The following is a 123,293-nucleotide window of genomic DNA, read 5'->3' as shown; positions in this document are numbered from 1 at the left end:
AGAGAGAGTGTGTGTGTGTGTGTGAGTGTGCGTGTGCATGTGTGTGCTTGTTTGCATGTGAGTGTGTGAGTGCGTGTGCTTCTTTGCGTGTGTGTGAGTGTGCATGTGTGTGCTTGTTTGAATATGTGTGTGTGTGTTCATGTGTGTGTGTGTGTGTGTGTGTGTGTGTGTGTGTGTGTGTGTGGTGTTAGGGTGTGAATTAGCTTAAAATAATGCCAGGTAAAAAAGGGAACAGATCTACTCTCCCACTTTTATGAGAGAACTGATATCGTCTTCTCTGTTTGGGGTTGTTAACAGGAATGACCCTAACCTGACCCCTGACCAAAACAAAGCTTTTAGAATCAGAATCAGAATCAGAATAGGTTCATTGCCATTGTCAGTGAACAAACAATTCACAAACTAGGAACTTGCTTCGGTACTAATGTGCTACATTTAACATGAATAATAAGATAAAAAATAGAATAAAATATAATAAAAAAACTAGAATAAAACTTTCAGCTATAAAAAATGGCAGGTAATGGTAACATGGCCGATAACGTGACATTGTGTCGAGTACAGAAGACGAGCATGGTTGTGTGTTTATAAGCTATTCACAAGTCTAATGACAGATGGAAAGAAGCTGTTCTTATGGCGGGAGGTTCTGGTCCGGATGGACCGTAACCTGCCTGAGGGAAGCGGCTCAAAAAGTCTGTGTCCCGGGTGAGAAGGGTCAGCTGCTATCCGACCTGCACGCCCCCGAGTTCTGGAGACATACAGGTCCTGGAGAGATGGAAGGCTGCAGCCAATCACCTTCTCAGCAGAGCGCACAATGCACTGCAGTCTGTGTTTGTCCCTCACTGTGGCTCCAGCGTACCACACAGCGATGGAGGAGGTGAGGATGGACTCAATGATGGCCGTGTAGAACTGCACCATCATCTGGGCCGGCAGCTTGACCTTTTTCAACTGCCGCAGAAAGTACATCCTCTGCTGGGCCTTTTTGAGCAGGGAGCTGATGGATGGCTCCCACCTAAGGTCATGTGTGATGGTGGTTCCGAGGAAGCGGAAGGAGCCCACAGTGGTGACGGGGGTGTCCGTCAGGACGAGGGAAGTACTTTTTAAGTATACCTTTTGATCATAAACACATTAATCTATAAAACAATTTTTGCACTTCTCTGAACACACATAGCATATTCTCATTGATGAGATCATTTAGTTTATATATACGTAAAGACAGATTATATAATTATTCTGTTTCCACACCTTTTCATTTGGATAATCTTTTTAGGATATGAGGAGTCTTGAGTGTAAAAAAGTTATCACTAACACCTGTCCTCACTAGGAAGGCTACTGGCTTAGAAAATATCCAGAGTGGTTTCGTCTTATTTAGGCCCTGTCCACACGTAGCCAGGGATCTGCCAAAACGTAGACATTTTTCTACGTTTTGGCCTGTCATCCACACGAAAACGGAGTTTTTTCACACGAAAACGGATCTTCTTAAAGACTCCGGCCAAAGTGAAGATCTGCGTTTTCTCCGTTTTGGGTGTCTGCGTGTGGACGGACATAACCGGAGTTTTAAGGTCCGCAACGTCACTTTCCACGACAAAAAATGCTGACATCACGTGTGCGACCTGTGTTTACACTAGCCGAGAGCATGGATGCCCTCAGAGCTGCGCTCGCTTTATCAGTTTTCCAAGCGCTTTTTGCTTGTTTGTGTTTACAAGCGGAATTACTGCTCCTTGCGGAAGACCACAGACGAAGGACATGGTTAAGAACGGGGGAAGTACTGCCGCCTACAGGCCTGGCATGTCCTTAACAACGTATTTATCCGGGTACGTGTGGACAGAGTTTTCTTTTAAAACGCGGTGGTGTGGATGCAAGTTTTTGGAGGGGCGGATATTCGTTTTTAAAAACCCCCGGCTACGTGTGGACTAGGCCTTAGTGTGTCCTGCTGGAAAAAGACGTCGTGCAGCCTGGCTCAGAGAAATCTTGCGCCGTAGTGTGCCACCTTTCTGGAGTCCTCACAGTTTGACATGAACAATCCTGTGTGTGATCTGGGCTTAAGAAAGAGTGGCCAAATGCTGCTCAGGCTAGATGTGCAAGTTGATAGAATGAATAAATACTGATGTGGGGTGGGTGTGTTATTATTGTCAGTGTTTCACATTTTTTGTTTATGAACAACATTGAAAACACAATTCTAAATTAATCAGAATTCTTGTCAGTGTTTTAGTGGCTGGGTTGTGTGCAAAAAAGGAACAACAGGTGGAATTTACTAAGAAAAACCCCATAAAATAAGGATTTTTTCTCAGAAAAAGAGAACAGTTTTCCTTCATGCTGATGGGGTTGTTGGGAACAGCCCCATCCTCCTGGCTGGATCACCTATTGTTGAAGAGCTTTGTAACCTTAAGACTAAACAAGGATCTAAAACATTTTATCAGGGAGATTTCAGTAGAACAATCATGATTTTACTCTGACCGATCTGGTTTTCTCTCTGCGGGTGAGAAGCACCGATCAGCGCCTAAACCCACTCCACTGCCATGTTGAGTGTTGTTGAATAAAGGTGGTGATGCCATGGAAGCTTTGATGAGTCTGAAGCGATTTTAAGTGTCTCAAAGCAACACCCGTATAAGTCACAGCGGGCTGGTTTCCACTGCAGAACTATTAGAGATGACCAGTTTTACCTACTTTCAATGCAAGCGGTCATTATTTTATTTCTGATTCACTCAGAATTATTCAAATAATTAATTTCCTTTAGAATATGCAGCTTTGGGATCAACAGTGTACATACTGGTATGTTTGTTACAGAATTAACCTGTCAGGTTTCTAATCACTCACCAGTTACAGTTTTATTATCACATCCCTTTTTCATTGGCCATACAAGATACAAGCCAAATATTCTAAATCCCCAAACACACATCATTTGACATATAGTCTACAAAGTTTTATAAAAAACCAACATAAAAACATGGATGAAAATTTCAGGTCTAACAGGTTTAACGTTTTCTGTTCAGAAGATGTTCTAAGAACCATAAGGAAACAATTCAGAATGAAGATCCAGAGAGGGAGCGGACGTCCCTTCGCATTCAGCAGCCCAGTCAGTGTCGTGTCCGTGGACCATCATGGTACTGGCGTTCCTTTCAGTACAGAACAAACACCTGTCTGGGGTGATTAGACAGACTGGAAGCTCCAAGTCACCCTTTTCTCCTTCAGACGGAGGCTGACGTAGCTTGAGTTAGCTCAGCGGGCGCTCTGGTGAAGGCTGTGATCCTGCAGCAGCAGCAGCAGCAGGGACAAATGTCTTACAGCAGATATTTAAAAGACACTCATATTGGTAGCAATGTTTTATAGCTGTAATTACAAAACACTTTAGAAAATATTGCTTTCTAATAAAGCAAAAAAACAAAACAAAAACAAAAAACAAAACAAATTAAAGCTGCAAGCAGCGTCGTTCGGCCCTCGCAGCGAAGCTGCTCGCCCTCCTTCCGCACCCCCTACCCTCCATCCCCGACCCTCTCCAAACCCAGCTCCGCGCTTCTCCATCCTGTCCGGCAGCCGGGGGCACCAGGGCACGTCTGGCAGAACAGAAAGTCAACCAACCCGACACCAGAAACCGTGAACGGCCTCCTCGTCCACACCTCACCCTGACTCAGCATCCCCTCTGAGCCCACCATTACACGTCTCACCACTAGGAGATACTCTATCTTTACCACACTGGTGATGTGATGTTCAGTCTCGGGCAAATCGGAGGCTGTTTGTGGAAGTTACAGTCAAACGTAAGGTCACAGCGTCACGCCAGAATTCGCCATGGCATCAAATCCCCTCCCTTTCTGAAAAGCTAGCAGATCTGAATGGTCATTACAACATCATGAAGACAGTGCATGACCTTAGTGTCATGTTCACTAAATTAGAGGGACAAATATGGGCATTTCACCATGAAAAAATCAACTTCCTGTAGTCAGGGGGCGGGGCTTAGGTGATGTCAGCTGTCCACATTGTCATTGTCTTGAGTTGTGGTCAATGATCACACAGACACAGTTTGATATAGATCTGATCATGCACATGGGAGTTGTTAAGTCAAGGAATGTAATGGCGAAAGGTCAAAGTTTGAGGCTTAGCCACGCCCACACCTTTATACTTATTTGAAATCCGATGGTTGAATTTTTCCCCCTTTGTCTTAAGAGTATGTAGCAGAAGTTTGAAGGCGATTGGTGAAAAGGGCGATTGTGCAACACTCTCCAAACAATGTGTGCGAAAACCACTAAATCGAGTACTTGGACCAAAATGGCCGACTTCCTGTGCGACTTTGCACTTAGCTCCAAGAGACTTTTTTGTAGGTCCTGAGACACCACATTAGTGTGCCAAATTTCGTGTTCCTCAGTCAAAGCATGGCTTGGGGCTGACAGTTTTAATGGTCATAGGGGGCGCTATTTCAGAAAATAGGCCACGCCCACAAACTTCAGCTGTCCTTTTCTATTAGGGGTCAGAGTAGGATCACTCATCAGAAATTGTGTGGCGATGTCACAATGATTGAAGAAATGAGAGACAAACGTATTTCCATGGCGTGATGGCGAATTTCGCCATGCTCCCAAAGCCCCGCCTTTATTCGAAACCTGCCAGTACTATACACCAAGTGACCTCAACTTGTCTGCTGCTATGTGCCAGTGATTGCTGGTGATTGAGTAAAAGGAGTCCAATAGGGAGCTGTGAAAAAAAGAGTGGCGTGGCGACAAGTCAAAGTTTGAGGCTTAGCCACGCCCACACCTTTATACTTATTTAAAATCCGACGGTTGAATTTTTTCTTCTATGTCTTAAGAGTGTATAGCAGATGTTTGAAGGTGATTGGTGAAAAGGGTGATGGAGCATCACTCTCCAAACAACGTGTGCAAAAACCACTAAATCGAGTACTTGGACCAAAATGGCCGACTTCCTGTGCGACTTTGCACTTGGCTCCAAGAGACATTTTTGTAGGTCCTGAGACACCACATTAGTGTACCAAATCTCATACTCCTCAGTCAAAGCATGGCTTGGGGCTGACAGTTTTAATGGTCCTAGGGGGCGCTATTTCAGAAAATAGGCCACGCCCACCAGATGTTCACATCAGATTCTTTTGGGGGCCGGACTAGGATGTCTCCCAAGAAGTGTCGTGGCGATATCTCTAGAAATGACGAAATGGGAGGCAAACGTAAGGCCTAAGCGGTACTCCTGACTTCGCCGCGCCGCCATTGCCCCACCTTCTGCAAAAAACACCCATAAAGTGACGCCAAGCAACGGCACCTTCTCTTCAGTTAACTGCTACAAATTTGGGCTGATTATTCGAAAGGGCGAATTTTGGAAAATTTCCCAGTAAAACTTGACCTTTTAAGTCCTGAGGGGGCGGGGCTTTTGTGACATCATCAATCGACCATTCATTTGTCTTCGGGGGGCGATGACAATTATCCATAGAAAGTTACTTTAACTCTAATTCTTTCATTTATGAAATTATAGCAATTTGAATTTTTTTGGCGAGTGCTCGAACTTTGAGGTCTGGCCCCGCCCCTTCAGTATTTACGAAAAGTCAATTTTATTTTCTCATTTGAACCGTCCATCGCTTCTGTTCGATAGTACACTATTTTTGAGACAATCGTGCGAAAAATGACCAAACTGTTCAACCAAATGTAGACCCTAGAAATGGCCAAAACGGCTAAAAATCTCCATTTCAACCCAAAATGGCCGACTTCCTGTTTGATATTGACCATGGTTGCAAGAGACTTTTCTGTGCGGACTGTTGAGTACTACAAGTAAACCAAATTTCATAACTGTACGATAAACTAAGCTTTATGGAGAGGGGTATTTTTCACTTTCTAGAGGGCGCTGTTCAGCCACTTTTTTATGAACTTTCATATCGCCAGTGAAATACGTAAATTTCACGCACTTTCTATATTGGGCCAGAATTTGGTGAGTTTTTGGATATGCTAAGACCCCCTAAAGGCCACCCAAAGACGCGGAAGAAAAAAAATAATAATAATAATAATAAATAATAATAATAAACGGAGCAGATACAATAGGCCTTCGCAGCTTCACTGCTCGGGCCTAAAAAACACAAAACAACAACAATCAACTGTTTGCAGCCCTGAGTGACTGGTCCTTTGTAAACAGGTGTATGATAATGTGGAGCTTCTCCTTGTGAGGGTGAATCCTGGTGGCTCGTGGTGAAGACGTGATGAGTCGGGTTGGGATGGGGATGTTGGTCAGAGTTATTTATTAATGATTCTAGTCAGACTGCAGGTTTGAGATGAGCATGTGATCTGGAGCTGGTGACTTAATCCCTCGTGGCTTAGTGATCCTGGATCGGGGTCAGCCTGGAGCTCTTCAGAGTCGGATCTACAACAACAATAAAAACAGGATTTAGGGACAGGAACAGGGAACAACACCCAACCCAGTCTGTACCCACTCTGTTTAACGGTGTTGGATGTTAAGAGCTCTGGTTTAATATATTAGTCTCTGCCTTTGGTCCTCTCATTTCAGACTCCTGGGGAAAAGAGAGACAAGATAGCGCCAGTGTGTTCAGTTAGCCGTCTTCCACTGGAATTTCTGCTTGTGGTTTAAATGTTTTCTTGTTTCATGAGCCACATAGCTGACTCTCTGCGGGTGATTGATTGCAATACGCTTCTAGACCTTTGTTTTTCAGATGGGATTCCTTCTGATAAAAGTTGTACAGGATACTTTGCCACCTCATTTGGCTGGAATTCCAGCATTTAAGTGCCGTGATCCTGTGCCTCTGCCCTAGAGGAGACGTTCTCAGTGCCAGGGGAAGAGCTGAGGGAAGCGAAGAAAAGCTAATGAGGTTAAAGTTCAAGCAGTTGCCTCTTCTCGTCGCGGCTAATGGCATACTCCTATTGTAACGTACCAAGTGGTCAAATTTTCACAGACAAATTGACCAGAAAGTAGCCTTTCATTTGCAGACATAAACCCACCATCTGTTTGGCCCCAAATCCAAAACAAGACTGCCCCAGTTCTTGCTACTGCAACAAAGCCAAAACATCTTTGGTCAAGGCCTCATGGCGACTGCTGAATCCTCACTCTAAAGAAAAGTCAAACTCCTTGAAGTTCCTACATGACTTTAAAACTTATAAGTTGGAATGATCATATGTGTTGAATGAACATGATGTTTAAATGAAATGTTTGAATAAGCTGTGCTTTAATCAATGTCAATATCATAGGCGTCAGTTTAACCGGGGACGCCGGGGATATGTCCCCGGCAAAATTTGTGATTGGCAGCTGTGTCCCCCCCACTTTCAAAAAAGCCTGCTGATGAGGATTTTTGTTTTACCAGCTCAGATCTTATACCAGGGATCGGCAACCTGTTCCCATCAAAGAGCCATTATTACCCGTTTCCCACAGTAAAGACAACACCGCAGTAGCCGCAGCGTTGTGGGCGGGGCCTACCCTCAGACAGCAGAGGGCTGCTCACAACCAGGTGACAGCAGCAGGTACAGGTCGCTCGCATGGACATCGCACCCGTGGGGGATTCAACGCCCACACTTTTCCAGCTGTTTTGCTCACCTCCACACTAGTCTGGTTTCTTTATGTCGCACTCACTCTGTTTGCCTCATCTCCTTCTTCACCTCCGCTTCTGACAGCCGATGTCGGGTTTCCAGGAGAGCAGGAGAGGGAGGGACGGAAGAGCTCGACTGAATTCATAATTTTACATCTTGAATTTAGCTGTACAAAGTCTGAGTTTGATAAAGTGAAGAACAACAATTTGCAGAGGTTTATAACTGGCGCGGCGCCAGGTTTTCATTTTTGGGTGGGCCACGGTAATTTTGGACGGACCTTAATAAGCAGTGACTTAAGTGAAGCAGGCAGGTCGCGCTAGAAAATTTAGTTTAAAAAGACGTCATAAACGTGTTCCCCCGTCATTTTAATTTCTAAAATATGAAGTAAAAACTCACAATTTAATTTTCATTCATTTGTCATTAATATGTAGTCTACACCCGTGCGTTAAGTGGACCATCTTCCAGTAAACGCAAAGCATCCAGCCCACCTCTCCAAATGCGTAAAATGTGCATCACAGCCACTAGGCGCCCCGCGCGCACCGTCAGCTACATCAGTCCAGACAAGAGCAGAGCAAATAGAATAGAGGATTATTCCGTCTGGATGTGGATTGAGATTAGATTTTACAGCAGCCTGATCATCATTTAAATATAACCATCACCTGTCTTCTAGTCCATGCTATCAGCATTATTTTAATTGGTGTGTGTGTGTGTGTGTGTGTGTGTGTGTGTGTGTGTGTGTGTTTTCCACTTCCAATGGTCTAACCAACCAGACCAGCGTGTCCAGTAACATATTAATGTTACAATTAAACAGTTTCACTTCATGTAGGCTAGGAACATTTCACCTGCCGTGGCCCGACCGCTTCTGCTCCACATGAACTTTGTGCGTGATCAAATGTCTCTACAGGTGCTTTCTGAGCTGAAGAGCTATTCTGCCTCAGACTGGATGCGTCATGCGTCTCCATATTAGAGACGGGAAAAAAGCGCTGTTCAGCCAAAGTTTCATAATTTCATAAAAAGAACATTTTTCCAAGCTCATCCATGCGCATCAGTGTGCGTCGGGGTAATTCTTTCAAAACAGCCAGCATCCTTGAGTTTATCCGTCAAAATAAAAGTCTAATATAAATATCTGTAACCTGCCATTTAACTGTTTTGCCTTCTTGTGAAGATTGTTGCAAAGAGAAACAACTAAACTTGATTAACCCCAGAGCCACGCGCACTGCGCTGTACGTCGTGACTGTAAATGAGGGGAAATGATTTAATCGGATCCTTTTCTCTTCAACATGGTTTAATGTAAAGTTTCATTCAGTACAAACTTTAGTTACACCAATCTAATGAGACGGATCCTGGATTTGTATTCTGAACAGTTTAAACATGTGAAAAACGGAGACGTGCGTGAAGCGTCTAAAATTCGCACCTGCTCCGCTATTATGGAAATTAAACTAACAAGGTGAATAACATCAAATTATTTTAGGCACAGACAACATCTCCCACACTTTTGAAAATCTTGCAACGCGCCTGGTCGCTCGTGTACGTCAAAGTTATCTTTCATAAAAAGATAATCAATAAAACGATTAAATAAAGTGGATCCAGAAGTTGTAGCCCGTCTCTGCCTACAATATTTTGATATTTTTCACCCTGTTGGTGGTTTTACTGAGCAGGTACCACTTTTGTCTTACGTTTCTTTTAAAAACATGTTTAGACTGTTCAGAATACAAATCCAGGCTCTCAGAACCAGAGCGCATGTGAGAAGATTCCTCCCACTGAAGCGAGTGTTTTCCAAACCCTGTCTCTCAGAGAGACTTGTCACTTAGAAAATGTTCCCTGATTATGAAACTTTGGCTGAATAGTGCTTGTTCCTGTCTCCAATGTGGCGACACATCCAGGAGCTGAGGAGAAGCCCAGAATCTGACATCCTCCAGCTCAGGAAGCGCATATGATTACGCACAAGCGTGACGCGTCAACCCGGTCTCACAGTAAGACCGGGTCGGAACTGTTCAGGTTTACGCAGACAATCTTTAAATTTAGAATTAGCATACAGATGTAAAATGAATGCAGTAAAATATAAAGCTTTTTATTTAAATATCCATTCATTATTTTACAAGCACAGAGCATCAGATGGATGGAAGAGCCGCATGCGGCTACAGAGCCGCCGACCCCTGTGCTAGCCTATATTGTCCCCAGCAATTTTTAAACCCCACTCAAGTGTATGGTTAGTGTCCCCAGCAATTCTGAAAACAAACTGACGCCCTTGTGTTTATGTTTATGTATTTAGCAGATGCTTTTGTCCAAAGCGACTTACAAGTGATAATCAGCATGTTGCCCTTGAGGCTAACAACAACAATAACAACAACAACTTGACATCAGTCATGGAGAGTAGGGAACAAGGAGTGGACAGTAGAGAGGGGGGACAGGTGCAGGGAGGGTGCTAGTTTAGAAGATGCTCTCTGAAGAGCAGGGTCTTCAGGAGTTTCTTGAAAATAGAAAAGGAAGCTCCTGTTCTGGTAGCGCTTGGAAGGTCATTCCACATTTGTGGAACGATGCATGAGAAGAGTCTGGATTGTCCTGAGCGTGGTGTAGGCACTGCTAGCCGACGATCCTGTGATGACCGGAGCGGCCGGGCCGAGACGTAAGCTTTGCAAGAGGATTCAGGTAGATGGGAGCCGTACCATCTCGGACTTTGTATGCTAGTGTTAGCAATTTGAATTTGATGCGTGCTGCTAGCGGTAGCCAGTAGAGCTCAATGAACAGAGGGGTGACGTGTGCTCTTTTTGGCTGATTGAAGACCAGACGCGCCGCTGCGTTCTGGACCATTTGAAGAGGTCTCACAGTACAGGCTGGAAGACCAGTTAGAAGGGCATTGCAGTAATCGAGGCGGGAGATGACAGTAGATTGCACCAGGAGCTGGGTGGCATGTTGTGTTAGGTATGGTCTGGTCTTTCGTATGTTAAACTGCGCAAAGCGGCAGGAACGAGCAACAGAGGCAACATGATCTTTAAAGCTCAGGTGTTCATCAATCACAACACCCAGATTTTGAACTGCCTTTGAAGGAGCCAGAGATAGGAAGTCATTTTGGATTGAGATACTGTGCTGTATGGATGGTTTTGCTGGGATGACAAGTAGTTCAGTTTTAGAGAGGTTGAGTTGCAGATGCTGGGATTTCACCCATTTTGATATGCCAGAGATACAGTTTGATATTCGTGCAGATATATACTCGTACACATTATAATATGTAACATTCACTTCACATAAGTGTTTAAAAACATTCTCATTCCCACAAAGAGTTAACCTCTCTGAGTAGCTGAAGGAAGGTGTGACGTTTGATAAAACCCACAAACGTGTCAAATTCTGATTTGACAAATCTGCCAAGTTTATCAACAGTGTGGTTTTAATAAAACAGAAATTACTTCCCGATCAATTCAGTTTCCAGCTGACTCCCAATTTGGCCAAATCAGGGAAGAAGCAGTTTTGAAACCATCTCTTCTGACACCCAGTCAAAAGCCTCTCTGCAACGCTGCGAGTGATACAGACACAAAACAGCTCTTCTAAGAGCCAACAACAACAGCCTTAGACGCAAACAAGCATTCCAGCTTCCTGTCGTGACCTGGAGAGATCTCAGACTAAACGGGTCCTATCGGAGCTAATCTAAGGGTTCCTGATATCGAGAGGTTCACTCCACCAGCAGTGTCCACCACGACCCCCTGGATCGCACAAAAATCTCCAAAAAAGGGTATCATAGACTCAACAGACTGCGTCAGATGATTTTCATGAATAGATCTCTAGCTAGAAAGCTGAGTCAGAAGGCAAAGCTCTCGATTTACCGGTCGATCTACGTTCCTACCCTCACCTATGGTCATGAGCTTTGGGTGGTGACCGAGAGAACGAGATCGCGGATACAAGCGGCTGACATGAGTTTTCTCCGAAGAGTGGCTGGGCTCTCCCTTAGAGATAGGGTGAGAAGCTTGATCATTCGGGAGGGGCTCGGAGTAGACCCGCTGCTCCTCCACATCGAGAGGAGCCAGTTGAGGTGGCTCGGGCATCTGGTCAGGATGCTTCCTGGATGCCTCCCTGGTGAGGTTTTACAGGCACGTCCAACTGGGAGGAGACCTAAAGGTAGATCCAGGACACGGTGGAGGGACTATGGCTCTCACCTGGCCAGGGAATGCCTTGGGATTCCCCCGGAGGAGCTGGCCCAAGTGGCTAGGGAGAGGGAAGTCTGGGCCTCTCGCCTTAGGCTACTGCCCCCGTGGCCCGACTCCGGATAAGCGGATAGAAATGGATGGATGGATGGATCGCTAGCTTACCAAATAAACAGCCAAATTTACTTTACAACCCAGATTCCATAAATTCTCTCAGATACTAAAGAAAGGTTTTTGCTAAAACATCTAGCTTCCATTGCAGCATTCCACACATCAAATTAAATCACTTCATATCCATTATATTACACATCATTATTCATACCTTGTCATAAATAATTATTAGTTTAGGGAAAAATAAATAAATTCATTTTTATAAACTATATACTTGACTCTGTCTGAATTAATACAAAGTGTGTTTATGGTCCCTGAATAAGTAAAGTATCTAGAATCTTCTGATTAAACATTCAAAGACCACTCAGATTGATATTTCATACTTATATGGAATTATCACATCTTATTGATCATTTTAATAAATATGATAAATGATAAATGACCCGCACTTGTATAGTCCCTCTCAGAGTAAGGACTCCAAAGCGCTTTACACTACAGTGTATCATTCATCCATTCACACACACATTCACACACTGGTGGGGATGAGCTACGATGTAGCCACAGCTGCCCTGGGGCGCGCTGACAGAGGCGAGGCTGCCGAGCACAGGCGCCACCGGTCCCTCCGACCACCACCAGCAGGCAAGGTGGGTTAAGTGTCTTGCCCAAGGACACAACAGCAGAATTCTCTGTCCGGAGCCGGGATCGAACCTGCAACCTTCCGATTACGGGACAACCCACTCAACCTGTTGAGCTACTGCTGCAAATCATCAACACTACACTATCCAGGGATCCGAGGCGTCTGGTGAATCCCCTAGGCTCCTGGCTGGTTCCTGTTGCTGGCTTTGATTGTTTGGATAGGCCACTCCAGACTTATTCCCCCATCCTTGGCAGCATGAGAGTAATGCTGCCAATTTGTGGCCCCGTGGCCGAACTTAGGGATGGCTCCCCGCAGCTCCGAGACTGGCCATTAAGTTTGGACTGGCTAATGCAAGGTCTAAATCAAACAAGACTTTTATCATCAGGGACTTCTTAGCAGACAATGATTTGGATGTTCTCTGTGTCTCTGAGACTTGGACGTCTCCTGAAAGTCAGTCTAGCAATTTTTCAGAATGATTGCCTCTGGGTTATTTTAATTAGTTTCGAATGTCAGGGTGTGGTGGTGGAACTGCAACGGCATTTATGGACTCTTTTAAAAGTAAGCGATTTTGCCCTTCTTTTTCTCTCAGCAGTTTTGAATTTCATCATTTTGAACATGATCGTAATGGCCCCGTAGTGTGTGTGGTGCTGTATCGTCCACTCGGGTATAACAAGGACTTTCTGGCAGAGTTTGCTGGGCTTTTAGCTTAAGTGCTGCCAGAGTATAATAGGTTGCTTATGTAAGGTTATTATATTTGTTGCCCTGACAAACCAATGATGAATGTATTCTTGAGAATTGTGGACTCTTTATTTGGTGCAGCATGTTTGTGCCCCAACGCAGGAGTTTAGGTCCTCCACCACCTCCCTTACCCATGGTGTCCCACAAGGTTCTGTGCTGGGGCCTCTGCTCTTCCTCCTCTATCTGCTTCCTCTTCAGCACATCCTGAGCTCCTTCAAAGGAATCTTCTACCATCTTTATGCAGATGACATCCAACTGTACATCTCCTTTAAGCCCCATGAGATGTCTAAGCTGCAGCTGTTACACACCTGCTTAGACTCTATTAAAACCTGGATGGTGGGAGCTTTCTTCAGCTGAATGAAGATAAGACTGAGATCCTCATCTGTGCCCCAGACAAGCTGGTTCCCAAAGTCAGAGATTCTCTTGGTCAGCTTGCTTCTCACACCAAACCTTCCGTCAGGAATCTTGGCGTGACCTTTGACCCAGCTCTCACCCTGGATTCTCATGTCAGTTCTCTTGTTGGCTCTTCCTTCTTCCATCTCAGGAACATTGCTAAGCTGAGTCCCATTCTGTCCCGCTCTGAACTCGAGACAGTTATCCACACATTCATCTCCTCACGCTTAGACTACTGTAACTCTCTTTTCACGTGTCTGAGCAGAACCTCCCTGAACTGTCTACAGGTGGTTCAGAATGCCTGTGCTCAGCTTCTGACCAAGTCCTCCAAACACACCCACATCACCCCGCTTCTCCTCCAGCTTCACTGGCTGCCAGTCAATTTCAGGGTTCATTTCAAGATCCTGGTTCTGGTCTATAGGGCCTTACGTGGACAAGCACCATCTTACATTGGTGATCTTCTTAGTCCCTACACCCCCAGCAGGTCCCTGAGGTCCAGTGATCAAAGCCTACTGGTTGTGCAGCACCAGGCTAAAGGTCAAAGGTGACAGATCATCTGCTGCTGTGGCCCCCAGACTCTGGAACTCTCTCCCCCTGAGCCTGAGATCAATGGACTCAGTGGTCTCCTTTAAAAAGCAGCTGAAGACTCACCTGTTCATGCTGGCTTTTGGATGACCTTCTTCACCTCTCTCTCTTTATTCTGCTCTCCCCACCTATTCCACCTTCCTCAGGATCCACTGATTTCCCTCTTGCCTGTTCACTCTCTCTCTTTCTTAACATATTTTTAATCACAATTGTCTATTTTTTGCTAATTTTAAATATATTTTAACGATTTTCTAAATTCTTTGTATTTTTTACATTTTTTATTTTTGTGAAGGGCCTCGTGATTTTTTTTCTTGAGAGGCGCTACAGAAATGATACTTACCTTCTTCTTCTTCTTCTTCTTCTTCTTCTTCTTCTTCTTCTTCTTCTTCTTCTTCTTCTTCTTCTTCTTCTTCAGGAGCACGGTCATATTCTTGACCTGCTTTAAACATGTGGTGTGTTGATCTGTGATGTTATTTTCTCAGACCACATGCTTGTGTTGTTTACTTTCTGTCTCATATGACTGATGTGTCTGTGGGATCTTCTGCATGGTGGCACAATTGTTAGCACTGTTGCCTCGTAGCACGATGGTTGCAGGTTCGAAACTCGGCTGTGGCCTTTCTGCGTGGAGTTGCGTGTTCTCCCCATACATGCGTGGGTTTCCTCCGGGTACTCCGGTTTCCCCCACAGATCACAACATGCCCTACAGGTTATAAATTGTAAGTCGCTTTGGATAACAGTGTCTGCCGAAATAAATAAACATAAACATCTTCTGTATACCCACGGCTAGTTAGAGTTATTAACCCTTTAACTGCTACTTGTTTCTCTTCTGCCTTTGATGAAATTCCTGCACCTCCTAATGCTGCCTATTGGATGTGAATGCACGAAACTCCTGGCTCCATGTTACCTGCATCTATATGATGGATTCTGTGGCTCCACTGAAGCCTAGGGTGTCCAAGGCTAGATTGGAGCCACGGCTGAATGGGTCTACATGCTTATCAAAGTGGAGGTGTTGACTCGCAGAAAGGAAGTGGAAGAATGATAGGTCATTGAGCTCTTTTCAGGTGCTAAGGGACTGTATTTGTTGCTATCAGGAGACAGTGAGAGATGCTAGGAGGGTGCATTTCTCAAATGTGATACCATCTGCACGTCACAGGCCATGAATGCTTATTAATGTTATTGATAGTATCCTCAATATTCACCAAACAGTGGGGTTTGAGCCCTCTGTGATGTCTTGCAAAGTGTTTTTGAGATTCTTTGTGGATAAAATAGACAATATCAAATCTCTGATTCTGTCAGCCCAAAGGCTTTTAAAAGAAGTGTTTTCATCAGTTGGTCCTTGGGTTCTTGCTGTTGTTAATCAGAGCATTGTCTCTGGGATAGTAGCAGGGAACTGGAAGCATGCGGAAGTCTCTTTTGACCTCAAGGTCACAGTCGTTCTGCAAGGCTTGCGAGTGATTTCAGACACACAACTAAGAAGGATCACCAAGGTAAGAAACTTGCTGTCAAAATGGTAATTTATTACTTCATAATGTACCATATTTTCCGGACTATAAGCCACTACTTTTTCCCACGCTTTGAACCACGTTTTCCCAGCTTCACCCGGGGATGATGACAGCAACACGGAGAGCGACACTGACATCGCCACAGAAAAAGTATGTGACGAAGCTCTTCTGAGGCTGTTCAACTCCGACACTGAAGAAGATGACTTCAGTGGTTTCAGAGCGCAGGAGGACGATGAATAAACTAATCAATAACTTTTCTGTTTTGTTTGATACTGATCAGTTCAGTTACGTTCAGTTAAACCAAGTTTTCAGTTCAGTAGATATCTGCGGCTTTTAGCCCGGTGCGGCTTATATTGAGGTGTGCTGTATAGTCCAGAAATTATGGTAATTCCTTGTACTTTGGTGTTTCACAGTCCCACCTCTCCCAGCTTCAGTTGGTGCAGAATGCAGCTGCACATCTGATCACTGGGATTACAAAGATGGAACACGCTACTCCTGTCTTGGCCTCACTGGCTGCCTGTTCGTTATAGAATTCACTACAAGGTACTTTTATGGGCTTTTAAATCTCTGCATTGCCTTGCTCCAAGTTACCTCTCAGAGCTACTTGTCTTTTACTCCCCTGCACAGTCTCTGAGGTCGGCTCATAGGCTACTCCTGAAAGTCCCTAGAATGAGACGTAAGCTCAGAGGTGACAGGGATTTTTCAGTAGCAGACCACCCTCTCCTTTAGAATGCCCTGCCTTTGATCATTAGGTTGTCATCTTCCCTGTCTTGTTTTAAATCTTGTTTTGTTGTTGTTTGTTGTTGACAATTGTTTTAAAGCACTGTGCTGAAAGTGAAAGTACAATTTGTTTCACTTCAACAAGTAGACACTTTTTGATGAAGGACCACTAAGGCATCTAAACTCCACTGTTTAAGAAGTGTAAATGCAGTATTGTTAGATTTTTTATATGTCTGACAGTTTCACTGGATTTGCAGACTGGGGTGGTGGTCCCCCTATTAAAAAGGGGGGACCTCAGAGTGTGTGCCAACTACAGAGGGATCACACTTCTGAGCCTCCCTGATAAAGTCTATTCAGGGGTTCTGGAGAGGAGGGTCCATCGGATTGTTGAACCTCGGATTCAGGAGGAGCAATGTGGTTTTTGTCCTGGCTGTGCAACACTGGACCAGCCCTATACCCTCAGGGGGATCCTGGAGGGTGCGTGAGAGTTTGCTCAACCAATCTACAATTGTTTTGTGGATTTGGAGAAGGTGCTCGACCACGTCCCTCGGAGGGCCTTGTGTGGGGTACTTTGGGAGTATTGGGTACCAGGCCCTCTGATACGGGCTTTTAGGTCCCTGTATGACTGGTGCTAGTGCTTGGTCTGCATTGCCAACAGAAAGTCAAGCTTTATTCCAATGAGAGTTGGGCTCCATTAAGGCTGCTCATTGTCACCGATTCTGTTCATAACTTTTATGGACAGGATTTCTAGGTGCAACCAAGGTGCTGAGGGGATCTGTTTTGGTGGCCTACTGATCAGGTGTCTGCTTTTTGCTGTTGGCTTCATCAGAGTGTAATCTCCAGCTTTCGCTGAAGCGGTTCTCAGCCAAGTGTGAATTTAGAGTTTAGGTATCTCGGTGTCTTGTTCACGAGTGAGGAAAAAATGGAGCATGAGATTGACAGGCGGATTGGTGCTGCATCTGCAGTGATGTGGGCGTTGTACCGGTCTGTCGTGGTGAAGAGCTGAGCCAGAAGGCAAAGCTCTTGATTTACCGGTCAATCTAAGTTCCGACCCTCACCTTTGGTAACGAGCTTTGGGTGGTGATCCTCCATGTCGAAAGGAGCCAGTTGAAGCGGCTCGGGCATCTGGTCAGGATGCCTTTCTGGTGAGGCTTTCCAGGTAAGTCCTACAGGGAGGAGACTCAAGGAAAGACCCAGGACACTTTGGAGGGACTATGTCCCTTGGCTAGCCATGGAGTGCCTTAGGGTTTCCCCGGAGGAGCTGGCCCAAGTGGCTGGGGAGAGGGAAGTCTGGGCCTCTCGCCTTAGGCTACTGCTCCCGTGATCCGACTCTGGATAAGTGGATGGAAATGGGTGGATTCACGGGTGATTATGAAACTGAAACATCATGTCTGAAACCAACCAAATCCAAAAAAAGTTCCTGTATTTGTATATCTGTAAAGCTTTGAGTGTTTTAGTTGTGAGATCATGCTCTCCCTGTTCTAAGATCACACAGATTCCAGACTCTTATTCCTACAGTCTGGCACAAACGTCTCTGATGGGAGGGCCTTTTTCCAGGGTTTCCTTGTCATTGCTTCAACAGTTTTTGAAAGACATCTCATTTTACATGATATTAATAATCAAACCAGTGTTAATTTCATGAAATAGCTGCAGGCCTGAGGACCAGGGGTTGTACCGTGTAACAGTGGAGCAGGCTTTCTGACTTTAACCACGTCACTTTGGGACATAGCCTCAGCCATCCAGGACAGGATGTTGCAGCAGTACTCCAGCTGGGGAACAAACAGACAGAGACAGATGAGTGCTGAACAGACAGACCTGACAGCTGCACAGAAACCAGACACATCACATGCCAACACGTACATCCTCATGTAGGGTTTAGGTCAATTTAACTAACTCAAATTCTTGTTAGTTCCGTTATTAAATGGAAAACATGACAGACTCAAAACATATCTACAAAATTCCATCTGAGCCCAACACTGCCACAAACCCTCTTAAAGCTTGTTTTCCTCTCTCTCCGTGTTTAACTTTGAAAGGGATGTATCATGCTTCATTTTCTCAAGTTATAATACTTCTGTAGTCGATGCAAAACATGTTTATCAAGTTCTTTGAACTGAATCCCTCCCACATGAAGTGAACTCAGACATTTTCAGTTCCTTCCAAAATGAATCGTTTCAGGGCTCTGTCATTCAAAGGAAACAAACTGGAGCTATCCCCCCACATCTGCTCTGGCTACTATAAGCTGAGAAGCTCAGATATTTGGGAGGAGCTCGGAGTAGAATTACTGAGGTCAGGGGAACTCAGTGGTAATCTTCCAATTTGTGACATCACAAACTGGGACTTTTTGAATTAACTTGTTTTAGGTACATAATTCCTAAAATCAAATACTGACGGTGCCTTGGTCTGCCTGGGTGTTCGTGGCTCCCGGGTCAGGGGGTTTAAGATTTTTGGCATCTGCCTGATCAATCCCGGTGGCTGTCTGGTGGAGTATGGGTCACTGGGCTCTGCTGGGTCCCCGGCGGGGGTGGTCGCCCCTGGGTCCCGGGTCACTGGGTCCCGGGCTCGGCCGGCTAGGGGGTGGGAGACTGCGGGCAGGCCTGTGGGCTTGCCGCTGACATCTCCCAGGACTCTGCCGGCTGCTGGTTGTGGCCCCCCGGGGCGATCCTCTGTGCCTCTCGAGGGGGGCGGGGGCCTTTCTGGCTGCAGTCTCCTTGGGGTTCCTGTGTTCTGGGGCAGCGTCTGGGACTTGGAGCTCCCTCCGTCTCCTACACATCTTTGGGGGGCAGATCTGTGGCCCCCCACACTCTCTATTGGATGCTTTTATAGAGAAACCTTACATAAAAAAGCGCATGTACACACACAAAGGTGCTCACATGGTGCTCTCAAAAGTTTGGGCTTGGGCACGTTCAACACATGTCTTAAGGCTGTCGTTGCCACCAAATGCACTATGATTTGTTATCATGTGATTGTTCAGTTAAACAATGCTGATTGTATATTTCGTCAAGTTGACACAACAATAGCTTGCTCCTGTTGTATTGTTGTGTGTCCCTTTTTTTTCTACTCTTTCTCTTTCTGCAGGTCTAGAAGCAGACTCTTGTTTATTATTGTTTATTTTTGCGGAACAACTCCCCCCCTCCCCACCCCCCCACCCCCCCCCGCTGGCGCGTCTTTGGAGAAGGGAATCCCAGGTGCGAGGCAGCTGATAGCCCCCCCTCGTTCAACTGTTCCTATTTCATTATTTCTAAGGAATTTCAAAGACAAGCCAGCGGGGGGTGTGCGTGACAGACCCAGCAGATCTGACAGAAACGGGTTGGTCAAGCCCACCAGAAGAACAGCTGATAAAGAAGCGTCACACAAACATCTGTGACACTTCTGAAGACCGCAGTCACTGGTCGAAGCATGTCAAGGTAAACTCATAACATAACCATACATGTCCGAATCAAAAAATTATGTCCTTAAGTATTTAAGAACATGACATAATGAACATTGTAAAGGAATAGTTCCTCATATAAACATTTACATTTTTTTAGGATTTAAAGCACAGAGGACTGGAATATCTCAGCAATCCCTGAGCACAATAATGCAGACAAGCACTAGATCATAGGCATCAGAACCATTTTGTCAGAAGGGGAGTTGTCTCCCCACTTTTAAAAATGACCCATTTGGTCCCCCCCACATTTAGTCCACGCTCATTTGAGCATTCTCAAAGAAATCCATTCCACTTGATTAAGTAGAAATTACTCAGTCTGCTGAAATCCATTCCATGTTTTCCTGATCGATTCGCTCTAGTGCGCACATGGAGAGAAGAGTATCGCTGCAGACCCGGAGACTGCATATTCAGGCCGATGCAGCCATACATTATTGGAGAAGGGTCCAGACACTATTGGAGAATGGTCCATACACTAATGGAGAAGGGTCCATACACTATTGGCGAAGTGTTCATACACTACTGGAGAAGGTTTCAGACACTACTGGAGAAGGGTCCATACACTATTGGAGAATGGTCCATACACTATTGGAGAAGGGTCCATGCACTATTGGAGAAGGTTCCAGACACTATTGGAGAAGAGTCCAGACACTATTGGAGAAGGGTCCATACACTATTGGAGAAGGGTGCATACACTATTTGTAGAGGGGTCCATACACTTTGGAGAAGGGTCCATACGCAATTGGAGAAGGGTCCAGACATGATTGGAGAAGGGTCCATACACTATTGGAGAAGGGTCCATACACTATTGGAGAAGGGTACAGACACTATTGGAGAAGGGTCCAGACAATATTGGAGAAGGGTCCATACACTATTGGAGAAGGGTCAATACACTATTGGAGAATGGTCCATACACTATTGGAGAAGGGTCCATACGCTATTGGAGAAGGGTCAATACACTATTGGAGAATGGTCCATACACTATTGGAGAAGGGTCCAGACATGATTGGAGAAGGGTCCATACGCTATTGGAGAAGGGTCCAGACATGATTGGAGAAGGGTCCAGATACTATTGGGGAAGGGTCCAGACAGTATTGGAGAAGGGCCCAGACACTGCTGGAGAATGGTCCATACACTATTGGAGACTGTTCAGGACACTATTGGAGAAGGGCCCAGACATGACTGGAGACAGTTCCAGACACTATTGGAGAATGGACAATACACTATTGGAGACAGTTCCAGACACTATTGGAGATGGGTCCATAAACTGTTGGAGAAGAGTCCAGACACTATTGGAGAAGGGTCCAGAGACTATTGGAGAAAGGTACAGACACTATTGGATATTGGTCCATATACTATTGGAGAAGGGTCCATACACTATTGGAGAAGGATCTAGACACTATTGGAGAACGGTACAGACACTATTGGAGAAGGTTACAGACACTATTGGATAAGGGTCCAGACACTACGTGTCCACACACTATTGGAGAAGGTTCCAGACACAACTAGAGATGATTCCAGACACTATTGGAGACAGTTTCAGACACTATTGGAGAAGGGCCCAGACAGTATTGGAGAAGGGCCCAGACATGATTGGAGAATGGTCCATACACTATTGGAGCCAGTTCCAGACACTATTGGAGAAGGGTCAATACACTATTGGAGATAGTTCCAGACACTATTGGAGAAAGGTCGAGACATTATTGGAGAAGTGTCCATACACTAATGGAGAAGGTTCCATACACTATTGGAGACAGTTCCAGACACTACTCGAGATGGGTCCATACACTGTTGGAGAAGGGTCCAGACACTATTGGAGAAGGATCCAAACACTATTGGAGAAGGGTCCAGACACTATTGGAGAAGGGTCCATACACTATTGGAGAAGGGTCCGTACACTATTGGAGAAGGGTCCAGACACTATTGGAGAAGTGTCCGTACACTATAGGAGACGGTTCCAGACACTGTTGGAGAAGGGTCCAGACATTATTGGAGAATGGTCCATACATTAATGGAGAAGGTTCCAGACACTGCTGGAGATGGTTCCAGACACTATTGGAGAATGGTCCATACACTATTAGAGACAGTTCCAGACACTATTGGAGATGGGTCCATAAACTGTTGGAGAAGAGTCCAGACACTATTGGAGAAGGGTCCAGAGACTATTGGAGAAAGGTACAGACACTATTGGATATTGGTCCATATACTATTGGAGAAGGGTCCATACACTATTGGAGAAGGATCTAGACACTATTGGAGAACTGTACAGACACTATTGGAGAAGGGTACAGACACTATTGGAGAAGTGTCCGTACACTATAGGAGACGGTTCCAGACACTGTTGGAGAAGGGTCCAGACATTATTGGAGAAGGGCCCAAACACGATTGGAGAATGGTCCATACACTATTGGAGCCAATCCCGGACACTGTTGGAGAAGGGTCCAGACACTATTGGAGAAGGGTCCAGACAATATTGGAGACGGTTCCAGACATTATTGGAGAATGGTCCATACACTATTGGAGGCAGTTCCAGACACTATTGGATAAGGGTCCAGACACTACGTGTCCACACACTATTGGAGAAGGTTCCAGACACAACTAGAGATGATTCCAGACACTATTGGAGAATGGTCCATACATTAATGGAGAAGGTTCCAGACACTGCTGGAGATGGTTCCAGACACTATTGGAGAATGGTCCATACACTATTAGAGACAGTTCCAGACACTATTGAAGAATGGTCCATACACTATTGGAGACAGTTCCAGACACTATTGGAGAAGGGTCCAGACATTATTGGAGAAGTGTCCATACACTATTGGAGAAGGCTCCATACACTATTGGAGACAGTTCCAGACACTATTGGAGAAGGGCCCAGACATTATTGGAGACAGTTCCAGACACTATTGGAGAATGGTCCACACACTACTGGAGACAGTTCCAGACACTATTGGAGATGGGTCCATGCACTGTTGGAGAAGGGTCCAGACACTATTGGAGAAGGGTCCAGAGACTATTGGAGAAGGGTCCATACACTATTGGAGAAGTGTCCATACACTATTGGAGAAGGTTCCAGACACTATTGGAGAAGGGTTCAGACACTATTGGAGAAGTGTACGTACACTATTGGAGAAGGTTCCAGACACTATTGGAGAATGTGTCATGGTTCTGCCTTCTCTCTGCTGCTGCTGCTATTTTCCCTTCATTGTTTGCAGGTGAGCATGTTGGGGAGCAGCAGCTGCAGCTAATTACCATCAGCCTGGCCAGAGGATTTAAGGAGTGGTGCTGCCACACCTCATTGCCGGTTGATTACTGTTGGGTACATCTAGCCACATCCTTATCTGTGCCTTGACTCCAAGACTCGTTTTACCTGTACTAATCCAGCTCTGCATTCTTGTCTGTACCAGCCCTGTATTCCCTCCACCCGCCTGAGGTGTGCTTTATCACAGCGTCGTTCAGCTTTCCTGGCCTCCTGCTCTCCACCGCTCACCTGCCTTCCTGGATCCAGCATCTCCTCCAGCGACCATCTCCTCCCTGCATCAACCTGACTTGCCTCTCCCTCCTGCCCCTCGTCCTGCTCAACTCAGTAAGCCCGTTCCTCTCATTTTTATACATTTCCTGGTTCTCAGTTTCTAATCACTCTCACTGTTGTTCTTCTTAGAGTCGGAGTTGCCTCGTTTCCTGTCCCGTTTGGATCAGCGCCCTTAGTTTTCCCTTTGTTGTTTTTTTTCTAAAATAAAGATATTGTATTATCACCTCTTACCTTATCCCTGAGTGATTGTTCATGTGAGTTAAGAAATTACCACCCATCATGACAGAATGTTCCAGACACTATTGGAGAATGTTCCAGACACTATTGGAGAAGGGTCCAGAAACTATTGCACATGGAGGGAGGTCAAGTAAAAAAACAAAAACAAGACAATATAGAACCGAAGTGAAACTTCAGTGCAGGCTTGTGAAGCTGGGGAAGGAGAATTCACTCCAACAATAGGTTTTTTCCATGTCTGATCCCTCCACAGACATGGATATCAGGAGATTTCTCATGAATATACGGAACCTGTCTGCTGACATTGAGAGAAAAAAAAACTCGTGGCCACTAGATACTTAACACGTTCCCACGAGTTATTAACACGAGGCCACGAGATCCTTCATGCATGGGAACGAGTTATTAACTCATTGTTTACAGCCTGATTCCAAAACATGTTTTAGGTTTAATAGATCTAGCTCCGGAGAAAGGCCTCAGTCTGAGCCTTGGCCTCGCCTGAAAACTAATCTGCCATTTTCAGTCTCTCAACTTAGACCATTAGTTGTAGCATTTGTGCATTCTTTTTGGATATTATTTGTGCAATTGTTGGACAAAATGACTTGCTGTGGTATTAATTGCACTAATAGAGCATCCAAGGAGTCTCCACTTCATTTTTTTCAGTAAGTAAAATTATATTTATGTATTTTAGGTCACTGACGCTCTTGCACTAGCTGAGCTTAGATTTTAACATGTACTGTTTAACCATGAAATTTAAATGTAATAGGGTAAAACCCAGTGCATTTAACATAATGCTGCACTTTAGAAAATGGGTTGAAATATGTTGGTGGAGCTGGGTTCCGACTATCGGCATGGTCCCCTCAGCGGCAGCTCGGTGCATCTCTGATCGCAGCGGCACCTGTCTGCTGCTGCTAGTGGAGCTCTCGGGAGACCTCTGTGTTCCACTCGGTTTTACCCAGCGGTCAGCGCGGCGCATCTCTGACTCAGAAGCTCCGGTGTTGTGCACAGTTAACTCCGGTTGTAGCTACGTAGCTACTTCTGTTAGCTTAACTCCCACCTCCGCATTAGCTTTGGGTTAGCTTGTAGCTACATTGCTTCAGTTCGATTGGTGTCGTCATTTGATCCCAGCCTTACAGCCCCACCCTCAGCTCCACCTCTTTTCTCTTTTTTGGAATTGTCTGAGTTTGACGGTGACACGGTCAAAATGGCGGTGGTGGCCACCTCCTATTTTGGCACAAAAACTTATAATTGGAGCCTATGGAAACATATTGTCCAGTATATATGTCGATGGACATGCCATCGATAAGCTGATTTCTTTCAGCACCATGGGCAGCAGCGTTATGCTTCATGTCTTGTGTCAAGGCCACCTGCAAAACCGCACGCCGGAAAACAATGGTAAATGTTGCGGAGTTCATCTTTCTTCCTCAGTGTCACCAGATGGGCATCGTACAAAGAATCATAAAGTAAGTTAAGAAGTCCCACAGGACAGGTCTTACTGGAGTTAGCTGGCTAGTGTCACACTCTGTCCTGTCTCCCCATTCTTTTCAGTCCTTTGTCCATGTTAATTGCTCCCACCTGCCTCCCATCTCCCAATCACCCAAGGTCCCAGCTCCTCCTGTATTTAAACCCTTTCAATCCTTTTTGTCTTGTTGGTTCATTGTTTCGTTGTCCTGCATGTTTTATTAAAAACCCTTTGAATGTTCCCGGTCTGTTTGCCTGCCTGCTTCCTCTGCATTTGGATCCTCACCTCCGATCTCCTCACCTGCACGTCATGACAGCTAGTCAGTGTTATTCATCAGCTAGGCTCTCTGGCTGTTTAAACATTTATTAGGCAGACTGGTTCTGTGGTTCTGATCCAATCTACTGTTCTTAGTTAAAGTTAATGAAATCTGACCAGGAGAAACTCTCACCTGTAATTCAACTGTTACTAGTAAAATGTCTAATTTAAAACAGATGCAATGAAACAACGTCCAGCTATCAGTGATTTTATTTTAATATCTGAACTTACATTTAAAATAGAACTACTTTCATTTCAGCTGGGAGGAACCTCAGTCTTGTACTGCAAACACATGAATGGCAAATGTGACATCATTTGTCCTAAGACTAATTATATTTGAGAAATCTCAAGTGTTCATTATGGATAATAAGAATGTTATCATATATATCCGGAATATATATCCAATCTGCCTGATAAATGTTGCTTAGGTTTTTTTTAAGGATTTGGGTTTGTCTCAGATCAGTGCAGTTGTTGGATATCCTTACATAAAATTTCTACTACTAACAAAATACCTGCTGATATCTGTATTTTCAATTTGGCTAGTAATAATAATATTAAGACTGGGATAAATTAAATTGTTGCTTTGTACACTGAACAAAAATATAAATGCAAACTTTTGTTTTTGCTCCCATTTTTCATGAGCTGAAATCAAACATCTGAAACTTTGTCTACATGCACAAAAAACCCATGACTCTCAAATATGGTTCTGAAATCTGTCTGCATGTGTGTTAGTGAGCACTTTTCTTTTACCAAGAAACTCCATCCCACCTCACAAGTGTGGCATATCAAGGGGCTGATTAGACAGCATGAATAATGTACAGGTGTGCCTTATACTGCCCACAATAAAAGGACACCCTGAAATGTGCAGTTTGATCAAACAGCACAATGCCACAGATGTCGCAACCTTTGAGGGAGTGTCCAATTGGCATGCTGACTGCAGGAATGTCTACAAGAGCTGTTGCCCAGGAAAAGAATGTTACTTTCCCTACCATAAGCCGTCTCCAAATGCGTTTCACAGAATTTGGCAAAATCCAACCGGCCTCACAACTGCAGACCACATGTGACCACACCAGCCCAGGACCTTCACATCCAGCATGTTCACCTCCAGGATGATCATAGAAAAGTCACCTGGACAGCTGCAACAACAATCGGTTTGCACAACCAGAGAATTTTTGCACAAACTGTCAGAAACTGTCTCAGGGAAGCTCATCTGCATGCTCATCGTCCTCACCTCGACGTCGTCTGGACCTGACAGCAGGACCTACTTGAGTGGGCAAACACTCATATTCAGTGGCGTTTGGCATGTTGGAGAGGTGGTATGTTCACAGATGGGTCCTGGTTCTCACTGTTTTGGGCAAATGGTAGACTGAGTGTGTGGTGTTGTGTAGGTGAGCAGTTTGCTGATGTCATCATTGTGGAACGAGTGGCCCATGGTGGCAGTGGGGTACTGGTATGGGCAGGCATATGTGACGAGATCCTGAGGCCCATTTATGTGCCATTCATCCACGACCATCACCTCATGTGGCAGCATGATAACACATGGACCCATATTGCAAGGATCTGGACACAAATCCTGGAAGCTGAAAACATCCCAGTTTTTGCATGGCCAGCATACTCACCAGACATGTCACCCATGGAGCATGTTTGGGATGCTCTGGATCGGCGTATACGACAGCGTTTTCCAGTTCCTGCCAGTATTCAGCAGTTTCACACAAAACTGTGCACATGTCAGGGTGTCCCTTTGTTGTGGGCAGTCTAAGGCACACCTGTGCATAATTTATGTCTAATCAGCCCCTTGATATGCCACACCTGTGAGGTTGGATGGATTTTCTTGGTAAAGTGCTCACTAACACACATGTAGACAGATTTCAGAACCACGTGTGAGAGTCATGGGTCTTTTGTGCATGTAGACATATTTTCATAGTTCAGCTCTTGAAAAATGGGAGCAAAAACAAAAATGTTGTGTTTATATTTTTGTTCTGTGTAAATTAAGGATATAATTAAGAGGTGTGGTTGTTATTAAATGTTAAAATGGTTCATTAAACTCAAATTCAGTCTATAGCCACCTGCAGGTATTCTTATCGACAAGAATAAAATAAACAAACAATCAACATTTTGTGTCTATTTTTTTTGTGTTTTAGTATTTTCAGCGAGAGGTTTGAGGTGAACGATAGTTACTGAGTTAAACTTTTACTACTGTAGGTAAAATAGGTGTAACAACATGTGTAAATACACCAGAATGCAGGAAATGTCATCTACACCATTTTCATTTTTTGTGCCCCCCCTCCAACACACACACACACCCACACACACACACACACACACACACACACACACACACACACACACACACACACACACACACACACATGCACGCACGCACGCACACACACACGCATGCACACACACACACACACACTCTAATCATGTACCCCCCACAATTTTTATGCTTCTTACACCCATGCACTAGATATTTATTGTGTGTGTGTGTGTGTGTGTGTGTGTGTGTGTGTGTGTGTGTGTGTGTCTGTGTGTGTGTGTGTGTGTGTGTGTGTGTGTGCGTGCGAGTGATAGCCCTGAGGCTGTGTATACACATGTTCACACACAGTTTTAGGCTGTTTGGTGGCTCAGTCCACCCTGTTAATCATTCTATTCTGAACCCTGAGAGATGGATAGGAAGCAGCAGCAAGTTATTTTCTGGAGTTTTACTGTTTCACAACCAATGAAGATCTTAAGATTTCTCATCAATTATCAGGGAGGAAGTGTAGTCTTTTAAAATCCTGCTGACCTGAGTCTCCACTTGCTGCAATCTTCTGTCCTGGTCTCGGATTTCTGCCATCTGTTTCAGAACACTGTCCACCCTAAAGAAACACACAGAAGGACTTCATTTACACATCTTCACTTTCACTTCTGTTTAGGGTTAGGGTTAAACGTCTTTCTATCATATTAATTCAGCTTATCTGGTGCTACACCCACGTACACAATTGTGCACTTAAGTGGACTCCAAAAACATTCTCTATGAATTTCATCCCAACAACCCCGCATTGCACTACATTCCCTGCATGGTGGCGCAGTGGTTAGCACTGTTGCCTTGCAGCACGAAGGTTACAGGTTCGAAACTCGGCTGCGGCCTTTCTGCGTGGAGTTGCGTGTTCTCCCCATGCATGCGTGGATTTCCTGGGTACTCCGGTTTCCCCCCACAGATCACAACATGCCCTATAGGTTATAAATTGTAAGTCGCTTTGGATAAAAGCGTCTGCCAAATAAATAAACATAAACATAAACATTCCCAGAAAATGTGTCCATGATTTGCTCCATCAGCCCCACATAGTCTCCAGCAGGAGTCACCAGTACCCAGGTGTGTTTTCTGAATGGTGTGATGAAGAATCTTGCAATGTTCTTCCAGCAGAATTCCCGCCATGAAGTTGATTCTGTGAATGTCCACTGAAGCTGGCATATCTCTCCCCACAGTTCTGCTGGAATTAGTTCTTGAACTTCCATCTCCCACTTCCTTCACATTTAATCCATGTCCCCTGGTTTAGATAACTGAATTCCCTTGTATATTGTGGAAACCACTTTATTACATTGACCCAGTTTCAAGAATAGCACGAAAACTTGTGGAAAACCCACCTCTCCAGCACTAATTACCTTTTTCATATTTTGGTTAATGTGATACCTGACTTGTAAAAATCTGTGAAAGTCTACTTTTTCTAAACCACATTCATTTTGTAAAGTCTCAAAACTCTTGAGTGACCCCTTGTGGAGAAATGACTTATAGGATGTAAGACCCCGAAGGGACCAATTTTTAAATCCATCTCATTTCTGTCGGGCACAAAGTCAAAGAGTCCTTTACACAAGTCCTCTAGTTTGTACATATTCATGACACGTTTCAAAGACGTTAAATGGGAATTCAGCAGAGAGTCATCTGAGACTCCCAAATCATTTTGAATTTACCCATCAGCCAAGAGAGCCTCAACAGGGACACCCTGAAAGTGGCCCCCTCCATCTGCTTCCATTCTGATGTGAGGTCCAGCTGAATGCTTAGGCACACCTGAAACACCAGCTCCCCTCTTCCCTCACTCATGAACAAGTTAACTAATTTTGAGGTAGGACCTTTGTCCCAATCCAAATTTGTAATCCAGCCTTTTCTGGTTGACAACCATGACTTTGGATTGGAGGTCATGGGTGTGGAATGGTGGCGGTGACAAATTGCATATGGAACGAGGCATGGACAACTTGTTTTGGTGATGGACGTGTTGGAATAAGTGGCCTGCAGTATGGAAGTTTTCGTGTCACTAAACTGTCTTTGCTCCGCTGCGGCCACTAAGTTTGCTTTGATCCCTGCGCTCCCGTTGGTGACTCTACCTGCCAGCTTCCCCAGAGCCTAATGTAATGATGAGGCTCTGGTAAATGGGGGTACCTGCTACACCACATGACTGTGAAACAGGTCAGAGATGTTACACACTGTCTTTTGCTATGACATTTTTTTTTATGATTTGAAGGACTGCATTGGACTCATCGCCTAACTTGATGTGGCTAATCCGGAATCCCGGGACGGATCTCAGATCAGACGGCTCGAGGTTTGCAAACCCCTCGAGATGGGACGTCTTGTTCGTCATGTATGGAACCATCATACCTGCACACGCTGGGACTTCTGTGGTCCATCAGGCAGCGTCACAGTCGCTCGTCACCTCCCAGCAATTCCACAACACGACAGTGCTTTGTTTGCCTCACGAGTGGCTGGTGCAGGGGGCTTGTTATCTAGTTTAAGGTTTTTGTATTAAAGTTGGGAACTTTCATTCTAAGAAGGGGAGTGTTACGTTCACCGCTGCTTGGCTTTAGTGTTTAATAAATGTCCTCCTTGTATTGTACCTGAGGAGCTGATTTGCAGCACCTGGCTCCCTCCACTCTGCCCTGCTCCACCCTGAAGCAGCAAGCTGCTGGAGATGATAATCACCTGCTGATTGAGGACTGGGGGCATAAAAACCTCCTGGCTCACATCTTCAGGGAGCAGCAGACCAGAGAAGTTGTCTATGATCTGTTGTCTCAGCGTGCTTAGATTTAGTCACTTAAAGTCACCTTTAGTGTAACAACTTTGTGTAATTCAGTGCTTGGGAAGCTCAGTACCTGTGAATCTCTTTTAGCCGATTCACCTTTTTGTGCAGGGACAGCCCTACACTCAAATCTTTTATAATTAAGATTCATCACAGGTGGTGGAATCCCCACTGTGATGATCTTTTGGTATTTTGTATAAATTTGGCTGATTAGAGGTAAAATAGTTGTTACCATGTGTTGTTGCTGCCGATCATTTTGGTGTGAGTGTTCCTTGTGTTTATGGATCCGTTCTGTTAAATAAAACCTTTGAGTTACATTCTGAACTAGAGAATATATTCTTTTTTTGTTGCTCCAGGTTTCCTAGATGACCTGGGGGTGTAACAGAGGTGCTGATCTACATCCCAGCAGCTTCACACTTGGCTGTAAATCTCTGATTGGCGGATAGAATCAGCCCGTAAATCTTCCTAACAAGTGCTGAAGGTTTGATGGAACCGAAATCTGCAAAAACTAAAGAGAAGGGGCAGTAGTAGTCGGAAGGTTGCAGGCTCGACACCCTCCACCCTACAGCTACTAATAGAAATATTTTCCATGGAGGTAATGAACAGAACGGATGACAAAGGACAACCCCGGTAGTGAGCAGTGTAGCGTAGCAATGGTGTAGTTAAACAAGTCTATGAGAGGTTTCAACCATCTAGTGGTCAAACGGAAATACGCACCCACTTATATGATACATCAAATCGGCCGGCTTGGTCTCAGGAGTCTTGTCTTAACTTTTATTTGTATTCTGCCTTACCAAGGCTACGTGCTTAACAACAACATTTAGATCATTTTAGAGACTACTATAGGAAAATACCTTTACATAGAAACATTAATTAAAATTTAAAAAGGTCATGGGACATTGGACATAACTATATTGAAGCCGATTCCTGTCATCTGTCACCGTGGCAACACAAGTGCATAAGGATCACTGGGGCAGCTCCTGGATCTCTGAGACTTGGAGCTCCCTCTATCTCCTACACATCTTTGGGGGCAGATCTGTGGTCCCTCACACTCTCTATTGGACGCTCCTATAGAGAAACCTTACATAAACAAGCGCGTGTACACACACAGGTGCTCACATGGTGCTCTCATAAGTATGGACTTGGGCACATTCAACACATGTCTTAAGGTTGTGGATGGCACTTAATGCACTGTGATTTATTATCGTGTGATTGTTCAGTTAAACAATGTTGATTTTATATTTCCTCATCAGGTTGATTGCATGCTCCTGTTGTATTGTTGTGTGTTGTTTTTCTTCTTCTGCAGGTCTAGAAGCAGACTCTTGTTCAACATTGATTGTTTATTGCCATGGACCCCCCCCCTCCCCACCTTTGTGTCTTCCTTTTTCTTTCACCTCTGTCTCCGTGTCCAGTTGGAATTAAAAAACATTCAAAATTAATAACAATAAAGTTTTAAGTATCAGGCGTGACATTAACAGCAGACGCTTTGATGCTCCACCTGAGAGTGAATCTGTAAGGCTTGTCACCACATCACCCCGCTTCTCCTCCAGCTTCACTGGCTGCCAGTCAACTTCAGGGTTCATTTCAAGATCCTGGTTCTGGTCTATAGGGCCTTACATGGACAACCACCATCTTACATTGGTGATCTTCTCAGTCCCTACACCCCCAGCAGGTCCCTGAGGTCCAGTGTTCAAAGCCTACTGGTTGTGCAGCACCAGGCTAAAGGTCAAAGGTGACAGATCATTTGCTGCTGTGGCCCCCAGACTCTGGAACTCTCTCCCCCTGAGTCTGACATCAGTGGACTCAGTGGTCTCCTTCAAAAAGCAGCTGAAGACTCACTTGTTCAAGCTGGCTTTTGTATGACCTTCTTCACCACTCTCTCTTTATTCTGCTCTCCCCACCTATTCCACCTTCCTCAGGATCCACTGATTTCCCTCTTTCCTATTCACTCTCTCTCTTTCTTAACATTTTTATATCACAATTGTCTGTTTTTGCTCATTTTAAATATATTTTGAAACATTTTCTAAATGCTTTTTTATATTTTTACATTTTTTGTTTTTGTGAAGCGCCTCGTGATTTTTATCTTGAGAGGCGCTATAGAAATGATATTTTCTTCTTCTTCTAGCAGAATTCAGACATCAATTCTGTTTGCTTCACAGCCAGACAGGACACGGGGAGAGAAAAAAAGTATCACTCCAAACAAGTCTCATTGAAATGAATATAAAAAGTGTAATATTGAGCCTATAACATACTGCTGTTTCTGATCTTTCTGAGCTCTATACACTTAAAACTAGCAGCATATAGTTGACATTTTAACAACAGACAAATGGCAGCTTCAGCTATCCAGCATTCAAACAAAATTTTTGCAAGAAAAACAATTCATCTATGTGACAGACGCTGTCTGTTTTGGTGGCCACAAGGTGGCCTCATCGCTACAGCCTGCTCTCCTGGCTCTAACTGAATCAGGTGCAGCTCATTTCAATCAGTGCGCTCCCTGTTAAAAGGCAGCTCCTTCTGACATTCGAGGAGGGAAGCTTAGAAGAGGCCTGGTGTTAGAGCGAGTGTTCCTCTTTTGCCCCTCCTAGAAAAACCTGACGTTAAAGTCTCGTTTGATACCTATGGGGTTAGATTATCCTCCCTCGAAATATAGAGCTTGTTTGTGTTTCACTAGCATACTCGTAAAAGAGTTCAGCTCACCCTTTTGGTGGAGTTTTTGGCGTTCCTCCAAATTCCTTCCTTTTACCCGGTTTAGTCCCGGCGCATTGTGTTTAGTTGTTTATTGTTATTTACCCACGTGTTACCTCTTTGTTTATTAATCTTAGTGTTGTTTACCCAATTGTGGATGATCTTTGTGTTTAATATTATTATCGTTGTTAATTCCCAGTTTTGGACGTCTCTTGTTTTGCATCATTTTATCCTTTTTCCTGCATAAAGCAGTGACTTTTAGTTAATAAACCTCCTTCAAGAGAGTACTACTTAGTTTGTCCTGTCCTTTACACAACCTTCTTTACGCCCTCTCCCACTATCATCTCCTAGGCGAGCTGAGGGCCGTAAAAATCTAGTTTTAATGATTTTGGTTGTGGGATAAAAATATATGTTAATATTATGTCTAGCATCTGGGATACTAGTCAGGCTTCAGAAACTTACTTGTCAGATGTCCGCTGGAGTCGAGCCGTGTCGCTCTCCCTCTGCTGTTTACTCTGAGCAGATAGAAGGTTTTCTTTCTGAATTGTCTCCCATGTTTTGAGCTTGCTGGCGGCCCATTCTTCCAGCTCCAGAACTAAAACAAAAAACAAGAGAAAAATGGAATGAATCAAATCAGAAGTAACCCACATCTAAAGCCAAAAACAAAGTTCACTCATTTATGCCCAGGACAGTTTATTAGGCCCTGATAGCTAAAACTCTGGAATTGAAAGAGGTGAACTTTCTCCTAGATAATAAAATGTTTAACTGGAGCCAGCATGTATGTCACTGCTGCTCTCTGTGCTTTCATAATATCTCTTATATCTGCCAATGTCTCACCAAAGTGTTGACTCTTGACTGAAGCAACACGACGAATCTTTCTCTTGATGAAAATCTGGATATGGGAGAATATGATGAAGGGTGGTGCCACGCACGGCCTGTAGTGGTACTCCACGATCAAGTTGTAGCGCTGAAACTTCCAGTAGATGTCGCTGTTCTCTTGAACTTTGGAAAAGGTGTAGCTGCAGACAGAAAATTACAACATGAGGAAATCTTTCTCCAGTCAGACAGTCTGAATGAGTTGACTGGCATCAAGCTGGAACCTGAACATGGCGATGAGCAGGTTCACCAGTACGATGTTGGTAAACAACAGGAAGATCACAAGGAGGACCACAACCAGCCAGTTGGCATAGATGCTCAAACAGGGTTCTGCTCCCGCCTTGATTTCTGTAGAGTTGTATGTGCACTCCATTTGTCTCAGTTTATCAGCTGAGGAAATAAATTCAGAAAAGCACATCAGATCCACTTTAAGACAACTGTTGCTAGGCAACGGCAGTCTCATCTGTTTCTCCCTCAAGAATGAAATACATCAATTAAAAAACATAACGCCTTCTGGATTCTTAGAACCGCCCAAGGCACTTTACAACTAAATAGTTATTCACTCACCCACAGAGTTCAGTTCAGACTCAAAAGAGATGAAAACAAATCCAAAATTTAAGTTGTGTGAAATATCACATCTTCCTCCACACCATACGGTGATGCACTTGATTGTTTTACTGATCCCATGAAATCCCAGTGAAATACTTTATGGCTAAAATACCGAAAAGGTCAAGATGTCGGAAAACATTTCAGGAATCAGAATCTAGAAGCACCAAAGGTCAGTGGAACTCTCGAGTCCAATTTCTGGAGACCAAATTCACACCCTCTCCCAGACAGGAGTTGAATGTGTTAGTTAGCTCAGCCATCTCGCATTGCACCTTTAATAGCATGCTAACTGTTTTCTTTATTAGATGATAAAACAAGTTCTCACCATCAAGTTCATCAATAGGTATCTGTCCAAAAATGTGTAGAAAGGGTCTGTAGAAGACACGGCGGAATATCCAGTTAGGTCGAGGATCGTAGGCGAAAAGTAGTGCTTGATTAGCCACTCCATAGGCTGTGAGCCAAACAGCCAGAAAGAAGAGGAAGAAGAAGACATCTTTCACCTGAGGGACAGAAAGAATGATGAGGACTGGGTTTTTGAAACATTTCTTTAGTGAGCTTGATGATCTGAGGCAGCGTATTTCTGGAGCTGAGACAGTAGTAATTGGTACCGACTTTAAGGGGTATAATGATGAAGGGAGCAGAGGTGATGAGGAAGTGATGGTCAGGTTTGGCATCCAGGATAGGAACATAGAGGGACGGATTATGGTACAAGAAGTGGGACACAGAGGACAGAAGAGAGCAGACAGAGGTACAGAGAGATGTGGAAAATGGTGAAGGTAGAGATGCAACGGCCAAAAAAGGGCATCTGACGGCCTGTGTGCTAAGTTAGTTAGTAAGGAGAGAGAGAATGATTTGTTCAGGTTGGTGAGGCAAAGAGACGGAGATGGAAATGATGTGCAGCAGTTTAGAGCTGGTTAAAGTGACAATGTGTAGTTTTTACCATTAATCTCTTGAAATATCCATTGAAATGTTGTTGTAAATGAATTAAAAGACGCCCAGTTGTTGAAAAATACTGGCGGTTTCATAACATGTAACCATAAAAATCTGTTCTAAAATAAATGGCGGGTCTAAGTCTCTGGGCGACGCCTTGTTGGATGCCATGTTTCCTTCGACAGAAGCCTGTGAGGACAATACACATTTACTGATTTGTAACAAATGGTTACAAAACTTGCAGCATTAATAAACATTGTTGCTTTACACATTTACCTCTTCACTTGCTGCCAGTGATGAAAGGGAGTCTGGTGTGCTTGTCGTTTAGCTGGAGGTTGCACTCCCAGGGACTTTTTGACCCTAATGGCCATTCGTTGGTAAGGGCTTATTTGAACACAAAAATAATGCTTGCTTGCATTGTTTTAGGTATGTACTGGCCCCTATCGCCAGGGAAACTACTCACTGTCACTCTAGGGCGGGGTCGGCAACCTGTTCCCATCAAAGAGCCATTATTACCGTTTTTCCCACAGTAAAGAAAACACTGGGAGCCACAGCAGCTGCGGCGTTGTGGGCGGGGCCTACCCTCAAACATCTGAGAGCTGTTCACAACAGGTGACAGCAGCCAGTACCGGTCGCTTGTGTACGTCAAAGTTATCTTTCATAAGACGATAATCAATAAAACGATTTATATAAAATGGATCCAGAAGTTGTAGCCCGTCTCTGCCTACAATATTTTGATATTTTTCGCCCTGTTGGTGGTTTTACTGAGCAGGTGCCACTTTTGTCATACATTTCTTTTTAAAACATGTTTAGACTGTTCAGAATACAAATCCAGGCTCTGTCACGTTTGATTGTTGTAATTAACCTTTGTAGGTGGGGGAGGTCAGTAAAGGATCTGATCATTTTGTTTTTCCCTCATTTACAGTGACGGAGATAACGGTGCAGTGCGCCTGGCTCTGGTGTTAATCAAGTTAAATTACATCTCTTTGCAACAATTTTCACAAGAAAACAGAACAGTTAAAAGCAAGGCTTGTGTTGACCGGATAGTTCCCGTATTTGACCGTTTATTTTGACGGAGAAAGAATAGAAAGAATTACCCCGACGCATGCAGACGAACTGACATTTTATTCGTTTCGCACATCGCAGATGTAGCTAAATCACCCAAGAAAAGATTCCCATTTGAACATCTGAGCTGGACACTGCTCAGCGCAGCTCACTGTCAGCGTGTATGTACGGTGCACAGCGAGCTGAAGATGTGGAGAGGGGCTTGGAGCGAGTCGCAGAACCAGAGCTCATGCAGGAAGATTCCTCCGACTGAAGCGAGACTTGTCACTTAGAAAATGTTCCCTGATTATGAAACTTTGGCTGAATAGTGCTTGTTCCTGTCTCCAATGTGGCGACACATCCAGGAGCCGTCTGAGGAGAATCCCAGAATCTCACATCCTCTTCAGCTCAGGAAGCGCATATGATTACGCACAAGCGTGACGCGTCAACCCGGTCTCACAGTAAGACCGGGTTGGACCTGTTCAGGTTCACGCAGACAATCTTTACATTTAGAATTAGCATACAGATGTAAAATTAATGCAGTAAAATATAAAGCATTTTATTTAAATACCCATTCATTATTTTACAAGCACAGAGAGCCGCATCAGATGGATGGAAGAGCCGCATGCAGCTCCAGAGCCGCGGGTTGCCGACCCCCGCTCTAGGGCTTGGAATGGAAATTTTCTGATGAGTTCCATGCAATGGGAAGATGGAAAGAGAACCTTGAACAGCTGACAAGTGAGGAAAATGAGACCAAAGGTAGAGCAGAAGAGGAGGATGTTCTGGATCAGGAAGTAGCTGAGATTAGTCAGGATGAAGTGAGGACAGCTTTGAAGAGGATAAAAAGGAGAAAAACAGTTGGTTCTGATGACACACTTGCTAATGTACTGTAAAAAAAACCTTGTGAACTTGGCCTTTAAGGATGCTGATGGAGAAGTACAGAGAATGTCTGAGTGAGCTGCACTGGATCTCTGTAGAATTACAGAAAGCAAAGGGTGACAGGGTGGTGTGAGTGGAGCTGAGGTGCATGAGGATATCTAGAGGGGCAGAGAAGTGTGTTAAAGGTAGAGGTGGGACTGCCTCTGGATCGGCTCTAAACCCCTTCTTTGCTTTGGTGATGGACAGACTGATAGATGATAGACAGGTGTCTCCATGGACCATGATGTCTGCACAAGACAATGATCTGCAGTGAAAGCAGGCAACTTTAAGGACTTAGGGTCTACAGTCCAAAGCTACAGAGAGGATGAAGCAGGTTGGGATTGGTGGAGAAAAATTTCAGGTGCAGAATGAAAGGAAAGGTGAGAGCAGCCATGTTGTTTAGAGACCGTGTCCACGAGGACAAGACAGGGGACAGAACTGAAGCCTGCAGAGGTCATGATGTTGAGGTTTTCTTTTGGAGTGAGTGACCGTGATGGATAGGATCAGGAAGGAGTCCATCAGAGGAACAGCTGAGGCTAGATGTTCTGAGACGGATGGTTTGGACATGTCCAGAGGAGAGACAATGATGACATGATTAGAAGGATGCTCAGGTTGTAGCCACCAGGCAGGAAGCTGAGACCAACAAGGACATTTATGGATGTGATGAAAGAGGACATGAAGTTAGTTGGTGTGAAGGTAGAGGACGTAGAAGACAGGACTAAATGGAGACAGATGATTGGCTGTGGAGACACCCAAAGGGACAAGCCAAAAGACAATGAAAAGGAGTGTTTACAGATGCAGAAGAGCTCATATGGCAACACAAAATGATGCAAAAGTTAGATTTGCATGAATTGCACTTTTAAAAACACTCTATTGTCATTTCAGTCAACAGTTTGGTCACCTAACGCCTGGACTATTGCCCCAAAAGTTCCTATAAAAACTTCAACTGGTTCCAAATTCGGCTGCGCATATAATCACCTAAACACCCTACTCTGATCACATCACCCCCGATATTCAGCATCCTCGCATGCTCAGATCCTCTTCTTCCATCAACTTCACTAATCCAACAGCATGTCTTATCACGATGGGATACCGAGCATTTAGCAGATCGGCCCCTCCTATGGAGCTCCTTACCTGCTCACCTTAGGAACATGACTACCCTTCATCAGTTCCAGGATCATCTCAAACCTCATCTGTTCTAAACAGCTTATTCACTGTAGCTGTTATTGGGGTTTAATCTGATGTTTCATTTGAGTTTTAAACTTTCTAGTCTTTGAATGTTTTTATTATTTTTAACCTGATTGTACACTGACCCTGAGTTTTTTGAAACTCCAATTAAAATGAGTTGTTATTACTACTTTAAAAACTCTCCATTTGGCTCCTCATTGAATGTAGCATCCCTTTTACGATTCTGCTTATTATTTTAAATCTCTTCATGGTCTGGCTCCCTCTTTTATTACTGAACTCCTCTCTCCAAGGTTTGCAGAATCTCGTGGCTTGTCGGAAGATAGAATGTAAAATCCGCCTTAGAGGATGGAATTAGGTCTGTAGATGACCGGTGGCATGTAGGTCAATGTGTAGGTGAAAACTGACCATTCCTGGACGTTACACCTTATCATCTCCTGCGCTCATCAGGTCAGCTGACCAGCTCCTCCTGTCGGTCCAGAGATCTCGTTGTAAGGCTCGTTCTCAGTTTGTGCATCTGAGCTGTGGAATGCTTTACCTCTCAAAATCTGTCAAGCCCCCTTCTGTCTAAATGTTCACCTCTCACATAAAAACTCACGTATTTCCCTTTGCTTTTGGCTCAGTGTAAACCTGAGTAGATTGTTTCTCCTTTTTCTGATTTTACTTTTAAGTTGCTAAAACTTCTACCTTGTTGTGTTTTGCTGCTTATGGTTTTTAAACAGAGCTCTACTTAATGTGTTGCTTTTACATTTTGCTACTGTTCAGTACTTTGTGTACTGCTGTGTCTGGTAGTACTATACAAAGAAAATGGTATGGTATGTTACGGTAAACTCAGATGGTTTCCTAAACAGCTGGTTGTACAAAGTGACCTGACAGGATCAGTTAGAGTTAACTCCTCAGTGATTGTTGAGTATTTTAACTCTAAACCTTGAGCTCTGAGTCATTACCATTTTTCCAACAATGATGATTTTGGGCCCCAGCTGTTTGTGGACGGCAAAAATGTGGATCAGACGCAGAGTGAAGACCATATAGTCCACGGCCATGATGGATCGCCCAAACTGATAGGACAAAGGAAACATCCTGCAAATGAGAAACAGTCAGTCAGCCAGTGGTCACAACTCCGCAGGTCCACACAGCTTCACTAAATCAGCCAGATTTACACCACTGGTTCAGGTGATATAATCTCCTCAAGGGGATTAGGTAAGAACTGTCAACAGCATGAACAATGTTATTAGTATAGATTTTGATTAAGGTTGGGTCCAGTATGGACCCTTGAGGAGCGTCCTTAGATAGAGGTAGAAGATTGGTAACCCTGTGTTCTCACTGTTTGTGTACGACCTAAGATATAACTTCTGAACCATGCCACAGATGCCTGAGAAAGTCCTTTATGTTTGAGTCTGCTAACTAAGATGTTATGGTCCACAGAGTCAAAGGCTTTAGCCAAGTCAGCAAACACAGCCACACAATAGTCCTTATTGTCAATGGCACATATGATGTCATTTAGCACTTTAAGTGTTGTAGAGACACATCCATGGCCAGTTCTGAAGCCGGACTGCATGGGGGAAATAATACTGCTGGATTCCAGATAGTGAGTTAGCTGTTTGTTGACTAACTTTTCAATGACTTCAGAGAGGAGAGGCAGGATAGAGATAGGCCTATAACAGCTGCGGTCTGAATGATCTCCCCCTTTAAAGAGTGGAGTAACAGATGCAAATTTCCAGTCCTGTAGAAATGCACCAATTTGTATGGACAGATTATACAGATGGGTAATAGGTGCAGCAGTAACACCTGCTGCTATATTCAGAAAGAAAGGGTCAAGAGTATCCGGTCAGGCTGATTTATTTGTATCTAAGCTGTGTAACTCGTTAAGTAACTAATTTACCTGAAACGATTGAATGGAGAAACGGGAACTGGGTGTGGAGAGGGAATCGTTGCATATAGCTGAGTCGAGGTCAGAGACCTCAGAGATGTGTGAAGCTGTTGCAAAGGCATGACCAGACTTGATAAAGTGATTATTGAAAGAATTTACCATTTTATTTCTTTTTCTAACTCCATTCGGTGTTTCACTATGGGGAATCGCCCTGGCGTGACCAACTACGGAAGCTCCAATGACATCACGTCTGTCCCTGACAGACCGGTTGTGCCATGCCCAGGCTCCGCCCACCCAGTATATCCACGGCCAACCAACCCCTCCTACTCATTCTTGCTTTCTTCCCGTGAGAAACTACACTTTGCTCCCTCAGCGATTTTCAGGCTATTTTGATTAGCTGCTTAATTGTTCCCAGGCGTACCGTGAGGATACATCACCAAACGCAGTCCCAACGCTGTCTGGATTGGTGCTGAGTAAGTGCTTCTAAGTCAATTGGTACACTTCGATAGGCACAGTCACCGCGTCATGGCGAACTACTCCCACAGCTACTCTGTTGTCATTGACGGAGTGGTATTAGCGAGTGTAGCTCAAGCTAACGCGTTGAGGCGAGCTTGTCTTTTGCTTGCTAATGAGTTACTTTGGTGCAGCTAAGGTGTCATGACGAGTTGCCCTACATGTAAAATAGCGTTTTAGTTGCAGACTTACCTCTGCTAACTGCTTGCTAATGCTCTTTCAGGCTAACGTGTCACAGCTAGTTGGATTTTCAGCGATGGCTTCCACACCTACCCCCACCGACGGGTCGGAACCGAAGGCTAAAGAGGCCGCATCCCGCCTGTGCCTGGCGTCATGTGGGGCTTCTATTTCAGGCATCCTATGTGCATAGATTGCATGGGTGCTGCTCACGCCCAGGCATCACTGGCTAACCCGCAGACATGCCCTCACTGCTTCTCCATGCCGGAGAAGATAAGGGAAAGGAGGCTTAGCGTGGTAACGGCCGGGACCCAGGCCTCGGCTCGGGCACGCCTGTAGATGCAGGTGACAATCATCAGCCACGAGCCTCCACAAGCTGGGTGGATATGATGGAAGAGGAGCCCCCGCTACCACCTCTGTTCGAGGGGCTGGTGGACAGCGGGCTGCTCGATGCGGGTGATGAGGAGGCTGGAGGTGATGCGAACTCAGACCTCCTCGGCTTGGACATAGAAGAGGAGGAAGAGGATTCCACCTTCCCCGCTCAACACTCTAGGCCGTCTAGCGGCACTGAGGTGGCATCACTGGGGGTCGCCGATCTGTACGAGGTTTGCAGACGAGCAGCGGCAAAGCTCAACATTCAGTGGCCTGCAGCCCAAGGGGCAGAACGAGACCTGTATGATGGTAAGAGGCTCCCACTATTCTCTGCTCCACCCAAGCAGCTCTTGCCGGCTGTCCCAGCATGCATGAGAGAAACGAGCCGTTACTGGTCTAGCCCATTTAAGAGCAAATTCCCCAACAAGGGATCCTCCAAACTGGAGGTGCATGGGATGGGGGAATTGGGGCTGGCCGAACCCCCCAACGGTGGAGCCTTCAGTGGCATATCACCTTCATCCCAACCGCAGATCCATGTCAGCATCATCCAGCATCTCTCTCCCATCTAAAACGGATCGTCTCACGGCATCCATTTTTCAGAGGATGTACAAATATGTTGGCCAATCTGTGTGTTCCCTCAACGCGGTTACTCTCTTGTCAGCTTATCAAGGAGAAATCCTGGAGGAAATGGGTCGTCAGCTGGACTTCGGGGCACCTAACTCAGTTTTATGTCATGAAATCTGTGTGGTGAATGATCTCATCCTGCACTCTTCTAGAGGAGCAGTCCAGGGCTGTAGACGTGTGATGGGATTGGCGGTTTCGGGTGAGAGAGCCTTGTGGCTAAACCTGTCAGGCCTAGGTGACACCCAGAAAGCTGATGTAATGAATGCAGCATATGACCCTACCAAAGGTCTCTTTGGCCCTGCCTTGGAGAAGATGTCTGAGACAAGTACCCGCAGAAAGCAGGAAGTGGAGGCCTTCATTCTCTGCTTGCCTCGTAAACATAACCCTCAGCCACCTCAGGCACCCAAGCCTGGGTTTGTGGCAGCAGCCTCAGCGGCAAAGGGTCAACAGGGTGGGGCTAGACTACAGCGATCAGCAGGTGGTCAGCCAAACAATGCGGAGAACCCTCGCCCATGGGAGAAGCACTCCATTGCAGCAGCAGCCACCAAGAACCGCTCGTTTCACCCTAGCAAGGGCAAGAGGAAGAAGACATCCTAGTTGCTCTTGCTTTTCCTCTCCAAAAGAAGAAGAGGTTTTCAGAGGAAGAAAACAGACCTCTATGTTCAGGTTTCAGACACTCCTGTGGTTCCCAGCCCAGCAGAAGTTTTGTTCACTCCTCCCTCTTCAGTTCAGAGAGACGAGTGTGTGGAGCAGAAAACCCAGTGTCACCAAACACTTTTCAGTTTTCAAATGAGCACACAGTCAGTGTCACCAAGCACTTTGTTCCCAAATGTGTGCAAAAATGTTCATGGGGATCGTTTAACAATAAAGACAGCCTTTCTGCAGCCAGGCATTCAGCCAAGGGCAGACAGCTCTCCACAAAAAAGAAACAAGCCCCATCAGGTCCCTCTGCGCCCAGCAGATGACTCTCTCACTCTTCCCACGGGACGAGTCGAGGCTGCTCAGGTGACGGAGATGATGTCACCCAACAGCGGCTCACTTTCGGCTCAGGCTGAGAGGTGGCGCGCATGCGTAGCTCCCTCTTGGGTTCTGATGATTATTCGTTGGTGTTACAGGCTTCAGTTTGCCTCAAAACCGCCCTGTTTCAACTGTATAATAAAATTGTCAGCGGCAAAAGATGATTTGGCGCATATCCTGGAAGACAAAATCGCTTCACTGTTGAACAAAAAAGCAATAAGGATGGCGCCGAGCGACAAGGCCCACCAGGGTTGTTATTCACGCTATTTCCTCATTCCAAAGAAGTACAGGAAATCTCTGTCCCATTCTCGACCTGCGTGTGTTAAACAAACACTTACGCAAGTACACTTTGAGAATGTTGACTCACAAAGCACTCTGCCGTTCCGTCCGCCCAGGAGATTGGTTTGTCACGATCGATCTCGCGGATGCCTATTTTCACATCTCTATTTATCCTCCATACAGGACATTTCTCAGGTTTGCCTATCAGGGCACCATCTACGAGTTTCAAACCATCCCGCTCGGGCTGTCATTAGCACCGAGGGTGTTCACCAAGTGTGTGGAGGTGGCGGTGTCCTCATTGAGGACTTGCTAGATCAGAATTTTCTCTTACATAAACGATTATCTGATTTGCACTCCCTCCCGGGAGCAAGCAGCCAGTGACGCCCGAGTGGTGTTGAACCATCTGACCGACCTGGGGTTCAAAATAAACTGGACAAAGAGCAGTTTATTCCCCAGACAGTGCACAGAATATCTGGGTCTTCAGATAAACTCGCTCTCTTATCGCATTTCGCTGTCAGAAGAGAGGATCGCGTCCTTCACACAGTGTGTCGCATGTTTTCAGCTAGGAATCCATGCATCGTACAGACTTTGCATGCGCCTTCTCGGCCTCATGGCATCGATGATTTCTGTGGTGCGACTGGGGCTTCTTATGATGAGAGATGTTCAGCGGTGGGTGAGGTCGTTAAGACTGTGCTCCCGCCGTCATCTCCACCGCAGAGTGAAAATAACTCCGGCGTGCATGCCGGCTCTCCAGCCTTAGAGAGACTGAGCAGTTCTCACAATTGGGGTTCCGCTAGGAGCGGTGGTGTCCAGAGTTACCATGACGACTTACAGGTTGGGGGCCACCTTGATGGGGAAAGTAGTGAACGGTGTTTGGTCACGCAGTTTGAAACGGGTTCACATAGATGTGCTGGAACTCCTAGCAGTGTTTCTAGCTTTAAAGCACTTCCTGCCCTACTTAAGGGACCGTCATGTCTTAGTGAAGACAGACAACACCACAGTGGTAGCTTATATCAACCGTCAGGGCGGGACACGCTCTCTACAGCTGCACTCACTAGCCAAGGAAATAACTGTGTGTTGCAGCTCCAGACTCCTCTCAGTCCGCGCAACACTTTGCCTCATGGGAAAGCGCCCACGGTCCACTCTTCTTCTCCCTGACAGACGCGGATGCGCCTCTGGGAGTCGACACATTGGCTCACCAGTGGCCGAGAGTGCTGCTGTATGCATTTCCTCCTCTCAGTCTGATTTCCTCCATTCCAATAAGAGTAAGGGAACAGGGCCTGTCCATATGATCTTGGTGGCTCCATTGTGGCCATCCAAGACGTGGGTGGCAGAAATAATCCAGATGCTTTGGGACAGACCGTGGCCCCTGCCTGTCCGCAGGGATCTCCTGTCCCAAGCCAGGGGAGAGATTTATCACCCTCACCCAAACCGCTTGTCTCTGTGAGCCTGGCCTGTGAGAGGTGGAATCTGAGCGTGGCAGGCCTGCCCCCAAGTGTCATTGACACCATTCAAAACTCTAGGGCCCCCTCAACTCGCTCTCTTTACAGCTGTAAATGAAGGGTTTTTGTGGTGTGGCTTGAAGAAAAACATGTTATCCCATTTCAGTGCTCTGTGGTGGATGTACTCTGTTTTTGCAGAGTCTGATAGACAAGAGTAAAGCTTTCTCTACTATTAAGGTTTCTCTGGCTGCAATTTCTGCATGCCATGTGGGGTTTGGTGACAAACCAGTGGGACAACACCCGTTAGTGAGTCACTTCATGAAGGGTACTCGCTGTAAGCTACCAGTCTTTAGGCCTCTAGTACCACTGTGGGACCTCTCTCTTGTTCTGGAGGCCCATCATCCTTTTGAACCGGTAGATGGGGCTGGATTGAAATTTCTCTCTTTACAAACTGCACTGCTCTTAGCTTTAACTACAGCAAAGAGAGTGAGTGACCTTCAGGCATGGTCAGTCAGTCCCTCGTGTATACGGTGGGCCCCTGGTTACACTAAAGTGTGTCTGCGGCTCAGTCCAGCTTTTTTGCCAAAAGTAATGGAGTCGTCTTATAGCTGCTCTCCTGTGGAGCTGCTGGCTTTTCACCTACCTCCTTTTTCCTCAGCAGAAGAGCAGAAGCTTCATTGTCTCTGCCCTGTTCGAGCTTTAAAGGTTTATATGGACTGCTGGTCTCAGAAAATCAGAGCAGTTGTTTGTTTCTTGGGCCACGGCCCATAAGGGGCAAGCCTGTGTCTCGCCAGAGACTGGCACACTGGATTGTAGAAGCAATCAGCCTTTCATATAGGTGCAAGGGTGCTGAACCCCCTGAGGGAGTGAGGGCTCATTCTACAAGGAGCATGGCCACATCTTGGGCCCTGTTTCGTGTTGTGTCAGTCCAGGATATTTGTGCAGCAGCTAGCTGGGCCACACCGCAAACTTTTGGGTGGTTTTACAGGCTGGATGTGTCTCAACCTTCACTGGCGCATTCAGTGCTGGAGGCAGGATGCACAGCATCTGCTTAGTGGTTAAGCTGAATTTTGCTGCAGCTCGCTTCGGGATGGACATGCAATCCGGGAGTGGGCCATATCTCCCAAAGTGAAACACCGAACGAAGTTAGAAAAAGAACGTAGGGTTACGTTATGTAAACCCCGGTTCTTTGATAACAGAGTGAGGTGTTTCACTAACAATTCCCATCTTTCATTAACGGTAAGAAATCTTACAAATGAGTAGGAGGGGTTGGTTGGCCATAGATATACTGGGTGGGCAGAGCCTGGGCACGGCACAACCGGTCTGTCAGGGACAGACTTGATGTCATTGGATCTTCTGTAGTTGGTCATGCCAGAGCGATTCCCCATAGTGAAACACCTCACTCTGTTATCAAAGAACCGGGGTTCACATAACGTAACCCTACGTTTTATCTGAGACAACAATGCCCTCAGATTTGATTAAATTTGACAAGTTTGAGGACCTATTGGTATTTTCCATATTCTTGACAGTCTGCCAGAACTTTTTGGGGTCAGAACTACTCATCAGAAACTAGTTCTTATAATACTCAGATTTTGTTTTCTGATTGACTTGGTACATTTGTTTCTTATAGATCTGACGGATTGCCAGTCCCTGATATTCTTGGATGTCTTTGCCAAGATTGATGTTTTAGATGAATCGATTCTGAAAGTTCAGTGTTGATCCAGTGAATGAAATGATTTTTAACTCTAACTTTTTTAAACGAGCATGTCTATCTAAAATCAAGATAAGGGAGTTTTTTAAATGTGACCAAGCATCCTCAACAGTAGGAATGAGGTTAATTTTATGCCATTGTTCTTTCGCTAAGTCCAGTGAAAAGGCCTGCTCATTGACGTCTTTAAGCATTCGTTCACTGATAATTAGGGGAGGTTGCTTGATGTTTGCACCATTACGGACACAAGCAGTAATACAATGGTCACTAAGGCTTTGGCAAAAAACTGCATATAGTATTTAGTAGTTCTGTTGGTGAGAATTTGATCAATTAATGTTCCAATTATTGAATAACTTATTGGTAAATCTATTCAGATTAGATCGTACCTGGCCAATAGGAAGAACTGTATGAGGGTGGGAGGTTTTCCCTCAGAATACTCTGATTAACCCTGGGGTGTACCACAGGGCTCAATATTGCGGCCTTTGTTGTTTTCTATTAACATCTTACCCCTAGGTGACATCTGTCATAATTTTTGGAGTCCACTTTCACCTTTATGCTGACAATTGCCATTTCTACTTGCCTCTGGACAAGTCAGGAGATCCCTCAATTTGTAATCTTATGAAATGTTTGACTGAGATCAAGACTTGGACGAGTGAAAATTTTTGTGCTTAAATTATCAGAAGACAGAGGCTGTATTGTTTGCTCCTAGTGGACATACACATTCCTCTCTAATTGACTGCGGGTCATTCAATGGCCAGCTGAGTGCTTCAGTGACTAATCTTGGTGTTAAACTAGACAGTGACCTTTGGTTTGACACCCACATTAATGGAGTGATCTCCTCCTCTTTCACCTTCGTCGGCTATCGAAGGTCAAACCATTCCTATCACGGCAGGACCTTGAGATGGTAGTCCATGCTTTTATTATGGTGTGGTTGGATTACTGTAACTCAGTTTTCTTTGGTGTGAGCAAGGGCTCAATATCCAGGTTGCAAATAGTACAGAATGCTGCTGCCAGATTCTTAGACAGCAAGAATAAGCACGATCACATTACCCCTGTCCTGGCAGCCATTCACTGGCTGCCCGTTGATGTAAGGATTCGTTTTAAGATTCTTTTGTATGTTTTTAAAACGTTGAATGGTCTGATGCCTCCTTACTTTGCGTCGTTGCTTCAGCCGCACACCCCTGCTTGGTCACTCCACTTGAAGAACCTTATGCTGCTCTCGGTCCCAAGATCGCGCCTAAAGACGTCTGGTGACAGGGCCTTTTCTGTGGCAGGTCCTAAGCTTTGGAACGAGCTTCCTCTCAGCTCAAGGGTCTCCATCTCTGTGGCGGGTTTTAAGGCAAGGCTGAAATCCTACTTTTATGATCTGTCTTTTAATCTTTCTAACTAGTTTTTATTGTTATTACTTAAGGTTTCGTTAGATTTTAGTGTTTTTTGTTTGTTTATCTGATCCATTGTTTTTATTCTTCCTTTATTTGACCCAATGTTTTTTATTCTTTTATGTTTTATTGATCTGTGAAGAGCCTTGGTGGCATGCTTTTTGCCTGTAAGGCGCTATATAAATAAAAGTTGAGTTTAGCTGAACCTAGTCGGAGATTGCACAATCTGGGAGAGGTTTAACCCTCTGGAGGCAGGTGTTGCAGATGTGCAACGTTAAACCCTGCCTACCTGGTTACTCCACATACAGGTGCTGGCCAGTAAATTAGAATATCATCAAAAGGTTGAAAATATTTCAGTAATTCCATTCAAAACGTGAAACTTGTACATTATATTCATGCAATGCACACAGACCAATGTATTTCCGATGTTTATTACGTTTAATTTTGATATTTATAGGTGACAACCAATGAAAACATCAAATCTGGTATCTCAGAAAATTAGAATATTCTAAAGGCCAATGAAAAAATGTTTGTTTCTCTAATGTTGGCCAACTGAAAAGAATGAACATGAAAAGAATGTGCATGTATAGCACTCAATACTTAGTCGGGGCTCCTTTTGCCTCAATAACTGCAGTAATGCGGCGTGGCATGGACTCGATCAGTCTGTGGCACTGCTCAGGTGTTATGAGAGCCCAGGTTGCTCTGATAGTCGTCTTCAGCTCCTCTGCATTGTTGGGTCTAGCGTATTGCATCCTCCGCTTCACAATACCCCATAGATTTTCTATGGGGTTAAGGTCAGGCGAGTTTGCTGGCCAATCAAGGACAGGGATACCATGGTCCTTGAACCAGGTGCTGGTGGTTTTGGCACTGTGTGCAGGTGCCAAGTCCTGTTGAAAGGTGAAGTCTGCATCCCCATAAAGTTGGTCAGCAGCAGGAAGCATGAAGTGCTCTAAAACTTCCTGGTAGACGGCTGCATTGACCCTGGACCTCAGGAAACAGAGTGGGCCAACACCGGCAGATGACATGGCACCCCACACCATCACTGACGGTGGAAACTTTACACTGGACCTCATGCAACGTGGATTCTGTGCTTCTCCGCTCTTCCTCCAGACTCTGGGTCCTTGATTTCCAAAGGAAATGCAGAACTTGCTTTCATCAGAAAACATAACTTTGGACCACTCAGCATCAGTCCAGTCCTTTTTGTCCTTGGCCCAGGCGAGACGCTTCTTGCGCTGTTTCATGTTCAAGAGTGGCTTGACACACGGAATGCGACACCTGAATCCCATGTCTTTCATGAGTCTCCTCGTGGTGGTTCTTGAAGCGCTGACTCCAGCTGCAGTCCACTCTTTGTGGATCTCCCCCACATTTTTGAATGGGTTTGTCGTCACAATTCTCTGCAGGGTGCGGTTATCCCTAGAGCTTGTACACTTTTTTCTACCACATTTTTTCCGTCCCTTCGCCTGTCTGTTAATGTGCTTGGACACAGAGCTCTGCGAACAGCCAGCTTCTTTAGCAATCACCTTTTGTGTCTTGCCCTCCTTGTGCAAGGTGTCAATGATTGTCTTTTGGACAGCTGTTAAGTCAGAAGTCTTCCCCATGATTGTGGTGCCTTCAAAACAAGACTGAGGGACCTTTTAAAGGCCTTTGCAGGTGTTTTGAGTAAATCAGCTGATTAGAGTGGCAGCAGGTGTCTTCTATATTCAGCCTTTTCAGAATATTCTAATTTTTTGAGATACCAAATTTGGAGTTTTCATTAGTTGTCACTTATGAATATCAAATTTAAATGTAATGAACATTGGAAATACATTGGTCTGTGTGCATTGCATGAATATAATGTACAAGTTTCACGTTTTGAATGGAATTACTGAAATATTTTCAACCTTTTGATGATATTCTAATTTACTGGCCAGCACCTGTATGTATTTCATGAGCATTTTTAACTCAGAAGTACCCCTGAAGGACTTAGTTGTTCGTCCTTTTATCAGAACTTATTTTGAGCCTGAGTGGGTTAAAGCATGCAGCTCAAGTTGCAGGGAAATTGATGGCTTGGGCATGTCCCAGTTGGTTACCTAACCACAAGAATTCAGACAACAAGAATTCAGAGGAGGCGTAAGAGGAAATAAATTCACTGAGACCACCAGACAGGGCACAGGCAGAGGCAGATTGGGGTCTGCATCAGCAACCAGAGTAGTTTTTTTGAGGGAGTAATTTTCAGTAAAAGCAGCTCCAAATGTTTGGGGAAGGATTTAGATAACATGACTGAACATTGCAAATGGTTTTTAAAGTAAATAGCAACCCCCCACCCTTGGACGGTCTATCATGACAAAATATATTATAACCAGGGATAGACACGGCAGTCAGGCACTGACTTCTTCAGCCACGTCTCTGTAATGACTAAAATATCAGGTTTAGCTGTCTAAATTCTAAAGTGTTACAGCCAAGAAGGCAGAGGATGGTAGTCACTCAACTGTGGTTTTCTGGTTAAAAGTGCCCGGCAACCTCCGCTAGCTTTGGTTAGCTCAGTTAGCTCGTAGCTGCATCAGCTCAGAGTTTGATGGGTGTCAATCATCTGCCCCCACTCTCATAGCCTCTTTCTCAGCTGCAAATTGACACAGTGTGTGACTCGACTAAGTTGGCAGTAGTCGGAAACGCCCACTGAGCTCATTTCAGCTCTTGAGAAACCCACAAGTGATGGCACGGAGGCTCCAGCCATTTTGTATATAGATTCTATTGTTACAACCCAGACAGGAAACTAATGGCGCTTACAGATTAGCGTTGGCACGGCCGGGGTTTGGTGGGGCTGGATGGCGTGAGTTCGGTCTCAAACAGGAGGTGTAGTTTTCACATTTTAATCCGAAGGACCTCTCAAGAATGCAACAATTCCAGAGCCCGTGGGTGGTGTTTAATACACGCAGGAAAGTTTGCGGTGTCCTCCATTATAAGATAAACAAAGGCGGGAATGAGCTGTGTTGCTTTGGGAGACACACACACTGCTTTCTCCACTGAGCAGCTGTCTGTCTGCTCGCTGCAGCTGTTACACACCTGCTTAGACTCTATCAAAACCTGGATGGCTGGGAGCGTTCTTCAGCTGAATGAAGATAAGACTGAGCTCCTCATCTGTGCCCCAGACAAGCTGGTTCCCAAAGTCAGAGACTCTCTTGGTCAGCTTGCTCCCCACACCAAACCTTCTGTCAGGAATCTTGGTGTGACCTTTGACCCAGCTCTCACCCTGGATTCTCATGTCAGTTCTCTTGTTCGCTCATCCTTCTTCCATCTCAGGAACGTTGCTAAGCTGAGTCCCATTCTGTCCCGCTCTGAACTTGAGACAGTTCTCCACACCTTCATCTCCTCATGCTTAGACTACTGTAACTCTCTTTTCACGTGTCTGAGCAGAACCTCCGTGAACCGTCTACAGGTGGTTCAGAATGCCTGTGCTCGGCTTCTGACCAAGTCCTCCAAACACACCCACATCACCCCGCTTCTCCTCCAGCTTCACTGGCTTCCAGTCAACTTCAGGGTTCATTTCAAGATCCTGGTTCTGGTCTATAGGGCCTTACATGGACAAGCACCATCTTACATTGGTGATCTTCTTAGTCCCTACACCCCCAGCAGGTCCCTGAGGTCCAGTGACCAAAGCCTACTGGTTGTGCAGCTCCAGGCTAAAGGTCAAAGGTGACAGATCATCTGCTGCTGTGGCCCCCAGACACTGGAACTCTCTCCCCCTGAGCCTGAGATCAGTGGACTCAGTGGTCTCCTTTAAGAAGCAGCTGAAGACTCATGTTCAGAATTAGGTGTGACCTTCATCTCCACCCTCTACTTATTCTGCTCTTATTTCACCTTTCCCGAGATCCACTGATTTCCCTCTTTCCTATTTGTTTTCTCTCTCCCGTTCTTTACATTATTATAATTTTTTTTAATCTCAATTTAAATTGTTTTTGTCTCATTTTAACCCTTTGATGCATAATGGTCACTATAGTGGACAGGTACTCAAAACTGTTATTTATTTGTTTTGCTATTAAGCACAGCTGTTGAAGACTTAATTGCATTTGAGCCCCTCCATTTGGACTTCAGTAAGCCAAGCCAACATATTTCATGCTCAGAATGCACGCTGTCCACTGAGGTGGACACGTAATAAATTATTTGTAAATTATAAAATTTTACAAAAAAATATTTGTTGAAATTTGTTTCATTCTCACCTAAAGACGAATGACAAAAATTGTTTAAAAAGGGTTAAACATATTTTAAATCTTTTCTGTACTTTAAATGAAATATTTTTTCGTGAAGCTCCTCGTGATTTTTATATTTAGAGGCGCTATAGAAAAGATCGTTTTCTTTCTTTCTTCTTTCGCCTGGGTGAGAGCTCTGATGCAGAGGACACGCACACACACACACACACACACACACACACACACAAACACACACACACACACACAGACACACAGACACACACACAGACACACACACAGACACACACACACACACACACACACACACACACACACACACACACACACACACACACACACACACACACACACACACACACACACACACCTCACTCTCCCGTTCCCACTGTTTGGCAGCTCTGTGCTTCAGACAGAGAAGTTTACTTAACAACGTCCAGCATGAATAAGTTGCACAAGCAGGAACCCCCGCTGGCTGACTCTACTTGCCAGTCGGAGGCGGTGTGCGTAATTTCAGCCAGCCAATCAGTCCGCAGCGTCACCTCAGTCCCAGTCTGGGAGGAGGTCTGAAAAAAAAAAGAATCGCCTCGGAATCGAAAAAGCAAATCTGACCTGTGTGTGAAACCAAATTCCGATCCTATAAGGTACCGTAACAACGCTAATGTGTAAGCGCCATAAAGAAACAAGACTTTAGTTCTGAGTGGATGTAAGGATATCTGAAGCTTTTGTAGCTGGGTTTTTTTTACTCTTACCTGCAGCAGACAGCCAACAGGAACAGAGCAATGGCTGTGAGGTCACACTTGTTCCAAATATCTTGGATGTAGATCTTCAGACTTTTTAGCACCAACAAATCGCTCACAGAGAAGGACTGGACAGGAGGAGAGAAAATACAGGAGTTGCTGACAAATCCAATTGATTTGTTCATTTTTAACGTGTGTGTGCTGGTGGATAAACAGCTAACCTGTCGAATCTCTTCACACACTAAGGTGAAAACCCAGAAGTAAAGAACTAATTCCAGACAGGAGGGGCCATCAGGGTACGGGGGCTGGAAGTCGACCAATAGAACGTAGGCAAACAGACATAGGAAGAGGAAGTACATCAGCACGTTTCCCAGGAAGGAAGTAACAGGCGCGTACCAGAACTGTTTCCACCTCAACACAATGAACTGGCAATTGTAGCTGGGTGGCATAGAATCTGGTAAAAATAAAGTAAATGAGTGAAAACGGGTAGAAGTCACCTGAGCAGCCAACACACCCAACCATCAAGCAACATCAGAACATCCATCCTAACCCACCATGTTTTTGTCTTTTCAGTGGTCGTTTCTCTTCTGCTTCGTCTTCACTGTGACAAACCAGACAACCACAGAGTTCAGTCAGGAACAACAAACCCAACATGATGCTCTGATCCGTGTGGATGTGTGTGTTTACTTCTGTGTAACGTCAAAAAGAGAGAGGGCGGTGTCCCCTTTTGAGATGCCCGCAGGGATAGTCAGCGGTTTAGCCTCCTCCTCTCGTTCCCTGCAACACAAACATGACTCATTACCCTATGGCAAGCCAAACACCCTGGCTAACAAACAATACACAGCTAGTTTCTACACATTCTGCTTCCAGGGACCAACATTTCTCATAATGTTTCTAATTAAGGGTTACTGAAGGTCTTTCAAAGGTAGTTTTCAACCAGGATTAAACAAGCCAAGGTTTTAGTATTACAGCACAGCAGAACAAAGCCAGAGGCCTGACCTGAAGCTGATCAGGCCTGTGTAGATGAGGGGGGGCAGGAAGAAGGTGAGTACAAGCTTCCAGACTTTGGTACTCCTCTGCATGTCTCCCCACCAGATCTGAGACAGCAGAGTCTACAGCAACGAAACACAACAACCAACAGACAACCTCAGACACACAGCCTTCATCAAACCGATGGAAGATGATAAAAGATTGTCTGGAACTTTTCTGGTCTGTAACAACATCCTGTCCTGTGTACTCATACCAGACTTCTCCCTACTGGTTTACCTGGACACCATCATGGCTGAAGAAGTGACGGGCGTCAGCTACTATGGCCATCTGCAGACACGTAGCTCCGCCCCACACAGGTGACTTTTTAATCAGGAGGGTGAAGGAGCGACTCTCGCTGCTCTGGTAACACTCAGCAAACACATCTGCAAAAATGAAATCAGCTGTTTTGGAGCAGCGTGGTGTGTGTGACAGCAGGAAGACCGGCTGATGATGAGGGACTATAACTCCACCGGGTTTAGCTAGCCTCTCATCCTGTGGGAACAGATCCCTACGCCTCTACTGTAGGAAAGTGTCAGGCGTACGTTTCCTGGATTTAAGTTTACCATTTGCCAGGTTTTCAAACTTCTGGGCCAGTTTCTTCATGGCCTGCTTGCTCTCAGTCTCATGCTCAAGCTTTGAAAGCTCTCTGAGGATCTTACAGCCTCCAAGAGCGCTCAGCACTGACTCCAAGGCCTGAAAAGAAGCAAAGATAAACTCACTGACATAAACCAGACTGCATGGCAGACACAACAGTTTTCAGGCTACATTCTACCAAGAAACCTCCCCCCAGAAAACCAGCATGTTCCTATTAAAGGTCCTGTTGAGCCTTTGCACATGACATTGCACCGGAAATGGGACCGCCTATTAGCCATGATGGACGACAAAGCAACTGTTTATGCACGTAGAAACTCCTGTGCAGCTAGTCAACACAAGCCAGGCTGTAGCAGTAAAACGGTAATAGGGTGCTGTGTGGTCGGCTGCACTAACAGATCAGGGTGTAAACTTTGATGGAGACAGAATACAGGAATGAACTACAGCGATAATGGACTAGCTGCCCTCAAAATATTTAGAGATTTGCAGCAAGCACGTTTTACTGGGTAAGATCAGCTTTCATGAGACAGACTGTGATGGAGCTGAAAAGAGAAACATGATGCGTTTACATTAATTATTTATAATCCTATATTTCACCACGGAGGATAAGTGTTACCATCCACTATAGTGAAGTGTGAGATAATTATTTGTTATAATGATATTGTTCCAATGTTTGTTGTCTGAGTGCAGAGCTGTCAGTCAGTTTGGTTACCTTGACAACACGTGGAAGTTTGAGGAGCAGCGTAGAGGAGGTTCTGGGGGTTGTTGTACTTGTCAATAATTGAATATGGACTGGAGTCAAGTTTGCGCAGCGTGTCTGTGGCTCTATAAATGGTCCCAGATCTCAGTGTAGCTCCAGAAGGATCTCCTTCAGGAATCAGATCAGAGTGCTCACACGGAGGGTGTGTTCCCTCTAGAGTGCATGCTCTGCCAAATCCTCCTATAACACCAGATCAGCCATGCTACAATGTCCGATTGCCGTCAGCCACAGGTTTGTTTGATTGGTTTTAGCACCAATTATGGAAAAAAGTTGTTTTTCCACCAAAGTAATTATTTATTGGGTAAAATAATCAGTGGATGAGAAACATGTTGACGACTGAGACCTTCAGTATTGCGATTTCCCAGTTCTACCTCTAGAAGTTGTTCCTACACATGGTCAGAAGTTTTCTTATATTTAGGAACTTTTCCACGCACAAGTACAAAATGATGAATACTACACAACGCATACTTTGTTCCTAAGCACGCAATACGCGCAGATCTGCGCATAAGTACAGTTGATGAATGAGGCCTCGGTATTTTGGCCGTTTGAGTGAACAATCTACATTTTGTTCGCAGGAAAGAATATAGGACAGGTTCTATGAACGAGGTCCCTGGAATTCGTTACCAGCTCAGCTGCCTTTTCTCGGCAGGTCAACCCGTGAACAGAGCGTTCTCCGTGGGAGGCTTAGTGGACGGATCATGCTGGCGTTAAACATGCAGTGAGTGTGAATCTGTGGTCTACGGCTGCGTACAATTTAGGGTTTCTCACATGTGGAGGGGGGGGGGGGGGGGGGGGGGTTCATTGACTAAAACTGCTTTATTTCCAAGTGTAAGGAATGGCTCACAAAACCAACGATAATGTTTCATCATATATTGTGCCTACCTTTGCTCCGGAAGGTGCAAAATATCATGATACAGGTCCTTCTAAAATGTACAACATAAGACAGGAGCCTCACCATTTCCCAGAAATAAATGGCCATTTCTCTGCGGTTTTGTAAGATGGCCCAGATAAAGAGTGCTGCCCAGGGTAAGGGGCACTGCATGTCCCGGTACTCACAACCACCTTGATGCAGTTTGTTGATATGCTGGGGTTAGGAAGAGACAGAACAGTCCCAGTCAGAATAAAGCTGAGCATCAGATACACACAACTGTGGTCCATGTGGAGTCTGAAAATTAACTTTGACACAAACTTTGGTGACAAAAAAAGACTCCAAAATGCATTAATTATTGTACAAAATTGTTTTTTTAGCGCCCAGTCTAGATGGGTCTCAATCAGTTGTTTGGAGTCCCATTCTATTTTTACTGTTTTGGCAGAATACTACAATTACATTTACAACCAGTCAAAAGCCTGGAGCTGGAGATGATTGTCTTAAAACATAAGCTACAAACAATCATAAAACCTGATGGATTTTTTCTGAAACAGGCTTGAGTGACCTCCTGTCCACTGACCTTTTGAGCCTTCCTAGTCGTGAAGCTGGCGTCAAAACCAAGGGGTTTAGCATAGAAAGGCTGACAGACGTCACCTAACAGATCTGACAGCAGGCGGGACACCTGCAGCAAGAAGACACACATTAATAAGGTCAGGAACGAAATTTGAATACTTTGAATTTTTGAGTGTTCACAAGGGAGTACCACAGGGTTCAGTTTCGGGACCCCTCTTGTTCATTAAGTATATTATTGATATAGGACAAAATGTGTCGGATGCTAATGTGCACTTTTACACTGATAACACAATCATTTACTGTTTTGGAACATCCCCCACTAAAGCTGTTGAATTCTTACAGAAACCTTTTAATGAGGTCCAACAAACACTTCTGCAGTTAAAATTGGTCCTCAGTGCTGACAAGACTAAGCTAATTATGTTTTCAAACTCTACAGAAAGACCTCTAAGTATGCCCTCAGTGATCACTCTTGAGGGAAATGTAATAGAGAGGGTCCACACATACAAATACTTTGGTGTCTATCTCAATGAGTACCTCTCCTTCAAACCCCATATTGAAAATCTTGTGAACAAACTCAAACTCAGGCTGGGTTTCTTTTTTCAAAATAAAGTGTTTTTCTTTTAAGGCAAAAAAAAAAACCTAGTTACTGCAACATTTCTGTGTATTCTGGATTATGGAGACCTTTTGTATATGAATGCCTCAGCAGTGTCTTGGTAAGATTGATGTAGTTTATTATGCCATGCTGAGGTTTATTACTAACTGTAGACCCAGTGGTAGACTCATGGTGAATTGTATCCTCGAGTGGGATGGCCTTCTTTATCCACCAGGAGGTTGGGACATTGGTACACCTTCATTTATAAGGCCATTCTTAGATTACTGTGTGAAGTGTAACTTCTCAGTCTGCGAGAAAAGGATTAGTTGTTACTTTGTGTTCCGTTTGCTCGCTCCGAACTGGGCAAAAGGGCTTTTGTTCACTCTGCTCCTTCTGCATGGAACAGGCTGCAGGAAAACTGGAAATTAACAGAGTTCATCTTCTTGACTACATTTAAAACCAGACAGAGAGCCCTTGAGATGGATTCCCTGTGTTGTAACTGCCTTCTGTAATTTTGTACATAAAATGTGTAACTGAAAGACTTGTAACTGTAACTGTAACCTCTTGGCCAGGACTCCCTTGAAAATGAGGTTTTACTCTTAATGGGACCTTCCTGGTTAAATAAAGAATAATTAAATAAAAAGTAACCGAAGAAATGCATCTTTAAATAATTTGGTTGGGATTGGTTCTAAAACACAAGTAGAAGGTTTAGATGAAGCTAATATTTTTGATAACTCTGAAAGCTCAACTGAATCAAAACGGTTCTAACACAGATGAGGTTCTACAGTTACCTCTGATGCTGCTTCACTTACTTAGGACAAAGAGATCATGTTAGGGAGGATGCTAATGATTTTGTTTCCTAAAGAATCAAATAAAATGTAATGTGTGGAACATGAGGTCTGAAAAAAGGTGGACCTGGTTCTCCTTACCTCATAGAGGCTGAGATCCTTCAGGGACGTAGTTGTAGTTAATGCACTCTGGGAATCCTTCTGAGGCTCTGCAGCTCTAGCCATGGAGAGATGGGACCCAGCCAGTTCCAGTCTTTCATTCAGACGTTTCTTCAGAAGAGCGTAAGCCAGCGAGCTATCTGACAGTGAGCGGTACAAGTTCTCCAAGCGCCCGTATGTCAGATAATCCAGAATGTTGAGACCGTTCTCACAGAAGAGACGCACAAACTGGGGCTTGTTATTGATCAGAGCATCTGTCATGGAGTCCTCCAGGTCCTTATACTGAAAGTGAGATTAACTGATCAAAACTCCTCTGAACCATGACTTTCTACAGCGTAACATGAAGCTGAAACTCTAAGCTTTAGTGCTCCAAGCAAAGTTTTACAGCCCTAACCCAGTATAGAGAGAAGGTGAATAGTGACATTCAGGGGTGAAAGAACAGAAATGTCCAGTAATCACTATGAGCACCACATGTTAGGAATCATTAAAGGTGTTATCACTTTAATTTTTATTGATAAGACAAATGATAAACACACCGTCCACTGGATGCTTCCATTAAAAAGTTCAGCTTTAGCGATGTCCACTCGGTTCCAGGCCACAGCCAGGTTCAGCTCATCCACGTACTCACTCGCCTTACTAGACACATGTTTACTGCCTACACACACACACACACACACACACACACACACACACACACACACACACACACACACACACACACACACACACACACACACACACACACACACACACGCACGCGCGCGCGCACGCACGCACGCACGCACACACACACACACACACTCAGAAAAATATACAATATACACTTCAAACACTTCCTGAAAATAGCTTTCTACAAGAATCCACGTGGTGCACCACACTGATGTGGAACAGAGCTTGTGTAATGAATACGCACCAGAATGGTGTGTCCTTGTACATTTGTGTAGGGGGTGCCTACAGTGGCGGAGCTTGATATGTGCAACATGTGCGGCCGAACAGGGCGGCAGTCTGGAGGGGGCGGCATTTAATTTCTTTTTTTTTTAATTTTTTTTATTTTATTTTTTTTTCTTCCATCAACCGATACATCAACAAAACATAGAAATCACATGTTCTTCATAATAATAATAGTGATGAGTGATGATAATAATAATATTTCTGTAATAAAAGCACAACAAAGTCATTGTTTGCGTTTATATTGGGATTTTATTGCGCCCCCTTGTGTCCGCCGCGCCTCTGTAGTGCGCTCTATAGCGCCCTTCATCAGGTGGGGGGCGGAGGGATCTCGGAGAGTGATGATGGAGGGATACAGGTACTGTTTGACATATCACCACTCACAAACATAATGGAGAAGAAGCGGTCGAAGCCATCTGGTGCCCAATTTCGGAAAAAAAGAAAAGAAGAGGAGGAGAAACGAGGAAAAGATGCAGGTATGCATCTCTTTATTATTTAGTTGGTATTTTTCCCGCCTGTCCCCCAACTTATTGATTAACTAACCTCTCTAATCTGAACGTTTTGCATGGTGCTATGATGATCCCTTCAAATGTCTTTTGCTAGCTTCTTACATTGCATGTATTTAGAACTACTTCCAACCGCTAGCTTTTTCTTTGTCAAATGAGCTTTTATGAAAAGCTAAGAGTGGGAAAACCGAAAGGCTGATAACCAAACGCTATCAAATTAAAATGAGTCTTTGAGAATTTTGCTGAAATACATTGACGGCGGGCGGCAGGTCTCGCGCCGGCGCCATTCGCCTTTCTATTTGGACTCGGGAAATGAGCTACGTATTATTTACCCCACGAAAAACGGAGCGGCAGCGGGCCGCTGGAGGTGCCCTGCTAAGATCCCGTTTATACTGTAAACTGCCATAACATAAAAACTATAATAGCTAGAGCGGTCTTTTTTTTAGCTGAAAGTTGAGACTGTCTCGCCTTTCAGCACTGTACAAGTCGATGATGTCATCGTGTTGTGTTGTGTGCTGCACACTGTGGCTATGTTTACTCACAGTGACCTTGAAGCAGAGTGGGAGAGTTGAAGAATTTAACCAGTTAAAATGGATTCATGGATATTTAATCAATAGTTGTGGCTCCTCTGGTCATTTAGTTCTTTGTCTGCCGTAGACATTTGCTGAATAAGGAAATAAAAACTTTAAATGACAAAAAAAATTAGGGAAAAACACTTGTTTTGTATTTTATCAATTATTAATGATTAATAGATTGTTGGTGTTTTAACTTTTGGTAAAGGAAAACACACATTTTCCAGGCAGCCCCAGTCTGGAGAAGTGATGGTGACATCAGCCGTTAAAAATAAATAATACTCTGAGGTTTTTATGAATAATTTGTACTTTTACTTGAGTATTTCTCTAACACCAGTACTTTTACTTGTAAATGAGTAATATTTTAGCAATGTAACAGTACTTGTACTTGAGTACAGATTTTCAGAATTCTTTCCACCACTGCTGAAAACTGTAAATGCTCATTGTAACATGTTAATTAAAATGCTGAAGCAACAGACGTGACATGAAGATTGTATTGTTTGTTTTATGCAACATCAGGAGCCCTACACAGATATTTTGGGATGACATCAGCTGCCACTGAGGACCAGCCATCTACCTCCACGGCTCATACCAGTAGGCCAGTATTTGAACTCGAGGAGGGACAGTCTGCTGGCACCACATCTCCCCAGGAAGATACTTTAGGTGTGTTTTGGACACGTGTGTGTGTCCAGCAAACATTTAGCTATAGACATTTAAATAGTATTTTCAAAGAATATGGGAATTGTTCCATATAGCATGTGGTGAGTTATGCTTCCATTTTCTGTCAATAGAGAGACCTACCAGTATATGTGAACTTGATGAGGGACAGCCAGCTGCCACGTCTCCCCAACAAGATATGTCAGGTAAGTTTTGCACAAGTGTGTGTGTGTGTGTGTGTGTGTGTGTCCTGCAAACATTAGAGAAATTTGAATGTCACATATTGTATTTTAATAGAATATGTGAAATGGTCCACATAGTAATGTGTTGAGTTACTCTTCTGTTTTCTGTCAATAGAGAAGCCTGAACGATCAACCAATGAGTCCCATTGAAGGTGATGATGAGCCTCTTTATTCAGACCCAGCCAAGTGGTCATCACCAATAACCGACAACATACGCACAGAGCTAGTTCGAAGAGGACCTACTAAGGTGCCAACTACTTTCATATTTCCCAGGAATGAAGGCGATGGCAGGTGTTGTCATCATCACTATTTCAGTAGAACTTTGACAAGTGGTGAGAAGGTGGCCAGGAGCTGGATGTTGTATTCAGTTAGCAAATGTTGTTATATATAATACACTCCACGCAATTTGAAACAAAGTTGTAGGTGTAATTTTGTTTCTTGTGTGTGTGTGTGTTTGTGTGTGTGTGTGTGTGTGTGTGTGTGTGGGGGGGGGGGGGGTGTCACGGAGTATCTCGCACAGGGCGCCATTTAGGCCAGCTCCGCCTCTGGGTGCCTAGTAGTGAATGTACCACCAGTTTAACCTGTTCTGCTGTATTGTAGCTAATGCTATGTTACACAGCATGTTACTTGATGGTGAATTACTGAGTCTACAGCACAATGTCCGTTTTCCTGTTTATTCCTGCATAAATTCCAGGGAGAAGCGCTACAGTAGCTAGGTGTCCAGCAGACAACGTCAGAAACATCAGTAATGTGCCCCGGAAGCTGAAAAAGTGCATAAATAATGGTAATGGTAAAAAGAAAGACCTTTATTGTCTCGAGGGAAATTATTTTGTCATGAGCATGCTCAGTGCAACAAGAAGGTCAGATTTAGGACAATAACATCAAATAGCTAAGTAGAATGGGGATGTGACAAACACACAGGAAGAATCAACTACAGAAGGAGGAAGAGTTAAGGTTGGTTTATGCTTGATGCGTCCGCGAGGTCCGCACGGCTCCGCGCAGTAAAGTTGCGTCATTTTAACAACCACGCCCCTCCACCGCGCCTCCGCACAGCCCAAAATTTCCGCACCGCGCACCTAGGAAATTTTCTAACCACGCGGACGGTCGGACGCGGAAAAACATGGCGGACTGGCAAGAACTAGTATGGCAGAGGTTCGTAAATACTGGCATTTGTATGATTCAGCTCTCAAAGATCACTGTGATCAACATGTTGTTAATAATTCTTGGAGAGAAATAGCTCGCACTGTCGGAAAAGACGAGGACGCTGTTAAAAAATGCTGGAATGCCATGTTGTAAACAACAGTAATTTCTACTTCTACTATGGTGTAGTGTTGGATGCATGCCGTAGAGCTCCATGCTGCCCCCTACAGTTTGGGAGAATATTGGCTCACCGCAGAGAAAAGCCGCATGAACCATAAACTCAGCAAGTTGTGAAGCGCGCTCCATCCGTGAGCCGCATCACCAAGCGGAAAGTAAATGCATCAAGCATAAACCAAGCTTTATGCAGCCTAATGTTACAGGCAGAAAGGATTTTCTGTGTTGTTCAGTTCTGCATTTGCATATGAACTGTTGATTCAACACATTTCTGTTTAAAAAGCTCCAATTCACAACAAGAGTCATCTCGAGTCACTTTAGAAAACAAACAATCCAAATGAAAATACTTATCATTGCACCACTTCATTATTCCAATTAGGGCTGGGCGATATGGACCAAAACCTATATCTCGATATATTTTAGCTGAATTCTGATACGCTAAATATATCTAAATATTTTTCCTCCTGTAAAATATTGACTACTGAACTCCCTTCAAGTAGTCTTGGGAAATTATATACATGACCTCATCAGCAGATTAAATACATATAAATGTATTCATTCTTGTCCAACATTAGCCTTAGTGTCTATTCTCTATCAGTTTGAGCTTTGGATACACTGGCACAGCTGTCTGTTAGCACACATGTAGGTTTATATCTTTATGTGATTTAAATGGTTCATTTTTATACTGTATTTGTAACTGTTTTTAATGTAAACCGGACCTTGACTCTGCATTAAAATATCTATCTATCTATTGAAAGAAAATACATAATGTTAGATCACACATGAAACTTACAATTCATCATCTGTATTTCAATCTTTATAATTTCAGTGTTCTTACGGTACTTTTAAACTGAATGATCTATACACGTTAAGTGCTTGTTGATCCTGAATGATTCACTTGTGGTCGGTACACCCTGGGTACACCCTAGCACTAGCACTGAGTTCTATCCATATTTGATTTATGAATGTTTATTTTACTAAGATTTCAGCGCATGGATGAGGAGCCGCAGGCTTTGTGATGGCCAGGTACCACTTAGATCAACTAAAATAGGTTCAAAGGGAAAAAGTCAGGCATTCCAAAGGAATCTGGGTAAATAAAGTGTGGATGATTGAAATACACTCACTTCTTGCTGATCAGAGATTTTAATGAACAGAGAAGGTGGAAAACTTTTTGAGGAGTTACAGAGGACCAGAGACGACATCTTTTTCTTCAACATAATTTTTCCTTTTACCTGTCCATGTGGCAGGGGTTAGGTGGTGCTCACACCTCACCCCTGCCACATGGACCTCAAGGGACAAACCATCAGTCCTGCTCAATGGTCAAGTTTCCTCACGGGGTCACACCCATTAGGACAGTGGGAGGGTTAACCCTAACGCCCCCCAACTGGGGGCTTCTACAGTTCCATGTCCCAAACATCTACAGCTGTCCACATTCTCCAAACACAACTCAAACCACAACCAAACAGCCCAGATGGGAAACAAGGCCATTTTAAACTGTAATAAATTAAGATACAATGATGATTGAACTTTATTTTAGAAGAGCATCTGACCTTCTCTGGTGTCTTCTGGAAAAAAAAAACCCTTGAACAAATGTAGTTGAGGACCCCTGGAATAAATAAAACAATGGACTAAATTTCCTAAATGGAATTTGAACTCACAACCTCCATCCTGTCAGCACTTTCACACAGGGCAGCTCTTCTAAAATAAAGTTCAAGTATTATTTTATCTTAATGTATTAAAATTTTAAAAATTGCTTTGTTTACAGTCTAAACTGGTTTGATTGTAGTTGTGATTGGGGAATGTAAACAATTACTGATATTTGGGACATGAAACTTTAAAGGCCCCCAATTGGGAGGCGTTAGGGCCCAAAGAAAAAAGGTCTAGGGTCCGTAACATTCATCACATCAATATTATTCCACATTGGTTACTGCCCCCATTCTAGATATAATCAATCTATCCTTAGTTAATGGGTATGTACCACAAGATTTTAAGGTTGCTGTAATCAAACCTTCACTTAAGAAGCCTTCTCTGGATCCAGATGACCCAATGAATGATAGACCAATATCTAACCTTCGATTTTTATCCAAAGTCCTGGAGAAAATAGTGGCCATCCAAGTATGTCAGCATTTAAACACTAATGCTCTGTTTGAGGATTTTCAGTCTGGTTTTAGAGAGTATCACAGCACTGAAACTGCATTAGTGAGAGTTACAAATGATATTCTCATGGCCTCAGATAAGAATCTTGTGTCTGTTCTAGTCTTGTTAGATCTCAGTGCTGCTTTTGACACAGTTGATCACAATGTTTTTTAGAAAGACTTGAACATGTTGTAGGGATCAAAGGAACAGCGTTAGGCTGGTTTAAATCCTACCTGTCTGACAGATTTCATTTTGTAAATGTACATGACAAATCTTCTTCATACTCCAGGGTTACTTGCGGAGTACCACAGGGTTCAGTGCTTGGACCAATTCTTTTTACTATATATATGCTCCCAATTGGTAAAATCATTAGACAGCATGGGATAAACTTCCACTGTTATGCTGACGATACTCAGCTATATTTATCCATTAACCCTGATGAACCTAATCGGTTAGGTAGATTACAGGCTTGTCTTGAGGACATAAAAAATTGGATGACTCTAAACTTTTTGCTTTTAAATCAAGACAAGACGGAAGTTCTCATCTTTGGACCAGAAATCCAGAAAAGGAAATTGCTTAGCCAATCGCCTGACCTTAATGGCATTACATTAATCTCCGAGAACAAAGTAAGGAACCTTGGTGTTATCTTTGACCAGGACATGTCATTCAAATCCCAGGTTTCACAAGTTTGTCGGATTTCCTTTTTCCACCTTCGGAATATTGCTAAGATTAGAAGCATACTTTCCAGGAGTGATGCTGAAAAAATAGTTCATGCATTTATTACATCAAGACTGGATTACTGTAATTCATTACTCTCAGGAAGTCCACAGAATGTAGTTAAAAAACTTCAGCTTGTCCAAAATGCTGCAGCTAGAGTTCTGATGAGAATTAGAAAGAGAGATCATATCTCTCCTGTCTTAGCTTCCCTACATTGGCTACCTGTTAAATTCAGAATAGATTTTAAGATCCTTCTTCTCACATATAAAGCTCTTAATAATCAAGGTCCATCATACATCAGTAATCTGATTGTTCCATACGTTCCTAACCGATCACTTCGCTCTCAGACTGCAGGTCTACTGGTGGTTCCAAGAATATCTAAACTTAGTAAGGGAGGCAGATCTTTTAGTTATCAGGCTCCTCTCCTGTGGAACCAGCTCCCAGCTTTAGTCCGTGAGGCAGACACTTTGTCTACTTTTAAGAATAGGCTTAAAACATTTTTATTTGATAGGGCCTATAGTTAAAATCTGATGTTAGCCTAAATCTGGACAAGTGGGGGAGTAGAGGGAGGTGGAGTGTACAGTCGGTAAAGACGGCTCTCCCTTGCCCTGCCTCCAACATGCCTACATCTAAATAGGATACATTATCCAGAGTTATCTCTGTAGTTATGCTGCTATAGGCTTAGACTGCTGGAGGACACACTGACCACTTTTCACACTCTACTGCTTTATTCTACAGTCTGCTCTTTAACTGTACTATTTTGTGCAATTTCAGCTGTTAACTTTATTTTCTCTGTAAGTGTTTTTCTCCCCAGAAGAAGCTACAATGATGTTCTGCTGAGCTGTGGTGGCCTCATGGAGGGGGCCATCGACTAGCACACTGCTGCTAACCACTAATACATTCTCTCTCTCCTGATAATAATTTTTTTGTTTTCATTGACTTTTGATGTGCTAATACTAGTTTATCCGTTTAATTATAGATCCACTAGGATAAATACAATAAAGTTTATCTTTCACCAAATACAATATTTACTAAGACATCACAATATAACTATAGACACATTACTTGTGTGTGTGTGTGCGTGTGTGTGCGTGTGCGTGTGCGTGTGCGCGCGTGTGTGTGTGTGTGTGTGTGTGTGTGTGTGTGTGTGTGTGTGTGTGTGTGTGTGTGTGTGTGTGTGTGTGTCTGCCTGCTCTGTCTTCTCGATCCCCAGTGAGTCGTGGAGGATGGCTGCTTATACTGAGCCAGGATTCTCTGGAGGTTTCTTCCTGTTAAAAGGGAGTTTTCCTCTCCACTGTCACTGCATGCTTGCTTAGTATGAGGAGTGCTGTATAGTCACTGACACTAATCAGTGACTTGATGCAATTTGCTGGGTTCCTTATATAGGAAACATTATTTCTGACTGGCTTAATGAAATGTGAATTGGAATGTTTATTATGTGAAGTGCCTTGAGACGACTCTTGTCGTGATTTGGCGCTATATAAATAAACTTGAATTGAATTGAACTTGAATCTCTATCTCTATTTGCATCCACTGCTCAGAGGATTACACTCCCGTATTTATTTATTTTTGGCTCTCCATAGCTGTTTCCTGACTGCGCGGGGGCGGGTTTGGCCCGTGACCGTCTCTCTACACAGCCGGATAACAGAACTGTGGTCAGCAGCCACGGTCAAAGGGCCAGCTGAAACGCAAGCGGCTTAACTAGTTATATCGACATGAAGTCTTCTTGTTTGAAAGTATATTACTTTCAAATATGGATATATTGCCAAGCCCTAATTCCAATGAGTTAAAACTTTTCTTTGTAAGGAACCCAATCAGATTACTTCACTGGAAAGAATTTTCCATCCTGATCCAGAACCCGACTTCATCACATTTCTAATACTCCGCTGACTAAAGCAGACTGGTGGTGTATTCACCTACATCTCTTTATTAACCACGGTTTCTATCAGTGTTTTTTTTTCTTGCTTAACACACAGCGTAGTAAATTTTTAATTACCCACAGTTAGAAACACAAAGAATTCACCAAGGAGTTTCTATCTGTGACTTACAAAAAACTTGATTTCTGTTGGGATACTTTCTTGTTCTTTTATGTTGAGATTAGTCTTTAATGTCATGTCTTACTTTCAGACACAGCACAAACACGTTTTGGGTACCTTTCACGAGGGCTTTGAGGAGAACTGTGTCAAAGTCATCAGGACTCTCCTGTTCTCCTTGGAAAACAGTGATCAGGTCTTTGTTCCGATAAATACTCAGAGCCTGAAAACACATAATGATCAGAACACAGAAGGATCAAACAGAACCACGGCACTGTTTACTGGGTTGATAATATTGGTAACACTGGAGATTTAGTAAAGTATCACAGAAACAAGGTCTGCAAAGAAGATGAAAGACACTCCAGAAGCTAGCAGAACCCCTAAGAACATTTGACAGACCGAGCCCCCCCAGACTCACATAGTCCACCAGGTTCTTCAGTGCAGCCTCATCTGGGAAATGTTTCCGGACGTGCTCACAGACCCGGTCACGAAACTCTGAGCTGAGACCTTCAGACGCCTCGGCTGCTGCTGTCAAAGAGGCAGGAGAATGCCCCGCAACTGGGAGGGTGTTTACCAGGTCACTGATGAAGTCTGCTGCTGGACCAGAACCATCCAGAACCAGCCAGGGTGTATTTGTCTTTAGAGACCTGTCTAACCTCTGAATCAAAGACAGAAGAGAGAACAGAATGGCTTTAACACCTAAAGAGTGGCAAAAAACAAGACACATTTCCACCTGGCTCAGTGAAAATTACCTGAGATCACCATGAAAACATTTGAAGGGCTGCTGATGTCACACATCCAGATCACCCAGACCCAGATCTACCTCAGTACCAGCTCCTCAACGTGCCAGAAGAAAGAGCTGCCTTCATCGGGAGCAGGAGGCAGGCTCAGGGTGGCCAACAACCAATAAAAATGTGGATTGTTCCCGGGTTAGTCTGATTTATTTGAGACTAAATCCTCTAAAAGCACAGAGGCCTTCTGTCTCCATTTTCAGCTGAATAATAAACTGTTTCAAATGCTGCTTATAAGCGTCTTCACCTATAACATCACCAGCTGGTGCTTTAGGTCCTGTTCACAGCAGTGGTTAACAATAAACAGAGTTCCTATTCCTAAAAGTCCAAGCGGACCAGCCAGTGGCCTGGAGAAGACACAGGAGTCCCTTCTAGAGAAAACGATAAACCAGAGAGTGGAGACGAATCCACAGCTCTCTCCCTACAAGATCCTGATGGACTTCTGTTGCTGATCTGCTCAGAAACACGGATCAGCATGTAGAGTTCTGATAGACCCACTTACAGACATCTGGCCATGATGTTTCAGGTTATAACCGAGTTAAAGACTCGCAGGCCAAGATAAACTCACCCATCCCAAACCTCCTTGTCTCTGTTTGTGAAGGGTAGTTTTACATTTGCCACAATCCCAAGAAGAATCAACTTCCAGTACAGAGCATAAATTATGTTGTTTTTTTTTCTCGGGAGAGGAGGACCAAGCAAAACTGCAGAACTAGAAGAGATCCCAGGCCAGATCCGATTCTCAGAAATGATGTTGAACCACTCCCTGAAATATTCAACCTGTTTTTGCATCTAGTTTTCTAGATTGTGCCGAACATCAGCACCTCCTCTTTGAATGAGAAGCAGACCACAGAAAAGGTATTTAGTGATTTAAAATACAGACTCCATCCCAGACACACATCAGGATTCCTACTGACCTAGTAGATCCTAAGAGCACCTGGCCCTTCGAACCAAACTCGGTCATCTGGAAACTCAGAGCACGTATGCAAAGACGCTATTTAAGAATTAAAGCTCCTTCTTGTCTACCATCACCTTGAGCACTGGTGTTCCACAAGGCTGTGTACCAAGTCCCACCATGCCATCGTGTGTTTGAGTCTCTGCATCCAAACCCAGCACCTTATTTTTGTAATAACAAAAACACTACTTTCACCCCAGTAACACAACTGTGTGGATTGTTTTATTATATTCTTTTCTAACCTAATTAAGGGAAGGAGCCAGAGACCAATCAGATTGTTTTAGGATTACTCAAAAAAGACAAATTATAGACTGGCTAGAGGGATTCAGTCGGTGTCATAATGATGAAGGATTCGTAAGGTAAGTGACACATAATGGTTGGCTAGAGAGTTATCAGGTTACAGGAGTAGAGTAAGAGAGTACTGATGGAGTTCCTCACCTCCAGCGTGCTGGCGTCTCCTGAGATAAGCATGCAAAGCACTGGGATTTCAATATTGCCACTACCTGTGGTTGGACCAAGATGAGAGGTTCAATACATAAAAATGTAGCAGAAAAGAGATATTCATTTAAAACAAGAAACCTTTTCTAATGACACATATAATCAGAACAATCTGACCACCTGTCAAAGAAATGGAAATCAGCTGAACTTTGAAGATCTAGTGGCCTGCATGGGACTATTGTCATTTAATTCCCGCTCACATGGACTTACTGACCATTACTGCCAGCTTCCCCAGTCTGTCCCTTTTGCTCCTGCTAGGCCACCAAAAAAGTTCATAATAAAGTTTTCAATGAGCCCAAAAATTCAACCCAAGCCTGAAATGACCTGAAGGCCATAGAGCTTGAACATCATCACATGCAATACTTGGTCTGAGTTCAAGTCTTTTTAATAAATTTTTATGGAGGGTGAAAAATAAACAGTTGATTTCATGTGCAGGTCAGCAGGCTGGCTTCCCTGGCTCAAATACAGGAACTCTAATCAATTAAAGTTAGCCAATCAACCATGTTCCAAAAATAAGATTACCAACGATACCAGGGAAGCTTCAGTGTCATCCTGGAGGGAGAGGCTGGGCCACCAAGGTACAGGTAGCCCTGGATTTAATGATCCGTCTCCCTCTCCACGTTTTTTAAACGATCGGTTCAATTAGTCTGACTGACCATGGCACACTTGTTATTTAGTCGTCGTCGTCATCCTCCACTTATCCGGGTCCAGGTCGCGGGGGCAGCATCCCAACTAGGGAGCTCCAGACCGTCCTCTCCCCAGCCTTCTCCACCAGCTCCTTCGGCAGGACCCCAAGGTGTTCCCGGACCAGATTGGAGATGTAACCTCTCCAACGTGTCCTGGGTCAACCCGGGGGCCTCCTGCCGGCAGGACATGCCCGAAACACTTCCCCGGGTAGGTATCCAGGAGGCATCCTGACCAGATGCCCAAACCACCTCAACTGGCTCCTTTCGATCCGGAGGATCAGCGGTTCTACTCCGAGTCCCTCCCGAATGTCCGAGCTCCTCACCCTATCTCTAAGGCTGAGCCCGGCCACCCTATGGAGGAAACTCATTTCGGCCGCTTGTATCCGCGATCTTGTTCTTTCGGTCATTACCCAAAGCTCATGATCTTAGTTGAGGATTGGGACATAGATCAACCGGTAAATCGAGAGCCTGGCTTTCTGGCTCAGCTCCCTCTTCACCACGACAGATCGGCTCAGCGTCCGCATCACTGCAGATGCCGAACCAATCCGCCTGTCAATCTCTCGATCCCTCCTACCCTCACTCGTGAACAAGACCCCGAAATACTTAAACTCCTCCACTTGAGGTAGGACCTCTCCCCCGACCCGGAGTTGGCAAGCCACCCTTTTCCGGTCGAGAACCATGGTCTCAGATTTGGAGGTGCTGATCCTCATCCCAGCCGCTTCACACTCTGCAGCGAACCTACCCAGCAAGAGCTGAAGGTCAGAGTTGGATGAAGCTAGGAGGACCACATCATCCGCAAAAAGCAGAGACGAGATTCTCCTGTCACCAAACTCGACACACTCCACACCATGGCTGCGCCTAGAAATTCTGTCCATAAAGGTAATGAACAGAACCGGTGACAAAGGGCAGCCCTGGCAGAGTCCAACCCTCACTGGGAAAAGGTCCGACTTACTACCGGCTATGCGGACCAAACTCACGCTCCTCTGGTAAAGGGACTGAATGGCCCTCAACAGAAAGCCACCCACCCCATACTCCTGGAGCGTCCCCCACAGGGTACCCCTGGGAACATGGTCATAAGCCTTCTCCAAATCCACAAAACACATGTGGATTGGTTGGGCAAACTCCCATGCCCCCTCCATCACCCTTGCAATGGTATAGAGCTGGTCCACAGTTCCACGGCCAGGATGAAAACCACATTGCTCCTCCTCAATCTGAGATTCAACTATCGATCGGACCCTCCTCTCCAGTACCTTGGAGTAGACCTTTCCAGGGAGGCTGAGGAGTGTGATCCCCTATAGTTGGAACACACCCTCAGGTCACCCTTCTTCAAGATGGGGGCCACCACCCCGGTCTGCCACTCCATAGGAACTGCCCCAGATGACCACGCAATGTTGTAGAGACGTGTCAACCATGACAGCCCTACAACATCCATAGCCTTGAGATACCCAGGACAAACCTCATCCACCCCTGGGGCTCCGCCGCTGTGTAGTTGTTTGACTACCTCAGCAACTTCTGCCCCCGAGATTGGACAGTCCATCCCCAGGTCTCCCGGCTCTGGTTCCTCCGCGGAATGCGCATAGGTGGGATTGAGGAGCTCCTCAAAGTATTCCTTCCACTGTCCGACTATAGCCCCAGTTGACGTCAGCAGATCCCCATCCCCACTGTAAACAGTGTGAGCGAGTTGCTGCCTTCCTCTCCTGAGGCGCCGGACAGTTTGCCAGAGCCTCTTTGGAGCAGATCGATAGTCTTTCTCCATGGCCTCACCAAACTCCTCCCACACCCGAGATTTTGCCTCGGCAACTGCCACTGCTGCACCCCGCTTGGCTATCCGGGACCTGTCTGCTGCCTCCGGAGACCCACAGACCAGCCACGCCCTGTAGGCCTTCTTCTTCAGCCTGACGGCTCCCCGAACCTCTGGTGTTCACCAGCGGGTACGGGGGTTGCCACCATGACTGGCACCAACCACCTTACGACCACAGCTAGCAACAGCCGCCTCAACAATCGCAGAGTGGAACAAGGCCCACTCGGAGTCAATGTCCCCCCATGTTCTCGGGACGCGGTCAAAGCTCTGCCGGAAGTGGGAGTTGAAGACCGTCTTAACAGGTTCTTCTGCCAGGCGTTCCCAGCAGACCCTCACTATGCGTTTGGGTCTGCCAGGTCTACGCGGCATGTTCCCTTGCCATCTGATCCAACGCACCACCAGGTGGTGATCAGTTGACAGCTCCGCTCCTCTCTTCACTCGGGTGTCCAAAACATACGGCCGCAGGTCAGATGATACGACTACAAAGTCAATCATTGACCTGCGACCTAGGCTGCCCTGGTACCAAGTGTACCGATGGGCATCCTTATGTTCAAACATGGTGTTGGTTATGGCCAAACTGCGGCTTGCACAGAAGTTCAATAACGAAACACCACTCGAGTTCAGATCAGGCGGGCCGTTCCTCCCAATCACATCCCTCCAGGTCAAGCTGTCATTACCCACGTGAGCACTGAAGTCCCCCAGCAGGACAATGGAGTCCCCTGATGGAGCACTATCCAGCACTCCCAGGGACTCCAAAAAGAGTGGGGGTTGGGCCCGGCCGGGCCCCATGGGCGAAAGCCCGGCCACCAGGCGCTCGCTCACGGGCCCTAACCCCAGGCCTGGCTCCAGGGTGGGACCCCGGTAACCCTCCGGGCCGGGTACTCCGACTCTTTGAATTTACATCCATGAAAGATCCTGTGAACCGTTCTTTGTCTCGCCCTTCACCTAAGACCCATTTGTCATGGGAGACCCTACCAGGGGCTCAAAGTGCCCCAGACAACGTAGCTCCTAGGATCATTAGGGCACTCAAACTCCTCCACCACGATAAGGTGACGGTTCAAGGAGGCCTTTGTTATTTCCTTACATCTAATTTGCTTGCTTTACTTTACTTCAGTTTCATATTCTCCAGCCTTCACTTTGTTATCTAGCACAGGTGCACTCTTCCATCTATGGGACCAGCTGTTTTTCTTTAGCTGTCTGCCGCAGCCTTCAAACCACCCACTCCTGCAAGACATGCCATCTGTGACTTCCGTTTCCCAATCCAGGACAACCTGGATATCATGACATGTAGCCTCCATGTTGGTCCACCAAACTTTACGGATTCATTAAAATCGCATATGGAGATATGTTGTACTTCAGCAACACCACAAGCTGCTCTTGTGTTCCTCAACCAGTCTTGAAAATACCAATAAAGCCTTTCATTTAGCAAAATAATACCAACAGAAGATACAGTTTTAATGGAATTATCTCAATCCAATATCAACTGTCTAAATGCTGCTTGGTAATATCAACATGAGCTGAACCCAAGCAGACAGTAGCCTGAGAATGGTCTCAGTGGTTCACTGGTGCAGATGACATGCTTAACTTGATCTTTCCACTTCCAGTGAAGATGACTGATCTGTGTAATGTATAACACCTGCTGGGTCTGAATGCATCTCAAACTCATTTCTGTTTTCCCATCTCATGCACCAGTTCTTAAACAAAGGGCATTTTTAAATATATAATGGCCAAACACTAAACACCATCTCACCCCAAATGCCGGTACGCTGGTGGGAAATGTAGTCCTCCAGGTTGGCAAGAAAGGCCGTCTCACCACCTCGATGGTCGACGCGCCCATCGTCCACAAGGAGGAAAGCTTGACAGTTGCTGTCTAAGCACTTTGAGTCTTCAAGTGAGTTCTGAACATAGTAATGAGCAGGAAAGCTCCCCTTCAAACAGACAGCACAACAACACATGTTATTATGGTGTCAGTACACCTGACACCTGTAGGGAGGAGCTAAGTGCAAAGCATACCTTGGGGTTGACGAGCTGCTTCCTGTTGTGGACCAGACCCCAGGGGGCCACACCAATACCTATGACTTTCTTCTGGGACAGAGCTTTGGCTGCAGCCCCGTGATCCCTTACAGCCTCGCCCACACAGCGGGAGACACCATCCCTCAACCCCCCAGTCAGAATCCAGGCACCTGGACAGAACCAGAGTTAGTGTGGATACAATCTGAATGGGATCTGTGGGTTATTAACAGATTAACCAGTTATCAGAATCAGGATCACACAAACAAAGAGTGTGTCCTGGAGCACCCGAGTCTCAGCCAGTGTGTCCCAGATGTAGCGTTGGAAAAGTCCAACAAGGTTATTTGTCAACAGCAACGTCAGAGGTCAACAGACAGTCAAGTGTCCAGCAGCTCCTTCTGCTAGTTTACCTTCCCCAGCCTTGCAACCGGGAAGAGTGAGCCATAACCACCCCCACCCCCGAACATGAGAACGTGAGATTATCCTGAGATTATGAATTACTGCAGCATCTAAATTACCTCCAGGTTTATGGAGAATGTTTGAATCTGATTGAGACCCACAGAGAAGGGGTCCAACTACTGAACAGTCAGCTGCTAACATGGAAGCTGTGACACTTCCAGCTGAAGGAAGGAATGCAGAGGATGAGGATGATGACCTGTAGGAACTAAAGAACTCACATCCAACTTCTAACCCACTGCTCTAAGTAATATTTGCTTTTTTTATTTAGCTGACACATATGCATGGATGTAATTTTTTTTTGGGGGGGGGGGACATGTCCCCCCCACTTTTTCCAAAGTCAAGTTTGAACCCTAACCCTAACCCATCCAAAAACATAATTACGCTATATTAAATTGACACTGGTTGAGCTCTAGGACCAAGTGGAAAACAACCGTTTGTGATGAAGCCTGTTTCCCATTAGAACATACTGTAAAGATCCCCCCCCCCCCCCACTTCTGAAGCGAAAATTACGTCCATGCACATATGATGCGTCTTTTTAAAGCAGATAAGTTCTGGAAGAGTATTTTTCTTGTTTCCTTCACAGTCTGAAAATGAATTGCTTATTTTTAAAACTAGATGATGGCTTGTGTCTCTAGATCCTGTCTGCTCTGTTGTTGTCTGATCCACTCCCAGCGGTCTACATTCATCTAGTTGTTTACAGATCTTACCTGTGCTCTGTGAAGCCCTAACCAGCCCTTTCCTCAGGATGTCTCTAACCCATGGCTTTATCATCTCATGGGCTTCACCCCCCACCAGAGACACCACCAGGTTGGGTGAAGGCAGGCCCCAGACTTTTGTCATCAAGTTGTAGATTACTTCTGGTGGCGTGTCGCATGAAAGTCGCAGAAACTAAATGGAATGAGATCAGCTGGTTCATTAAATCACTCTAACAAAATATAATAAAACACATAAAAATATCCTGTGGAGGAAGACTCCAGTCAGCGCATTCCCTATTCATTCAAAACTGTGTTCTTGCTTCAGTCATGTGAACTTCTACATTCACCGAACACCCTACAACTGAGGCCCAAAGTTTAAACATGGACACATTTATGAATGTGCTGACTCAGCTTTTAAAATGTCAGATTAAATAAATTAACACCTGAAAGATCTAAAGAGAAGCAGATAGATTACAATTAAACACCATGGAATCTCATAAAACCAATTTCTGTGTGTGAAGAAGGATCTAGGCTCCACTCACGCTGGTGTGAGAGCCTCTGCAGTACAGTGAGGAAAAGACATTATGAAGATGGTCTGGTGTGAAGAAGGACAATAAAGGAGCCAATTCTCTCCAGACAGACAGATGTCCTGCTGTAGGACTGGGCACTGGACTGTTGAGGACTGTTGTGATTGTTTGAAACCTCTGAAACAACAATCACCTGGAGAAGAACAGGTGGCCACTCCCATCAGTCTTGTGTCCTCCAACAGTAAAGCGCCATGAGACCTTTTGTGTGTGTGTGTGTGTGTGTGTGTGTGTGTGTGTGTGTGTGTGTGTGTGTGTGTGTGTGTGTGTGTGTGTGTGTGTGTGTGTGTGTGTTTGTGTGTGTGCGCGCGTGTGTGTGTGTGCGCGTGCGTGCGTGATGCTTCTCAGCTATGGGAGTGGACTCACTCACAGTTCTGCCTCAGAGCAGCCATGAATAAAGAATGGAGCCTAAACACCCTCCCTGAGGAACTCCTCCAGCCATCCAACAACAGCTTGGTGATGAACAATGTCTACTCCAGCATGATGGAGCACCGGGCCAGAAGGATTAAGTCAGAACTACAGTAAGTGGGTCAACATGATTTCTATGTTTGGCTCCCACACTTTCTCATCTTAAAAGTGCCATTTCAGAATAGCTTTTGGCTGGTAATCGGTCTGTTTTGTTTCATCAGTGGCCTTTTGCGTCCCTTTTAATCTTGTAACTGTTAAATATTTTTTATCTTAAATTTTAACTTTGCTTTTAATCTTTTCTTCTGTTGGATGTCTTTTGTCAAGGGTAGGGAACCCTGGTGCTGGAGAGCCGCTTTCCAGTATATTTTAGTTGTTTCCTTGCTTCAACACAGCTGAGTCACCTGTGCAGCAGCTAATCAGGCTCTGCAGAAGCCTTTCAATCACCTGCTGATTTAAATCAGGAGTGGTGAAGCAGGGAAACTTCTAAAACATGCTAGATAGCAGCTCTCTAGGACTGGAGTTTCCTACCCTGTCTTATGTGTTTTAGCTCTGATTGTTACACTTGTTGATTTTGAGAGCTTTTAGTACTGTTTAGATTTTGTTTAGCCCTATCTTGTGCAGCACTTTGGTCGGCTGACATGCTGTTTTAAATGTGCTCTACAAATAAAATGAATTGGATTGGATGTTTAGTCCAGGAGACTCCAGGGAGGCCGAGCAGGTCGAGGGCGTACGGGGCACGTCGGAGAGCCAGCGGCACCCTGTCGCCTTGGAGCCTCGGGAGGGCGGGTGGTGATAGGTGGAGGGGCGGAGCGCAGCGATGGGTACCAGGTCCCCACCGATGCGCAGAGTCGCCTCGGGAGAGAGGGGAGGCTGTGACACCTCCTGGCCCTCTCCCGGACGCGCACTGTCGCCGGTGGGGTTGGCCCGCCGCTCCGACGCCGCTCCGACGCCCCTCCTCCAGCCCGTCCTCCTGAGAAATTGTAGTCCACCAGAGGCAGGAGGACAAACATTGATGATGAAGAATGGGCTCCACCAGTCAGAATCTGGACCGGTGTCGGTACAGGATCTGCTCGGGTGCAAGATTGGCTCGGGGTCCTTCAACTGCCGATGACGTCAAAGTAGTTGATTGGATGAACATGAACCTTACGGAAGTTACGTTATCACGTTACGTTGTTATCACGTTACGTTGGTCCAGGCAAAATTTGGAAAGTTGGAAAAGTTGGAAAGATGGACAACTTTTACAAAGAAATCCATCATTACCTCTTTGAAAATAAACTTTTAGCATAGAGCTGCATGTACATTAGGGCTGAACGATTAATTGCATGTGCAATTAAATTGCGATGTGACAAAAGAGATTTTCTAATCGCAAAAGCTGCAATTTGGCAGCGAGTGGTTAGCGCAATGCTAATGTACATGGAAAAATCCGTAGGAATGCTAATTCTAATATCACCAATTACATTCTTACAAATTATGAATTAGCAGGCTCAAGACTCACCTTTTTAGCTTAGCTTTTAATCGATATCTGTTTTTAGCAGCATTTCCTGTTTCATTAATTAACTTATAAATGTTCTTATTTTCGTTTTAGTGGTATTAGACATTTATGTTTTAGTGTTTTACTATCTCTTTAATCAGTTTTATTAGTTATTTTACCATCCAAATGAGCTATTATTATTAATATTAATATTATTATTTGAGTATTTATGTGCATTTTACTTATTTTAATACCAGTGTTTCCTCTGTGGGGCCCTCTGCCTTGGGGGTGGTGGTTGACTGTGGCGGCCTGGGCGCTCCTAGGGGTGTGCTTAGGCAGTGGTGGGGGTTTCTGCCCTCCCTCCCTGGGTGCCTTGGGTTGGTGCCTTAGCTGCTGCCATTGATCAACTACTGCCGAGGCAGATGGCTCACCTGATAGTGTTTCATTCATTACCTAACCCATCTGAACTCAGCCTAGTGTTTACTTATGCTGTTTTTTAGGTTGTGTGTGTGTGTGTGTGTGTGTGTGTGTGTGTGTGTGTGTGTGCCTGGCAAATGGGTTGTGGTATGTGGGTGTAACTGTCACAGTTATTTTTATATTTGTGGGGAAGGGATGGGAATATTGGGACATTTTAATCTGTGAAGCACTTTGAGCTGCATTTTCTTTTGTATGTGTAGGGGGTAAATATTGTTGCTTTTAAGCTTAATATATTACCTTTACTTATGACCAATAAGCTGTGATACTCTATATAAATATAGGTGTCAACATGCTTGGTCTTGATAGGACTTTACGGGTGAACAGTGAAATCATGTTCAGCTACTTTGCTCAAAACTACCCACTCACACCCTGTTGACTCATTTCGCATACATCTCAGGTCAAAGGTGACACTGTAATTTCCTTCCTCAGACTTCAGCGGGGATTGAGCATGGTTTGTGTGCTGAAAGTGTACATGTCTGTTAAACAGATCCACTCACAGGAAAGTGTCTGCGTCCAGATCCAGAAAACTCCAGCTCTCCAAAAGCATCAGTAGGATATTCAGACGAGTGCTGTCGACTGTCCCACCGGGTGAGAGCCGCTGTTTGAAAGGAGTCGTCTGTGGCGTTGGACTTATGCAACTCCTGCAATCTACCACACTGACACAGTGTTCCATCACTGACACACACATACACACACACACACACACACACACACACACGCACGCACGCACGCACGCACGCACACACACACCACACACACACACACGCAGAGGTAACAGAAATAAATATAATACGTTTTCTTTTAAAACACCTTTTATGACACCCAAGGGCACTTTACAACAATCTAGATAAAATAAAACAAGGTAAACTGCACAAAAATATCTGAAACACTAAAGAGAAAATTGAAAACTAATAATAGTTCAAAATCAACAGTAAAATGTAACTAGGTGGTAAAAGCTTGTCTGAAGCAGTGGGTTTTTAATTTTGATTAAAAAAGACGGAGAGAATGAGTGGTGTGGAGGTCAGGGGGAAGAGAATTCCAGAGGTGGGGAGCAGAGCGGCTGAATGCTCTACTCCCCATAGAAGAGGAACTAAAGTGAGCGTCAGTGTAACCCACACTGTGTGTGTGTGTGTGTGTGTGTGTGTGTGTGTGTGTGTGTGTGTGTGTGTGTGTGTGTGTGTGTGTGTGTGCGTGTGTGTATGTGCGCTCGTGCGTGCCCGTGCGTGTCCGTGTGTGTGCATGCGTGCGTGTGTGTGTGTGTGTGTGTGTGCGTGCATGTACGTGTGCGTGTGTGTGTCGGCCTACAGCAGGAAGATAGGAGACGCAAGTCTAAGGAGGTTTAAGGTGGGTTCTGCAAGTTAGGACCTGTTGTCTGTGAACATAGACTGTTGGCTTGCAATTGAGCCAGGCGTGCTGCATTTTTACATTTAAAGCAAACATTGTGGTTTTAGAGATGTTCTCAGACCTGCTGACAGTTTCAACTGTGCACCTCAGTTTTCCTCAGAGCGTCAATAGACTTGTTGCTGTTGTTTCATTTGTCAGCCAGTCGGATGTCAGCAGTTATTAGAACATCATTAGAACCAGAACATTTGTCTTACTGAATGAAAAGGGAATATTATTATGTCATGCAGACAAAATGTATTAAAAAAAAAAATATATATATATATATATATTTTTTTCAATAAAGTTTAGGTGTCAGGCATGGCATTATAGCAGAAGCTATAACTCTCCACCACTGAGAGAACACATGTGAGACTTGTCTTCACAGTCGGAGAGGACACGATAAAAAAATAAATAAATAAAAAATAGTCCTATCAGGTCTTTTTGGCCTGCGGGTCTCCAGAGGTGGCTGATGGGTTCAAGCAGACCAAGCAGAATATAGGGTGGTCGCAGAGGCAAAAGCCTGAGCTTGGGAGGAGCTCGGTGAGACCACGGAGCAAGACTTCCGTACAGCTTCGAGGAGATTCTGGTCTACCATCCGGCGCCGTAGGAGGGGAAAGCAGTGCGCTACAAACACTGTTTATAGTGGAGACAATGTGCTGCTGACCTCTACTCGGATGTTGTCGATCGGGGGCAGAGTACTTGGAAGACCTCCTTGATCCCCCATCATCTTTCAGAGAGGAAGCAGAGCCTGGGTACTTTGGGTTGGTCTCTCCAATCTCTGGTGGTGAGGTCACTGAGGTGGTAAAAAGCTTCTCTGTAGCAAGGTTCCAGGGGTGGATGAGATCTGTCTAGAGTTCCTTAAGGCTCTGGGTGTTATAGGATTGTGTTGGCTGACGAGGCTCTACAATTTTGCATTGACATCAGGGGAATTTCCACTGGATTGGCAGCCTGGGCTGATGGTCCCCCCCCTTAAAAGGGGGACCACAGGAGGTATTCCAACTACAGGGCGATCACACTCCTGAGGCTCCCGGGTAAGGTCTATTCAAGGGGTCTGAAGAGGAGGGTCTGATGGGTTGTCGAGCCTCATATTCAGGAGGAACATGGGGCCAGCTCGATACCCTTAGGGGGTCATGGAGGGTGCGTGGGAGTTTGCCCAGCCAATCTACATGTGTTTAGTGGATGGGGAGAAGGCGTTCAAACGCGTCCCTCGGGAGGCTCTTTGGGGATTACTTTGGGCCCACTGATAAGGAATGTTAGGTGTGTCTGCATGACACACCTTACATGACCGGTGTCAGTGCTTGGTCCACATTGCCTGCAGTAGAGGAGTTTAATTATTTCAGTGTCTTTTTGGGTCTTCTTCAAAAATGAGGGAAAGATGGAGCACGAGGTGCTGCATCTGCAGTGATGCGGGCGTTGTACCGATCTGTCGTGGTGAAGAGAGATTTACATTCCAATCCTCACCTATGGTCACGAAATATGGGTAGTGACTGAAAGAATGAGATCGCAGATACAAGAGGCTGAAATTAATCTCCGTAGGGTGTCTAGGCTCTCCCTTAGGGATAGGGTGAGAAGCTTGGTCATTTGGGAGGAGCTCGGAGTAGTCCCTCAGCACAAGGAAGTGATAACTTTAAAGTAAAAATATACATCACAGAAGGATATTTATACATTGTGAGAGAGCAAACCGTGTCTGCAAGTGCACAACGGCGTGTCCCGTTTACGAGTATGAAGTTTGAAGCATGTGCGTAAACTGCGTGCATCGGTTTTGCCACTTTATAGGTAGCATAGATAAGTGTCTTGCCCAAGGACACAACGACTGCGACTGTTTAAGCGGGACTTAAACCTGCAACTCTCCATTTACGGGGTGCACGTTTAACTCATCTGCTTCTCTGTTGCCACATATAGTTACAGAAAACTGCACACGTAAAGATTAATGCAGGTTATGAAACAAGTATCACGCAGATCTAGTGAGTTCACTTTCTGTGTGAAATACAGCGTCCAACAAAACTAATTTAGTAAAAATCAGTATAACCATCAGGATTCAGTTAAACTTGCATACAGATAGTATCTTTTGTTATTTATTTATTTTTCCCGTGTCCTGTCTGGCTGTGAAGCAAACAGAATTAATATCTGAATGCTGATGACGAGCCTTACAGATTTACTCTCAGATGGAGCATCAAAGCTTCTGCTTTTAATGTCACGCCTGATACTTAAAACTTTATTGTTGAATGCTTGTAATTCCGACCAGACACGGAGACAGAGGTGAAAGAGAAAGGAAGAGACAAAAGGAAGGTGTGTGTGTGTGTGTGTGTGTGTGTGTGTGTGGGGGGGGGGGGGGTCCACAAAAATAAACAACCAATGACGAACAAGAGTCTGCTTCTAGACCTGCAGAAAACGGACACACAACAATACAACAAGAGCAAATTATCACTGCGTCAACTTGATGAGGAAATATAAAATCAACATTGTTTTACTGAACAATCACGCAATAATAAATCAGTGCATTTAGTACCAACCACAACCTTAAGACGTGTTGAAAATGCCCAAGCCAATACTTATGAGAGCACCATGTGAGCACCTGTGTGTGTACACGTGCTTGTATATGTAAGGTTTTTCTATAGGAGCGTCCAATAGAGTGTGTGAGGGGCCACAGATCTGCTCCCAAAGATGTGTAGGAGATGGAGGGAGCTCCAAGTCCCAGAGATCCAGGAGCTGCCCCAGAGCACAGGGACCCCAAGGAGACTGCGACCAGAAAAGCCCATGCCCCCCTCGAGAGGCGCAGAGGATCCCCCCAGAGGGCCACAACCAGCAGCCGGCAGAGTCCCGGGGGACATCAGTGGCAAGCCCACAGGCCCGCCCACAGGCCCGCCCGCAGCCTCCCACCCCCAAGCCGGCCGAGCCCGGAACCCAGCGACCAGGGACCCAGGGGCGACGAGCCCTGCTGGGGACCCAGCAGAGTCCAGGGACCCAGATCCCACCAGGCAGCCACCGGGATTAATCAGGCAGACACCAACAATCTTAAACCCCCTGACCCGAGAGCCATGAACACTCAGGCAGACCAAGGCACCGCACTCCACACCAAATGTGGCAGGGGAAGGGCAGGCGAAGATGTATAGCAACAAAAGAAGTCCCAGGAGAGGGGAGGAGTCAAAGGCCCCACCTGACATTTACAGTCATACACAAACACAGTCACACACTCCCTCCCTCATGCTCACACATACAACCAAAGACTTACAAAAATGCACTCCAGACACACACTCATGCTCCCCATACACACCCTATTCACTCTGGTCCCGGTACTGCTGCACAAAGGTACAACCATCACCGGTTCCCAGAGTTCGACCCTTTCTGCTGGGGTGCTGATGAGCAGGCCCTCCCACCCAACGCCGAGCAACGCAACTAACCACCCCAACCAGACGGCCAGATCTCCCTCCTAGCCTTCAGCCCCGGAAAGCCAATTGACAACAGAGGTGTGCTAAGACCCCTAGTCTCCCTCCGCCGGCTCCAATATTGTGTTGGTGCGTGTTGATGAGGTGTATTCGTGGCTGTGGTGAGCGGGCAGTGTAGGCATCGTCTGGCCAATGCCAGATACAGATAGTTTCAATAAGAACTAACATTTATTTCCACATGCCGTGACTAGTAAATTAAAACAGAAAATAGTAAATAAAAGATAAACATTCAATATACAGAATCCTCATACAGTAAGCGAAAATAAGTTTACCTCGAGTCTTCAACAAACGTTGTGCACTCTCTTTTCTTAATTATCTTTGGAATCCAGCTCTGAAAACATAGACACAAGTTGACAAAAATTATTTTTACAAAAAAACCACGAAAAGCAATTAAGAGGACCATTTTTTTACAATTGGGAAAACAGTTTTGTCTGAACCCAGGCTTCTAAATATCAGGACATCATAAATTGGTTGTAAATTGCTGCAATACAAATTCACCATTGTAACGTGAGGAAATATGGGTTTTCTGTCACAAAGGTGGTGTTGGACTAAGCTGTGTCAAAGCTGGGTCGCTGAGAACTTTCACCCACAGATTAAGACCTGAATGCCAGCGAGTCTGGGAGGAAACCATAACATCTGCCACCTGCAGTACCAGAAGAAGGAGTTCTCATGGACAAGTAGTCATAACAAGTCAAAACATAAAGTTTAAACTTCCTTTTCTTGTTTTGAATGTTAAAAGTTTAATCATCAATTTGCTCATTATAAATGTGTTTTAATCAAATGAATGACTATTATGCTTTGGGGTAATTATAAGAGATTTAATGAATCCATAATTAGATAATGTTGAGAGTGTTTGTTGCTGACCTTCACACACACTCAAGCACACAAACATTCACACACACCCACACACATCTGCTCACAGTAAACTCCAAAACACATTTGCTGACGCACACGTTTGCTTTGAGAAGAGAAAGGTTTTTGGTAAGTTTCAGTCTTATGATTTCAGTTCGTGCTTGACAACGAAAGAGAGAGGACGTGTGAACAACCGCTAACGGGGGCACGGAGCCCATTGGCTCAATCCCCCCCCCCCTCTCTCTCACGCTGTTTCTGCCAAGCCAGGCAGAATAGCTGAGTCGCAACTTCTAACGCAGACTCATTACCGAGTCTTTTGATTTCTGAGTGAACTTAACTTAAAGCGCATCGACAAAACGCTTTACCATCAACGTGTACCGAGGGCAACTCTGGACCGGTTCGCGGCACATCTTTGTCTTCTTTGCCAGCCAAGGTGCCCTGGATGAAACATCCTAAGGGGACGTCCCGGGTCCAACAGAGGGTCCGATTTTCGGTGAGGCAAAACACGACAGATGGCGTTTTGATGCATCTTTTCCAACTAAACCTAAGTTTATTCAAACCATCACTTTTCACTCAGACACCTGTTTCTTCCTGAAGCAAAATCAGATACACACACGCATTCATGTCACCTCATGTTCAATTCTCACGACACTTTGCACACCCACGCATCCATAACCACATCCTATTACTCTCAATCTTCATTCACCAACAGAAGGTCTATTTGAGCAAGAACAGAATATCAACTGTTAAAGATTGTCCCACAAGTTGCCAATGTTGATTGTTATTTCCTGTTTGTCAGTTTCAAAATCATTAGTTTAATTTGAAGAATTAAAACTTTTAATTGTCAAACTGGTTTCCTCATTGAACTGAAACACAGACACACAGATATTATCGTCAGTTTATCGATGAAAACAACCTTTGAGTCTTCTGAACAATATAACTGAGTAAAGACAGTTTCTCCTTGCAATATAACTGAGCCAGTCAATATTTTCTTTTCAAATATGGCTGAGCCAGCCAAATTTCTTTACACCATGTTGTCATTTATTAAAAGAAAACTTTGCAGTTTGGCTTGTTCTTAGCAGTCCATATTGTTTGTTTTAATTTGCCACTGTAAGAGCAAAACTGAAACTCTCCTCCTTGCTGTTCCTTCATGTTTTTAACACCTTAATCGACTTAATCTAACCTTAACACACATACACACACACACACACACACACACACACACACACACACACACACACACACACACACACACACACACACACACACACACACACACACACACACCCCCAAGTAGTGTGTCTATGGTTACATTGTGATTTCTTAGTAAATATTCTATTTGGTGAGAGATAAACTTTATTTTATTTATCCTAGTGAATCTATAATTAAACGGGTAAACTAGTAGTAGCACATCCAATGTCAAAGAGAGTAAAACGTTATTATCAGGAGAGGGAGAATGTTTAAGTGGTTAGCAGCAGCGTGCTAGACGATGGCCCCCTCCATGAGGCCACCACAGCTCAGCAGAACATCATTGTAGCTTCTTCTGGAGAGAAAAACACTTAGAGAGAAAAATAAAGTCAACAGCTGAAATAGCAGGAAATAATACAGTTAAAGATCAGATTGTAGAAGAAAGTAGAGTGTGGAAAGTGGTCAGTATGTCCTCCAGCAGTCTAACCCCTTCTTTCCACCAGAGCCGTCAGCAGCACGTCTTGCTTGCGTAAGCTGCTGCTTGGCCCTTCCCACGAGACGCGAAGCAGCAGGGGAGCAGCTGTCACCGACAGAGCACGAAGTCACACGAGCAGTGTTGGGAGTAACGCCGTATAAATATAACGGCGTTACTAATGGCGTTCTTTTTTAGGTAACGGAATCATCTAATTAATTACTTTTCCCACTGTTGCAATGCCGTTACCGTTACTGGGGACGGGAGGTTGTGCGTTACTATGTGCTTGTCGAACGTTGAGCAACAGTGTGAGGCTTTCTGACCGCCACACTTCAGCTGCAGCCTGGGAGAGAGAGGTGTCGGTAACGCACTTACAAACACGATGATGACTGGCCGGGTGGGCGGAGACCCTCACTGTCTCAGTCACTGCATGCCGCAGGCTACAGAGAAGTGATGGGAATAACGCTGTTTAAAATAACCACGTTACTAAAAAAAATTTTTTTTCAGTAACGAGCAAACTAATTAATTACTGTCTTCTTTTATCCAAACGTCGTTTCTGTTACTGATAAGGAAATGTGTGCGCTAAGCAGCGTGGTGTGTTGAAGCTGTCATCAGCTGATCAGGAGCTAAAGAGGTAGATGCTTTCATCCAAGCGCATCACGGCCCGTGAAGAACAAGGAAGACGTGATGAATAGTCTACGGCTGCAGACCCCCCGCAGATTCGTTGCTGCAGCAGCTGATCTTCTACCATCCTAGATCATCCAGCTGTAACCTGTTTCTGATCATGTCTTTAGCCCCGCTGTAACACTGACGCATCAGTCTCAGACGTCATGGAGCTCAGGTGTTATTAGAGCTACCTGTGTGTGTTCACCACCCAGCTTCAGCTCTTCTGTGGTTGGGTCTGACCCAAGTTAGTAAATGTAAGTCCTCCATCAGGCTTGTGTCTCTTCTAGTGTCATTTTAAAGGATTTTATTTATTTATTTAACCGTTACTAGATTAGCAGCAACAGAAATGCTACTAAAAACACACAATTATGTGAAGCTGGAAAAATGAAAATACTGTGCAAAATTACATTTATTTCTGTAATTTAACTAGACTGAGAGACAATTTAAAGGCTCGGGAACCTCTACAGGTGTTTCTATTTGCAATTTTAAATTTTAGCTGATTAGGGTGTTGTTAAATATCACACGGTGACATTTTAATAGTCTGGATAAGTGTAATGCTCCTGTTAGTAGTTCCTCCTGTCAAGTGCTTATTTATTTAAATTATTCAGGTTTATAAAAAACATTTGGACATACATTTTATTATGTTCCAGTAATTAGTCATTTATATTTCACTATTGTAGTAATTCTTGCATGCTTTAATAAAAAAAAATAACTAAGTAGTTATTTTTCTTGGTAGTTGCTTTTATAATCTTGTAACTCAGTTAGTTACGTTTTTAACAAAGTAATCAGTAACTATAACTAATTACTTTTTTAAAGTAACGTTCCCAACACTGCACACGAGTGACCTCGTCAGTAAACACAACAACAAGCAGGAGAAAACTACAACATGGCTCCAAATTGTTTGTGTTTTATGTTCTGTCCATTTTATAATAGCCAATACGGACCTGAAAAACAAAGGAGACCGCTAGCTAGGTGATGACTTCTCACGGGGCCGCACAGTTAGTAACTTTTTTTTAAAGTAAAGCAACCGGAAGGCAGTACGTTTCTTTATTCTGAAAATCTCGGGAGCTTCGCTCCGTTTCCGCGTCCGATTTCCTGTCTTTCTTTCCCCAAAAATGTCGAACTTGACCCGTTTTAGAGGCGTCGCACGTAGAAAAAAGAACCGGCGCATAAGGGCCGCGACATACTGCTCCTGAGACGCAGCCGACTCGCGCTGCTGACAGCTCCAGTGGAAAAGGTTCTGTTGACCACAGCGGTTCCTACCAGCAACAGTGTTCAAGCTGATGGCCCCCTCCATGAGAGCACCAGTAAAGTGCTGCTGATGGCTCAGGTGGAAAGAAGGGGTAAGCCTATAGCAGCATAATTACAGAGATAACTCTGGATAACCTAGCCTTTTAGATGGAGGCATGTTGGAGGAAGGGCAAGGGAGAGCCGTCTTTACCGACTGTACACTCCACCTTCCTCTACTCCCCCACTTGTCCAGATCTGGGCTAACATCAGATTTTAACCATATGCCCTATCAAATAAAAATGTTTTAAGCCTACTCTTAAAAGTAGACAAGGTGTCTGTCTCACAGACTAAAGCTGGGAGCTGGTTCCACAGGAGAGGAGCCTGATAGCTAAAAGATCTGCCTCCTATCCTATTTTTAGATATTCTGGAAACCACCAGTAAACCTGCAGTCTGAGAGCAAAGTGCTCGGTTAGCAACATATGGAACAATCAGATCACTGATGTATGATGGAGCTTGATTATTAAGAGCTTTATATGTGAGAAGGAGGATCTTAAAATCTATTCTGAATTTAACAGACAGCTAATGCAGGGAAGCTAAGCCAGGAGAGATATGATCTCTCTTTTCAATTCTCATCAGAACTTTAGCTGCAGCATTTTGGACAAGCTGAAGACTTTTAACTACATTCTGTGGACTTCCTGAGAGTAATGGATTACAGTAATCCAGTCTTTATGTAATAAATGCATGAACTAGTTTTTCAGCATCATTCCTGGAAAGGATGCTTCTTATCTTAGCAATATTCCGAAGGTGGAAAAAGGAAATCCTACAAACCTGTTTAACTTGGGATTTGAATGACATGTCCTGGTCAAAGATAGCACCAAGTTTCCTTATTTTGTTTTTGGAGACTAATTTAATGTCATTAAGGTCAGGTGATTGACGAAGCAATTTCCTTTTCTGGATTTCAGGTCCAAAGATGAGAACTTCAGTCTTTTCTTGATTTAAAAGCAAAAAGTTTAGAGTCATCCAATTTTTTATGTCCTCAAGACAAGCCTGTAATCTACTTAACCGATTAGGTTCATCAGGGTTAATGGATAGATACAACTGAGTATCGTCAGCATAACAGTGGAAGTTTATCCCATGCTGTCTAATGATTTTACCAATTGGGAGCATATATAAAGTAAAAAGAATTAGTCCAAGCACTGAACCCTGTGGTACTCCGCAAGTAACCCTGGAGTATGAAGAGGATTTGTCAGGTACATTTACAAAATTATATCGGTTAGACAGGTAGGATTTAAACCAGCCTAGCACTGTTCCTTTGATCCCTACAACATGTTCAAGCCTTTCTAAAAGAACATTGTGATCAACTGTGTCAAAGGCAGCACTGAGATCTAACAAGACTAGAACAGACACAAGATTCTTATCTGAGGCCATGAGAATATCATTTGTAACTCTTACTAATGCAGTTTCAGTGCTGTGATACTCTCTAAAACCAGACTGAAATTCCTCAAACAGATCATTAGTGTTTAAATGCTCACATACTTGGATGGCCACTATTTTCTCCAGGACTTTGGATAAAAATGGAAGGTTAGATATTGGTCTATCATTCATTGGGCCATCTGGATCCAAAGAAGGTTTCTTAAGAAAAGGTTTGATTACAGTAACCTTAAAATCCTGTGGTACATACCCATTTACTAAGGATAGATTGATTATATCTAGAATGGGGGCAGTAACCAAAGGAAATGCATCTTTAAATAATTTGGTTGGGATTGGATCTAAAATGCAAGTTGAAGGTTTAGATGAAGCTAATATTTTTGATTACTCTGAAAGCTCAACTGGATCAAAACGGTTCAAACACAGATGAGGTTCAACAGTTACCTCTGATGCTGCCTCACTTACTGAGGAAGAATAAACCACATTAAGGAGGATGCTAATGATTTTGTTTCTAATAGAATTAATTTTACTTGTGAAAAATCCCATGAAGTCATTGCTGCTGAGGGCTAAGGAAATAGATGGTTCAGAGCTATGATTCTGTGTAAGTTTGGCAACTGTACTGAAAAGAAATTTAGAACTATTCTTATTCTCTTCAATTAGCAATGAAAAATAAGCAGTTCTAGCTTGTTGAAGCTTATTTTTGTAAAGCACAAGACTCTTTTTCCAGGATAAGTAGGACTCCTCCTGGTGTGTAGAGCGCCATGTTCTCTTCAATTTTCTAGAGTTTTGTTTTAAAGTTCGTAAATGAGAATTAAACCAGGGAGCCAACTTCCTGTCCCTAATTACCTTCTTTTTTTAAAGGGCAACATATTCTAATGCCACACATAAAGAGGAAGTAACATTATGAACTAAGGCATCAATTTGCGAAGGGCTAGAAATAAAAATATTGCTCTCTGACACGTTCCTCTGAGATGCTGAGGACAGTAAAGATGGAACAGTTGATTTAAAAGATGCAACAGCATTGTCAGATAGAGACCGACTATTGTGAAATTTACTTTCATGTCTCCAGAACTCAGTTATAAAAAACTCAAAGGTTATCAAAAAGTGGTCAGAGAGGACTGGATTATGTGGAAATATGGTTATTTCCTCACACTCTATGCCATAAGTCAGCACGAGGTCTAATGTATGATGGCAGGAGTGGGTGGAGCTTTGTATTCTTTGGGTAAAACCAATAGAGTCTAAGATATTACTAAAAGCTACACTGAGGCTATCATTTTCAATGTCCACATGAATGTTAAAATCCCCTACTGCAATTACCTTATCAGTATTTAGCACCAAATGAGATAAAAAAATCTGAGATCTGATTCAAAAACTCAGAGTAAGGTCCTGGTGGACGATACAAAACTACAAACATGAGTGGTTTAACAGTTTTGCAATCTGGATTAGGAAAACTAAAAATAAGATGTTCAAAAGAACTGTAGCTATTAATTGGTAAGGAATTGATTAATAGGTCTGAATGAAAAATGATTGCTACTCCTCCTCCTCGCTCTGTACTTCGAGCAATATGATGATTTAAATAATTAGAAGGAGTCGACTCATTTAAACTAACATAGTCCTCTTGCTGCAGCCAGGATTCTGTGAGAGAGAGCAAAGAAATCTGATGATCACAAATCAAGTCATTAACTAACAGAGTCTTAGAAAAAATAGACCTAATGTTCAATAACCCACATTTAATTTTTCTAGTTTTCTGCTCAGTTGAATTTGTTCTAATATTTATGCGATTTCCATGATTTGCTTTATTAAGCCTGATATTCAAACTGTGTGATGGTAATGGCCTGCTGGAACAAATTCTGAACATTGCTATCAAACCTATGTGTTTTGAACATCTAAAAGAGTTTTGGTGATAAGCATCTGCAACACAAAGACACAGGTTAGTTTGAGAGATAATGAGTCGGGTTACAGTGGTAGAGGGCTGAGGACCGGTTCCACCTGTTTGATGGGGGAGGATGGTTCCTACTGAAGCAGAACCCCCAGGCCTGTTCACAGCCACTCCCTGCACCTCATTACAGGAAGTAGCGGTCACAGACAGTTGTAAGAACCTGGTTCCTTTTCTTTTTATGTAACAGCAGATAATATGGAAAATAGTGTTATTATCACACCAAAGCTCAGCCATCATTAATGATCCAAAAGGTGCAGCTGGGTTTTATGTCCAGTCCTGCTGTCATTATAGAGAGAGCTCTCCCAGACTGCAGATTTACTGATGGTTGTAGGTAGCCCCACGCTGTTTACGTTTAAGTCCAGGGCCCTCATTAATCTAAAGTTGGTAGAAACGGTCCCATATTCCATCCTACAAATACAATTTTTAATGTTCATACGAACGGCCAAAATCCTGATTTATGGAACATGCGGTGGCCACTCGGCGTGGTTTTCTGTGGTGTTTGTATAAACCCTCTTTTGCATGTCACATTCTGATTCGCCAGTAAACCAAAATATGACAATTAAAAAAACTATCCCACACCACCTTTTCTTTTGTTCAAAGCGTTCTAGAGAAGTCTCGGACAGGCCATCCGGACTTCCTCTTCAGCTATAAAGAACCTCAGACAAGCTGGATAAAATCTGTTGCAAGTTACACCTGACTGCAACGGTTCCTTCAGAATAAAAGCTGAACCTCACGACCCCTTCAGGGTCTCGGAGACGCCAGTGATAACCTGTCCTGACCTGGAAGCATTCCAAGACTATTTTGGTCGGCACCGCTGCTTTTCTACCGGCTTTGGTTCCAAGGAGGGTCCAAGAGGACCTCGACATTCTGGATCTAACAGAGGCTTCCCCTGGGGTACGCAGACCGACAGATGGCATTTCATGTGCGTTATAAATCTCCTACTAAAGCTTAGAGCGAAACTTTCACTCCCACTCAGAACTAAATGCTTCTCCGGATCCTCTGGTTCTGAATAACATTCCACATACACACCATCATCATTCATCACGTCTCACTCCACCTTAGTCCATCAGTACACAGAGTGCTAAAGGTAGTCTTGTTTAAATTGTGTAGACATAAATCTGTTATCTATTATAAACCTGACTCTCTCTCTTTCCTTGGAGTTAATACGAAGTGTCGCTTAATCCCTGAAATAAAAAGTTTTGATCTTCTGGTTAAAATAGTCAAAGATCCATCAGATTGATAGTGGTAGTGGAGGAACGCAGCAGACATCGGGGAGATCCTGGATTAGCCGGTGATTCTCCCTAGCTCACGGACACATTTAACTACCGTTATCACTCGGGTTCAAGGTTATACCGTTACCATTTGGGTTAAAGGGTGTTGCTAGAGATCCAGACTTTATGAGATTCTCCCGAGTTCTAGTTTTGGCTTAATTTTCCTCCTTAGTAGGAGTTATCTGACAAACTGTCAGTTTTCTTAGGTTGGTGGTTTTTATCCCCGTTTGGATTTCAGAGCCGGGGAAATTTTCAGCTTGGTGGTTAAGTTAAGTTAGGCGGAGAGCCTTTATCATAAGCAGTTAGTCTGCTTATGTTCTCAGTTTCCACCTTATTTTGCTCCACTACTGGTAGGCCTTATTTATGTCGTTTACCCACGGACACTTTATTTTAATAAATCCTTTTGTTTTTACTCTAACCTCCTCGTCCTTTATCCTCACACACACCTTTACACCTATTTTCTTGTGTTAGTCCCCTCATCATCCTAGACCTGCAGAGAGGGGGCGTAACATAATGGGAATCTCACATTTTGTGGTTCATAAGTAAGATGTAAATGATTAATTCTTTACACAGGAGATGTCCAAAAGTCTGGACCATAACCCATTTGCATTAAGGAAAAATTGACGCAGATACTTAACAGTCACCCAGAATATTTTACTGAGGATGTTTAACTGGACAACATCTCAACCAGGTCTGTAAAACGGACATTTCCCTGTCTTTGTCAGAAGCACATCTCCATCCCAGCTCCAGCTGATGCATTCAGAGTTGGCAGAAATGCGGATCTGTGCTTTAAACCACCAAATGGTTACCGAGCGCAGCCGTGTCTGCAGCTCACCATCTCCCCAGTGGATGGGTAAAATGCTGAGAACAAATGTCACACACACCATTGTGTGTGACAACTAGGTGGGACTTTAACTAAAAAAGAAAAAGAATATTATTTTAATATATGACACTACATTCATACATATGTCTTCAAATATAGTATCAGTGAATTAAACAGCAGTCTGGACTTTCCCCCCTTCCTGGAGTTATGGTTGATTTTTCTGGGAATCTGTAAAAGTGGTAGTCTTAGCTTGTAATGTAAACAATACGTCAAAATTTATTTGTGAAGCCCATCCCCCGTATGGTAGAGCCCCATGAGTTCTGGTCTGCATTAGCCGATAGCGTTAGACCTCCGCTTACCCACAACTGTCAATTACAGAGCGTGTGTTTGCAGAATTAAATAGTCAGATATGGCAACATTTCTTATGGACAGGTAAGTCTTTACACACACACAAACTAGGGATAGACGTTTTCCTTTTGAAGCCATTAAACAGTCAATACTCGGTTAACCGTAAACCACTGAGGATAAGTAGATGTAAGGATTCTGCACAGAGATGTAGAAATGCGGCCCTTGGTCTGTACTGGACTTATCGGAATTTGAGTTTGTTTTTACTGGATCTACATAATAATCTGATTTGGATAAGTGGGTATCCTCGTTCTCCCTCTACTCAAATAGATCCTCAACCTGCCATCTAATAAAATCACAAATCTTAAAAGTAATCAAGAGTTCACTGGAAAATTATTATTTGGTCCCAAACTGCGTCCTGGCTCCACACCTGAAGCTACAAACCAGCTTCCAAACCTGTTTTAGAGTGTCGTCCACTCCCACTCACCTGCTCCTTAGAAATCACCACAATAGTCTGTTAAGTTCTGTGATGACTCAATCTAAACAAGGTGTGCTGGAGCAGACCATTGAGCCCGATGACATGGGCTGGAAAAGGCCTTTAGCATGATGACAGGATCTCAGCTGGCTCTGCTCATCGAGGAAATAAGCCAACATAAACCTGAACAGACAAAGAAACCACGCAATTCTGTTGGCAGGGACTACTCCCCTGGATAAAATCATGTAGACTTACCTGCACCAGTCATAAAGTTAAATAACTCATTCCACTTTACAAACAGGAATGTTGGTTTTTTTCTTTTGAGCCAGGACCATCAAGATAAAAAATATCAGCTGCTGTTATGCAGTTCTCACTTTCAAATGTCACAAGGAACTTTTTCTTTAGTCATCTGGAATGAAATCCAAAGCCGTAGATAGTACTAATAATAATGAGTATTGATTTTATACCATCCACAGATTTTAATATCATAAATCATGCCAACGGGATTCTACACCACACTGAGCTTCTGGTCCGCTTGATCAGGTCAGGAAACAAGAGAGCGGTATCGGATACGTGCACGAGCACACACACACACACACACACACACACACACACACACACACACACACACACACACACACACACACACACACACACACACACACACACACACACACACTCACACACACACAAGTCTGAACCAGAGTATTTTGTTACTTAAATGTTCTACTGATAGCTCAGCAGCTTCCACCTGGTCTGAATGTTCAACAGGTGAACAGGAAACACCTCTCAGGTGACCCTGGTCTACCTGTGCTCCAACAGTTAGGAGAACCGAGCTGGGACATAACTTACCAGGTCCTTATCCTGACGATTCCTGGCTTGTCCTCCACCTCTGTCCCGATTTTTTTCCGGATCTACACGCATGTTGCCCCACATGCCTGCGTCCGCTGGCCTTGGTGCTCCTGATACCGTCTGGGTCTGTTTTAGTGGCGGCTCCTCCCACGTCTCTCTCTCTCTCTCTCTCTCTCTCTCTCTCTCTCTCTCTCTCTCTCTCTCTCTCTCTCTCTCTCTCTCTCTCTCTCTCTCTCTCTCTCTCTCTCTCTCTCTCTCTCTCTCTCTCTCTCTCTCTCTCTCTCTCTCTCTCTCTCTCTCTCTCTCTCTCTCTCTCTCTCTCTCTCTCTCTCTCTCTCTCTCTCTCTCTCTCTCTCTCTCTCTCTCTCTCTCTCTCTCTCTCTCTCGTGTGTGTGTACGGGACCACCTAAACCAGTTGGTAAGCCCCAGGGCAGCAGGGGCGCCTCCAGAAAATTATGATGGGGTGGCCAGAAGGGGGTCAAAGATATTTTTGGGGTGGCACCCTAAATTGGTCCTTGTGGCTCCTCTGGGAGAGTTGAGCCTGTGGCGATGTATTGCATTGCTCCTTTATTCATTCTTATTTAAAAAACAGTACATATCCAAAACATCAACTAAAATTTTTACAAACACAAATATTTCAGAAAAATCCATTTGTTATTTAAAATGTTATTTACATTTTTATTTTAAAATGCATTTTTTGTCGTTTAATTCACCTGTTGATGTCTTGACAAAAACTATGGAGATAAAAAGTTTTTTTTAGATGGTGAGCAGCAGAAACAAATGTAAGATCAATATATGCTCATTGGCAGAGGAGGTGATTGGATTGTATTTTTGTCAGTGGTTGTCCTTCCCTTCATTTTTCTGCCCCTGAAACCTTCATCATGCATTCATCACATCACAAATCCACTAATACAACAGTATCTGATGTGGTGTCTCATCCAAACCCCTCACCAAGCTTCAGCACATCCAAAATCTCCTAACCTACACCTGCTCCAATGACTACATCTCTCTTGTCCATTCAACACCTCCATTGGCTTCCTCTCACTCAGAGTCCTCCCTAACCTGGCCCCTCCTACCTCCCTGACCTGCTCTACCACATGCCCCATCCCACTCCCTCCTCCCCCACCATGACCAAGCCCTGAACCTGGAGAGACACAACTTTCTCCATTGCTGCCGCCACCCTCTGGAACTCCTATCCTACTGTGGTGTCCCACCTGAAGGCTGAACTTCTGCTGCTGCAGCTCTTTTGTAACCCCCGACCACAATAAGGTGGCAATGCCTCAGGGGGAAAATAAAGATTAACAATTAAATTAAATATTTCTCATCAGCTTTTAGCAACTAGAAACATAAGTTTATATGAGTGGATAAGGATTCCCTTTGGCCTGTCCTCAGCACCAGCAGAGTTTCAGCGTAGTTTGGAGTGTTTTGTGGGACTGAGAGACGAACCAATGCAACCTTACCTGGATGATAATCGAGTCCACAGCCAGTCCTTTGAAGATCACCTGCGTGACATGAGAGAGGTGCTGCATTGCTACCCGACTCATGGAGTGAAGCTAACACCAAAAAAATGTGAGATCTTCAAAGACAAGGTGAAATTCCTTGGGGAGATTGTATCCAGGGATGGCTACTGTATAAATCCTGCAGAGACAGCATCAGTACAAGCGCCCAAAGATCACATCCCCAAAACAGCAGGGGATCTGAGGAAAATGTTGGGATTCCTGTCGTACTAACGTCCGTATATTCCCAATTTTTTACATACTGCAAACCCCTTTACAGTTTGCTGTGCACATGATCCTGTCAGGTCCTGACCTCCATGCTACCACCTCATCAGCCACCATGCATCACACCTGGTTCCCTCATCAAGCTCATGCCACACACCTGTCTCACCAGCTATATATTCCTCAGTCAACCACCAGCACTCGGCCAGATTATGGAACGCTTCTGCTCGTAAATCTTCCAGCCTTTTTCATCCTGCCTGATCATAGCCTCCTGACCTCGTTTCTACCCCTGACTCTAGTCAAGAACTCTGCTTGCCTCCACGAACCTCGCCTGTTCACTGACTTTGTCTCCAGCCTTGTCCTCTACGTGTAACGCCACGTCTTAGCTTTTTGCTAATAAAGACTTTTAAAGTGCCTTACCCTCACGGGTCCTCAAGTTCTAGTCAATTCAGAATAATCTGGCCATAATAATAGACACCTCTGTTCCCAAAATGCACCCCAGAGCATGGAGACCCCAGCCCATCTCGCCAGGGCCCAAAGCAGCAGCATCGCAGAGCCTCACGGAGTCTGAGCGCACCAACCCAGCCCCACCTCAGTAGAATATCTACTCCCATCCCTGCATTTGCACAACTTCCAGAATATATGAGACATCCCGGCAAGGTTGGGTCCTCCCCCTCCTCGACATCCCCCTCCCCCGTGATGGGACAGAGTTGTTATTATTTCAGAGGAGCCAAGGTCCACCTGAAGTCACTGGGCCCAGACCATACACTGCTGCTTGTTCCCGCCTTCTTCCCGGCAGCTTATGACTCAGAGCCCCATCCCCAAGTCCTCGCCCAGATCCCCACATGGGGCCCGCCGCCCCCACACCCCGAGCCCTCAGGCCCTCACCCAGACCTACTTAGGGGTGATGCAGCTGCAAGGCAGCAACCCATGGCTGCCACCAAGACCCCTCAAGGGGCCCCACTCACAACCGCCAGTAGTCCACCCCCCGAAACAACCCAAGCACCTCCAGAGGGGGGCAGAAGCCCCCCAGCCCCAGACACCCTCAGTGAACCCACCTCCAGGGAACGTCCGGATACTCCAAACTCAGACCCCCCCCCCCCAACCACATCATCCCACAGGACAATGTCAATGGTCCCCCATTATCGCTATGTGATGGAACTGATCAAAGGAGCCCAGAGAGATTGATTTGAAGTGGAAGCAGAGGCTAAATCAAGTGTAATATGACCTAACAAAAGATTTCTATACTGGTTAATGCAAATAGTATCTCTATTTTTCCAATTCAAGAGGATAGTTTTCTTAGCGATGCATATGGCAGTCAGAACCACGTGAACCAAAGATATTTCAATCAGGACATCGTCCAGGTGTCCCAGTAAACAAAGAGAGAGGGGGGAAGTTGGGATATGACATTTCAGAGACTTTGACAGATCTTCACACACGCTACCCCAAAATTCCTGGACAGGTGGACAGGACCACAGTGCATGAATGTAATTGTCAGGAATGTTGTTTGTGCAGTGTGTACAGGTGTCAGATGACACAAACCCCATCCTGAACATCCGATGACCTGTATAGTGTACTCTGTGTAGAATTTTGTACTGAATTAATTGTAAATTCGGATGTCTGATCATTTTAATCCTCTCAGGCTCAAAATAAGTTTTGATAAAAGGACAAACAACTAAGTCCTTCAGGGGTACTTCTGCGTTAAAAAATGCTCATGAAACATGTATGTGGAGTAACCAGGTAGGTAGGTTTTAACGTTGCACACCTGCAACGCCTGCCTCCAGAGGGTTAAAAGTTTTTAAACAAGTTTGGGACCAGAAGTTCTGGTCAACACTGACTCATAGATCCACCTCCCATTTTCCAATGGGGATTGCTATTCTATCGTCTATTTTGGACAGTGTCTTATAGACTTTAGACAGTAGTTTGGGGGGTTAGAGATTATAGAAGTCTAATACCCTTGGTGGTTTTTGTAATTCTATTTTATTGAGCTAAAATTTTTGTTTGACTACAGATTTAATTTGGTGGTATTCTAAAAAGCTATTATCTATTCCAATTTGGGAGACTATTCTGTTAAATGGGATGAAGTCCAATCCTTCATATATGTGTTCCAGGTATAGGATCCCTTTATTTTTCCAGTCCGGAAGGTTCATCATTTTATTCTTTTGCAAAATATCAGGATTGTTCCAGATGGGTGTGCGTGTGCATGGTATTAGTGAAGACTTCTGAGTTCTGCTCTTTCCTTCATTTGTGATCTATTGACATGCTAGTTCTGTTGCTACAATAAATTCTTCATATGGTATTTTCTTTGGTGTTACTGCAAAGTTTAAATCTTTTTTTAATATGTTTTCTTCTGCTTCTGTTAGTTCGTGCTTGAGCTTTGTGTGGAGTTATCTTGTATTTATTTTCTCTTTTTCTTGTTGAGTTTGTTTAACTTCTTTATGCGTCTTTTTTTAATTTTCATGAATTCTTTTTCCTGTTGTTCCATCATGTGTCCTTTAATTTGTTCCTCCGTTTTTTCATCAAGTTTGTAATTCCTTTTTAAGTCCAGATGTCTTCTTTCCTGTTCGTTATCCACTTGCTTCTTTTTTGGGTATGACATTTCTTATCTTTTCTTTGAGTAGTGCTCTCTGTGCTCTTTCCATTATGTTCTGTGCTGTCTTGGTCTGGATCGGTGTTTTCAGCTGTAGGCTTGTTGGTGTGATGTTTTTGTCCCGGTATCTTAAATTGAAGCAAAGGTTGTTCCTAAGATGTGCACGTTTTTGATGTAAACGTTCCAAATGGCGGATGTCCTTTGTTCCTTGTTGTCTGTATTTTTCTTTAAACATCTGGATGTGGGACCAGGAACAGAGACGATGGAGTTTACTCATTGGATCGTGCATGAGACTGCATCATCGGAGAGGGGAGAGCGGGCAGCATAGGGCGACAACGTCCTCTGCTGCCCGCGGATAAACGGAGTAGGAAGTGACGCCACCATCAGCGTCAGCTCTGAGGATGTTTTGCAGTCGGCAAACGAAACGTACGTCAGCAAGGTAAAGATAAACCTTTCCTGTCTTTTAGAAAGAACCAAAAATGGAATTAATAATGATAAAAGTTGGGTAGATCCAGTCCTCCTCTATCTTTGGTCTTCTGAAGTGTTTTTAAGCTAATTCGTGGAGGTTTATTCTGCAGAGGAATTTAGTGATTTAGGAGTCCAGAGATCTAAACCAGTCAGCTGGTGGCTTGTTTGGGATAATTGAAAATAAGTCATTTATTCTGGGTAAGACCATCATTTTAATTGTAGCAACTCCCCCCATGAGTGATATCGGTAAGGATTTCCATCTTGCAAGATCATCTTCCACTTTCTTTAAAAGTGGGATGTAGTTTAGTTTGGTTAGATGTGTCAACTTGGGAGAGACATTTATTCCCAGGTATGTGATATTCCCTGACTCCAATTATGTATTAAGCACATTGACAAAAGAGAAATTAATTGGTAGAACTGTAGATTTTAAGCAGTTTATAGAGTAATCTGAAACTCTTGAAAAAGAGTTTTTCAATTCTATTGCTTGAGAGAGAGGATTGAGAGTTCTGGAGAAAAAGTACCACATCATCTGCATAAACACTGATTTTATCTTCTATGTTCTTACTCTTTATGCCTTTAATACCTGTTGTTTGCCTGATTGCTACTGCTAGTGGTTCGATAAAGATAGCAAACAGTGAGGGGGAGAGATGGCATCCCTGCCTGGTCCCCCTCTGAAGACAGAAGCTAGCTGATATTTGAACATCTTAGGTGTGTTATTGCTGTGTCGTTCTAATTCCATGTTGTTGTTCTTTTTTAAAACACAGAAACGGTTTTGTTACCTGTTGACACTACGTTTCGCCGACGGCTGCCGGCTTCTTCAGGCTGACGCTGATGGTGGCGCGTCCCTTCCTTCTCCGTTTATCTGCGGGCAGCAGAGGACGTTGTCGCCCTCTACTGCCCGCTGTCCCCTCTCCTACGATGTAGTCCCAATCGTGGTCCAGCGTGGTCCAGCATGTAAACTCTGTCGTTGTGATCAAAATTCTACACAGAGTACACTATACAGGTCATCAAATGTTCAAGATGGGGTTTGTGTCATCTGACACCTGTACACACTGCACAAACAACATTCCTGACAATTACATTCATGCATTGTGGTCCTGTCCACCTGTCCAGGAATGTTGGGGTAGAATATGTGAAGATCTGTCAAAGTCTCTGAAATGTCATATCCCAACCACCCCCTCTCTTTGTTTACTGGGACACCTGGACGATGTCCCGACTGAAACATCTTTGGTTCACATGGTTCTGACTGCCATATGCATCGCTAAGAAAACTATCCTCTTGAATTGGAAAAATAGAGAAACTTTCTGCATTAATCAGTATAGAAAGCTTTTGTTGGATCATATTACACTTGATTTAGCCTCTGCTTCCACTTCTAATCAATCTCTCTGGGCTCCTTTGATCGGTTCCATCACATAGCGATGATGGGGGACCATTGATGTTGTCCTGTGGGATGATGTGGGTGGGTGGGGGTGGGGGGGAGGGTCTGAGTTTGGAGTTTCTGGATGTTCCCTGGGGGTGGGTTCACTGGGGATGTCTGGGGCTGGGGGGCCGTTGCCCCCCTCTGGAGGTGCTTGGGTTGCCTTGGGGGGTGGACTACTGGTGGTTGTGAGTGGGGCCCCTTGGAGGTATTGGCAGCGGCCATGGGTCACTACCTGGCAGCTGCATTGCCCCTGGGCAGGTCTGGGTGGGGGCCTGGGGTTTTGGGGTGGCCGACCCTGTGTGGGGATCTGGGCGGTGCCTTGGGGGTCGGGTCCTGACATGTATGCTGCCAGGAAGAAGGCAGGAACATGCAGCAGTGCCTGGCCCAGGTTCAGGGGCCTCGGGTAGACCTTGGCTCCTTTGCTGTCCCATCACAGGGGAGGGGGAGGACCCAACCTTACCTGGATGTCCTATGTCTTTTATATTCTGGAAGTTGTGCAAATGCAGGTATGGGCATAGATATTCTGCTGGGGTGGGGCTGGGTTGGTGCCCTCGGACTGAGGCTCTGTAATGCTGCTGCTTTGGGCCCTGGCAGGATGGGCTGGGGTCTCCATTCCCTGGGCGGCAATTTGACAACGGAGGTGCCTATTGGGGCCAGTGGGGGAGCTGGCTCCCTGGAGGGCTAAGCCCAACCAGCCATTCCTCCCCATCCCCGCATATTTCTCTCCTCCTGCTCCCTCACATCATCACACAAACATGCACATAGGACATTTGGGGGTGGACAAGTCAGGGAGTGCAGGTATGGACCCCATTTCCGCATTCCTGTGGCAACCTGCCCCCCAATTTTATTTGCACCTTATACACTTCCACCGACGACATTCCACGCAAACACACACTTAGGGCCTTGGGAGTGAGCACATTCACGGCACTTGGCAGGGGGATTTCTCAGCCTCCTCCCGAGTGCCGGTGCCCACTTCCAATTTTAAACTGCACTTAGACACAGAGGGCTGTGGGTTTAAGTGGGGTGGTGCGGTGGCATCAGCTGGCATAGGCCAGACAATGCCCGCACTGCTCGCTCACCACAGCCATGGAATACACCTCATTAACACACAACACTATATTGGAGCAGGTGGAGGGAGACTAGGGGTCTTAGCACACCTCTGATGTTGCTTGGCTTCCTGGGGCTGGAGGCTAGAAGGGAGATCTGGCCATCTGGTTGGGGTCTGGGGTGGTGGGTTGCTGTGCTCAGCGTTGGGCGGGGAGCCTGCTCATCAGCAACCCAGCAGAAAGGGTCAAACTCTTGTAACCGGTAATGGTTGTACCCCCTTTCTGGTTGCAGTCTCCTTGGGGTTCTTGTGTTCTGGGGCAGCGCCTGGATCTCTGGGACTTGGAGCTCCCCCCGTCTCCTACGCATCTTTGGGGGGCAGATCTGTGGTCCCTCACACTCTCTATTGGACGCTCCTATAGATAAACCTTACATAAACAAGCGCGTGTACACACACAGGTGCTCACATGGTGCTCTCAAAAGTATGGGCTTAGGCACGTTCAACACAGATCTTAAGACTATGGTGGGCACTTAATGCACTGTGATTTATTATCGTGTGACTGTTCCGTTAAACAATGTTGATTATATATTTCTTCATCAAGTTGACGCAATAATAGCTTGATCTTGTTGTATTGTTGTTGTGTCCCTTTTTATTATTATTTTTTTTTTTTTTTGCTTTTTTTTCTTGTCTGTTTCTGCAGGTCTAGAAGCAGACTCTTGTTCACTGTTTTTTATTTTTGTGGAACTCCCCCCTCTCTCCCCACCTTTTGTCTTTTCCTTTCTCTTTCACCTCTGACTCCGTGTCTGGTCGGAATTACAAAGCACTCAAAAACAATAACAATAAAGTTTTAATCATCAGGCGTGACATTAAAAGCAGACGCTTTGATGCTCCACCTGAGAGTAAATCTGTAAGGCTTGTTACCAGCATTCAGACATCAATTCTGTTTGCTTCAAAGCCAGACAGGACATGGTAAAAAAAGAAAAAAAAATGTGTGCAGTGGTTCCCTGGTTTCCAGCTCCAGTACACACTTGAGAGAGAGACAGAAATGCAATTTCACAATTGTCCTGTGTACAGTAACAAACAGTAATGCATGCATTTGGTAAAACACAGTGTAGAGTGTTTTGTAGAATTGCTAGTGTACTGCATGAAACTACAATGTACTGTAAAGCAGTTTACAGTGCTGAACATAGAAGACCTGCTTTACCTGCACATACTGGTGACGGATCTCCTTCACCCTTCACAGTTTCGTTCGAATGGCACTTTATACAATTGCTTCATGCGGATTTTATTTTTTTTGAGACCTCTGTCAATTGTTGAAATTGAAACTGATTCAATATTGCCAAATACCGTGTTATTCTCTATGACAGCGCCTTGTATTTCTCTCAACTTTATTGCATTGTTTGCAATGACCATTGCACAAATGGCTTCCTCTTGCTGTGGGGTAAAAAGGGGCCCTCTTCCACCTCCGCGAGGTTGTCTTTCAATCCTATGTGGTACAGAGTAAAATTACAGTAAAATTACAAATACAGTACAGTAACATGAGATATGTATGAGATGGTACAGTACAGTAAATTACTGTATGAATACCTGTTTTCCCTATGGAATTTTTGAATGATTGAACTGACAGTAGTTCTTCCAATATTGGGTTGCACCCTTCGAACAGCCTCCTCCATGATGAGGCCGTGATTGACAACATGGTCCCCAATTGTAGCCCTAATTTCATTAGGAATACGCCTATATCTGCCTCTTCTCCCTCTTCCCCCTCTCCTTCCTCCCCGCATCCTCACCCCTCTTCCACGATGCTGACCTTCCATTTTGTGTCACAAAAGTGTAGAAATGGTACACACTAGCTCCTGCTCAGTTCATATATGCTTGCCAATTGAGGATTCACCTCCTCATGAGTGACAGCTGAAATTCACCTGTGATCAATTGTTCAATTTAGGAGACATTTCCAGGAAAAAATGATAAAGGTATAGAATTTGCTTGACAGATGACTAATATTTGACATTTGATAACTAGTTCAACAGTTTTGTGTGTAATGACTCAAGTAATGAAAGTAAGACTATTAGTTTTATTGAGAACGACTATTCAGCATCCATAAGTATAATTAATTTTGACTGACATGACATAAGCAAATGGAAATGTCAAAAAACAGCAGAGAAATGTATGAAAGCAACTGATACATGTCCAAAATCATTTGCAGTTTGTTCAGAGAAAGGAGAAATTGCTACTATGATGTGCACAAATGACTAAATGTTGTGGAGGTTGAACTAATAGTTATGAGAATTTTAATTCTGATCTGAGAAACGCACCAAAGCCACTGAGAAAAACTGTAAACATTTCAACTTTAGAGTTTTTAATCAATGTTCAAAGATTAAAGTTTTCCGCTGTTTAGCATTTTTGTCCATTCTTCACCTATATTCTGAGCTTTATTACACTTGTTGGTTTTTGCTTCTAAATCTTTAAATACATTCAGCTCATTTTGACAGTTTAGCTTAGTTTCAGCTTCACTTCAGCCACTCAGCAGCTTCAGCAATCAGTTCCCAAATTTAGCATATGCTGCTAATTTCACAGTTCAGCTAAATGTAAATATTAAACTGTTAAACTTGTCCTAATGAAATAGCATGTGTTTAGACATTTTAGCTGTCCAGATTTTTATACAGTGTTCACAGATTTCAGTTTTCTGCTGTTTAGGATTATTTTTCTCTATTATTCACGTACTTTTTGTGCTTTACTTGGTTGTTGGTGCTTTTTGCTTCTACATCTTTCAATACATTCAGCTCATTTTGACAGTTTTGCTTAGTTTCAGCTTCAGTTCAGCTATTAAGCTGATTCAGCTAATCGTTTAGGCTGTAATGATTTTAATAAGCCATAAGATATAGGATTCCATAGGAAATATGAAATCAACCTTATGGATCTGTAGGTACTGTTTAACCAGAAGATTGGAACTTTTTATTGCAGGGATTAAATAACAGCTTCGTATTAACTCAGAGACAACAGAAGTGAGAGAGTCAAGTTTAAAAGTTTAAAGATTTATTACTAAACACATTAAAATAGACTAACTTTAACACTAAATGTATGGTGTAACTAAGGTGAATGAGACGGAGAATGGTGTAATGTGGAATGTTGTTCAGAACCAGCAAATCCGAAGAAACGATTAGTTCTGATGTGTTCGCGCTAAGCTTTGGTTAGGAGATTCATAAACACATTCGACACCATTTTGTCGGCCTACATACCCTTGTGGAAGTCCCCGTTAGATCAGGAATGTCGAGGTCCAGCTTGACCTTCTCTGGAACTGAAGCCTGTAGGAAACGCAGCGGTTGCCGACCAGACCAGTCTTTGAGATACTTCCGGGTCACGACGGTTTTGTTGGCATCTAGTGAGACCCAAACCTGGGTCGTGATGGTTCAGCTTTTATTCTGAAAGGAACCGTTGCAGCAGTTGGAACAGCAACAGATTTTATCCAGCTTGTCGTTGGTTCTTTTGGCTGAAGAGGAAAGTTACGGATTGGCTACTCCGACAACTTCTCTAGAACACTTTGAACTGGCGTTAAAGATGGCGTGGGCATAGTTTTATACTTCGGATGTTTTGGTTTATGGTCAAATGAAAAGATGACAGGTTTACCAAGCACCACCAAAACCACGCCTTTGTCAGATCTGGCAGATTCTGATTGGATCAGTAAAGCAAAGTGTCATGTCTTAACGCTACATGAGATCAGTCCTAGTGGAAACATTTAAAGTCATATTACTTATTATATTCTGTAGGATTATAATAACGTAATTAATATTTTGATTTCACAGATTGGTCACATCTTATTATTGACTAACATTTTGTTTGACTAGCTTTATTAAAATAGAGTTCTTTGATTAATTAAAAGGAGAGAGTCCATTCTTCATTCTTCTCTTGAGCTGGAAAGAAGCAGTTTAGAAGCAAATGCATGAGACCTTGAGGCCATATCTCATGCAGACTAGTTCTGTGTCACAGGAGAGGGGGAAATGACTTTTGGTGGAAAACAGTCATTTCATTCTGTTACAAAGCTATCCAGCATTCAAAAAACATTTCTGCTAGAAATGCAATTTATCTAGTTTAGGAAGTGTTATCCTGTCAAGAAACTCATTGATCTCGTTATCTGATGGGTTTATCTGTGGTGAATACAGTGTTGTTTATTCTTTCAGGATCATAAACTATATTCCCGGTTGAGTCTTTTACAGCAGATATGGAAGTTTTCTCTTTATTTAGTTTTTACTGGTTAGCTAAAAATGTACCTCATTTATTACTGTGTTAAAAGTTTTCTATTTGTAGTCTTTGTGCTAAAAATTGTGCTTTTTGTCAATAATTCCATGAAGTTCTAATTTAGCTTTACGTAATTTGCTCAGTAACTCCTTCTGTAGATGCTTCTAAAGACTTAATGATTTATTCTTACTCCTGAATATGTTTGTTTTCTGTTTTTTTCTTATGTGATGAGAAAGAGATTATTTTACCTCTCATCACTGCCTTTCCTGCCTCCCAGAGAACAGATGCTGATGTTCCAGGCAGGTCATCATGTTCTAAATATAAAGCCCACTCCTTTTTAAAAAATCTATAAAACCTTTGTCTTTGAGCAGTGATGTTTTAGACCTCCAGTTTTTGCTTGGTGGGATTATCTTCTTATTTACCAGAGTTAAAGAAACCGGAGCATGGTCACTGACAACTATAGGGTGTATCTCAGTGTCTGAAATGCCAGCCAACAATGAGCTGCAGACTAGAAAATAATCCAAATGTGAATGAGAGTGATGGACGTGTGAGAAAAAAGTATCTCTACGGTTAGGATGAAGAGATCGCCATGCATCACAAAGCCCATAATCACTCATGTACTGTTTAACTATGTTAGTGGATTGTCAATTGCGCTGAATCTCACGTGAGCCTGTCTGTTAAAGTATACATCCAAAATTTTAAATCACCTCCAAGTGTAAGTGGGCAGTCCAAGTGTTCGGAGAGTACGGAAAAAAACTATGAAAGAATGAAGGCTCATCAATATTTGGACAATATATGCTGACGATCCATAAGCTTTGATTCTGTATAGATATTTTTAGCATTATAAATCAAATCAAATCAAATCAAACTACTTATATAGCACTTAATCATGCAATGCATGTAACTCAAAGTGCTTAACAAATTAAAAAGGCCCCACATACCCACATTCCCTCCCATCCCCAGAATTTAAAAACAGTCTGAGAATGAACACCCCTTCACAACACTCATCCTCGCGCGCGAGCGCGCGCATACACACACACACACACACACACACACACACACACACACACACACACACACACACACACACACACGCACACACACACACAATGTCCCCCCACCCCCCGGAAAAAAACACAATGGACTGAGTTTAGATGAGCCAGACCAGCTAAGATAATGAAACGCCATCAGGGGAGCCATCTGCCCCGACAGCAGCAAATCCACAGCAGCAGCCGTGGCACCGACACAGGATGCCCTGGGCAGAGAGGGCGGAGACCCCCACCTCCACCTAGGCACACCTGGAAAGCACCCAGGCTGCCACAGCCGACCACCGCTCCCATTGCAGAGGGCTCCCACAGAGGAAACACTGGAAAAAGGTTAAATTAAGGTTAAAACATTAAATAATAACAGCTAAAATGAAAATTGTAATATAAAAAGTTATATAGACATTAAAATAATGTTGATCATAAATCTATGGTTAAAAAAAAGACAGACAGACAGACCGACAGACAGACAGACAGACAGACAGACAGACAGACAGACAGACAGACAGACAGACAGACAGACAGACAGACAGACAGACAGACAGACAGATAGACAGATAGATAGATAGATAGATAGATAGATAGATAGATAGATAGATAGATAGATAGATAGATAGATAGATAGAAATCTACCCTCTGGACCTGAAACTGTGTCCAATGCTGTGAAATTGATGTTTTTGTGTATTAAAATAGCTACACCTCTTTGCCTAAAGTTATAGCAGGCAGAGAACATGCTGGGAAACAGGTGTTTTAACCCTCTGGAGGCAGGCGTTGCAGATTTGCAACGTTAAAACCTACCTACCTGGTTACTCCACATACGTATTTCATGAGCATTTTTTAACTCAGAAGTACCCTGAAGGACTTAGTTGTTTGTCCTGTTATCAAAACTTATTTTGAGCCTGAGAGGATTAAGTTTATCTGCAGATGTGGCAGATCTATGAGTCTCTTGTAATAATATTACGTCTGCTTGCACTCTTTTTAACTGATCAAAAATCTTTAATCTCTTCTCTCTGGAGCCAGCTTCATATACGTTCCATGAGACAAACCTTAGTGCACCCATAGATGTGTGTGTGAGTAGCTAGAATATGAAGCCTTCATGTGTATGAGATAAGATAAGGAAGCAGTAATATAACAAATTCCAGAGGCAGCGCGTCTCTTCAGGTAAACAGCCTGTGACGTAATAGTCGGTCTGCGCTCCCTCTGATCAGTCTTACTTACTTTCTGCAGTTGCTTATGCTGCACCCACAGGTTCAGTCACTCAAAGCAAAAACAGGCTGCACACAGCCAAACCAATGACAATACAGAGGTGATGCTGATGTCAGCTGGATCAGACAGGCTGAAGGAAAAGGACTAGAGTGGGTCTACACATTTCTGCTCATAAATTATTCTCCATCAGTGCCGAACCCTTTCAGCATTCAGAGACAACAAGGATCAAGTGTATCTGCTGATGAGCAGCTTGAAGACTAAAGATTGCTATTCATTATTATGCTTGAAGAGCCACAGTGATACAGGAAGCCACAGAGCTGAACACAAACCCAGCAGTTGCCTGAGGAGAGAGTTGCAGGTTCGAGCCCCACTCAGTCTGTCACTGTTGTTGTGTCCTTGGGCAAGACACTTAACCCGCCTTGCCTGCTGGTGGTAGTCGAAGAGACCAGTGGCGCCTGTGTACAGCTGACTCGCCTCTATCAGTGTGCGCCAGGGTAGCTGTGGCTACAGTGTAGCTCATCACTACCAGGGTGTGAATGTGTTTGTAGGATTTGGTAAATTGAGTGCTTTAAGAGCTCAATATATATTACCTCTACTTATGACCAATAAGCTGTGATACTCTATCTAAATATAGAACATCAACCTGCCTGGTCTTTACCGTGTTTAATCACAGAACTTCCAAAATGTTCTGAAGGAGGCGGGGGACATTGAGTCTGGACCCTCTTCCATTGCCCTGTCGATGCGCAGGTGCAGTCAGGGAGATCAGGGTCAGCCAGTAGTGGTACAGGGCGCCAGAGGTCACCAGCACCAGCTGTAGTGGAGCAGGTTCAGTGATGTCGTCAGCCCCACCTTCGGCAGGTGGTGTCCCCACCACAAGGCATTGGGCTTCAGCTGGAGTCTCAGTGCCACCATCTACTCCCCCTTCGGCAGGTGATGTTCCCACTGCAGGGTGCGGAGTCTCAGGTGGAGCGCCACTGCAACCGTCAATCTCATCTGGAGCAGGTGGTTTTCCCACCCCAATTCGAAGTGATCCTGCTGCAGCGATGACACAGACTGTGGGTGTCACTGACCTTAGAGGCTGTGGACAGACTTGTCTCTCTGACGGCGTCATTGTAGTTAACAACACCTAAAGAGGGAATGACATGAACACGAAAGAGAGAACGGAGCTCAGGTGAAAATTGCAGACTGGCAAGGTCGTTTTCAGAAAAGACAGGTTGAACAGACACAAAACAATCGGATGGTCGAGGGGTGGACGCGTTAGCGGCCTGAGCTCGAGTCACGACACACACGTGGGTGGGTCTGACTGAGAAGACACATTGTCAGGGAGCCACAAGGGGTTGAAGGACCGTAAGGTACCAACAGCTGCACCTTGTTTGGCAAGAGAGTCTGCAAGATCATTCAGATCCTTATCAGTTCTGGGTGCACAAGAATGACCTTTGACTTTACGCCAATAGATTTGCATGTCATGTGATGTTGCTAGGGCATCACAAGCCATGAAAAGGTCATGATGTTTAACAGGCTTCCGGTTAGAGGTTAAGAACCCGTTACATTCCCAAGAAGGTGGATGACAAGTGAAACTGAGACGTGTGCGGCGTACTTCAATGTTGAAGCTCTGAAGAGCAAGCAGCCATGACGCAATGCGTGCGTTGGTCACCACACCACCTCTGATGCATTGACTGTTAAGGAAGGTCACTGGCTGATGTTGAGTTTCAATGATGATTTTCTTTCCACCAATGTAGCTGGAAAAGTGTTTAACTGCCCACATGGTGGAAAGCAAAGCTTTTTCACAGTCAGAGTATTTTAACTTAAGACCGGACAAGAGCTTACTAGCATAGGCGACGACACGCCTGTCGCAGTCATATACTTGATAGAGACCAGCACTCAAGCAGTTAGATGAGAACTTGACCTCAAGGTGGAACTCTTTGTCACAATCAGGAAGTGCCAGGCACAGAGCTGAGCAAAGTGTGACCTCCAGGTCATCCATGGCCTGTTGCTGCTGCTCAGTCCACTCGAAAGGCACATCCTTTTTCAGAAGGGCAGTCAGAGGTCTCGCCATCTCAGCGTAGTGTTCCATGAACTGGTGAGAGTAGTTGCACACACCTAGAAAACTCAGAAGTTCAGTGACATTCGTTGGGGGTTTGATGGTGGCCACTCCTTGAATTCTGCCATGTTGAGGCTGCACTCCCTGTGGTCCCACAAAGCAGCCAACAGACTGAACCTTTGACCTGCACCACTGACCTTTGGCGAGAGAAATCTTTGCACCAGCAGCTGCGAGCTGACCCATGACATGGTCCAGCTCGGACAGGTGGTCATTCAAGGTACGCTTACAAACAAGAATGTCATCAACATAGATGAGGGTACCTCGCTCTCGAGCATCAGGGCAGGCTTTTTTCAAGAAGATGTTCAACTCAGATGGTGAGTTGGAGTACAAGGAGTCAGCTGAAAGAGAGTATTTATATTCTAACAGAAGATGACATAGCTTGTCTCGTTCAACTTCAATGGTAAGAGCATCGGCTTGGTCCATGACCTGTTCAATGTGAGAAAACATCAGAGGGCGGCTCTGATGGAAGCTGTAGTTGTGGTGGTGGAGGCTCTGAGCACGGCAGGGAGCATGTGATTTCCCCATGCTCAGGGTCACGAACCGCAAGGCAGTGAACGTCAAGGTCAGGAGGCAAAACGATGGGCAGGGGTTCTCCAACATCCGACCAAAGTTCCCCCTTTTCCACATCGATAAAAGCTTCAAGGCACTTCGAAAAGTCAACGCCGAGGATCAAAGGCATGGCACTGCGCTCACAGATGTACACAGGGTGCGTCAAAGTCATAGGACTGATCGTGAAGTGGAGAAGAGACCTGGATGACAAGATCATGTGACAAAGAGAGAAAACATTGACAGTTACCGCACATGGAGGGAGTTCTGGAGGTCTGACTCTTCCTCCTGCATCAAGGTAGAGGCGGTTTAAAATCGACTGGCGTATGAGGGTGTAGTCTGAAGCTCTATCCAGGAGAGCGTTGTAGTGGAGCACCTGTTCTAGTGTCACAGACACCAGAGGCTTACCAGCTCTCCCATGAGACAGGAGGTGTCCCAAGAACAGTTTGGCAGATTCGACACCAGGGGGCGCCTGACCATCATCACAGGCGGATGAGTTGTTCATCAGTTCAGCTGGACCAGAGCTTTGGACTACTTCCTGAAAATCTGAGTCAAAACACTTGTTATCTGTTTGCAGGTTTTGTTCCAAATCTGGAAGCAGATTAGCTAAAGAAAGGGCTAAAACCTTTCCAGGGCAGGAAGCATTCTCAATAGCAACACATATTTTATCTAAAGATAGGACTTTTTCATCCAGATTTTGGAATTTCTGGTTTAAATTGGAGAGCTGCTGTTGAATGTCCTCTTTCATTTCAGTTAGAAAATCCATAACACACGATACATAACACAAGTGCCCACTAGGCGGGGACGCAGGGTTGGGACTCTCCTCACTTCAGACTGTACAGCCGCAAGAGCAGGCTATTGGTTTAGGGAGCACATTGAACACAATGAATCCTTGAGACGGTTCCACAGCCTTCACCGGTCACAGTCCCGCCCAGGCTTGGATATGGAGAAAGGGTTTTCATAGCGACAGCAGCATTCCACATGTCTTGTGAGGGGAGTTTTCACTTCAACCTAACAGGCTTCAAGGTCACCAGATTCAGATAGCAAGAATTGTTTTGGGTACAGGCGACGGTGGCACAGGAGTTAAATGCTTGCCCTGTAATCGGAAGGTTGCAGGTTCGAGCCCCACTCAGTTTGTCGCTGTCGTTGTGTCCTTGGGCAAGACACTTAACCCCTCTTGCCTGCTGGTGGTGGTTGGATGGACCGGTGGCGCCAGTGCTCGGCAGCCCCGCCTCTGTCAGTGCGTCCCAGGGCAGCTGTGGCTACATCGTAGCTCATCCCCACCAGTGTGTGAATGTGTGTGTGTGAATGGGTGAATGACTGATTGCATTGTAAAGTGCCTTGGGGGTCCCAGGACTCTAGAAGGCGCTATATCAAATACAGGCCATTTACCATTTACCATTTATAAGTAGAGATAATTTCCTCTCTGCCTTAGAGTTATGTCGGTCTTCAACCCCTCCAGGTCCAATAATGGCATCATCAAACTATTCCAATCCGTGCTGATCCATCAACTCTCTCCTTGATTGAATCAACCTTCTGTGCCAGAGCCTGAATCTCAGCCAAAGTTCCAAGCTTACGACTCATCTCGACAATTATATGAGTCTGTGAGTTTACAGCATGATGCATTCCATCCCTGAGCTCCGGGATTGAGCCAATATTCCTCGAAATCTCGTTAATTTTCCAGTATGCCAGGTAACCACTCAGGCCATACAGCAGGAATCCCAACACCAAAACGAAAAATATCCAGACATCTTCAGAATCCTCCATTGACAGTTGAGAGAGGCAGATCAAGTTCCACTGTTTCCAGGAGTCCATGATATACCCAGCTGGCTCTGTCCCAGAGGGGCATCCAGGAGCCCCTTCTCCCGTTCTCATCGTTGAAAAATTTTTGTCAATCGCGTTGAGAGACCAACTGACCAGATCCATGTTTAATAATTTCCAGTTTCCAGAAAAATTGCAGAGAAGCGCAGTGCACAGGCAGACAGGACAGAGAGCCTTGGGAGGAGCAGGGAGGGAGGGGAGAAAAAAGCGTCTGTACTCTCCAAGAGCCGGAAGAAGTTTTATCTCCAGGCTCAACAGCTAATGCTAACTATAGCCACGTCAGCGTCAGGCCTTGATCACTTGATCAGGCGTTTAGGCATTCACTAGGGGAATAAACCTCTTCGACAGGGTATACCTTCCACTGTTTCTCGTAATTTAAATTGTCGGGATAGCGTGTAATTTGCGGCATGTACTTCGCTACACTCTTCCGGTATAGGGCTTAAGACTAGCTTTCTTGCTAACCAAGCTGCGGGAAATATAGCGCTTTTCTGTCTTGTTAACCAGCTTCAGGCGTCCCTAGCTAATTCCGATATAAATACAGAATTAATGTCCAGTATTCTCGTCGGAAAATGTCCAGCATGCGGTGTTAGAATGCTAATATTACCAGTTTGATCAGGCTGGATTAGCGAGGGAGTAGCTAAGTGCTAAAAGTGGAGATCAGCGTCTATCTGTCCCCAAGTTGCACAAGCTTCACCAACAGTGACAAAATCACACAGATAAATGCATTTACCTTTCAAAATCAACAGTCAGTCTCTTGCAGTTTAGCTATAGCTTCTCATGGGCACAGACTGAAATGGCAAGGGGTCATTCGGTGCCCCTGGTGGCGGGGACGGGAGTCTCCCCGTTTGTGAAATAGGTAAGGACAGCGTCCTCTGGTGGCAAATAATGAGATCGCCCTCGTTTTCCACCCAGACAGAAAATAATAGTTTTTGAATGAATTAATGAATCAGAACCAACATGAAGTGGACAGTTTTAATAAAATCTGACTGGAATTTGCCAATACGTAGGATTTGGTAAATTGAGTGCTTTAAGAGCTGAGTATATTACCTCTACTTATGACCAGTAAGCTGTGATACTCTATATAAATATAGAATATCAACCTGCTTGGTCTTTGTGTGTTTGATCAGAAGATTGTAGGACTCTTGTTTCTTCAGGGATTGTAAACACTTCGTTTTGATTCAAGAAAAGAGTCAGGTTTATAAAAGTAAGAATTAATTCCCAAACAATTAAAACATGACAAGTGAACAAATATTTACTGTGATGGATGAATCCAGATGGAGTAGATGTGGTATATGGTGCCTATGTGTGAATATGGTTATCAGAACTTCCGCATCTAGGAAAGCTGAGTTCTGGGTGTAAAAGAATTTGATTTGCGTTGAGCTATGAAGTTGATTCTTATCAAAAAGCATCAGATGCAATCACACTGTTTTCTACCTCACCCTTGGAGACCCTCTTCATGGATCCGGCGGTCAGAGGTCGGATGACCTCTGAGCACTCAGGTCCAGTAGATTGACCACAGCGCCGACTTCTCCAGTCCAGAGATGTCACCAGGCACACAGGCTGGATAGAACCGTTTGCGTTTAGACTCTTAAGGTGTCAGAACAAAATCAGCTTGTTCTGCAGGAATCGTTTGCTGTATCAGCTTTGCAACAACCTTGAGGTGTCATGTTCCTGAGCCGAGGTGGGTACTCTCTCCTCACTAACCATCTCTGAGGCAATCTTCCACAGGTGAGGAGCGGAGGGTGCTGCAGGTGTGCCAAATCTCCAATCTGGAGGTCAGGTATAAAAGGAGGATGGAGACACCACACTGTGCTGGATGATTGCACCTGTTAGGTAGCCCCAGCCTCTCGACTTCGTTTGCTTGTTAGATCTTTGATATTGGATTACTGGCTCTGAACCTTGGACTGTTTTTCTGGATTATGCCTTTTGGATTTTCCCCTGAACTCTTTGTTTGCTCTGCTCAGGATACTCAACTCTCCACACTTCTCTCGCCGCTTGAACCTCAGATTTCCAGAACCACGTCCCATCCTCTTCTACGCCTGCCCGTTTATCTCCGCTGCCTCACCCGCCTCAGCCTGCTGAATTCCACCTGTGCTCACCTTGGCTACCCTCCTTTCCCACACGTCGTGGTCTACCATATGGACTAACGCCAAACGGCACACCCTCACTGGATCCCACCTGGCTGCTCGTGTTTTAATACCCCCAGATCACGGAGCAGAGGTGGAGGGCTGGTTGTTGTTTTCAAATCCAGCTTTCCTTGTAAACAGCTAACACCCACCATGTCGTTTTCTTCCTTTGAACTGTGCTTATTTGAACTGTGCATCTCCCCCCGCCTGCTCGTTGTGCTGATTTATCGGCCTCCAATGACTAACTCTAACTTCCTTAATGATTTCTGTGATCTTGTGGCAGACTGCATCCTGAAATATGATTATGTCCTATTTTTTGGTGATCTTAACATCCATATCTGCTGTCCTGACAATGTGCTTGCTAAAGGTTTTTTAAATTGGCTAGATTCATTCAATTTAACTCAATGGGTATCGTCCCCTACTTATGCCAGGGGTCACACCCTGCATATTTTGCAGACATCATTGAGACAAACTCCAATAATCCTAAGATTCTCTACAAAAACACTAAACTCAGTTCTGGTGTATCAGGAGCCTAACTCCATGTCTCCTACAGCTGCTGGAAACTCTGAAGCTTTTCACAGATTCTTTGTAGATAAAGTATCAGGCATTAGAGCAGTCATTTCTGATAACTCTGTTTACCCGGTTCCAGTTCCTTCATCACCACCCACCCTGAGCTCCCTCAATACTGTTTCATACTCCGAGCTGAATAAGCTTGTTGCGAGGCAGAAGCAGTCTGGCTCTCCATTTGATGTTCTGCCGCCTTGTCCCTGGAAGGCTGCCTTTCCGTGTCTTGGCCCATCACTTGGTCAGATTATCAATGGGAGCCTCAGCACAGGTGTGGTCCCAGCTGCTTTGAAAGCAGCAGTTATTCGGCCGACCCTGAAGAAACCTGGTGCTGATGTCTCTGTGATAGAAAATTACAGGCCTATCTCTACCCTGCCCTTTACATCTAAACTGCTTGAGAAGGTCGTTTATCAGCAGCTGGTCTCACATTTAGCTGACTCTGATCTGTTTGAGGTTTTCCAATCAGGGTTCAGGTCTGGCCGTAGCACAGAGTCGGCTCTACTGAGGGTCTTAAATGATATCTATCTATCACTAGATCAGGGTACATCTGTGGTGCTTCTGTTGTTAGATCTGACAGAAGCTTTTGACACGGTTGACCACGCGATTCTACTCGATCGCTTGGAACGATGGGTTGGGATCAAAGGGTCAGCTCTGGATTGGCTTAGATCGTATCTCCACAACAGGACATTCTGTGTTAAACTGGGTGATGTTTTTTCTTCTTGGGAGGGGCTCCGCTGGGGGGTCCCGCAGGGGTCGATCCTTGGTCCTCTTTTGTTTGCCATTAATCTGCTACCTCTGGGGTCAGTCTTTCGTAAACATGGCCTATCATTCCATCTGTATGCTGACGATTGCCAGATTTACTCTCCATTGTGTCAGGAGAAAGGTCACTCTATCCAGTCCTTTGTGTCCTGTGTTAATGAGGTGAAGTCTTGGCTAATGGCCAACTATCTACATCTGAATGAGGGAAAGACAGAGCTCATTGTTTTTCACCCCAACAGCAGGAATGTGGATCGTTATGTTGATCTTGGCCCTCTTTCTACATACTCAAAACCAGTTGTTACCAGTTTGGGGGTGAAACTTGATGCAGGACTTAAATTTGATGCTCACATCAATTCTGTGATCCGGTCCAGTTTCTTTCACCTGAGACGCCTTGCAAAAATCAAGCATATGCTGTCGAGAGCCCACCTGGAGCAGGTACTGCATGCCTTTGTAATTTCTCGGCTTGACTACTGCAACTCTCTCTACGCAGGCTTGTCATCACTGCGTCGCCTACAGGTTGTGCAGAACAGCACCGCCAGGTTCCTGACTGGGACCAGGAAACGGGACCACATCAGTCCAGTTCTGGCCTCCCTGCACTGGCTTCCGATTTCCTATCGCTCACAATTCAAAATCCTCGTCTTTGTTTATCATTTCTTCCAGGGTGGTGGTCCCCCCTATCTGGCCACTCTCCTGAACAAACATTCCCCATCACGCGCTCTGCGCTCCTCTGACCAAGGCCTGCTCGCTGTTCCTCGTTCTAGGTGTCGTACTCGCGGGGACCGGGCTTTCTCAGTCCTAGCACCGTTACTCTGGAACCAGTTGCCACCCTCGGTTAGGCTGTCCCCCTCTCTGCCAGTCTTTAAGAATCACCTAAAAACACACCTCCTCCGCTTGGCGTTTCCAGAACATGTTTGATTTTGGCCCTCTATTATGTTGAATTTATTTCACAGTTTTCATTGGTTCACTCAATCCATCCACTCAATCCAAATGTGTTTCACACATTCTTCCTGTACCAGAATGTTTCATCTATCTTGTAATTTGTATTTTGTAATTTGTATTTTGTAATTTTTATTTTGTAATTTGTATTTTGTAATTTGAATTGCTTTTATTGTTGATTTATTCAATATATTTACCTACAACTGTACCATGTTCAGTGCTTTGGGCTTCCTGACAGGGTTGCGGAAGGCGCTTTATAAATAAAGCTTTGATTGATTTGATTGATTAATTGATTTACCAGTGCACTTTTGTTTCTGCTTAGAAAATAAAGAACTTTTATTTTTACCCACCTATTGAAGTCGTGTTGATTCTGCATGTGTTGGGTTAAACACCTCCCGCGAGTCATGACATGAGGGTCAAAGGCTGCTTCTTCGTTAAAGAGACTTCACTACGGACTTTCTGTTATTTTAATTCTAAATCAATACACAATGTCTGATTATACCCTTAGGCCTCGTTCATGCAGACTCTAAGGAAGGGAAAGTAGCCTGTGGGACTCCAGAGGCAGTTGATGGGTACTGGCAGGCCAAGCAGAATGCAGCCCAGGCAGTCACAAGGAGGTGTTTCGTTGTCCTCTGGGCAGACAAAGAATGTAACTTTTGTCTTTACTGTCTTTGTCTTTTTTATTTTCTTTTGAGTTTTTAATCGCATCTCTTGTTTGTGATCTTTCCTCTCTTACTTATCACACTCACTGGTAATTTTTTTTAACAACAGGAGTCCATTCAGTCACTTTCAGCCTTTCCTCAATTCCATATTTCATTTTACACCTTTCCATTTATTTTCCACTGTCACCATGTTTTCTTTCCATAAATTTTCGGTCCCCATGTTGGGGACTAGGTTTGCTCTGGGATTTACCCACACACGTCCTTCTAAAAAAATTAGCATATTATGATAAAGTTCATTATTGTCTGTAATGTACTGATAAACATTTGACTTTCATATATATTAGATTCATTACACACAACTGAAGTAGTTCAAGCCTTTTATTGTTTCTAATATTGATGATTTTGGCATACAGCTCATGAAAACCCAAAATTCCTATCTCAAAAAATTAGCATATTTCATTTGACCAACAAAAGAAAAGCGTTTTTAATACAAAGAAAAGTCAGCCTTCAAATGATTATGTTCAGTTATGCATCTCAATACTTGGTCGGGAATCCTTTTGCAGAAATGACTGCTTCAATGCAGCGTGGCATGGAGGCAATCAGCCTGTGGCACTGCTGAGGTGTTATGGAGGCCCAGGATGCTTCGATAGCGGCCTTAAGCTCATCCAGAGTGTTGGGTCTTGTGTCTCTCAACTTTCTCTTCACAATATCCCACAGATTCTCTACGGGGTTCAGGTCAGGAGAGTTGGCAGGCCAACTGAGCACAGTAATACCATGGTCAGTAAACCATTTACCAGTGGTTTTGGCACTGTGAGCAGGTGCCAGGTCGTGCTGAAAAATGAAATCTTCATCTCCATAAAGCTTTTCAGCAGATGGAAGCATGAAGTGCTCCAAAATCTCCTGATAGCAACCTGCATTGACCCCGCCCTTGATAAAACACAGTGGACCAACACCAGCAGCTGACATGGCACCCCAGACCATCACTGACTGGGAACTTGACACTGGACTTCAGGCATTGTGGCGTTTCCCTCTGCCCAGTCTTCCTCCAGACTCTGGCACCTTGATTTCTGAATGACATGCCAAAATTGATTTCATGCGAAAAAAGTTCTTTGGACCACTGAGCAACAGTCCAGTGCTGCTCCTCTGTAGCCCAGGTCAGGCGCTTCTGCCGCTGTTTCTGGTTCAAAAGTGGCTTGACCTGGGGAATGCGGCACCTGTAGCCCATTTCCTGCACACACCTGTACATGGTGGCTCTGGATGTTTCTACTCCAGACTCAGTCCACTGCTTCCGCAGGTCCCCCAAGCTGGAATTGGTCCTTCTCCACAATCTTCCTCAGGGTCCGGTCACCTCTTCTCGTTTTGCAGCGTTTTCTGCCACACTTTTTCCTTCCCACAGACTTCCCACTGAGGTGCCTTGATACAGTACTCTGGGAACAGCCTATTCGTTCAGAAATTTCTTTCTGTGTCTTACCCTCTTGCTTGAGGGTGTCAGTGATGGCCTTCTGGACAGCAGTCAGGACGGCAGTCTTACCCATGATTGTGGTTTTGAGTAATGAACCAGGCTGGGAGTTTTTAAAAGCCTCAGGAATCTTTTGCAGGTGTTTAGAGTTAATTAGTTGATTCAGATGATTAGGTTAATAGCTCGTTTAGAGAACCTTTTCATGATATGCTAATTTTTTGTGATAGGAATTTTGGGTTTTCATGAGCTGTATGCCAAAATCATCAATATTAGAAACAATTAAAGGCTTGAACTACTTCAGTTGTGTGTAATGAATCTAATATATATGAAAGTCTAATGTTTATCAGTACATTACAGAAAATAATGAACTTTATCACAACATGCAAATTTTTTGAGAAGGACCTGTATTATTGTTGCCTTTTTACTGATGTACTCCTAAGTAAATGAGGTAGATTATTACTTCAAAGACGCTTGAGGAAAGGAAACAGATAAAAAGCTCAATTGACAGAGTGACATAAGAGTTTTTGTTGGCTCAAACGTACTGTTAAAGGTCACAGTCGCTGTTTCAGAACCAATGGGAACTATCTATAAACCCCTTCTGTTTTCACTTAAAAGGTGAAAATACAGGTACTTGTCACCGCAAGAGGGAATTTAAACCTATATTTTACTTGGCGCTGCAAGACATATTTTGAACTGCTAGGATCATTTAACCCTTAAATGGTCATTAAATCAATATACTCACATATTCAGGTGTGTTTGGTGTAAAAGATGGGATTCCGTCAATCCTTGTTGCCGGAGAAGAGGAGACCTGGACCTTTGTCACTCTGGCCTGGTGGAAGAACTTCAGCTCCCCAGGACTTTGGACAGAACCACCTGTGGATCCCAGCGTGTATACAACTTCAGAACATCTTCTCCCTCCGTCAGCAAATGGATGTGTTGGAATCCCGGACGAGCCCCCAAAATGATGGGTTAATTCTACCACCATTATCAAACAAACACAAACTGGACACGGACAATTGTCTTTTAGAGCAACTTTGCAAAGCTGAGTGTGAGATGGGGCATGTGGATGTTCATGTCCTAGCTCAGATTGAAGTCCACTTGGCTCAGCTAGGTCTTTTATTAGAAGTGATTACACAATCATTAGACCATTAAAATGGAAAAGAAGAACATACAAGAAGGAGCTTAAGGAGTTGTCAACCTTATCAGTGGTATGAAGGAACAGAAACTTCTAGCTTCACTAGGGAGTCAAAATGTGAGTCTGACAGTGTGTCTTGGCACGCTGTTGTTATGGCAGAGGCATGTGAGCTGAAAGGTTTTAATGGCATAATGCATGATCAATAAAACAATTTCTAAAAACTCTAACATTCCAACATCAGAACCACCATCTCCTTCAACCTTACTAGGACCCTCGTGAAGAAAGCCCAGCTGTGGCTACACTTCCTCCGCGTACTGGGGAGTTGCAGCATGGAGCAGAGGCTGATTCTGGCCTTTTCCAAGAGCTTAGTACATTATCACATACTCACTATGTGTGTTAACCAGACTACAGAAGAAAACAAGGTTGTGCAAAGGGCCATAAAACAGCCCAGGGGGTCAGTGGCCCTCCCACAGACACTCCCACCCAGCCCAAAGCCTGTTTGGGCTGCTGTTCTGGGGACAGCGCTACAGATCAATCATATCACACATTGCCAGGCTCACAATCAGCCTCCTCCTGACATGGTTTGGGGGATACGGCTAACCCAAGACATGCAGAATCACAACAACTCAGAATGATGGTAAAAAAATAATATTTATTGTAAACGGGAACAGAGGGCCCACTGGTAAGTCCAGTGGGGATTGAGAAACGGGAGCGCAGCGTCTGAGGATTGGAGAGCAGATACAGGTGAGACCAGGGAGGTAAGTCTTAACTTGATGGGTGCAGAGAAAAGACTTACTGGAAGTTGGGGAAGCGCAGGAATGAGGGAGGGCAGGTTGAGAGCCGGGGTGTATCCAAGTGAGGGGTCCATGGGAGGGAGCGTGAGGAGAGCGGGTCGGTTAGGAGGAATGGAGAATGGTTCAGAGCTGCATCCAGAAGTCCTATGGGGCATGGGTGAGTAATCCTGAGGAGTCGCTGAATCCAGAGACGTTCCAAAAACCTGGAGGCGGGTAATCACAAGAATCCAAAAGTTCACAAAATCCAAGTAACACTAGGAAGCTGGAAACAACCAAGCTGTAGAAATCATCCAGCGTCGAGGTGTGTTCTCCATCCTCCTTAAGTAGCCGGGCCCGCTGATGGCAAACCAGATGCAGCTGGGAAACGTCCCTCCCCTGCAACACACAGCTCAAAGGTGGAATATTAAGAGGAGTACTCACCCCGGCTCATGACACTTCCCCAGGTCCATACGCAACTCAATTACAATCCGACTCTAAAGCACACACCCCAGACCCCAAAACATGTAACTGCTACACATAGAACTAATTAACAATTCACCTTTATATTATGCTGCACAGCTTTCTGTGTTAACAACATCATTGGTATACTATGTGCATATCACTGGGAACATGTCTGTAAAAAACCTCTGTGAGCATGGTCTTATGCTCTGTTCTTATGTCCTATGTAACGTCATGGGCGGACCACCCACAATTCAGATGCTCCTGAAGCAACTACATTAAAGTCAATTCTATTCTGTTCTGTTCTGTTTTATTTTATTTTATTCTGTAATCTAACTTGTTGCTCAACTGCAGGATTTCATCTGTATAAAATCCCTGCTGTGCACAGTGGGCCCTCTAGTGGTGGGTTAAGGTTATGCATCAGGAGAAAGGGACTGCTGTCATTGATCACATATTTTTGAGACACATACAATAACATAATACATACTTGAGTCTAGTTTTAAAACAATACTTTGAGTTAGTCATGCTGACTTCATCTCTTTAAAAGCTCATGCAGCCTTTTTTACTTTAAACCAGTGGATATGAGCTTCTCTGCTTCATATTCAGAGGCTCTTCTTAGAGCCCAAAGCGGTCAGTAGAGAAAACAACCCTTTGGGCTAAAAACCATTTCTGGAGTATACAAGGAAAACTGGAAAATGAGAATATGATGCAAAAGTTCATTAATGTCAGTGATCCAACCTAAAAGGTGAAACTAATATGAGACAGACCCATTCCATCCAGATGTTTCAGCTTTTGTTGTAACTGTGATGATTATGGTTTACAGCTGATGAAAACCCCACATTCAACATCTCAGATCATTACAATATTGGTTCAATACTCAAATGGCGCTTACACATTATCGTCAGCACGGGCTCATACGGTACCAAACTGCACTGGAATTTGGTTTCACACACAGGTCCGATTTGCTTTTTCGGTGCCGAGGTAACTCTTATTCTCAGACCTTCTCACCAGTGGTCAGATTGGGGCCGAGGTGACACCGCGGACTGATTGGCCGGCTAAAATTTCACCTACCACCTCCGATCTGTGTGAAGAATGAGCCAGCGGGGGGTTCCCGTGTGTGCGAATCATTTTCATGCTGGATGCTGTTGAGTAAACTTCTGTCTGTAGCACGGAGCTGCAGATCCAGAGCTGCCGTTAAGTGTGGGAACGGGAGAAAATAATTGCTTTGTGTGTGTGTTTGCATGCTCCTATTCTCCGCATCTCAACTCTTGCCTTGGTGAGCAGACAGCTGCTCAGCGGAGAAATCAGTGTGTGTGTGGCACAAGATTATGAGGACACACACAGCAAATTGATAAAATAATGTGGTTCAGAGTCTCCAAAAGCAACACAGCTCATGTCCGCCTTTTGTTTACCTAATGGAGCGGACTTTCCCACGCTGCCCACAGGCTCTGGGATTTGCGCAGTCATGGGAAGTCCGTCGGATTTATATGTGAACACGACACTGCCTGTACCAGCCCAAACTCACGCCATCCCAGTGGCGTGTCCAGATCTTTTAAAACGGGGTGGCCCAAGTGAGGCACAACTTTGTGCATGGGTGGCACCGATGGTTGTACTTTTTTTTTTTGTTTTACCCCCAAGCCTT

General features: G+C 44.5%; 1 protein-coding gene and 1 long non-coding RNA gene across 2 annotated transcripts; one reads left to right on the top strand and one right to left on the bottom strand.

Moving 5' to 3' along the window:
* Positions 1-2,661: 2,661 nt before the first annotated feature.
* Positions 2,662-94,734, bottom strand: trpm4a (transient receptor potential cation channel, subfamily M, member 4a). Its single transcript, XM_015969238.3, has 28 exons — positions 94,588-94,734; positions 83,319-83,377; positions 78,715-78,892; positions 75,290-75,470; positions 74,127-74,296; positions 73,864-74,041; positions 69,567-69,631; positions 67,804-68,043; positions 67,506-67,608; positions 58,797-58,915; positions 58,243-58,542; positions 56,729-56,830; positions 56,236-56,364; positions 54,493-54,622; positions 54,167-54,312; positions 53,900-54,012; positions 53,588-53,677; positions 53,455-53,501; positions 53,122-53,354; positions 52,913-53,028; positions 39,543-39,675; positions 34,844-35,018; positions 34,137-34,302; positions 33,874-34,055; positions 33,499-33,631; positions 28,086-28,158; positions 18,009-18,102; positions 2,662-6,336 (listed from the first exon to the last, which is right to left on the bottom strand). Exons 1-28 carry the CDS (start codon positions 94,669-94,671, stop codon positions 6,290-6,292), a joined length of 3,786 nt encoding a protein of 1,261 aa, XP_015824724.3. The 5' UTR covers positions 94,672-94,734; the 3' UTR covers positions 2,662-6,289.
* On the top strand, positions 19,478-23,519 carry LOC107391798 (uncharacterized). The gene is made up of 4 exons (XR_008563500.2): positions 19,478-19,737; positions 22,973-23,076; positions 23,165-23,343; positions 23,419-23,519. It is a non-coding gene; the product is annotated as an uncharacterized lncRNA (long non-coding RNA).
* Positions 94,735-123,293: the final 28,559 nt, after the last annotated feature.

The sequence above is a fragment of the Nothobranchius furzeri genome, chromosome 18 (assembly GCF_043380555.1).
Source record: "Nothobranchius furzeri strain GRZ-AD chromosome 18, NfurGRZ-RIMD1, whole genome shotgun sequence".
Classification (NCBI taxonomy): Eukaryota; Metazoa; Chordata; class Actinopteri; order Cyprinodontiformes; family Nothobranchiidae; genus Nothobranchius; species Nothobranchius furzeri.
The sequence above is the reverse complement of the archived record's forward strand: the minus strand, read 5'-3'. Positions and strand labels throughout refer to the sequence as shown.

Coding starts and splice junctions, on each gene's coding strand:
- trpm4a (XM_015969238.3), bottom strand. CDS start 94,671: ATGTGGGGCAACATGCGTGTAGATCCGGAAAAAAATCGGGACAGAGGT. Junction 69,632..73,863: donor CCAGCGTACCGGCATTTGGG/GTGAGATGGTGT, acceptor GTCCAACCACAG/GTAGTGGCAATATTGAAATC. Junction 18,103..28,085: donor TGCAGCAAGTGGAGACTCAG/GTCAGCAGGATT, acceptor TTTGTTCCCCAG/CTGGAGTACTGCTGCAACAT.